Raw genomic sequence first — 144,179 nt, forward strand, 5'->3', positions numbered from 1 at the left:
AAAATCAGTCAGAAACAGTTAATAAACAAATAATATAACTTGGTCAAGCATTTGTGGAATATTCTGGAACAATGCCTGCAAGGTTTTCTATCACTGTCCACCAGGCATCAGTTGAGTGACTTTCATGTGAAAGAATAGTCCTGAATCCTTCCTGTACAACACCAGACATAAATAATAGTACACAGAAAATTGTACGCAAGGAACCTAATTTAGGGATTATAATAATCATCTGTTCCAATCCACATGTATCAATCTATCTAGACTGTACTAAGATGAATATATCAGGATGAGGTGCACCGAGGAATAACATCATTATCACAACCGAGAAAGAAACAAGTATTCCTACATGGGGCACTCGCTGGACTGATTATGACTCAGTAAATTAATATTCTAAATAATGGTCTAGAATCTAGATAAAAGAATTAAAACATAACATTTAATTTATCTAATTAAAATAATTTAAAAAGGCAGCGAAACATAAAGTGTAAATTAAATAAAAGAAAATGTGTGACCAATGCAGGGACGTGCGGTGAGCTAAATAGCTCAGGAGGCATTGGCTAGCACCAGAGCCAGATTTACATGCAATATATGAGCCAAAGGGTACATCTGGGCATTATACACAGGTGCAGCAGTACAAACACCTGGAAATTTGGTGAGTTTTGATCAGAGATGTGCGGAAAAGAAAGACAGGTGAGGCACTGCCTCACCTGCCATAGACTTTTTACTCCAGAGTTTTGGCTAGAAAAATTATTAGAATAATGCAAAGGACTTCCGGTGGGTGGCGCATCCAAGATGGCCACATCTTAATTGAGCTCTGCTCCCTTCAGCTCCATCCACCATCATCTGCCTGCTTTCCAGTTGCCTCTTTGGGGCATCTTAACGGGATTGTTTCCCCCGAGCACCGTGGAACCCGTTGGGGACCTTTCTGGACAGATATACTGGGTGGGGGCCCTGTTCCCCGGAGTCGGGCCCGTGATCGGGCCGCCGCGTGGTGAGTGTCCGCGCTCCCCACCCTCCCGTTTGAGTTCCCCTGCAGTCAATCCTTTCCGGCCTGCCGCTCCTCTGTTGTGGCCTCAGTGGGGACTGCTGCCTTATCCCTTCAACTCACCGCTGTTCAAATACGGACCCTGCCGGTGCGTTCGCGGGGCTGCTTCAGGGGTGCCTGGTCTGCTGCCGAACCGGCGGGGGTGGCTGTCAAGGAAGGCGTCTACACCTGCTGCTGTCTCCCTGACTACGGGACTCCCGAGGCGGCTGGATTGGGGCCGTGGCGTCGGACCTCGGGCTGGGGTGTTCGGGGCTCCATCACCCTGGTTGCCGCTCTGCTTTCACCCGCCCCGCAGCTTACCTGTACGACTGACCGACGCTGACCCGGCTTCCTCCGACACGGCTGCTTTATGTGTGAATGCCCGGCCCTCCTGAGGTCCCCTCTTGCCTGGCACTGATCTGCTTACCCTGGAGGACTGGTTGTCGCCTCCCGTCTGGACATCCCTGGGGGTGACCTTGCTGCTCCGAGTGACACCCGCTGCTGTAGACGGGTGATATAGCCGGACTCTTCCCCTGCGGTGTGCTGCCTGGCGCCTACCTTCTACATCTGGAATACCGCTACTACATCCTGCCGCCTTGCTGGACCTTTGAGGCTGCCTTTGGTGGACACGGACGCCCCGACGAAAGGCTTCTCACTGTTGAAGCCCCCATTCCGGCTGTAAATGACCCTTCCTGAGACATCAGGACGCTGAGGGACTATTCTGTACAGGGGGCCCGTTCGGTATTGCTACTGCTCCTCTATCTGGTATTACCCTTACCCTCTTATTGTTACCCTTCTCCTCCCCATTCCTCTGATATTGCCTTTTTTTTTTTTACTTTCTTGTCCCCACGTTAAATATACTTTGACTATGCCAGCCTCCATATTACCATAGTATTGAAAGCTCAAACATTAACGGCTCTCTCAATAGCTTAGCTTGGTGGACACTGACACCTTGTGGCCGTTCAATATAATTTTTTGTCTGGTTTGCTCTAATTTTAATTTAATTTCCATTATAAGCATTACTGATTCTATCTACCATCTATAATATCTGTGTGAATAATATTTTGTTATATATCTAGAGGAAAAGGGGAGAGGGGAGGGAAAAAGAAAGAGAGAGAAAAAAAAAAGGAGAGAATTTAATTTTTTTCTTATTTTTTCTTGTTATCTCTTGCCTGCTCACACTCTCCCTACCCCTCTGTAAACGGTTTATGTAGTGGTTGGATTGGTACATGCAGTTACCTTACCCCGATCTTGAACCGCTGCTCCTCATATTTGCCTTAACACTGATGGTTATGTATTGCTGACATCATTATTTTGCTTACAACTGTCCCTTTGTGATATATATTTTTATTTTATTTTTTTAATTACTTTATTCATTTTATTCTTTTATGCCAATTGTACTGCCCACACCTATAAGCCATAGGTTGGTCACTCTTTAGATAGGAGGTCTGTCACTCAATATTTGCAATGTGAAATTTTAAATATCCCTTTGGGGCGTTATACTTTACGATTTCAGATGTATTTCATCTGATATTTCTATTTACTGGTGAACCGTATTTGATCCTTTTGGATCCTTCTTTCTAAACATTTAACACTCGATGGAGAGATTTTTAAATAGGACAGTTTCTGACACTATGGTCAGAAAGAAGTCACAAAAGACCGGTGGTTCTCCCCCCCCTCATTCGCAACCTGTAACAAATATGGCTGGGAACCTCGATTCTATACCTCCACTTGACACAACCATCACTGTGTCTCAAACTGCTAAAGAGATTCTTTCTGTGCTCATGCCCCACATTGATAGGAAATTGGACGAATTTAAGGATTCGTTTCAGACCACCCTACGAGAAGTGGCCTCAAACACTTCCAGAATATCGGAGGTGGAGCAGAGAGTTAGTGATATGGAGGACACGGTCCACAATGTAGAGTCCTCAGTTGACTCGTCCATTGGTATGATTCGGGAACTCCAAGAAAAACTAGATGATCTCGAGAACAGAAATCGAAGAAATAACCTTCGTTTTATTGGTATCCCGGAACATGTCAAACCCTCACTTTTGGGAAAGTACCTAACATCTCAATTAGCCACGGCTCTTTGTATTTCTGATGGAATGGAGTTTCCCCAGATTGAAAGAGTCCATAGAGTGGGAATTGAGAGAGACGGTCCAAATCCTCCTCCTAGACCGGTAGTAGCCCGTTATTTTGATTATAGGACGAAGGAAACAATACTCCGAGCATATAAGAAACTGGGTAAATTGGTCATTGACGATAACCGTATCCTGATCTTTCAGGATTTTTCAGTGGTAGTCACCCAGAAACGCAGGGCATTTTCGCCAATTTGCAAATTTCTAGTGGAATCGCAGAAACGCTTTGCCCTCCTCTACCCTGCTAAGTTACGGGTCACTGATAATGGCCGTACTCTAATTTTTGACAACCCAGACGAGGCCCGGAGACACTTTTTGCCCTCTCCATCCCCATTGAGTTCACCAGTATCCCCTTCCCAGAGATCCCCCAATCGCTGAATGCTTATACTGCACTATGTGATAATTTTCTAACTTGGTTCTATTATGGCGGTGGGGGACTGGGTTTTGCTTTTAGTATACCCCCCCAAAGTTAATGGTTGTTGTAATGTTACTATCTTGGAAACTAATTTTTTTTTTCATAATTACTGTTTGTTTTTTGAAGGGACTGTTGGTCGGCCGCAGTGTCACCACTGTGACCCTCCAGGATAGTTTTTGGTTTAAGAAAATTCAGAAAATGTTATTGAAGCATGATTTTATGTTTTTTGGAAATTGTAATATATTCCTTACATTGTACTTTCAATTTCTTGTGCTATATTTTGGTGCTGCAGGGATGGAGAGGCGGGGACGCGTGGCCGTGATTCTGTTCTGTGGGTTGCCCCCTGCTCGCTGGGATGGGGGACCCCGCCATATATCCATGGGGCTATATCATACACTTAGCGCTGCGAGGATTGGGATTGGATGATGGCAAATAGTACCCATATTCTACCTTATTCACCTCCCCAGGATTCGATTAAATGTCTCTCATGGAATGTGGGGGGACTTAATTCTCCCATTAAGCGTCAAAGAGTTTTGTCTCACCTTAAGAAGTTCGGCCCGGACATTATATTCCTGCAGGAGACCCACTGGAGGGAGGGCGATGGCTCATCCCTTCGAGCTGGTTGGTTGGGGGATTGCTTTTCTGCCCCGTATATAAATAAAACTAGAGGGGTAGCTATCCTCTTTGCGAGACACCTTCCGTACACTATTTTGACTATTACACCTGATCCTAATGGTCGATACTTGCTGATCGACGTTAGGATTGGGGATGCCACATATACACTTTTAAATATATATGCTCCCAATACTCAGGTATCGGAATTTCTGACACAAATTACCTTCATGATACAACAACGAGAGACTTTCCCACTGATTATTGGGGGGGATTTCAATACGGTGCATGATCCGACCTTGGATAAAACGCCACTCCCGTCCAATCGACACTCCTCAATTTGGTCTACACTTGTGAAATTTATGTTAGGACTACGGGTGACTGATATCTGGAGACTTTTTAATCCTTCAGACAAATCTTTAACTTTCCATTCGGGGGTTCACCGCACTGTTTCCCGCATAGACTACTTTTTAGTTGCTGATTCTTTGGTGTCTGAGGTGACCTCTGCAAATATTGCTGAGATACTGGTCTCGGATCATGCGCCGATTGAGTTCTCGTTCAAACTACCACATATGGGCCCCACACACTGTGCCTGGAAATTTCCTGCGTATTTATATCAATCAGAACAATTCCGGGAATATCTAAAACGTAACTGGCTAGATTATGTTGATAACAACATTGCCCACTGGGATGACCCGATCCTTTTTTGGGAAGCATCGAAGTCTGTGATGAGGGGTAATATTATCTCATATGTGTCAGGTCGCAAAAAAATTCAAAAGGACCAATATAACTCCCTCTCTCACACACTGCAGACTACATTTGTAGAATATATAGCAGACCCCTCGGAGGAAAAATTTACCATATATAACCAAGCTAAATCTGTACTAGAAAATGTCCTTCTTTCTCAAGCACAATCGCGTTTGGACTTTACGAAAAACAAATATTATAGGTGGGGTGCCCGGACGGGACGTTTATTGGCCTCGCTGACTAAAGGATACAAGAGAAGAAATCATATTGTCTCTATTAAGGGGAATGATACCTCCTCTTGTCTGACAAAAACGTCTGATATATCAAGAGCCTTCCATGACTATTATTGTAATTTATACTCTGCTAGACCGTCGACCCCAGAATCTCTAGATGACATCATTAGAGAAGCCAATTTGCCAAGTTTAGATCAGGACCAAATAGATCTTTTGGACTCTGAAATTACGGAAGAGGAAATAAGATCAGCAATCTCTTCCCTGCATACCTGTAAAGCATCGGGGCCGGACGGCTTCTCGGGAGAATATTTTAAGATCCTGTCTACTGACATTGTGCCAACCTTACTAGAACTTTATCGTACTATACATAAAAAATGCCCATCTTATCCCTCCTTTAATACCGCATTTACTACCCTACCGTGACTCTACACTGTTAGGCTCCTATCGTCCCATTACTCTGCTAAACGTGGATTTTAAAATTATGTCCAAAATTATGTCTTCTCGATTACAATCATTCTCTTCCTCTCTTTGCTCAACCCACCAACTAGGTTTTACCCGGGGCAGACAATTGGTTAAGGGTATTCGCACAGCCATTGCATCCATAATTGCTTCCAACAATAACCCCACTGTTTCCAATATGCTTTTGAGCCTTGACGCTCAAAAGGCTTTTGATACGGTGTCCTGGCCCTTTTTATTTAAAGTATTATCGACTCGAAACTTCGGCCCCGACTTCATCAATCTTATAAAATTCTTCTATAGCTCCCCTACTACTGTCCTTTTAATTAACGGCACAAGAAGTGATCCTATTATTATGTCCAGAGGTACCCGCCAAGGCTGCCCCTTATCCCCCATACTCTTTAATTTATCTCTTGACCCCCTACTTCGTATAATTGATTCCTGGCCTATCCTTCAAGGTATATCTGTTGGTACGGTGAAAGTGAAACTCACTGCGTTTGCAGATGATGTTTTAATATATATATATCCAATCCCAAACAATCCCTTAAACCGTTGCTGGAACTACTTGATAGGGTGGGATCTTTATCTGGCTTTTTTATAAATTTTGAAAAATCTAGTGCACTCTATTTAAAACACGGATTTTATAGACCCTTATGGGCGGCGCAATTACCTTTGAACTGGGCAAAAAAGAAACTCCCATATTTGGGTGTTCTTCTCCCCAAATATATTGCAAACCTCTATGACATTAATATCAAGAAAACGCTTACTAAACTTATATGGGACCTTGGGGAGATGGCCCATTTACAACTTTCTTTCTTAGGTAGGATAAATATAATCAAAATGATATATTTTCCGAAACTCCTTTATCAATTGCAAGTTCTCCCTCTTTTGCTTTCTAGACAAGATCTCTTACAGATTACATCAGCCTTTAGGAAATTTATTTGGAATAATAAACGCGCAAGAATTGGCCTATTTAAATTATGTCAGCCTAAAACAAATGGGGGAGTTAACTTTCCGGATATTTTGACATATAGCTATGCTTCCCACATCCGATACATCAAGGACTGGTTGTCTTGCACCCACACTTACACTGACTCGCTGATTGAACAAAACTTCATTCCTCACATATCCTTGACAGCCTTTCTACACCTAAATGATGCAGAGGTCCCTACAGGATTGACCAATAACCCCCTCTTAATGACCACAAGGAAGGTTTGGTTGTCCTTGAGACATAAATACAAATTGCACAAACACTTGTCCATCCACTTGCCTTTCTTACAAAATCCAGGTTTTCAAAACGGTGAGGCAGCCTTTCCCTTTATTGACTGGAAATCATTAGGACTTTGCAGCATAGGACAGCTAATTAATCTTGACTCCCACAAACCCTTATCCTATGCGGAGGCCCTATCTAAATACCCATATATTGGCCCCCAGAACTTTGCTTTCTTCCAAGCCCAACATTATGTTAATACGGTTTCTAGACTATTGCCCACGACTGATTGGGATAACCATCTGGATCGCATGCTATTAAGACCGGAACAATCCAAAGGCGCTATTTCTTTTTACTATAAACAACTTCATACTACAATAGAACACTCAACATTTGGAACTGGGATAGCCCAATGGCTAGAACATTTTCCTAACTTGAATGTTGATGGATTACTACGCATGCTGCATCTCTCAATGACAATGTTCCCTGCGGCTAAGTACACCGAAATGTATCTCAATATTTTTCATAGATCTTATATTTCTCCCCATAGAGGATTTTTAATAGGTCTTCTAAATGACCCTTGTTGTCCTAAATGCGGTCACCAAAGGGCAGACCTCTACCATTGTCTATGGGCTTGCCCACTTTTAAGAAGGTTCTGGTTAGAAATGTGGCGCTTTGCCTCCCAGCATTTAGTAAACTATGTCCCTTTCACACCGGAATGGGCATTATTTGGTATGTTACCTCCTGGCACTAGAGCTCCCAAGGCCGTTCAAAAATTACTCTTAGCAGTCTCATCTGCTGCTAGAAAAGCTCTTTTGCACATGTGGATCAACAGTTCTGCTCCAACTCTAGAAATGTTCAGGGACAAATTATTTTTTCTTTGCCATATAGATTGGCTGGAGGCCTCTCTTCAAAAAGAGTCTCGTACCGAATCCTTTTTCGCAACATGGGAAAGTTTTATTGAAACGCTACCCATTCATACTAGAGAGGCCATCAGCCAATGCTTTCGCAACACACTTTGGTATGAAACCAGGACTTTTCTTAGAGACCCACCCATTACCCTTGATAACGCTGGTTCGCGGGCATAACGTGTCCCTGTCTCTCCAATGGTCGAGGATCACCTTGTGAAGGTTATTTGTTATATCACAATTCTACGCGAATTACCGTCTTTTATAATCTTCCCTGCACTCTGTACTATGTCATATATAAATTGTACTATGTTTTCTTTGTTATTTTTCACAATGATTATATGAATATTGTCACTTTTTATATGGAATGCTTCAATAAAGAAAGAAATGTTTAAAAAAAAAAGAATAATGCAAAGAAGATATTTCAAACATATTCTTTGTATTTTTCATATACTTTATACAGTCAAAACTCTGGCACAAACGTTAGTATGACAGGAAAGGCTCTGCCTCACCCCACCGCACGTCACTGGTGACCATAGTAAATAAAAATAAGATTTTACTCACCGGTTAATCTATTTCTCGTAGTCCGTAGTGGATGCTGGGACTCCGTAAGGACCGTGGGGAATAGCGGCTCCGCAGGAGACTGGGCACAACTAAAGAAAGCTTTAGGACTACCTGGTGTGCACTGGCTCCTCCCACTATGACCCTCCTCCAGACCTCAGTTAGGATACTGTGCCCGGAAGAGCTGACACAATAAGGAAGGATTTTGAATCCCGGGTAAGACTCATACCAGCCACACCAATCACACCGTATAACTCGTGATACTATACCCAGTTAACAGTATGAAATATAACTGAGCCTCTCAACAGATGGCTCAAAAATAACCCTTTAGTTAGGCAATAACTATAAACAAGTATTGCAGACAATCCGCACTTGGGATGGGCGCCCAGCATCCACTACGGACTACGAGAAATAGATTTACCGGTGAGTAAAATCTTATTTTCTCTGACGTCCTAAGTGGATGCTGGGACTCCATAAGGACCATGGGGATTATACCAAAGCTCCCAAACGGACGGGAGAGTGCGGATGACTCTGCAGCACCGAATGAGCAAACTCTAGGTCCTCCTCAGCCAGGGTATCAAACTTGTAAACTCTTGCAAAAATGTTTGAACCCGACCAAGTAACAGCTCGGCAAAGTTGTAAAGCCGAGACCCCTCGGGCAGCCGCCCAAGAAGAGCCCACTTTCCTCGTGGAATGGGCTTTTACCGATTTAGGGTGCGGCAGTCCAGCAGCAGAATGTGCAAGTTGAATCGTGCTACAGATCCAGCGAGCAATAGTCTGCTTAGAAGCAGGAGCACCCAGCTTGTTGGGTGCATACAGGATAAATAGCGAGTCAGTTTTCCTGACTCCAGCCGTCCTGGAAACATATACATTTCAGGGCCCTGACTACGTCCAGTAACTTGGAATCCTCCAAGTCCCAAGTAGCCGCAGGCACCACAATAGGTTGGTTCACATGAAAACTGATACCACCTTAGGAAGGAATTGGGAACGAGTCCTCAATTCCGCCTTATCCATATATAATACAGATAAGGGCTTTTGTATGACAAAGCCGCCAATTCTGATACACGCCTGGCCGACGCCAAGGCCCACAGCATGACCACTTTCCACGTGAGGTATTGTAGCTCCACGGATTTAAGTGGCTCAACCCAATGCGACTTCAGGAAATCCAACACCACGCTGAGATCCAACGGTGCCACTGGAGGCACAAACGGGGGCTGACTATGCAGCACTCCCTTAACAAAAGTCTGAACTTCAGGCAGTGAAGCCAGTTCTATTTTGGAAGAAAATCGATAGAGCCGAAATCTGGACCTTAATGGAACCCAATTTTAGGCCCATAGTCACCTCTGACTCTAGGAAGTGCAGAAATCGACCTAGCTGAAATTCCTCCTTTGGGGCCTTACTGGCCTCACAGCACGCAACATATTTCCGCCATATGCGGTGATAATGGTTTGCATTCACTTCTTTCCTAGCTTTAAATAGCGTAGGGATAACTTCCTCCGGAATGCCCTTTTCCTTCAGGATCCGGCGTTCAACCGCCATGCCGTCAAATGCAGCCGCGGTACGTCTTGGAACAGACAGGCCCCCTGCTGCAGCAGGTCCTGTCTGAGCGGCAGAGGCCATGGGTCCTCTGAGATCATTTCTTGGAGTTCTGGGTACCAAGCTCTTCTTGGCCAACCCGGAACAATGAGTATAGTTCTTACTCCTCTCCTTCTTATTATTCTCATTACCCTGGGTAAGAGAGGCAGAGAAGGGAACACATACACCGACTGGTACACCCACGGTGTTACCAGAGCGTCCACAGCTATCGCCTGAGGGTCCCTTGACCTGGCGCAATATCTTTGTAGCTTTTTGTTGAGGCGGGACGCCATCATGTCCACCTGTGGCCTTTCCCAACGGTGTACAATCATTTGGAAGACTTCTGGATGAAGTCCCCACTCTCCCGGGTGGAGGTCGTGTCTTCTGAGAAAGTCTGCTTCTCAGTTGTCCACTCCGGGAATGAACACTGCTGACAGTGCTAACACATGATTTTCCGCCCATCGAAGAATCCTTGTGGCTTCTGCCATCGCCATCCTGCTTCTTGTGCCGCCCTGTCGGTTTACATGAGCGACCGCCGTGATGTTGTCTGACTGGATCAGCACCGGCCGGTGTTGAAGCAGGGGTCTAGCCTGACTTAGGGCATTGTAAATGAATATTTATGTGTAGGGAAGTCTCCTGACTTTTCCATAGCCTTGGAAGTTTCTTCCCTGTGTGACTGCCCCCCAGCCTCGAAGGCTGGCATCCGTGGTCACCAGGACCCAGTCCTGTATGCCGAATCTGCGGCCCCCTAGAAGATGAGCACTCTGCAGCCACCACAACAGCGACACCCTGGCCCTTGGATACAGGGTTATCCGCCGATGCATCTGAAGATGCGACCCGGACCACTTGTCCAACAGATCCCACTGGAAGATCCTTGCATGGGACCTGGCGAATGGAATTTCTTCGTAAGAAGCTACCATCTTTCCCAGGGCTCGCGTGCATTGATGCACCGACACCTGTATTTGTATTAGGAGGTCTCTGTCTAGAGACGACAACTCCTTGGACTTCTCCTCCGGGAGAAACCCTTTTTATCCTGTTCTGTGTCCAGAACCATACCCAGGAACAGTAGACGCGTCGTAGGAACCAGCTGCGACTTTGGAATATTCAGAATCCAGCCGTGCTGTTGTAGCACTTCCCGAGATAGTGCTACTCCGACGAACAACTGCTCCCTGGACCTCGCCTTTATAAGCAGATCGTCCAAGTACGGGATAATTATTTCGGCCATTATCTTGGTAAATACCTCGGTGCCGGGGACAGACCAACGGCAACGTCTGGAATTGGTAATGACAATCCTGTACTACAATTTTGAGGTACTCCTGGTGAAGAGGGTAAATAGGGACATGCATTTAAGCATCCTTGATGTCCAGTGATACCATGAAATTCTCCAGGCTTGCAATAATCGCCCTGAGCGATTCCATTTTGAACTTGAACCTTCGTATATAAGTGTTCAAGGATTTCAATTTTAGAATGGGTCTCACCGAACCGTCTGGTTTCGGTACCACAACATTTTGGAATAGTAACCCCGGCCTTGTTGAAGGAGGAGTACCTTGATTTCACCTGCTGGAATTACAGCTTGTGAATTGCCGCCAGTACTACCTTTCTCCGAGGGCAGCAGGCAAGGCTGATGTGAGGTAACGGCGAGGGGGAGTCGCCTCGAACTCCAGCCTGTATCCCTGTGATACTACTTGCAGAACCTAGGGATCCACCTGTGGGCAAGCCCACTGGTCCCTGAAGTTCCCGAGACGTGCCCCCACCGCACCTGTCTCCACCTGTGGAGCCCCAGCGTCATGCGGTGGACTCAGAGGAAGCGGGGGAAGATTTTTAATCCTGGGAACTGGCTGTCTGGTGCAGCTTTTTCCTTCTTCCCTTGTCTCTGTGCAGAAAGGAAGCGCCTTTGACCCGCTTGCTTTTCTGAAGCCGAAAGGACTGTACCTGAAAATACGGTGCTTTCTTAGGCTATGAGGAAACCTGAGGTAAAAAATTTTCTTCCCAGCTGTTGCTGTGGATACGAGGTCCCAGAGACCATCCCCAAACAATTCCTCACCCTTATAAGGCAGAATCTCCATGTGCCTTTTAAAGGCAGCATCACCTGTCCACTGCCGGGTTTCTAATACCCTCCTGGCAGAATGGACATTGCATTAATTCTGGATGCCAGCCGTCAAATATCCCTCTGTGCATCCTTCATATATAAGACGACGTCTTTAATATGCTCTATGTTAGCAAAATATTATCCCTGTCTAGGGTATTAATATTATCTGACAGGGTATCAGACCACGCTGCAGCAGCACTATTTATGCTGAGGCAATTGCAGGTCTCAGTATAGAACCTGAGTGTGTATATACAGACTTCAGGATAGCCTCCTGCTTTTTATCAGCAGGCTCCTTCAAGGTGGCCGTATCCTAAGACGGCAGTGCCACCTTTTTTGACAAACGCGTGAGCGCCTTATCCACCCTAGGGGATATCTCCCAACGTGACCTATCCTCTGGCGGGAAAGGGTACGCCATCAGTAACTTTTTAGAAATTACCAGTTTCTTATCGGGGGAACCCACGCTTCTTTACACACTTAATTCACTCATCTGATGGGGGAACAAAACACTGGCTGCTTTTTCTCCCCAAAAATAAAACCCCTTTTATGTGGTACTTGGGTTCATGTCAGAAATGTGTAACACATTTTTCATTGCCAAGATCATGCAACGGATGTTCCTAGTGGATTGTGTATATATCTCAACCTCGTCGACACTGGAGTCAGACTCCGTGTCGACATCTGTGTCTGCCATCTGAGGTAACGGGCGTTTTTTGAGCCCCTGATGGCCTTTGAGACGCCTGGGCAGGCGCGGGCTGAGAAGCCGGCTGTCCCACAGCTGTTACGTCATCCAGCCTTTTATGTAAGGAGTTGACATTGTCGGTTAATACCTTCCACCTATCCATCCACTCTGGTGTCGGCCCCACAGGGGGCGACATCCCATTTATCGGCCTCTGCTCCGCCTCCACGTAACCTTCCTCATCCAACATGTCGACACAGCCGTACCGACACACCGCACACACACAGGGAATGCTCTGACTGAGGACAGGACCCCACAAAGTCCTTTGGGGAGACAGAGAGAGAGTATGCGAGCACACACCAGAGCGCTATATAATGCAGGGATTAACACTATAACTGAGTGATTTTTCCCCCAATAGCTGCTTGTATACATATATTGCGCCTAAATTTAGTGCCCCCCCTCTCTTTTTAACCCTTTGAGCCTGAAAACTACAGGGGAGAGCCTGGGGAGCTGTCTTCCAGCTGCACTGTGAAGAAAAAATGGCGCCAGTGTGCTGAGGGAGATAGCCCCGCCCCTTTTTCGGCAGACTTTTCTCCCGCTTTTTTATGGATTCTGGCAGGGGTAATTTATCACATATATAGCCCTGGGACTATATATTGTGATGATTTGCCAGCCAAGGTGTCTTATATTGCCCTCAGGGCGCCCCCCCCCCAGCGCCCTGCACCCATCAGTGACCGGAGTGTGAGGTGTGCATGAGGAGCAATGGCGCACAGCTGCAGTGCTGTGCGCTACCTTGTTGAAGACAGAAGTCTTCTGCCGCCGATTTTCCGGAACACTTCTTGCTTCTGGCTCTGTAAGGGGGCCGGCGGCGCGGCTCCGGGAACGAACACCAAGGTCGGGTCCTGCGGTCGATCCCTCTGGAGCTAATGGTGTCCAGTAGCCTAAGAAGCCCAAACTACCACCTGTTAGGTAGATTTGCTTCTTCTCCCCTTAGTCCCTCGCTGCAGTGAGTCTGTTGCCAGCAGATCTCACTGTAAAATAAAAAACCTAAATATACTTTCTTTCTAGGAGCTCAGGAGAGCCCCTAGTGTGCATCCAGCTCAGCCGGGCACAAGATTCTAACTGAGGTCTGGAGGAGGGTCATAGTGGGAGGAGCCAGTGCACACCAGGTAGTCCTAAAGCTTTCTTTAGTTGTGCCCAGTCTCCTGCGGAGCCGCTATTCCCCATGGTCCTTACGGAGTCCCAGCATCCACTTAGGACGTCAGAGAAATAATTACTATCACTCAAATGAATCTCGTGATAATTGTAGTATTTATTTGTATATGATTGTACATCGACCAAACTATCAGCAACCAGTCCACGTAAATTATTGCACAAATGTGTATGTAATAAGGAATAGCAGTATCTAATTATTTCTATTCCATATCTATTATACCATACCCTCCAACTGTACCTTTTTAATAGGTACAGTACCTTTTTTTTATGGTCTGTACCTATTTTTGGCTCTAAAAGCTTCCATTGAAAGTATAGGAAAAGGGGCGTGGCCACGCCCCCTTTACCCGTGACCACGCCCCTTTTTCTAATTTGTACCGGTTTTTATGTGTCAAATGTTGGAGGGTATGTTATACTTATTTGGACATGCCCTGGGATCACCACCTTTGACAAGAGGTTTCCTGCGCTCATTTCTCAACAGCAGCAAAACACAAACTCCTGCTATTAGACACATAAATCTAGTTGAAAATGGGCCCATGCCGTTTGTCTTCTCCACTGAGACCCTCAATTTAATAGCGTTCTGGAATTCTACCATAGCAGGCCTGGCCTGAGCCTTTGTGGCAGCAAGCTTCTACAGCTGACCGTCCCCACCATGGACATGTCAGCTTTTGCTGATGCTGAGTTATTGCACAACATTGGTTACTGGCAGTGCTAGTCACGTTTAATGTTGTTACACCACCGGCAGTCCTGCTACTATGGCACCGATGGCGCCGCTAGAGGGAGCTGCTGGCTTCAAATAATCCTGTTTGGCCACACATGGCCTGTATACAGAAGCGCAGGGCATGCTGGGAGGATATGGGTGCAACCGGCGATTGGGCTGCCCGCGGCCGCCATGTTAGGCGTTGTAATGTATTGTTATAAATAAAGTTGAGCGGGCAGGCGGCCGGCCGGCTGCTGCGGGTCGGAGGACGCGGATAGCGGTGTGTGCGGATTAGGGGCTGTGGGCTTCCGGTGTCGCTTTGAAGTGGAACCGACGCTGGAGAGTCGGGGCTCGCACCTGCGCCGGAGACATGAGAGAGATGTTCAGGTAACCGAGTCGCCGGTGCCCCGGCCTGTGCTGCTAGTGTTATGTCACGTAGCCTCGGGGACGGTGTGTGCCTCTCACTGCCGCCATACACAGCGCGGCCTGCTCTGTGGGATGGCAGCTGTACGGAGCCTGGTCTCCCTGGCCGGGCTGTTCCCTGTGCTGTAGGGATCATAACACCTTCCGCCTGCTATGTGCCCTGAGCAGTAGGTATTGACGTCTCCCCCCTGTCTGGCCTGTGGGGATTATGCTCCCCACCACTCGGACACATTGTCTACACTGCTGTAGGGATCATGACACCTTCACCTTCTGCCTGTGCCTGAGATCTGCCCCTGCAGGGGTTGTGCACCTTAAGGTAGGTATACTGACATGATGTGCACCCAGCTGATGTCAGCCTGACATATCGAAACCTGGGTATACATTGAGAGATGTTAATGAAGGACAGAACGATCACTTTGGCAGATGTATTAACCTGGAGAAGGCATAAGGAAGTGATAAACCAGTGATATGTGCAAGGTGATAAAGGCACCAGCCAATCAGACCCTAACTGTCATTTACATATTGGAGTTGATTGGCTGGTGCCTTTATCACCTTGCATTTATCACTGGTTTATCATTTCCTTATGCCTTCTCCAGGTTAATACATCTGCCCCGTCCTTCATTAGCATGCATCATGTTACTTGTGCTATCGTCAGGTTTGATGTGCAGCACATCAAACCTGACGAAGTTCCTAGCGACTGTGGGTACCTGCATATCTGGGATTCATACTGCCTGATATGAGCTTATGTGAGTGCTATGTCTGTCCGATCCGCTGTATCGGACATATTGCTCAGTGTGTACCCAGCTTTAGCGTAATGGTTACAATTGAAAGACCGTAAGCTCGTGCTCAACCAGATGGGCCTGATGGGGTTGTAAAACCATGGTAAAAACTATATACAAAAAAAAACTAAAGGCAGCACAGTATGAAATGCAATAGTTATTGTGTTGAGGCTGGGGTGTGGGGTGTAAATTCTCATATCTTCGAAGGCACACTTTTCAGGGCTCAAGCATTTCTTCAGTGCCTTAACTTGTGTAGCCATAATTATTAGCGTTGCAATTTTTTTTGCAGGAGTTGAACCTTTCCAGGTAGAAATCAGGAATACAAAGTATTGCATGCGGAATGTTAGATCACTTGTAGTTCTGTCAGGCTATTTAGGCACCTGCTTTTGGGAATGAGCAATGTCTATCACGGTTTGATTTTACTCATGTGAATAAACTTTCTATTTCCGCTCTTCCATAAGAATGTGGCTTATTTGCAAAAATCGTTTTTAAGGTTATGCGGATGAGGTATATAAGTGCTCCATCACTTTCCATGCATGTACACCTGCCATTACTTTCTCAAACAACTTCAGTGTACTCAATGCTTTGAAGTATATTTGCTACATATTCCTTCGATTATGTTGACAGCAGGTTCCATAACTGAACGGTAATGTCTGAGCAAATTCGACCGGCTGCTATGGTCTACAAACTTGCTCAAATTGAGCAATTACTACTGTAGTGTGTTAAACTTAATATGCTATTTGCTTGCTCCTTCTTTAAAGAAATTGATGTAAAAGAGGAGCCACTTCATCAAGGTACTGTTTTGTCTGGTGCACAGAAAAAAAACAACAATGCAGGTGCACACTCTAAGCCAGGGCTTGACAAATTTTTAGAAAATTTAGGAGCCAGCTTAAAAGTTCAGGAGCCAAACTATACGTAATAGGCCACACCACAGTGCCCCCAGTACATAGTAGGCCACACCACCGTGCCCCCAGTACATAGTAGGTCACACCACAGTGCCCCCAAAATGTATCAATGTGTAAAATGTAATGTACTGTGTACATGGAAGCAAGGCTGCTGTCCCTGCAGATCATGTCTTGGCTGGGAGCTATGACACTAGTAGAATGACCTAGATAATAAAGATAAATTTAGATTTTATTAGATGTTAATAGAAGTCACATGTCAAACCATTTACATACGGATGAGTGTTAAGTGTGTTTCAGTGTGCAAGCATTAACACTATGGGTGAGTGAAGCAGCTGCAAGGGTGAAGGTGTTTCCTGTAGGGAGTACCTTCCTTGTATAGCTTGGACTAATTGTCTATTACTATACAGGTACGTCCCTTATACCGCTACAGTATGTAGCTAATATCAGGCCCCTCAATTTGTTCGGACTGTGCAGGTGCAGCGTTCCCCTCCCTGGTGGCACTTACTGGTAAGTCCATTGCTGTGATCGCAACGAGGCTTGTATCTTCATCCTGGAGGGTCAAGAGGTTGCTGCAGTATCTGTGGTGTTAAAGTCCACAGTCTTGGGGTCTATTCACGGTACCATTCAGATTCCACATTGTGCCACATAAAAAGGTAGTAGGTGTTTCTTCTTGGCGTCTCCTGAGGGAAGGTCTTTTATCCTGTTTGCTGGCAGGCTTTGCGCTCAGTTGCTAGCCATGGGTTGCTGAGGAGCTCTTCAGTGCCAGGTTCTTCGACACTGCCACTGTGCCTCCCGGGTAGCAAGGGGAGTCCTTTGTCCAGCTACTGGCGGAATGTCTGATTGCAGACTCTGGCCGGTGAGGTGCTGTGAGTTTACCAAAGCAGGGTTGCTGATACTGCTGCCATGGCACTCTGGTTATGTGTGTCCTGTTGTGTTACTAACTGGAGGGCCAGCACTGTTTTCGTCACCTGCAGTGCGTCCTGCAGGGACCTCACATATTCCGAATACAAGGCTCCTCCAATCATATAATGGGGATGAATTCCTAATTTGCATGACTGCTGCTAGATTCGATATTCTGAAGTGTGGAGTGGTTGGAACTGAGTTTTATTTTTAAGTTAAACTTCACTCTGATCACTGACAAGCCGGGGTCTCTGCAAATCTATTCGCCATGGTGTCCTGGCCCCTGGGATTTGTCGAGCCCTGCTTTATGCACTATGGGGTTGATTGAATAGTGCCGGGAATGAGCTTCTAGAGCTGTTCAGTTCAGCTCTATGCCAAGTTGGGGGAATACCTGTACTTGCAGACTAAACATAGTGTTTAGTCTGAGAATGCCAATTCTCGTCACTAGTGACTCGCTGTGATGCTGTTTGCGCAGTGGTAGGGTACAAAATAACATCGCGGACCTCATTTTGACTTTCTCTAGCAAACATAGGATATTGGGGAGACTTAGTACGATGGGGTATAGACAGGGTCCAAAGAAGCCGGTGCACTTTTAATTTCTTCACTGGGTGTGCTCCTCCCCTCTATGCCCCCCTCCCACAGGCCGTTTAGAAAAAAGTCCCCTCAGGAGAGGGTGCACATCACTGAGCTCCAGAGTTTTCTTCAACTTCTTATAAACTTTTATTTCTCTAACGTCCTAAGTGGATGCTGGGGACTCCGTAAGGACCATGGGGAATAGCGGCTCCGCAGGAGACTGGGCACATCTAAAGAAAGCTTTAGGACTATGTGGTGTGCACTGGCTCCTCCTCCTATGACCCTCCTCCAAGCCTCAGTTAGATCTCTGTGCCCGAACAAGAAGGGTGCACACTAGGGGCTCTCCTGAGCTTCTTAGTGAAAGTTTTAGTTTAGGTTTTTTATTTTCAGTGAGACCTGCTGGCAACAGGCTCACTGCATCGAGGGACTAAGGGGAGAAGACGCGAACTCACCTGCGTGCAGAGTGGATTGGGCTTCTTAGGCTACTGGACATTAGCTCCAGAGGGACGATCACAGGCCCAGCCTGGATGGGTCCCAGAGCCGCGCTGCCGCCCCCCTTACAGAGCCAGAAGGCAGAAGAGGTCCGGAAAATCGGCGGCAGAAGACGTCCTGTCTTCAACAAGGTAGCGCACAGCACTGCAGCTGTGCGCCATTGCTCTCAGCACACTTCACACTCCGGTCACTGAGGGTGCAGGGCGCTGGGGGGGAGCGCCCTGAGACGCAATAATAAACACCTTGGATGGCAAAAGAATGCATCACATATAGCTCCTGGGCTATATGGATGCATTTAACCCCTGCCAAAATACATAGAAAAACGGGAGATAAGGCCGCCGATGAGGGGGCGGAGCCTATCTCCTCAGCACACTGGCGCCATTTTCCCTCACAGCTCCGTTGGAGGGAAGCTCCCTGTCTCTCCCCTACAGTCACTACACTACAGAAAGGGTTATAAAAGAGAGGGGGGGCACTAATTATGCGCAGTATTAAAGATACAGCAGCTATAAGGGGAAAAACACTTATATAAGGTTATCCCTGTATATATATAGCGCTCTGGTGTGTGCTGGCAAACTCTCCCTCTGTCTCCCCAAAGGGCTAGTGGGGTCCTGTCCTCTATCAGAGCATTCCCTGTGTGTGTGCTGTATGTCGGTACATTTGTGTCGACATGTATGAGGAGAAAAATGATGTGGAGACGGAGCAGATTGCCTGTAATAGTGATGTCACCCCCTAGGGGGTCGACACCTGAGTGGATAAACTGTTGGAAGGAATTACATGACAGTGTCAGCTCTGTATAAAAGACAGTGGTTGACATGAGACAGCCGGCTACTCAGCTTATGCCTGTCCAGACGTCTCATAGGCCGTCTGGGGCTCTAAAGCGCCCGTTACCTCAGATGGCAGTTATAGACGCCGACACGGATACTGACTCCAGTGTCGACGGTGAAGAGACAAATGTGACTTCCAGTAGGGCCACAAGTTACATGATTGAGGCAATGAAAAAAATGTTATTACACATTTCTGATAATACGAGTACCACCAAAAAGGGGTATTATGTTCGGTGAGGAAAAACTACCTGTAGTTTTCCTGAATCTGAGAAATTAAATGAGGTGTGTGATGATGCGTGGTTTTCCCCCGATAACAACTGATAATTTCTAAAATGTTATTGGCATTATATCCTTTCCCGCCAGAGGTTAGGGTGCGTGGGAAACACCCCCTAGGGGGGATAAAGCGCTCACACGCTTGTAAGGGCTCTACCCTCTCCTGAGATGGCCGCCCTTAAGGATCCTGCTGATAGAAAGCAGGAGGGTATCCTAAAATGTATTTACACACATACTGGTGTTATACTGCGACCAGCAATCGCCTCAGCCTGGATGTGCAGTGCTGGGTTGGCGTGGTCGGATTCCCTGACTGAAAATATTGATACCCTAGATAGGGACAGTATATTATTGCCTATAGAGCATTTAAAAGATGCATTTCTATATATGCGTGATGCACAGCGGAATATTTGCCGACTGGCATCAAGTCTAAGTGCGTTGTCCATTTCTACCAGTAGAGGGTTATGAACACGTCAGTGGTCAGGTGATGCGTACTCCAAACGGCATTTGGAAGTATTGCCTTATTAAAGGGAGGAGTTATTTGGGGTCGGTCTTTCAGACCTGGTGGCCACGGCAACAGCTGGGAAATCCACGTTTGTACCCCAGGTCACCTCTCAACATGAGAAGACGCCGTATTATCAGGCGCAGTCTTTTCGTGGACAAGCGGGCAAAAGATTCCTCATTTCTGCCCCGTGACAGAGGGAGAGGAAAAAGGCTGCAGAAATCAGCCAGTTCCCAGGAACAGAAACCCTCTCCCGCCTCTGCCAAGCCCTCAGTATGACGCTGGGGCTTTACAAGCAGAATCAGGCACGGTGGGGGACCCGTCTCAATGAATTTCAGTGCGCAGTGGGCTCACTCGCAAGTAGACCCCTGGATCCTTCAGGTGATATCTCAGGGGTACAAATTAGAATTCAAGACGTCTCCCCCTCGCCGTTTCCTAAAGTCGGCTTTACCAATGTCTCCTTCTGACAGGGAGACTGTTTTGGAAGCCATTCACAAGCTGTATTCCCAGCAGGTGATAACAAGGTATCCCTCCTGCAACAGGGAACGGGGTATTATTCCACACTGTTGTGGTACCGGAGCCAGACGGCTCGGTGAGACCGATTCTAAATCTAAAATCTTTGAACACTTACATACAGAGGTTCAAATTCAAGATTGAGTCACTCAGAGCAGTGATTACGAACCTGGAAGAAGGGGACTACATGATGTCTCGGGACATCAAGGATGCTTACCTTCATGTCAAAATTTACCCTTCTCATCAAGGGTACCTCAGGTTTATGGTACAGAACTGTCACTATCAGTTCAGACGCTGCCGTATGGATGGTCCACGGCACCCCGGGTCTTTACCAAGGTAATGGCCGAAATGATGATATTCCTTCGAAGGAAGGGAATTTTAGTTATCCTTTACTTGGACGATTCCCTGATAAGGGTAAGATCCAGGGAACAGTTGGAGGTCGGTGTAGCACTATTTCAGGTAGTGATGCGGCAGCACGATTGGATTCTTAATATTCCAAAATCGCAGCTGGTTCCGACGACTTGTCTTCTGTTCCTAGGGATGATCCTGGACACAGTCCAGAAAAAGGCTTTTCTCCCGGAGGAGAAAGCCAGGGAGTTATCCGAGCTAGTCAGGAACCTCCTAAAACCGAGCCAAGTCTCAGTGCATCAATGCACAAGGGTTCTGGGTAAAATGGTGGCTTCCTACGAAGCAATCCCATTCGGCAGATTCCACGCAAGAACTTTCCAGTGGGACCTGCTGGACAAATGGTCCGGGTCGCATCTTCAGATGCATCAGCGGATAACCCTGTCACCAAGGACAAGGGTGTCTCTCCTGTGGTGGTTGCAGAGTGCTCATCTTCTAGAGGGCCGCAGATTCGGCATTCAGGACTGGGTCCTGGTGACCACGGATGCCAGCCTGCGAGGCTGGGGAGCAGTCACACAGGGAAGGAATATCCAGGGCTTATGGTCAAGTCTGGAGACATCACTTCACATAAATATCCTGAAGCTAAGGGCCATTTACAATGCTCTAAGCTTAGCAAGACCTCTGCTTCAAGGTCAGCCGGTGTTGATCCAGTCGGACAACATAACGGCAGTCACCCACGTAAACAGACAGGGTGGCACAAGAAGCAGGAGGGCAATGGCAGAAGCTGCAAGGATTCTTCGCTGGGCGGAAAATCATGTGATAGCACTGTCAGCAGTATTCATTCCGGGAGTGGACAACTGGGAAGCAGACTTCCTCAGCACGACCTCCACCCGGGAGAGTGGGGACTTCACCCAGAAGTCTTCCACATGATTATAAACCGTTGGGAAAAACTCGACAGGTATTGCGCCAGGTCAAGGGACCCTCAGGCAATAGCTGTAGACGTTCTGGTAACACCGGGGGTGTACCAGTCAGTGTATGTGTTCCCTCCTCTGCCTCTCATACCCAAGGTACTGAGATTGATAAGATGGAGAGGAGTAAGCACTATATTCGTGGCTCCGGATTGGCCAAGAAGGACTTGGTAACCGGAACTTCAAGAGGTGCTCACGGAGGATCCGTGGCCTCTACCTCTAAGAAGGGACCTGCTCCAGCAAGGACCCTGTCTGTTCCAAGACTTACCGCGGCTGCGTTTGACGGCATGGCGGTTGAACGCCGGATCCTGAAAAGGCATTCCGGATGAAGTCATCCCTATCCTGATCAAAGCCAGGAAGGATGTAACCGCAAAACATTATCACCGCATTTGGCAAAAATATGTGCGTGGTGCGAGGCCAGTAAGGCCCGACGGAGGAAATTCAACTGGGTCGTTTCCTACATTTCCTGCAAACAGGAGTGTCTATGGGCCTGAAATTGGGGTCCATTTAAGGTTCAAATTTCGGCCCTGTCAATTTTCTTCCAAAAAAGAACTAGCTTCAGTTCCTGAAGTTCAGACGTTTGTAAAAGGGGTACTGCATATACAGCCTCCTTTTGTGCCTTCAGTGGCACTTGGGATCTCAATGTAGTTTTTGGGTTCCAAAAGTCACATGGGTTTGAACCACTTAAATCTGTGGAGTTAAAATATCTCACATGGAATGTGGTCATGCTGTTGGCCCTGGCCTGGGCCAGGCGCGTGTCAGAATTGGCGGCTTTATCCTGTAAAAGCCCATATCTGATTTTCCATTCGGACAGGGCGGAATTGAGGACTCGTCCTCAGTTTCTCCCTAAGGTGGTTTCAGCGTTTCACCTGAACCAACCTATTGTGGTGCCTGCGGCTACTAGGGACTTGGAGGACTCCAAGTTGCTAGACGTTGTCAGGGCCCTGAAAATATGTTTCCAGGACGGCTGGAGTCAGGAAAACTGACTCGCTGTTTATCCTGTATGCACCCAACAAGCTGGGTGCTCCTGCTTCTAAGCAGACTATTGCTCGTTGGATTTGTTGTACAATTCAGCTTGCACTTTCGGTGGCAGGCCACAAGGAAGGTGGGCTCATCTTGGGCGGCTGCCCGAGGGGTCTCTGCTTTACAACTTTGCCGAGCAGCTACTTGGTCAGGAGCAAATACGTTTGTAAAATTCTACAAAATTGATACCCTGGCTGAGGAGGACCTGGAGTTCTCTCATTTGGTGCTGCAGAGTCATCCGCGCACTCCCGCCCGTTTGGGAGCTTTGGTATAATCCCCATGGTCCTTACGGAGTCCCCAGCATCCACTTAGGACGTTAGAGAAAATAAGAATTTACTTACCGATAATTCTATTTCTCGTAGTCCGTAGTGGATGCTGGGCGCCCATCCCAAGTGCGGATTGTCTGCAATACTGGTACATAGTTACTGTTACCAAAAAATCGGGTTATTGCTGTAGTGAGCCATCTTTTCTAGAGGCTCCTCTGTTATCATGCTGTTAACTGGGTTCAGATCACAAGTTGTACGGTGTGATTGGTGTGGCTGGTATGAGTCTTACCCGGGATTCAAAATCCTTCCTTATTGTGTACGCTCGTCCGGGCACAGTATCCTAACTGAGGCTTGGAGGAGGGTCATAGGGGGAGGAGCCAGTGCACACCACATAGTCCTAAAGCTTTCTTTAGATGTGCCCAGTCTCCTGCGGAGCCGCTATTCCCCATGGTCCTTACGGAGTCCCCAGCATCCACTACGGACTACGAGAAATAGAATTATCGGTAAGTAAATTCTTATTTTTCGCTATGCTGTTTGGGCAACAGCATACTTGCACTGTGGGAGTTGGGGGTGGTCACCCGCTATAAGAGGTGTCAGAGCTGCTTCCCTGCCGCAGGACCACCGTCCTGGGAGGTTTTGTACAGCGGAACACTGCGCCTTAGCTGTCACAATCGCAGCGCGCCGCACACCCCTAACATACGCCTGAAGGTGACGACTATGGGGAGTACAAGCCGGGGGGCCAACTAGGGGGATCCCCCGGATCATGGTGCGGCTAAAGGCGGGCGCGTCATACGGGACCCTCCTGGAGGAGACCCGCTAGAGCCCCCATGTAGACTGGCTAGTGGTGGCTTAAACTAGCACTTGTGTGATGTTTTTAAGCAACATAGGAGACATTGCCAGTATAAAAATCTCTGTAGCTCTGGTGCAATTGGGGGGGTGGAGCTACCTCAGAGCGGGACCAGTGGCATTTTGGCGCCTGCCTCTGCTTAATGCAGCAGCAAGCACACACAGCTCCTCTTGACTCACAAGACACGCTGGATGTGTCTGGTATTCTGATTACTGTGAACATGGGTAAACACAAACTATGCAGTGTTATGCCACACCAGATTCTCTCCCTTATCTGATTCTGTTTCATGTGAACAATGCAGCCAATCTTCACAACTCGGAAGGGGCTGGGGGAGAGGGACTAGAGCCATCCTGGTTAGGGGCTCTTAAGACTATGATGTCTGATGTCATCACAACTCACTGCTAATGTTCAGAAAACTCAGGCACTACAACAGGCTGTTGCAGACGTAGCCACTAGGCCAGATATTACACATCCACACACACACACACACACACACACACACACACACACACACACACACACTCAGGACCACAAGCGTGGTTTACCTGCTCTGCTCTCTGATTCAGATGAGGAAATACAGGAGGATGGGGATGACTTGTATCCCGTTAGTGGGGATTCCGCTTCTGCTCAGGGTATTGAACCCTTCATTCTGGCGATACGGGACGTGTTAAAGCTCCCTCTAGAGGATGCTGCATCACAGCAGTCGTTTTTCTTTACACAAAACAAGCCTAATGTCACTTTCCCTGATCCTGCATACTTAGGTGACCTATTTAAATTAACCTGGAAAAATCCAGACAAAAAATACCAAGTGTCAAAACAATTATTGCACACTTTTCCATTTGCTCCTTAAGGTAGGAAATTCTGGGATGAGCCCCTGGGAGTTGACATCTCAGTATCTCGACTGTCAAAAAAGGCAGTGCTGCCTGCCCCGGGCTCCTTTACCATAAAGGACCCTGGGGACAGAAAGATAGACTACACTAAAGTCTATCTACACAGCAGCAGGTGTATTGCAAAGGCCAGTCATATTGGGTTGCTGGATGATCCATGCCATTCATACGTGGGCTACTCTGATTCAGGAGGGTCTCTCCGGGGATATGCCTCTGGTCACTATGGTGACTCTCCTGAAGCACGTTCAGGACACTGCCCGTGTTCTGTGTGACTCACTCAAGGAAATGGGCAATAATGCTAGGACCTCTGCCAAGTTCCGTATGGAAACCCTTTGCTCTATAGTTCTGGCTTTGGAATCTGGGGACTACATGGTCTCCTTGGACATACAGAATGCTTACCTGCATATTCCTATAGCAGTGTCACATCAACAATACCTGAGGTTTGCTTTTGGCAACATCCATTACCAGTTTTGGGCGTTACCTTTTTGGTTTAACAACGGCTCCGCGAGTCTTCACCAAAGTTATGGCGGTGATGACGGTGGTACTCCGCCGTCAAGGGGTCAGGATACTGCCGTATCTGGACGACTTGTTAATCCTGGCAAATTCCCCAGATCTTCTCCTGTGTCATCTGGATATGACGGTCCGGTTTCTAAAAGCCCACGGGTGGCTCATCAACTGGAAGAAATCCTCCCTGGTCCCTGCTCAGAGCATGGTGCACCTGGGAGCGCTGTTAGACACTCACAACCAGAGGTTCTTCTTGTCTCAGGAGAAAGTCCTGAAGCTTCAGGACAGGATTCGTTGCTTCCTTTCTCGTCCGCAAGTGTCGATACATTCGGCTATGCAGGTGCTGGGCCTCATGGTGTCAGCATTCGACATGGTGGAGTATGCTCAATTCCATTCTCGCCCCCTCCAGAAGCGGATTCTAGCCAAGTGGGGACGTCCTGCCTCACCAGATCAGGTCTCACATGATCTCATTGACTCTGGAGATCCGTCTGTCGCTGCTCTGGTGGCTCCAGGACCAACAATTGTGCAGGGGCCGTCCCTTCTGGATATCCAACTGGGTCCTGTTGACGGCAGATGCCAGTCTAAGAGGTTGGGGCGCGGTGCTGGAGCAGCACTCCTTACAGGGTCGGTGGACCAAGGAGGAATCTCTCCTCTCGATCAACATTCTGGAGTTGCGGGCGGTCTTCAATGCGTTGAACCTGACCCAGCATTCAATTCAGAACCGTCCTGTTCAAGTACAGTCGGACAACGCCACCACAGTGGCTTACATAAATCATCAAGGCGACACTCGAAGCCATTTGGCAATGAAGGAAGCCTCACGGATTCTACAGTGGGCAGAATGCCATCTACCGGCAATATTCATTCCGGGAGTCCTGAATTGGGAAGCGGACTTTCTCAGTCGTCAGGACGTGCATGCCTCCATCCAGAAGTGTTTCAACTCCTCGTGGAAAGGTGGGGTCTTCCAGATGTGGATCTGATGGCGTCAACACAATCACAAGGTTCCGGTCTTCGGAGCAAGGACAAGGGATCCTCAAGCAGCATTCTTGGATGCGCTGGCGGTGCCGTGGAGGTTTCGGCTGCCGTACGTGTTCCCTCCGGTGTCACTCCTGCCCAGGGTAATTCGGAAGTTCAAGCAAGAAAAAGGAAATCTGCTTCTCATAGCTCCAGTGTGGCCCAGACGGCACTGGTTCTCAGACCTGCAAGGCCTATCGTCAGAGCGTCCACTTCTACTTCCACAATGCCCAGACCTCCTCGTTCAGGGCCCTTGTGTCTACCAGGACCTAGCCCGGCTATCTTTGACGGTGTGGCTCTTGAAGCTTCCGTCTTGAGGGCTAAGGGTTTTTCTGAAGAGGTCATTAAAACTATGTTGCGGGCCCGGAAACCGGCTTCTGCTCGGATTTACCATAGGGTCTGGCATTCATACTTTGGTGCGCATCTAACAATTATGACGCTTCCAAGTTTAGTACAGCCAAACTTTTGGCTTTTCTGCAGCAGGGCCTAGATTTAGGCCTGCGTCTGGCCTCCCTCAAGGTTCATATTTCTGCCTTGTCGGTGTGGTTTCAGAGAAAAATTGCGACTTTACCTGATGTTCATACTTTCACTCAGGGTGTGTTGCGTATCCAACCTCCCTATGTCCCGCCTGTGGCTCCTTGGGACTTGTCGGTGGTTTTAGAGGCGTTGCAGGAGCCTCCATTTGAACCTCTTGGTTCAGCTGACCTTAAGTGGCTTTCCCTTAAGGTGGTGTTCTTGCTGGCTATTGCCTCTGATAGTGTCGGATCTGGGTGCCTTGTCTTGTAGTTCCCCATATCTGATTTTTCACTGTGACCGGGCGGTTCTTAGGACTCGTTCCGGATATTTACCTAAGGTGGATTCTTCGTTCCACCTTTATCAGGAGATTGTGGTTCTAGCCTTTGTCTCTCCTGATTTGTCTCCCAAAGAGCGGTCTTTGGATGTGGTACGGGCTCTCCGTATCTATGTGAAGAGAACTGCTTCTATTCGAAAATCTGATTCTCTTTGTTTTGTTTGGATTTCACAAACGTGGCTGGCCTGCTCACAAGCAGACCCTGGCCAGATGGATTAGAATGGTGATTGCACATGCTTATGTGAAGGCTGGTCTGTCAGCTCCTGCTCACATTACGGCCCATTCTACTCGGTCTGTTGGACCTTCTTGGGCGGCCCACCGTTGTGTGACCCTTGATCAATTGTGCAAGGCGGCTACGTGGTCCTCCGGGAACACGTTCATAAGGTTCTATGCCTTCGATACTGCCGCTTCCCAGGATTTCCTTTGGACGCCGGGTTCTTGTGCCCACTACAGTGCGTCCCCTCCCATAAGGAACTGCTTTAGGACATCCCCATTGTCCAGACTTGTGGAGCCCAGTGTACCCCGCAGCAGAAAACGAGTTTTATGGTAAGAACTTACCTTTGTTAAAACTCTTTCTGCGAGGTACACTGGGCTCCACAAGGCGCCCACCCTGATGCACTTAGCTTCTTTGGGTTGATATGGCATTAGCCGCTGTCACTTCTCTTGTCATTAGTGTGGTGTATGTGGCTACTAACCGTTGTAGTCTCTTTTCCTGCTACTGCATTGGGCTGGTTAACTAAAACTGAGCTCCTGTGCTGGGAGGTGGGGTGATATAGGAGGCGGCGCTGTGCATTCTGGGTACAGTCAAAGCTTTGAGTCTGTTGGTGCCTCGGATCAAGATCCTACTCTACACCCCATTGTCCAGACTTGTGGAGCCCAGTGTACCTCGCAGAAAGTTTTAACAAAGGTAAGTTCTTACCAAAAAACTCGTTTTTTGTTTAAGGTTTTTTGCGTTCTATAATGCACCTTATTGTATTTTTAGATGTGCTACTAGAAGATTTACTGTGCACCGAAGAAATTCTGCTTTTTGTGCCTTTTTGGGACGGGTCTGTGATTATGGGTGCCAGAAGACCTTACCAAGTGGCTTTTTAGTCTAATTTTAAAATTTATGTAATGAGTGTTGCATACAAAAAGAATTAGCTGTGCCATTGTAACCTGACCAACTAATCCTTTATTCCTTGCACATGTTTGGTATAGCATGAATGGCCATCTGGAGGTCCAGCCTCATAAACATTATGGCATCACCTCTCCAATCAGTTTGGCTGGTCCCAAAGAAATTGATCACATTTACACTCAGAAGCTGATTGAATCAATGAGACCATTTGGAGTGTTTGAAGATGACCGGGAGCTTGGCCACAGGTACTTAAAATGATTATTATGGAGCAGACTTATCTGACTCCTCTGGGTACTGTCCAGTTTCACCCCACACACGTCTGCTTCCTCTGTGAAGGAAAGGTGAATAATTTTAAAAAAATCTATACAAATGAAACATGTTTTTGAGGTGCGTAGAGTGACGTAAAGTTAACAAAATAGAATGTTTCCTGGTGCAATCTCTAAAGAGTCTGATTAAAGCTCACCAGGCTTGTCCGTCACACTAGGCTGACTGCTTAATTATGGAAATATTGTGCTCCGAAACATTGCTAAAGGACTGCATTATGTAATATACATTGGGGGCGATTGAAAGGTTTTATGGGTGCCTATATTTGCATATCTCCAGTCACATGACCATATGCAAATATTTGTTCCAGTGCAGCGCACCCATTTGTTTTTTGTGCTCATTAGCGCAAAGCGGATAAACCTGACTAAATTATTGGGAGTGACAAATGTAAAATTCCGGACTTCCTGCTCAGGAGGGGGTGAGAAGAAATAATGGCACCTGCAGCATGCATGCCAGATTAGCACAACAATTATTTTGTCGGTGCAGGGCACCTAAAAAAACATTTGAATCAGCACCATTATGTCTAGAACACAGCAGTGCTGCTCTTTCACAGATACTGTCCTAAGCTGGTTCAGACACGTTTGATTGTAGTTTTCTTCATTCTTGAAACAAACTGTATAGAGCTACTGCTATCGTTATGGAATGCGCTGTCCATCACACTTGTAAGTACAGGGTCTCTCCTGGTTTCTGCCCATTTTCCTTTGTCTTATAACAAGTGCCATGTCTCAGTCACCTTATTCATTGACTGGTCTCCATTGCAAGTCCAGGATATGATCATGCTGTTTTTTAAATCTGCTTTTTTTCAGGATGTTTGTCTTGGGCAAATTAAATAACTTGGTCAAAGAATGGATTGCTGAAGTTGGGGAGTGTAAGGTAAATCCTGGTTTTGCTTTTCAAATGATTGGGGCAGAAGCGCTGGGAACCTGCTGATGCCTTCAGTTTGCAGTCTACTACATTTACCCCAAAGCCTGTCCTTAGACACTAGTGACCGGTTCATGGCCCATGTCTGTCTGCTATGCTGTATCTCTATATAGACTACATACATTATGGGGTGTATTCAATAACTGTCGGAAGCTGCGGTCTTGTCGGAAAGACTGCAGCTTCCAGCAGAAATAGGTTGGAAGGGGTTCCGACCTATTCAATAGGGGACGATTTTTTCCGACAAATCGGGAATCACGTGGATCGGCGGAATAGCCACCGATCCACGTGCTTCTGTTGGAAATGGGGCCAAATCCGACAGGTTTTGGCTCCCTTTCCGACAAACTCAATCAGACTTGAAAACAAGTCTGATTTGAAGTGAGGAGACGAGCGGTGCTGGGGGAGCTGAGATCGGCGGCCGGCGGGAGGAGCTGCCTGTGGGGGGACATGTCTGCGGCAGGGGGAGGCCGCAGACATGTCCCCCCAGCCAGGCACCTCTCTCCCTGCAGCGCCGCCTCACGCCGCAGGCATGTCGTGTGTCCCCCAGCCCTGCCCCCCGCAGCCAGCTCCTCCCGCCAGCCGCAGATCTCTGCTCCCCCGGCCGCCGACCCGCTCATGCCCCCCGCCATTAATCCCCACCCCTGGCCGCTGCTGTCAGTGCGGCTGCTGACTGCAGCGGCAGCACATGACCCTGTGTACGGCCAAATCCGATAGTCTGATTTGGCTGTCCATTGAATAGGGGGAATGGATCCGACACTTACTGAATGACATGCACTAAGGAGTATATTCAATATCTTCTAATATACTAGTAAAACGTGTAAGTGGGTATGACCCATGGTTTCCAGTGTCCCTGTAGCCAATACAGCAGCTGTTGGTACTACTGTAGGATAGCATTTGGCGTTCAGAACGGTTTTATTCAGTTTATTTACTGTTGGTGAAGACATTAGAGCCGTCTACAGTGAACTCTAAATGCTGGTAACACACAGTGCAGTTCTAATGCACAAGGACACTGGAGTCTAACAATAAAACGGTTATATATTTTTTTTTTTTTAATTATTATACAGAACCTCCCCCCCACCCTTATATCGGCAGCTGGAGGCAAAATCTTCACCTTTGGTTCCTATCGGCTTGGCGTTCACACTAAAGGTTTGTTAGCATCCACATTTATATTGGATATTCTCTAGTTGCTGTTGTCTTGGATAATGAATTGAACCTTTGTATTTTTTAGGTGCTGATATTGATTCTCTCTGTGTTGCTCCCAGGCATGTGGAACGGTCAGATTTCTTTCAGTCATTTGTGGAAAAGCTGAAGCTCCAAGACGGAATAAGGAATGTTAGGGTAGGTGAATGCTTCTGAGCTAGGTGTGTTGTACCAGTTATAATAGCCTGAGCCCTGAAATATCAATGTGCTAAAGCAAGAGCCAGCCCAATCACTACTGCACCTATCTTCCCATGGATGAGCGGCTAGTTCCTTGTATTAAAGCGTTGTTCTGTTTAATTTATTTTGTTAGGCAGTTGAGGACGCCTTTGTGCCTGTGATAAAGTTGGAGTTCCTGAATATTGAGGTATGTGCCTAAAGAATAAAGTTAGTTTTTATTAAATGCAATAATAATGAAACTTAATTTGAAAAGCTCATAGTGCTCAGCTTGGTAACTTATTGCATTAAACCTACTTTTCTCTAACGTCCTAGTGGATACTGGGGACTCCGAAAGGACCATGGGGAATAGCGGCTCCGCAGGAGACTGGGCACAAAGTAAAAGCTTTAGGACTAGCTGGTGTGCACTGGCTCCTCCCCCTATGACCCTCCTCCAAGCCTCAGTTAAGATTTTGTGCCCGAACGAGAAGGGTGCAATCTAGGTGGCTCTCCTGAGTTGCTTAGAGTAAAAGTTTAAATAGTTTTTTTTATTTTCAGTGAGACCTGCTGGCAACAGGCTCACTGCATCGAGGGACTAAGGGGAGAAGAAGCGAACTCACCTGCGTGCAGAGTGGATTGGGCTTCTTAGGCTACTGGACATTAGCTCCAGAGGGACGATCACAGGCCCAGCCATGGATGGGTCCCGGAGCCGCGCCGCCGGCCCCCTTACAGAGCCAGAAGAGTGAAGAGGTCCGGAAAATCGGCGGCAGAAGACGTCCTGTCTTCAATAAGGTAGCGCACAGCACCGCAGCTGTGCGCCATTGCTCTCAGCACACTTCACACTCCGGTCACTGAGGGTGCAGGGCGCTGGGGGGGGCGCCCTGGGACGCAATGAAAATACCTTAGATGGCTAAAAATACATCACATATAGCTCCTGGGCTATATGGATGTATTTAACCCCTGCCAGTTTTCCACAAAAAAGCGGGAGAAAGGCCGCCGAAAAAGGGGGCGGAGCCTATCTCCTCAGCACACAAGCGCCATTTTTTCCTCACAGCTCCGTTGGAGGAAGGCTCCCTGACTCTCCCCTGCAGTCCTGCACAACAGAAACAGGGTAAAACAAGAGAGGGGGGGCACTAAATTGGCATATTAATATATACAGCAGCTATATTAGGGAAAAACACTTATATAAGGTTATCCCTGTGTATATATATATATATATATATATATATATATATATATATATATATATATATATATATATATATATAGCGCTCTGGTGTGTGCTGGCAAACTCTCCCTCTGTCTCCCCAAAGGGCTAGTGGGGTCCTGTCCTCTATCAGAGCATTCCCTGTGTGTGTGCTGTGTGTCGGTACGATGTGTCGACATGTATGAGGAGGAAAATGGTGTGGAGGCGGAGCAATTGCCTGTGTTAGTGATGTCACCCCCTAGGGAGTCGACACCTGACTGGATGGTCTTATGGAAAGAATTACGTGATAGTGTCGGCACTTTACAAAAGACTGTTGACGACATGAGACAGCCGGCAAATCAGTTAATACCTGTACAGGCGTCTCAAACACCGTCAGGGGCTATCAAACGCCCGTTACCTCAGGTCGATACAGACACTGACACGGACACTGACTCCAGTGTCGACGGAGAGGAAACAAACGTATTTTCCAGTAGGGCCACACGTTACATGATCACGGCAATGAAGGAGGTTTTGAACATTTCTGATACTACAAGTACCACAAAAAAGGGTATTATGTGGGGTGTGAAAAAACTACCCGTAGTTTTTCCTGAATCAGATGAATTAAATGAGGTGTGTGATGAAGCGTGGGTTTCCCCCGATAAAAAACTGCTAATTTCTAAAAAATTATTGGCATTATACCCTTTCCCACCAGAGGTTAGGGCGCGTTGGGAAACACCCCCTAGCGTAGATAAGGCGCTCACACGCTTATCAAAACAAGTGGCGTTACCGTCCCCTGATACGGCCGCCCTCAAGGAACCAGCTGATAGGAAGCTGGAAAATATCCTTAAAAGTATATACACACATACTGGTATTATACTGCGACCAGCAATCGCCTCAGCCTGGATGTGCAGTGCTGGGGTGGCTTGGTCGGATTCCCTGACTGAAAATATTGATACCCTGGACAGGGACAATATATTATTGACTATAGAGCATTTAAAGGATGCATTTCTATATATGCGAGATGCACAGAGGGATATTTGCACTCTGGCATCAAGAGTAAGTGCGATGTCCATTTCTGCCAGAAGAGGATTATGGACGCGACAGTGGTCAGGGGATGCGGATTCCAAACGGCATATGGAAGTATTGCCGTATAAAGGGGAGGAGTTATTTGGGGTCGGTCTATCGGACCTGGTGGCCACGGCAACGGCTGGAAAATCCACCTTTTTACCCCAAGTCACCTCGCAGCAGAAAAAGATACCGTCTTTTCAGGCTCAGTCCTTTCGTCCCCATAAGGGCAAGCGGGCAAAAGGCCACTCATATCTGCCCCGGGGCAGAGGAAGGGGAAAAAGACTGCAGCAAACAGCCTCTTCCTACGAACAGAAGCCCTCCTCCGCTTCTGCCAAGTCCTCAGCATGACGCTGGGGCCTTACAAGCGGACTCAGGCACGGTGGGGGCCCGTCTCAAGAATTTCAGCGCGCAGTGGGCACACTCGCAAGTGGACCCCTGGATCCTGCAGGTAGTATCTCAGGGGTACAAATTGGAATTCGAGACGTCTCCCCCTCGCCGGTTCCTGAAGTCTGCTTTACCAACGTCTCCCCCCGACAGGGAGGCGGTATTGGAAGCCATTCACAAGCTGTATTCCCAGCAGGTGATAATCAAGGTACCCCTCCTACAACAGGGAAAGGGGTATTATTCCACGCTGTTTGTGGTACCGAAGCCGGACGGCTCGGTGAGACCCATTTTAAATCTGAAATCCTTGAACACTTACATAAAAAGGTTCAAGTTCAAGATGGAGTCACTCAGAGCAGTGATAGCGAACCTGGAAGAAGGGGACTACATGGTGTCTCTGGACATCAAGGATGCTTACCTCCATGTCCCAATTTGCCCTTCTCACCAAGGGTACCTCAGGTTTGTGGTACAGAACTGTCACTATCAGTTTCAGACGCTGCCGTTTGGATTGTCCACGGCACCCCGGGTCTTTACCAAGGTAATGGCCGAAATGATGATTGTTCTTCGAAGAAAAGGCGTCTTAATTATCCCTTACTTGGACGATCTCCTGATAAGGGCAAGGTCCAGAGAACAGGTAGAGGTCGGAGTAGCACTATCTCAAGTAGTACTACGACAGCACGGATGGATTCTAAATATTCCAAAATCACAGCTGATTCCGACGACACGTCTGCTGTTCCTAGGGATGATTCTGGACACAGTACAGAAAAAGGTGTTTCTCCCGGAGGAGAAAGCCAAGGAATTATCCGACCTAGTCAGGAACCTCCTAAGACCAGGCCAAGTGTCAGTGCATCAATGCACAAGGGTCCTGGGAAAGATGGTGGCTTCTTACGAAGCGATTCCATTCGGCAGATTCCACGCAAGAACTTTTCAGTGGGATCTGCTGGACAAATGGTCCGGATCGCATCTTCAAATGCATCAGCGGATAACCCTGTCTCCAAGGACAAGGGTGTCTCTCCTGTGGTGGTTACAGAGTGCTCATCTCCTAGAGGGCCGCAGATTCGGCATTCAGGATTGGGTCCTGGTGACCACGGATGCCAGCCTGAGAGGCTGGGGAGCAGTCACACAGGGAAGAAATTTCCAGGGCTTGTGGTCAAGCATGGAAACGTCACTTCACATAAATATCCTGGAACTAAGGGCCATTTACAATGCCCTAAGTCAGGCAAGACCTCTGCTTCAGGGTCAGCCGGTGTTGATCCAGTCGGACAACATCACGGCAGTCGCCCACGTAAACAGACAGGGCGGCACAAGAAGCAGGAGGGCAATGATGGAAGTGGCAAGGATTCTTCGCTGGGCGGAGAATCATGTGATAGCACTGTCAGCAGTGTTCATTCCGGGAGTGGACAACTGGGAAGCAGACTTCCTCAGCAGACACGATCTTCACCCGGGGGAGTGGGGACTTCACCCAGAAGTCTTCCACATGATTGTGAACCGTTGGGAAAAACCAAAGGTGGACATGATGGCGTCCTGCCTCAACAAAAAACTGGACAGATATTGCGCCAGGTCAAGGGACCCTCAGGCAATAGCTGTGGACGCTCTGGTAACACCGTGGGTGTACCAGTCAGTGTATGTGTTCCCTCCTCTTCCTCTCATACCAAAAGTACTGAGAATCATAAGAAGGAGAGGAGTAAAGACTATACTCGTGGCTCCGGATTGGCCAAGAAGGACTTGTTACCCGGAAATTCAAGAGATGCTCACGGAAGACCCGTAGCCTCTACCTCTAAGAAAGGACCTGCTCCAGCAGGGACCATGTCTGTTCCAAGACTTACCGCGGCTGCGTTTGACGGCATGGCGGTTGAACGCCGGATCCTGAAGGAAAAAGGCATTCCGGATGAAGTCATCCCTACCCTGATCAAAGCCAGGAAGGATGTAACCATACAACATTATCACCGTATTTGGCGTAAATATGTTGCGTGGTGCGAGGCCAGGAAGGCCCCTACAGAGGAATTTCAACTGGGTCGTTTCCTGCATTTCCTGCAAACAGGAATGTCTATGGGCCTCAAATTAGGGTCCATTAAGGTTCAAATTTCGGCCCTGTCAATATTCTTCCTAAAAGAACTGGCTTCTGTTCCTGAAGTTCAGACGTTTGTCAAGGGAGTACTGCATATACAGCCTCCTTTTGTGCCTCCAGTGGCACCTTGGGATCTCAATGTAGTTTTGGGATTCCTAAAATCACATTGGGTTGAACCACTCACCACTGTGGACTTAAAATATCTCACATGGAAAGTGGTAATGCTGTTAGCCCTGGCTTCAGCCAGGCGTGTCTCAGAATTGGCGGCTTTATCCTATAAAAGCCCTTACCTAATTTTTCATACGGACAGGGCAGAATTGAGGACTCGTCCTCAATTTCTTCCTAAGGTGGTTTCAGCATTTCACTTAAACCAGCCTATTGTGGTGCCTGCGGCTACTAGGGACTTGGAGGATTCCAAGTTGCTGGACGTAGTCAGGGCCCTGAAAATATGTTTCCAGGACGGCTGGAGTCAGAAAATCTGATTCGCTGTTTATCCTGTATGCACCCAGCAAGCTGGGTGCTCCTGCTTCTAAGCAGACGATTGCTCGTTGGATTTGTAGTACAATTCAGCTTGCACATTCTGTGGCAGGCCTGCCACAGCCAAAATCTGTAAAAGCCCATTCCACACGGAAAGTGGGCTCATCTTGGGCGGCTGCCCGAGGGGTCTCGGCTTTACAACTTTGCCGAGCAGCTACTTGGTCAGGGGCAAACACGTTTGCTAAATTCTACAAATTTGATACCCTGGCTGAGGAGGACCTGGAGTTCTCTCATTCGGTGCTGCAGAGTCATCCGCACTCTCCCGCCCGTTTGGGAGCTTTGGTATAATCCCCATGGTCCTTTCGGAGTCCCCAGCATCCACTAGGACGTTAGAGAAAATAAGAATTTACTTACCGATAATTCTATTTCTCATAGTCCGTAGTGGATGCTGGGCGCCCATCCCAAGTGCGGATTGTCTGCATTACTTGTACATAGTTATTGTTACAAAAATCGGGTTATTGTTGTTGTGAGCCATCTTTTCAGAGGCTCCTTCTGTTATCATGCTGTTAACTGGGTTCAGATCACAAGTTGTACGGTGTGATTGGTGTGGCTGGTATGAGTCTTACCCGGGATTCAAAATCCTTCCTTATTGTGTACGCTCGTCCGGGCACAGTATCCTAACTGAGGCTTGGAGGAGGGTCATAGGGGGAGGAGCCAGTGCACACCAGCTAGTCCTAAAGCTTTTACTTTGTGCCCAGTCTCCTGCGGAGCCGCTATTCCCCATGGTCCTTTCGGAGTCCCCAGCATCCACTACGGACTATGAGAAATAGAATTATCGGTAAGTAAATTCTTATTATCCCAAATATGTTTCTTGGGTGCCACGTTTATCTAGTTATATTGTATATAGTACTTGTGGTGGGCAGATGACCTATGTAGTTGTCCTAAGTTGTTGTTTTTTTTTTTTCCTCCATAGATTGACTTGGTTTTTGCTAGATTGCCCTTGCAGTGTATCCCTGATGATCTGGACTTGTGTGATGATTCACGATTGAGGAGCTTAGACATAAGGTGCATCAGAAGCTTAAATGGTAAGCACAATCATTGCAGGAACACAGTGTCCTAAATTTGTTACAGCCTATACCAAGTTAATTAAAGGGGCACCAATGACATTTATTGCTCTACCATCCGATCTGGGATGGGGGGGGGGGGGGGATGGTGCTTAGAGGTCGAGACTGAGGTGTTAGGAGTAAGCCCTCCCACCTGTTGCAGCAGCTCTGTTTAAGGGGCAATTCCATTAACCGCTGTAAATTAAAGGGGGGTACACACCGAGCGTTGTTCAATTAATTTTTACGCAAACTGACTAGAGCGGTCCCCCCCCCCCCCCCCCCTCTACCACGTCACCCTCCCTCGCATGGCACACACCGCGAGAGAAGTCTCCCGTGTACCCTCCTTAACACTAACTGAATCCCGGGTGGTAATTCAACTATAATAGGTGCTTTTGTAACTTTGCACTGGGTCAGTGAGGCTATAGGAGTGAGCTGCCGTGCTATAAGATGACCTTCTACTGGAATATAGGCTTACAAATTAAGAGCACACTGGGATATTACAGTGAGTGTAAGCTGCTATTTTTTTTTTCTTTAAATTTCACAGTAAAATTTACCTTTATCAGTTAAATTCCCCCCTGTATGTGCCTGGTACAAAGGATTGGCGCTAGGGCTTTTTTACATGATTTGTAGCCTAAGCTTTCTTTCCCAGGTTGCTGGATTCCCCTTTTAGGATCAGGCTCTGGTCAGTGTGTATTAGGACAGCACCAGCATCTTTCTTTATCATCCACTAGGGGTCACTGGAGTACTCTTGGGATATGGACGGGCGTAGCCGAACAAAGGCACTGAATATTCAAATTTACCTCAGTGTACTTTGTCAGTGTTTTTTCGGTGCTCACAGCATGAACATCGGCTTGTGGGAATGCCCACATTTCAGAAGATTTTATTAATTTTTCATTTTACTTTTTATTTTTTAATTTTTACACTTCCCGTCCCAGTTTCTGGAAAAACATGGGTCCGGGATGGTGCCGCTGCAAGGCAGCGTATGGCGTGTCGGTCCTCACAAAGAGCACCCTCACAGCCACAGGCGCTATAAGCGCATGGCGTGTCGGTCCTCACAAAGAGCACCCTCACGGCCACAGGCAGCCACTGTCTCCTGCAAGCTGAACGGAGCTTACAGAAAGAAGCTCCGTCACAGCCAGGATGAGACAAAGAGCTGGAAGGAGCTACAGCGGCAAGGAGCTTACAGGAAGCCCCGTCACAAGATGAGAAGCTGGAGGCTGAAACGGAGCTTACAGAGAGAAGCTCGTCACAGCCAGGATGAAAGCGGCACAAGGTATGGGGGTCAGGGCGGTCAGCTCACGCTGCCGCCCTGCTGTGTGAAAGTGTGATACTGTAGCCGCCGCTGAGCACGCCGCTGAAGGGGTCCCGCTGAACTACGCGCAGAGCGGCCGCACGTCACTCAGACGCCGGCCGCTCTCACTGTGCTGATTGCCCGGCAACACTACAGAGGCGCCGCCGAGACTCTCCGTGTGCTAAAGAGCGGCCGCACGTCACTCACGGACGCCGGCCGCTCTTCCAGTGAGACACAGCACGCCGCTGATGCCGGACACAGGGAGACTGTGTACTACTGTAGGAAGGTGCCGGCCGCTCTTCCGGACGGCTCCCCGGCCCTATATACAGCGCTCTCCTGCTCTCCCTGCACCCGATCCCCGTACGCTGCAGGTAACATGGGGATGCAGGGGGGGGGAGGGGGAGTAATGCCCATAGCAGCAGCAAAGGCTGCATGGGTTAAAAATAGGCTGCTCAAACTACCTCACAAGCAGCGCAGCGTTTTAAACAGTGTCATGGGCTATAACATCAGTATAAAACTGTAGACTGTAATATCAGTGGGAACTGTGATTATAGGTTTCAGCACATTTTATATATATAATATATAATGAAGCTTTTTGCTGCCAGGGACACTGTGTATAATATCAGTATGAACTGTGATTATATGTTTAAGCACATTTTATATATATAATATATATATGAGGCTTTGGCTGGCAATAGGCTATCAGTGGCATAACCTATTGCAGGTTTAACCATGTTTTCTGTTATTTTATGTTAAGGCTGCAAGATAATAACATTCACTGCAGCCAGTGTTCATATTAATGGAGGCTAACTAAATGCATGTATTTTACTGTATCCTACACCTGTGTTATCACTGGATAATAGGATATTAAGCCTATATTAACTGTATAATAGGCTATTAAGCCTATATTAACACTGCAGCAGGTAACCTGTACTGTGATTTTCTGTGAAAGCATGGCATGACGGCCATTTTAATCATTGCTGTTTTTCCAGTTTATAATTCCAGAACATTCCGGCCATACACCTCTACTCCACAAGGAGGCGCAGGGGTGTTGGTGGGAATTTTTGGTCAGCATAAGTTAGCCATGTAAACTGTATTTCTACATAATTCTAGAACATTCCTGCCCTACATCTCTAAGCCACCAGAGGCGCAGGGGTCTTAGTAGGAATTTGGTTCGGGTTTCATATGCCAACTGCTTTTCATAAAGATTACTCTGATTTCTCTTCACAGCGAATAAATCTTTCGTTTTTTACTAAAGATTTCCGTAGAGAGAAACAACCATGCGTTTAATATAAATATGCTGTTCAGCAATAAAATATATATATGACATAATAACGTCATAGGCGTGCAATGTCTGTCCGTTGCCTATTGTGGTGTCTGTCTGCATAGCGAGTAAGGCTCTAGCGCAGACCAAAAATAATTTTAAAGTCCTATTTTAAGCATTGGCAATTCAAATAAACATAGGAGTCTCGGAAGTTATTCCGCCAGCTCTAACAAAAGACAGTCTTTCCAAAGGGCCAATTTTCCCTTTGGGTATCACAGTGTTTATTTAACTGGTCTTATAATTTAATGCACGATTCTATGTCAAATCTCACACCGATAACTACGAGTGAGAAGGCTACATTAGACCAGCACTCAGATAGTGCAGGGTTGTTGCCAACATACATTGCTAAATTACAGTGAGTCAAGGTCTCCATTTTTACACTTAGTACACTTTGACCACTATTTAATCGTTTCCAAGATGACGCCATCCGCCATTGCTAAATGCGTCTGTGTCAAAAATTATAAAGACCCAAGAAACATTTGGGTCACTAGACTATGTATGGAAACAATGAGATTACTGTTAAAAGAAGCTGCAGAGTATATCTGTAAAGCTTCTTCTAACGACGGTACTTCGAATCTCACTTTTCATTGTCGCTAGTTCAGCACGACAAGGCCACAGCTTGTTGGTCCTAAATTTGATATTCAGCCATTACCGCATCCAGTATCAAAACGGAATACTTGGGCCGGCATTTAATCCCTTTAGACTTCAGTTTCAAGGCGTTGGTACAAAACACTCACGCCTTGTAACGACAGGACGCTACGGTCAGCAAGCCAGTAGTTTGACCTCTTTTCCAATTGTGGAAGCGTGTCTTTAAATGTTACTTTTGAGGGGTTTCCACACTTCAACTCAAGTGACAGTTAAAGGACATGACTGCCTCAGTCGAACGGTTTGGCAGGTGGCCATTTGGCCTCTGCTGGGTTTCAGCTGTCTTTATAATACAGGCTGTAGTACAACAACAGAGTCAGGGTTGTTTATTCCCCTCTGTTTGGGGTAACAAAACCATACAGCTCCGTCGCAGTTTCAATCAGCAAGTCACTTACTGCAGTTTGAAAATGGATTTGCTGCGGTTGGTATTGGCATATTGGAGCCACAAACTTGCATACTTGCACTTGATCTTCACAATGCATATATACCCATTCCGGTTTGCTCATCACAGGTTTTAGCGTTTGCAAATCGCCACAACCATTAACCATTTCAGGTCTACCGTTTATTATACTCTGGTATTTACCAAAGTGATGTTGGAAGATGATAGTTCATCTCACATAAGAACTCTGTCGCAACAGAGTTTCTCTATCTTAGATGATCTGCTCATAAGAACTCTGTCTCAACAAAGTTCCTCTAACTTGCGCTACTAATGTATACTGCGCTAGCAGATCACGTTCAAAATACAATTCCGTCTAAACGATGTCAATTCCTAGGTAATATTATAAATACGGTAAATCAAAGCATTTACCTACTACACCAGCAAGAACAAATGTACATCTAGTAATTAGTGCAAATCACGCACACTAACGGTACATTGGTGTATTCACCTAGTTAAGATAATAATGCGTTTTAAAGCGATTTATTTCGCCGCCCTTCACTCGCCGTTCCCACAGAGGGGCGAGGGTGTATAATACTCTGGACGAGAGTCGCAGAGGTTCAGGAGTTGTAGTTTACAAAAGATCAGCGACAGAGGTTCTAAAACACGATAGATTGCTGTCGATAAATGTTCTGGAACTACGTGAATTTTACAATGCACTACATGCTTCGCTTTCAGTCTGACCACGGCCAGTCAGACAACGCAACGGCAGTTGCATACAGAGACAAAAAAGCCGCATGGCAAGGCGGCAGGTAACTCCAATTCTCAATGGCTCAGAACACTATTATGTGAAAGTGTCAAGAGATTATTCCGTGCGTGGACATCTGTTAGACAGATGATCTCACCCGTCAGAATTTGGATCCTGAAAACTGGACATTAAATCCAGAGGTGTTTCTTGGGGTTACCCTCAACATGATGGCATCTCGCCACAATTACAAAAGCTCAGTATGTGTACAAAACAACAGATCACAAGGGCAGTGGCAGTGGAGTCTCTCACATTCATGTGGTCATTCAGCATCGTGTATCTGGCTCCACCATTTTCCGCTGCTCTCTCCGTTGTCAAAACGGATCATAAGACAGTTCGTCACAGTCATACTGATGGTATCTCATGTGTGTTGGAGAAGTTGCTTCTCGAATTTCCAAGGAATACTTGCACACGATCTTGGGGCGCTCATAATACGTCCAACCTGTTACATCAGGGAACGTTCTTTTACCCATATTTACCTATGTACCTATTACCTATGTACCGCAGCTGCGGTTGATGGGGTGAGGGTTCAAACGCCCTCTTAAGAAATAGAGCATTACAGTGTCGGTTATACCAACCATGTTACGAGATAGTAGACCGCTTAAGGCAGCTCATTATTACAAAATTTCGTGTGCTTACATAAGTCGTAAACCTCGGAAGTTTCCAACATCATCCTTCAAGTTACCCGTATTCTGTTAAACGGGGTGGTATGGAAAACTGCGTTTACTGGCACGGAGGGTGCAGGTATCTGTGTAGTAAACTTATCTTCAAAGACGTTTGTCTTTATTGCGTCTGTACACACCGTTATACAAGGTGTCACCAAAGTTCAGACTCTATTTATCTCACCTACAGCGCCAGGCGACTGGAGGTTGGGTTCAGATTTCTTACAGTTTCATATTTTGAACACTTACAACACATGGGGATTAAGTTTCTCACTTTGGAAAACATTTTTCTTCTAGCCTTGGCTTCGGCAAGGGTTTTGTTTTCATATTTGGGTGCCTTGTATTCCAAGCCACCGTATTTGAGTTTTCTCATGACAAAGCAGATCTTCCGACGAATTCCGCTTTCGTATCCTTCACATCTATATACCAATAGTGGTTCCTGTGTGGACAGCACATTCTAGAATTCTGAATGTGGTACACGCATTACGCGTTTATATATGTCCCGAACGTCTACAGTACGTGATATGAATACGTTGTTTGTTCTCTATGATACTGCCAACTGGGGTTAACCAGTTTCTCAGCAGACATTATCCAGTTGAATAATAATAATGACTACAAGTCAGGGTTCCTTTAAGGCTAAGTTACAATCGCCTACGTCAGTAATAGCTCATCCCACAGGTTCTGTGGGAATGTCAGACCCAGCGGGTCGGGGAGCGTCTACGACGCGGCTACATAGCCTTCAGTGCACCACGTTTGTGCACGTTTACATATAATGGTGGCGCCATCAGCATCTAGCTTTGGTCTGCCTACTGTTACAAGTATCAAACAGCTCTCCCGCCCACGAGGGAAGCTTTGGTACGTCCCAAGAGTACTCCAGTGACCCCTAGTGGATGATAAAGAAAATAGGATTTTGGTACTTACCAGGTAAATCCTTTTCTTTGAATCCATAGGGGGCACTGGACGCCCACCCAGAGCAGTTTTACCTGGATGTTTTAAGCTCAAGGGAGCTTAGGGTCACAAGTTTTACTTGGTTTGTATTAAGCTCAGAGGAGCTTGTGGTAACACATTTTCACCGATTGGTTCAAAGTATAAAGTTCTATCGGTTAAGGTGTCAACTGTTTAGTTGACAATAAGGTTATGGGTCAACTTTGTTGTTGTCCGTTATGTTATAGGTATTCTCCATTGTCAACCTCTCTATATCCTGTTCGCTCAGTAAAAAACACTGACAAAGTACACTGAGGTACTCGGGGATATGGAGGGGGGAGAGTCCTAAATTTGAATATTCAGTGCCTTTGTTCGGCTACGCCCGTCCATATCCCAAGAGTACTCCAGTGCCCCCTATGGATTCAAAGAAAAGGATTTACCTGGTAAGTACCAAAATCCTATTTTCTCCACCACCAAAACCTGCTACTGGCCTCAGAAGAGGTTCACCACACCTGTGGGTACTTGTGACCCTAATCGCTCCCTCAATTCGCTTGTTACAGTTTATGCTGGCTTGGCACCAGGGAATTATACAACCACCAGCATTCCATTGTGCTTTACAAAATTCTGCATAGACAGTTATGGCAAGTGCTGGCTAAGAATGAGTCTTACCACTTGGTGTTCAGTATGATTTGCCGGCGTTTGGGATCCCGGCAGTCATAATACCGATGCTGAGGTCCTGATGAATCAAATACAAACAGGTGTCAGTATGGGCTATTCTCCACTCTCCCCTACACCCTAACCTCCTCCTTTAGTGCCTAACCCTGATCTTGCTCCCCCCCCCCCATGTCCTAAACATAACCTGCGCTACACTTACTATGGTCGGGTGCTGGCTGTTGGGATACTGGGTTCTGTGTCCTGACCCTTTCGGAGTTCCGACGTCTGCATTCTGATGGGTATCTGGTCTGCAACTGCCAGGATCCCGACAGCCGGTATTTTTACCGCATCTTATCATTAGTAGCTCATAGATAACTTGTACAGTTTTGCTAAAGTGTGACAAAGTGTAAAATCTAGTCTGTGTACCCAGGATCCCGTTGTAACATTGTGCATATGATCTTTTTAGGTTGCAGAGTTACAGATGAAATTCTGCATTTGGTACCAGATAAAGAAATCTTCAGACTAACCCTGAGAGCTGTCAAGCTGTGGGCAAAGAGTGAGTATAGACTTCAATTTGATAATTCTGAGTAGAGTCAGTAGCAGTTGGCCAGCTGGTAGTCCAGGGTATACTAAGTTCTTTTGCTATATTTTGGGAGCTCCTGGATTTGCCTGACTCGGTATGTTGGTCTTGGTCTAATGGCCAAATTGTACACTATATTTCTCTAACGTCCTTGAGGAGGCTGGGACTCCGTAAGGACCATGGGGAATAGACGGGCTCCGCAGGAGATAGGGCACTTTAAGAAAGCTTTGGACTCTGGGTGTGCACTGGCTCCTCCCTCTATGCCCCTCCTCCAGACCTCAGTTTTACACTGTGCCCAGAACAAGATGAGTGCACTGCAGAGAGCTCTCCAGAGTTCTCTGCCTAGAAGCATTTTTGTTTGGATTTTTTTTTCTACCTTTTACTACTTTTTCACAGGGAGCACTGCTGGCAACAGGCTCCCTGCATCGAGGGACTGAGGAGAGAGGAGCAGACCTTCTTGTCAAAGATTGCTCTGCTTCCTCGGCTACTGGACACCATTAGCTCCAGAGGGGGTGAACGCAGGTTCTTACTGGGCGTCCACCTCCGGAGCCGCGCCGCCGTTCTCCTCACAGAGCTAGAAGTACAGAAGTCGTCAGGCGGCAGAAGCCTTCAGCTTCACTGAGGTAACGCACAGCACTGCAGCTGTGCGTCATTGCGCCCATACACCTCACATACTCCGGTCACTGTAAGGGTGCAGGGCGCAGGGGGGGGCACCCTGGGCAGCAATATAAACCTCTGCATGGCAAAAAGACTATATACATGTACAGGTGGGCTCTGTACATGTATATAAAAGAGTCCCCGCCATATTTTACTAAGTTTGAGCGGGACAGAAGCCCGCCAAGGGGGCAGGGCTTCTCCCTCAGCACTCACCAGCGCCATTTTCTCTCCACAGCACTGCTGAGGAAGCTCCCCGGACTCTCCCCTGCTTACACACGGTGAAAGGGTGCTTAAAAGAGAGGGGGGGGGGCCACATAATTGGCGGTTTACATATTATACAGCGCTGCTGGGGAAAAACATTTTGTGTTGGTTAGACAAGGCAGAAGCTAGGGATCAGTCAGGTAGCCATTCCATGCCTGTCCCTGGGGCGCCAGGTCCTTCGGGATCTCAGAAGCGCACCATATCCCAGATCGATGACACAGATACCGACACAGATACTGACTCTAGTGTCGACTATGAAGATGCAAAATTACAGCCAAAGGTGGCTAAGGGTATACGGTACATGATTATTGCCATTAAAGAGGTTTTGCATATTACTGAGGAACCCCCTGTCCCTGACACGAGGGTACACATGTATAAAGGGAAAAAGCCTGAAGTCACACTTCCATCCTCATTTGAATTAAGTGACTTGTGCGAAAAGGCTTGGGAATCTCCGGATAGGAGACCACAAGTTCCCAAAAGTATTCTTATGGCGTATCCTTTTCCACAAACTGATAGGATACGCTGGGAATCTTCGCCAAAAGTTGACAAGGCGCTGTCACGTTTGTCCAAAAAGGTGGCACTGCCTTCTCAGGATACGGCTTCCCTCAAGGAACCTGCTGATCGCAGGCAGGAAATTACCTTAAAGCACATTTACAATCATTCCGGTACTATTGCTCGACCGGCTATGGCGTCGGCCTGGGTTTGTAGTGCGGTTGTGGCATGGGCAGATTCCTTATCTACAGAAATTGACACCTTAGATAGGGACACCATTCAAATGACCATAGAGCATATCAGAGATGCTGCCTTGTATATGAGGGATGCTCAGAGAGACATTTGTTTGTTAAGCTCCAGAATAAATGCTATGTCTATTTCTGCTAGGCGGCTCTTGTGGACCCGACAGTGGACGGGAGATGCCGATTCAAAGCGGCATATGGAGTCCTTGCCTTACAAAGGGGTGGAGTTGTTTGGAGACGGCCTCTCGGATCTTGTCGCTACGGCTGGTAAGTCAAATTTCTTACCTTATGTCCCCCCGCAGCATACAAAAAAGGCACCTCATTATCAAATGCAGTCCTTTCGTTCCAATAAAAACAAGAAGGTTCGTGGATCATCCTTTGTTGCCAGAGGGAAAGGCAGGGGAAAAAAGCTGCACACAGCTAATTCCCAAGAGCAGAAGTCCTCCCCTGCGTCTGCAAAGTCCACCGCATGACGCTGGGGCTTTCCGAGGGGAGGCAGATCTGGTGGGGGCTCGTCTTCGATTTTTCAGCCACGTCTGGGTTCACTCGCAGGTGGATCCCTGGGCATTAGAGATTGTTTCTCAGGGATACAGGCTGGAATTCGAAGACTTGCCTCCTCGCCTATTTTTTCAAATCTGCTCTGCCGGCTTCCCCGTCAGAGAGGGAGCTAGTGTTGGCAGCAATCCAAAAATTGTATATTCAACAGATGACTGTCACAGTTCCTCAACTCCAGCAAGGAGAGGGATATTACTCAACCCTGTTTGTGGTCCCGGAAACCGGACGGTTCGGTCAGACCCATTTTAAACCTGAAATCTCTGAACCTGTACTTAAAGAGGTTCAAGTTCAAAATGGAATCACTCAGGGTGGTCATCGCCAGCCTGGAGGGGGAGGATTGGATGGTGTCCCTGGACATAAAGAATGCTTACCTTCATGTTCCGATATTCCCCCCGCATCAGGCGTTCCTGAGATTTGCAGTGCAGGACTGTCACTACCAATTTCAGACGTTGCCGTTTGGGCTTTCCACGGCCCCGAGAATTTTCACCAAGGTAATGGCGGAAATGATGGTGCTCCTGCGCAGGCAGGGGGTCACAATTATCCCATACTTGGACGATCTCCTCATAAAGGCAAGATCTCGGGAGAGGTTGCTGGACAGCGTGTCTCTGTCCATGAAGATGTTGCAGATACACGGCTGGATTCTCAATATACCGAAGTCCCAGCTAGTCCCTACAACGCGTCTGACCTTTTTGGGGCTGATTCTAGACACAGACCAGAAAAAGGTTTTTCTTCTGATCGAAAAGGTTCAGGAACTCATAGCCATGGTCAAGAACCTATTACAACCAAAAAAGGTTTCAGTGCATCATTGCACGCGGGTCATGGGGAAGATGGTGGCTTCCTACGAGGCCATCCCTTTCGGCAGGTTCCATGCGAGGACTTTTCAATGGGGCCTCTTGGACAAGTGGTCCGGGTTCCATTTACAAATGCATCAAAGGATCACACTGTCTCCCAGGACCAGGGTATCTCTCCTGTGGTGGCTGAACAGTGCTCGCCTACTAGAAGGTTACAGGTTCGGCATTCAGGACTGGGTCCTGGTGACCACGGACGCAAGCCTCCGAGGCTGGGGAGCAGTGACACTGGGAAGAAATTTCCAAGGTCTCTGGTCAAGCCTAGAGTCTTGTCTCCACATCAGCGTCCTGGAGTTGAGGGCCATATACAACGCCCTGCGTCAAGCGGAGGAATTGCTTCGGAGAAAACCGGTTCTGATTCAGTCAGACAATGTCACGGCAGTGGCTCATATAAACCGCCAAGGCGGAACAAGGAGCAGAATGGCCATGGCAGAAGCGACCAGGATTCTATGCTGGGCGGAAGGCCATGTAAGCGCGCTGTCAGCGGTGTTCATCCCGGGGGTGGACAACTGGGAGGCGGACTTCCTCAGCAGGCACGACCTGCATCCGGAAGAGTGGGGACTTCATCAAGAAGTCTTCGCACAGATCACGGATCGGTGGGGCATGCCTCAAATCGACATGATGGCATCCCGTCTCAACAAAAAGCTAAAGCGGTATTGCGCCAGGTCAAGGGACCCTCAGGCGGTAGCGGTAGACGCTCCGGTGACACCTTGGGTGTTCAGATCGGTCTATGTGTTTCCTCCTCTTCCTCTCATACCCAAGGTGTTGAGAATAATACGAAGAAGCAGGGTCAGAACAATACTCATTGTTCCGGATTGGCCACGGAGGACTTGGTATCCGGAGCTGCAAGAGTTGCTCGCAGGGGGTCCGTGGCCTCTTCCTCTAAGGCAGGACCTGCTGCGGCAGGGGCCCTGTCTGTTCCAAGACTTACCGCGGCTGCGTTTGACGGCATGGCGGTTGAACGCCGGATCCTAGCGGAAAAAGGGATTCCGGAGGAAGTCATTCCTACCCTGATCAGGGCTAGGAAAGACGTGACGTTAAAACATTATCACCGTATATGGCGGAAATGTTTCTTGGTGTGAGGCCAGAGCTGCTCCTACGGAGGAGTTCCATTTGGGCCGTCTACTCCACTTCCTTCAAACAGGAGTGACTTTGGGCCTAAAATTAGGGTCCATAAAGGTCTAGATTTCGGCCTTATCCATTTTCTTTCAAAGAGAATTGGCCTCTATTCCTGAAGTACAGACCTTTGTGAAGGGAGTGCTGCATATTCAGCCTCCCTTTGTGCCTCCGGTGGCGCCTTGGGATCTTAACGTGGTGTTACGTTTCCTCAAGTCACCTTGGTTTGAACCACTCAAAACTGTGGAGTTGAAATACCTCACGTGGAAAGTGGTCATGTTGTTGGCGTTTGCTTCGGCAAGACGTGTTTCCGAATTGGCGGCTTTATCACATAAAAGCCCATACTTCGTTTTTCACGTGGATAGGGCAGAGTTGAGGACTCGCCCTCACTTTCTGCCAAAAGTGGTCTCATCTTTTCATGTGAACCAACCTATTGTCGTGCCTGTGGCTACACGGGACTTGGAGGATTCCGAGTCCCTGGATGTAGTCAGGGCTTTGAAGATATGTGACCAGAACGGCTAGAATCAGGAAGACTGAAGCTTTGTTCGTTCTGTATGCGGCCAACAAGGTTGGCGCTCCTTCTTCAAAGCAGACTATTGCTCGCTGGATCTGTAACACGATTCAGCAGGCGCATTCTACAGCAGGATTGCCGTTACCGAAATCGGTTAAGGCCCACTCCACTAGGAAAGTGGGCTCTTCTTGGGCGGCTGCCCGAGGGGTCTCTGCATTACAGTTGTGCCGAGCAGCTACTTGGTCGGGGACAAACACCTTTGCAAAGTTCTAGAAGTTTGATACCCTGGCTGAGGAGGACCTCCTGTTTGCTCAATCGGTGCTGCAGAGTCATCCGCACTCTCCCGCCCGTTTGGGAGCTTTGGTCCCAGCATCCTCAAGGATGTTAGAGAAAATATGATTTTACTTACCGGTAAATCTATTTCTCGTAGTCCGTAGAGGATGCTGGGTGCCCGTCCCAAGTGCGGACTTCTTCTGCAAGACTTGTATATAGCTATTGCTTACATAAGGGTTATGTTATAGTTTTTCTGTGGAACCGTGGCTATGTTGTTCATACTGTTAACTGGGTAAGTTTATCACAAGTTATACGGTGTGATTGGTGTGGCTGGTATGAATCTCGCCCTTAGATTTACAAAAATCCTTCCTTGTACTGTCCATCTCCTCTGGGCACAGTTTCCCTAACTGAGGTCTGAAGGAGGGGCATAGAGGGAGGAGCCAGTGCACACCCAGAGTCCAAAGCTTTCTAAAAGTGCCCTATCTCCTGCGGAGCCCGTCTATTCCCCATGGTCCTTACGGAGTCCCAGCATCCTCTACGGACTACGAGAAATAGATTTACCGGTAAGTAAAATCTTATTTAATTTGGTGTCCTGGTTCTCCCCCTAGCATCAATTACTTATTTGAGTATGCTGTATTTCTCCGGCAGGGTCCACAGGTTATCCACAGGATAACAATGGTATATGATGGAGCGACAGCGGATTGGCACCAAATGATCACAAGCTTTCAGTCCTCCCAGAATGCAACGGGCCCGCCCATATATCCCCGCCCACTGGCTCAGGAAAATCAGTTTTTTGTTTGGTGTGGCAGGAGCCGGACCATGGTCATAGCGCTGCTGTTCTTGGCAGCCCTAAGCTTTCTTATTTTATTTTCTCTAACGTCCTAGTGGATGCTGGGGACTCCGAAAGGACCATGGGGAATAGCGGCTCCGCAGGAGACTGGGCACAAAGTAAAAGCTTTAGGACTAGCTGGTGTGCACTGGCTCCTCCCCCCATGACCCTCCTCCAAGCCTCAGTTAAGATTTTGTGCCCGAACGAGAAGGGTGCAATCTAGGTGGCTCTCCTGAGCTGCTTAGAGTAAAAGTTTAAATAGGTTTTTTATTTTCAGTGAGACCTGCTGGCAACAGGCTCACTGCATCGAGGGACTAAGGGGAGAAGAAGCGAACTCACCTGCGTGCAGAGTGGATTGGGCTTCTTAGGCTACTGGACATTAGCTCCAGAGGGACGATCACAGGCCCAGCCATGGATGGGTCCCGGAGCCGCGCCGCCGGCCCCCTTACAGATGCTGAAGCAAGAAGAGGTCCATAAATCGGCGGCAGAAGACTTTCCTGTCTTCATAAGGTAGCGCACAGCACTGCAGCTGTGCGCCATTGCTCTCAGCACACTTCACACTTCGGTCACTGAGGGGGGGGGGCGCCCTGGGAAGCAATGAATTTACCTTATTTGGCAAAAAATACATCACATATAGCTCCTGGGCTATATGGATGTATTTAACCCCTGCCAGTTTTCCAGAAAAAAGCGGGAGAAGAGCCCGCCGTGAAGGGGGCGGGGCCTATCTCCTCAGCACACAGCGCCATTTTTCCCACACAGCTCCGCTGGTAGGAAGGCTCCCAGAATCTCCCCTGCATCCTGCACTACAGAAACAGGGTAAAAAAAAGAGGGGGGCACTTTATTTGGCAAAATAACAGATATAAGCAGCTATAAGGGATAGACACTTATTGTAAGGTTGTCCCTATACATATATAGCGCTCTGGTGTGTGCTGGCAAACTCTCCCTCTGTCTCCCCAAGGGGCTAAGTGGGTCCTGTCCTCTATCAGAGCATTCCCTGTGTGTGTGCTGGGTGTCGGTACGTGTGTGTCGACATGTATGAGGAGGAAAATGATGTGGAGGCGGAGCAATTGCCTATAATGGTGATGTCACCCCCTAGGGAGTCGACACCTGAATGGATGGCCGTAATTAAGGAATTACGTGACAGTGTCGGCACGTTACAGAAAACTGTTGACGACATGAGACAGCCGGCAGCTCAGTTAGTGCCTGTCCAGGCGTCTCAAACACCGTCAGGGGCTATTAAACGCCCGTTACCTCAGTGGGTCGACACGGACCCAGACACAGACACTGACTCCAGTGTCGACGGTGAAGAAACAAACGTATTTTCCAGTAGGGCCACACGTTACATGATCACGGCAATGAAGGAGGTTTTGCACATCTCTGATACTGCAAGTACCACAAAAAGGGGTATTATGTGGGGTGTGAAAAAACTACCCGTAGTTTTTCCTGAATCAGATGAATTGAATGAAGTGTGTGATGAAGCGTGGGTTACCCCCGACAAAAAACTGCTAATTTCTAAAAAATTATTGGCACTATATCCCTTCCCACCAGAGGTTAGGGCTCGTTGGGAAACACCCCCTAGGGTAGATAAGGCGCTCACACGCTTATCAAAACAAGTGGCGTTACCGTCTCCAGAAACGGCCGCCCTTAAGGAGCCAGCAGATAGGAGGCTGGAAAATATCCTTAAAAGTATATACACACATACTGGTGTTATACTGCGACCAGCAATCGCCTCAGCCTGGATGTGCAGTGCTGGGGTGGCTTGGTCGGATTCCCTGACTGAAAATATTGATACCCTGGACAGGGACAATATATTATTGACTATAGAGCATTTAAAGGATGCATTCCTATATATGCGAGATGCACAGAGAGACATTTGCACTCTGGCATCAAGAGTAAGTGCGCTGTCCATTTCTGCCAGAAGAGGATTATGGACGCGACAGTGGTCAGGGGATGCGGATTCCAAACGGCATATGGAAGTATTGCCGTATAAAGGGGAGGAGTTATTTGGGGGCGGTCTATCGGACCTGGTGGCCATGGCAACGGCTGGGAAATCCACCTTTTTACCCCAAGTCACCTCACAGCAGAAAAAGATACCGTCTTTTCAGGCTCAGTCCTTTCGTCCCCATAAGGGCAAGCGGGCAAAAGGCCACTCATATCTGCCCCGGGGCAGAGGAAGGGGAAAAAGACTGCAACAGACAGCTTCTTCCCACGAACAGAAGCCCTCCCCCGCTTCTGCCAAGTCCTCAGCATGAAGGACCTTACAAGCGGACTCGGGCACGGTGGGGACCCGTCTCAAGAATTTCAGCGCGCAGTGGGCTCACTCGCAAGTGGACCCCTGGATCCTGCAGGTAGTATCTCAGGGGTACAAATTGGAATTCGAGACGTCTCCCCCTCGCCGGTTCCTGAAGTCTGCTTTACCAACGTCTACCCCCGACAGGGAGGCGGTATTGGAAGCCATTCACAAGCTGTATTCCCAGCAAGTGATAATCAAGGTACCCCTCCTACAACAGGGAAAGGGGTATTACTCCACGCTGTTTGTGGTACCGAAGCCGGACGGCTCGGTGAGACCCATTTTAAACCTGAAAGCCTTGAACACTTACATAAAAAGGTTCAAGTTCAAGATGGAGTCACTCAGAGCAGTGATAGCGAACCTGGAAGAAGGGGACTACATGGTGTCTCTGGACCTCAAGGATGCTTACCTCCATGTCCCAATTTGCCCTTCTCACCAAGGGTACCTCAGGTTTGTGGTACAGAACTGTCACTATCAGTTTCAGACGCTGCCGTTTGGATTGTCCACGGCACCCCGGGTCTTTACCAAGGTAATGGCCGAAATGATGATTCTTCTTCGAAGAAAAGGCGTCTTAATTATCCCTTACTTGGACGATCTCCTGATAAGTGCACGGTCCAGAGAACAGTTAGAGGTCGGAGTAGCACTATCTCAAATAGTACTACGACAGCACGGATGGATTCTAAATATTCCAAAATCGCAGCTGATTCCGACGACACGTCTGCTGTTCCTAGGGATGATTCTGGACACAGTACAGAAAAAGGTGTTTCTCCCGGAAGAGAAAGCCAGGGAGTTATCCGACCTAGTCAGGAACCTCCTAAGACCAGGCCAGGTATCAGTGCACAAGGGTCCTGGGAAAGATGGTGGCTTCTTACGAAGCGATTCCATTCGGCAGATTCCACGCAAGAACTTTTCAGTTGGATCTGCTAGACAAATGGTCCGGATCGCATCTTCAAATGCATCAGCGGATCACCCAGAAGTCTTCCACATGATTGTAAACCGTTGGGAAAAACCAAAGGTGGACATGATGGCGTCTCGCCTTAACAAAAAACTGGACAGATATTGCTCCAGGTCAAGGGACCCTCAGGCAATAGCTGTGGACGCTCTGGTAACACCGTGGGTGTACCGGTCAGTGTATGTGTTCCCTCCTCTTCCTCTCATACCAAAAGTGCTGAGAATCATAAGAAGGAGAGGAGTAAAGACTATACTCGTGGCTCCGGATTGGCCAAGAAGGACTTGGTACCCGGAAATTCAAGAGATGCTCACGGAAGACCCGTGGCCTCTACCTCTAAGACAGGACCTGCTCCAGCAGGGACCATGTCTGTTCCAAGACTTACCGCGGCTGCGTTTGACGGCATGGCGGTTGAACGCCGGATCCTGAAGGAAAAAGGCATTCCGGATGAAGTCATCCCTACCCTGATCAAAGCCAGGAAGGATGTAACCGTACAACATTATCACCGTATTTGGCGTAAATATGTTGCGTGGTGCGAGGCCAGGAAGGCCCCTACGGAGGAATTTCAACTGGGTCGATTCCTGCATTTCCTGCAAACAGGACTGTCTATGGGGCTCAAATTAGGGTCCATTAAGGTTCAAATTTCGGCCCTGTCGATATTCTTCCAAAAAGAACTAGCTTCTGTTCCTGAAGTTCAGACGTTTGTCAAGGGAGTACTGCATATACAGCCTCCTTTTGTGCCTCCAGTGGCACCTTGGGATCTCAATGTAGTGTTGGGATTCCTAAAATCACATTGGTTTGAACCACTCACCACTGTGGACTTGAAATATCTCACATGGAAAGTGGTAATGCTGTTAGCCCTGGCTTCAGCCAGGCGTGTATCAGAATTGGCGGCTTTATCCTATAAAAGCCCTTACCTAATTTTTCATACGGACAGGGCAGAATTGAGGACTCGTCCTCAATTTCTCCCTAAGGTGGTTTCAGCATTTCACTTAAACCAACCTATTGTGGTGCCTGCGGCTACTAGGGACTTGGAGGATTCCAAGTTGCTGGACGTAGTCAGGGCCCTGAAAATATGTTTCCAGGACGGCTGGAGTCAGAAAATCTGACTCGCTGTTTATCCTGTATGCACCCAACAAGCTGGGTGCTCCTGCTTCTAAGCAGACGATTGCTCGTTGGATTTGTAGTACAATTCAGCTTGCACATTCTGTGGCAGGCCTGCCACAGCCAAAATCTGTAAAAGCCCATTCCACACGGAAAGTGGGCTCATCTTGGGCGGCTGCCCGAGGGGTCTCGGCTTTACAACTTTGCCGAGCAGCTACTTGGTCAGGGGCAAACATGTTTGCTAAATTCTACAAATTTGATACCCTGGCTGAGGAGGACCTGGAGTTCTCTCATTCGGTGCTGCAGAGTCATCCGCACTCTCCCGCCCGTTTGGGAGCTTTGGTATAATCCCCATGGTCCTTTCGGAGTCCCCAGCATCCACTAGGACGTTAGAGAAAATAAGAATTTACTTACCGATAATTCTATTTCTCATAGTCCGTAGTGGATGCTGGGCGCCCATCCTAAGTGCGGATTGTCTGCATTACTTGTACATAGTTATTGTTACAAAAATCGGGTTATTGTTGTTGTGAGCCATCTTTTCAGAGGCTCCTTCTGTTATCATGCTGTTAACTGGGTTCAGATCACAAGTTGTACGGTGTGATTGGTGTGGCTGGTATGAGTCTTACCCGGGATTCAAAATCCTTCCTTATTGTGTACGCTCGTCCGGGCACAGTATCCTAACTGAGGCTTGGAGGAGGGTCATGGGGGGAGGAGCCAGTGCACACCAGCTAGTCCTAAAGCTTTTACTTTGTGCCCAGTCTCCTGCGGAGCCGCTATTTCCCATGGTCCTTTCGGAGTCCCCAGCATCCACTACGGACTATGAGAAATAGAATTATCGGTAAGTAAATTCTTATTTTTATAGTCTTGCTATGTTTTTGAGCGACTTTTCCTAACAGCGTCTTATATGCATATTGGAAAGAGTCGCTCCAACAACTCTCCGCCAGGTTGCAACAACGCTTACCCATGTGCACAGTGCTGTCTCGACTGGTGTCTGGGTTGAATATACTAGCAGGCTGTGGACGGAGCACGGAGAGAAGGTAAGGCATCAGTTCCACGTAGTTGGGGAATTCGGACACAGCTGCACTGTATTGGGAGGAGACTACGAAACAGTAGCTGATGCGCCGCCGCCACGGGTGCTCCAGCGCTAGACCTTAGGGATCATAAGGCACCAGGATTAGTATGAGGCTGCGATCCCTAAGGTTGATGTCAGCTGTGGGGAGTTAGACGCTCTCCTGGCCGCCCCTCCCCCCAGTTCATGACCAGTTTCGGAGAGTCTCACGCCATGAACTGTTGCCTCACTGCCATCTCAGACGCTACTACAAGGGGTCTCGGTCGCAGCATATGCCGCTGCGTCTGTGTTCACTAAGCGCTACCGCGAGGAGTCCGGTCGCTGTACAGGCGTATGTATGACCAGTGCGTCTGTATGCACAGTGCAGCAGTGTACACTAGTAGCGTCTGGGTCCACTCAGCATTCGCTAACGTATTTATCGATTTTGGAAGTGAGGTGAGTCTCCCTGTATCCCACTCTACTGAGTATGGATTATATAGCACTAAATTTCTATCTACTTTTGTCAGTATGAATAGTTGTTTTAGTGCCTTTTGCATATGAGTCTGTGTACATTACTGTGGTTTTCTTCGCAATGCGTCTGAATACTTTAAGATCTGTATAAAACAGAATTCAGTAATATGTACTCCTACATACTTTCAAATGTGTTTGTAGTTGATTATATGCTCATATGACTAATATATAATGTGACTGACTGCTAGTGTGATTGCTGACTTTAATATACGTTTGTCAGTTGTTTCTTCTGGTCCTCAATGCGGGTGCATGGGTAGGGTCAGATTGATATCACTTTAGAAAGTTAAAGTGATTACAGTCACAAATTGTGTAGTATACTAGTGTTCACTCTAGGATATTTTTTTTTTTAGGGCAGGGTGCTGATCACGTGGGAGGGCACATTTTTCATTCGTGAGGGCAAGTTAGAAGGGCAAAATTAGGTACATACTATAATGCTTGGTGCTCCCATTCCAATAGGTGAAAGCATGGACAGTGCGCGGCGAAGGCGCGCAACAAAAATTTAGGGGCGTTGTTTTGTGGGGAAGGGGCGTGACCACATAATAGTACCAAATCACATTATACCACACAATAGTGCCGCCTATACACACTGCGCCAGGTAGAGCACATTATACATATTGCACCAGGGAGAGAATACGTTATGCACATTGCACCAGGGAGAGAATACGTTATGCACATTGCACCAGGGAGAGAATACGTTATCCACATTGCACCAGGGAGAGAGCACGTTATCCACATTGCACCAGGGAGAGAGCACGTTATCCACATTGCACCAGGGAGAGAGCACGTTATCCACATTGCACCAGGGAGAGAGCACGTTATCCACATTGCACCAGGGAAAGAGCACATTATACACATTGCACCAGGGAGAGAGCACGTTATACACATTGCACCAGTGAGAGAGCACGTTATACACATTGCACCAGGGAGAGAGCACTGAGGCACATTGCACCAGGGAGAGAGCACTAGGAGGGAGGGGAGGACGGGCACAGGGCAGATGCAGAGCGGCACTCACTGTTGTGGAGGAGGGCGCTGTGCCGAGTCAGCGGGGCCGGTCCCTTGATGCTGACGGCGGAGCCCAGGTCAGCGCGCAGCGCCATGGTGAGGGGGAATCAAACCATGGCGGAGGACTGACGGGAGACACCGCAGGCTCTGATTGGCTGCTCCTCCCCACTGCACGCTGACCCTGTCTCCGCCTTCAGCTGAGAGCCATCATAGCGGCAGGAGGGGGGGAGAAGTGATAGCGCGGCGGGGGGGAGAAGGCAGTCCTTAGCAGGGTGGGCACAAACGGGCAGGGCGCATTCTGTCACTCAAAAAAGGGGCAGGGCGCAGCGCCCTGCGAAAGAAGCTTAGAGCAGGCCTGGCCAACCTGTGGCTCTCCAGATGTTGTGAAACTACACATCCCAGCATGCCCTGCCATGGTTTTAGCATTCCTTAATAGCAAAACTGTGGCAAAGCATGATGGCACTTGTAGTTTTACAACAGCTGGAGAGCCACAGGTTGGCCAGGCCTGGCTTAGAGTGAACACTAGTACACTGTGAAAGTGCTGATTATTTATCATGTCTAAGAGCAGAAAAGATGACGAGGGTACACTCACAGCAACACCAACACTCATCATGTTTGTCTTGCGAAACTGTATTATCCTCTCAGGGTCTGGTACAGGATGGTTTATGTGCAAATTGTTTTGCGTTTCAGCAGATTACAAGGCAGATCCCTGTTCAACATCAGGTACAGATAGATCCACCTTGGGCAATGTTTGCACAGACCTTGTCCAGTATAGCTGAATGGGTAATTCCTACAGCTTCACTACCAGGAATGGAGTACACTAATAACCCATACATGCAGCTCCCTACTTACGGTATATTTTTTCCCTCACCAGCTTCTCCATAGAGACAAGCTGATAAACCTAGTGTAAGTAAACCGTCAACTTCCCAGGCTACACAGGATGATGATTCATCGGACTATGAAAGCTCTATATGCTTTACTTCGGCATATGAGGAACAAGTAGAAGGTCTTAGCTCAGTGGATATAGCTGAGTTAATTAGAGCAATAAAGGGCATTCTATCCTTAGATGATTCAGCAGAGCCTGTGTTAAAAACCAAGGCACCTGTATTTAAACGGCCCAAAGCAGGTAAGACTGAGTTTCCAGGGTCAGACCAGCTAACGGAAACCATGGAAGACGCTTGGGCTACACCCAGTAAAAATATAGAATTCCCAAAAAATTGGATTCCAGTTATCATTTTCCAGCTGGGGACTGTTTAAATGGGAAATGGCTTCCAAAGTAGATACGCATGTCATTCGATTAGTGCGAAAATCTATTGCCTTTGATCAACGTCTTTGGATGATGTCACGGATAGGAGAGTGGATGGTTTTCTGAAAACCATATTTTCTGTCGGGGGCATTCATAAGGCCAACCATGGCTTCAGCTTGGATGGCAAAAGCAGTTGCTGCCTGGATAGAGGTACTGGAAGATGGTCTTTCAGCACCTTCAAGGGAGCAACAATCATATATAGCTCACATTAAACAGGCTACAGTATTCTTGGAAGAAGCAGCAATAGATATGGGCACTATTGCCTCCAGGGCATCGGCTTCAATTGCTGCTCGCAGAGCACTTTGGTTACGTACATGGAAAGCTGATTCAGAATCTAAGGTGGTTCTGGAATCTTTGCCTTTTACTGGAAGCATTCTGTTTGGTAAGGAATTGACAGGTATTTTGGAGTCAGAAACAGACTCCAAGAAGGTAAAATTCCTTTCCACATATAACCCCAAACGTAAGGGTCCTACTTTTCGGCCTTTTGGGTCACAAGGAAAAGGAAAAAGTGATTAGACGCAGCCCCAATATAATAAATTTGGTAAGGCGAAAAAGCAATGAGCTACCACAACGCCAGCCTCAAAACCAGAGAATAAGCCATCAGTTTGATGGCTCGGGCCTCCTCCTGGGGGACCCCAAGGTAGGGGGCCAACTTCTTCAGTTTGCACAGATCTGGCAACAGTCTACAACAGATGCCTGGGTGCAAGAAGTAGTATCTCTGGGGTATGTTTTTCCCTTCAAGAAGCATCCTACTAGAGGGTTCTTCTGCACCTGCCCATCTCTGGTAGAAAGGAAGGCCAGGGCTTTGCAATAAGCAGTTCAGAAATTGCTTAAGTCAGGAGTAATTATTCCAGTACCCCCTGCACAACGGGGACAGGGGTTTTGGTCCAACCTGTTTTTGGTTCAGAAGCCAAATGGGTCATTCCGGCAAATTCTCAATCTCAAAATGCTGAACAAATACATTTGGGTACCTCGGTTTCACATGGAGACGTTACGCTCCATAGTTTTGGCCATGGAACCAGGGAATAATATGGTATCCTTGGATATTCAGGATGCTTACCTACATGTTCTTATAGCACTGTCCCATCAGTGCTATTTCACGTTCGCTATCCTCCAGCAGCATTTTTAGTTCCAGGCATTACTTTTTGCGTTAGCCACGGCACCGAGTATTTACCAAAATTATGGTGGTTATGGCAGCTTATCTTCGCAAGCAGGGGATAAGAATTTTTACATACCTTGACTACTTGTTAATTCTAGCACAATTACAGGAAATGCTCTTGGACCATCTCCAACAGACAATAAAACATCTGCAGAAGTACGGATGGCTCATAAGTTGGGCAAAATCGTCTCTAGTTCTGTCACAACGGATGACTCACTTGGGGGCTATACTGGATTCAAGTCTGCAGAAAATATTTTTACCTCAGGACAAGATAGCCAAGGTACAGTCAAGAACTCAGGACTTGTTACACAGTCAAACAATATCAATCCACGCAGCAATGTAACTGATGGGTTTGATGGTGTCAACATTCGACATGGTGGAGTATGCACAATTCCACTCAAGACCTCTGCAGCGTCTGATTCTGGTCAGATGGAATGGAATACACCAGACAATAAAGAAAGACTATGGTACTTTCACACAAGGTAAGAAAGTAATTAGCCTGGTGGCTACAAACATCCCATCTAGACAAGGGGAGACCCTTTTGGATATCAGATTGGCATCTGTTGTCAGGATCTCCCAATCTTCAGGGCTGGGGGAAAGCCGCCTGCCAATAAATCTGTTAGAACTTTGGGCCATATACATGGCACTGATTCAGGCACTCTTAAAGGAAGATAAGTCCAGATCCGCTCGGACAATGTAACAGAGGTAGCGTATCTCAACCATCAGGGAGGAACGTGCAGTCAAACAGCAATGAAGGAGGTAAGTTACATACTAAAATGGGCAGAACTCCATCTTCCAGCATTGTCCGCAGTATTCGATCCGGGAGTCCTAAACTGGGAAGCGGACTTTCTCAGTCGACACGCCATTCAGGCAAACGAATGGGCTCTACACCCGGAGGTCTTTCAGACTCTAGTAGACAAGTGGGGGTTGCCAGAGATGGATCTCATGGCGTCCCGTCTGAACAACAAAGTACCCGTATACGGGTCAAGAACAAAGTATCCCGGAGCAGTCTTTGTGGACGCCCTGTCAGTGAAATGGAAATTTCATTTGGTGTATCTGTTTCCTCCGATCATTCTGCTACCCAGGGTGGTGAGGAAAATAAAAGAAGCAAAGGGTGCCGTGATTCTAATAGCTCTGGGTTGGCCCGGAAGACATTGGTACACAGATCTGCAGAGATTGTTGATGGATGCTTCACTTCTGCTCCCTCAACATCCAGATCTACTAATGCAGGGTCCTTGTTACCACAGGCATCTGGATCGACTATCGTTGACGGCGTGGCTCTTGAAACCTCTATCCTGAAGTCAAGAGGATTCTCAACAGGTAATTCAAACAATGCTCAGAGCAAGGAAACCCTCCTCAGCTCGCATTTATCACCAAATATGGCAAGCCTATATTCATTGGTGCAGTGAAAGAAATATGGACCTGAAATTGGTGCAGTGAAAGAAATATGGACCTGAAATCTTTCCAAATTTCTAGGGTCTTAGATTTCCTTCAGGCGGGAGTGGATAAAGGTATGAAGGTGGCTTCCTTGAGAGTACAAGTATCAGCATTGACTGTATGGTTCCAAAAGAAAATTGCTAATTTACAGGATGTGCGTACTTTCTTCCAGGGAATGTTGCGCGTTCAACTTCCCTTTGTTCCTCCAACAGTGCTTTGGGACTTAAATTTAATCCTGAAAGCACTTCAAGTTGCTACATTTGAGTACTGTCTTGTCGTACTCCTCCTTTTCTGACTTTTTTTTTTTTTTTTTTTTCCAGTTAAAGCAGTTCTCAGAACTAGGTCTGGGTATCTTCCGAAGGTGGTGTCTAAATTCCACCTTAATGAAGAACTTGTAGTCTCGGCTTTTCAGGTATCGGGACTTTCTGCGGGAGATGCGTCGCTGGACGTAGTCCAGGCATTAAGGATCTACGTGGATCGTACCAGCGCCATCAGAAAGGCAGATTATCTCTTCATTCTCTACGGATTTCACAAGAGAGAATGGCCTGCTACTAAACAGATGCTGGCAAGATGGCTTTGAATGACTATTTCAGAAGCATATTCTCAAGCTGATCTCCCTGTTCCGAATAATGTCTCTGCTCACTCTACTCGTAAGGTAGGTCCTTCATGGGCAGCACAAAATGGTGCTTCAGCAGAATAGTTATGTAAGGCAGCCACATGGTCTTCCATTAACACATTCATTAGACATTATTCCTTGGATACTTTTGCCTCTCATGACGCTGAATTAGGGCGAAAGTTGCTCCTGTCCAATCAGGAGCGTCCCCACCACTAAATTGCTTTGGGAAATCCCATTGTTATCCTGTGGATGGAGAGAAATGCGTTAAGAACTTACCGTTGATAACTGTATTTCTCCTAAGTCCACAGGTTCCACAGTGATCCCACCCTGACGCACCTGATTTGAGGATCTTTCTACTCACTAAACCTCTTCCTTCTTGTACGGAAGGGTGTGCATGTGTGTTTTTCTCGCCTGATTAGGGCTCTACATGATGCCCCTGCCTAAATGCTTTGGAATACAACGGATTTGCCTGAGCCAGTGGGCAGGGATATATGGATGGGCCTGTTGCATCCTGGGAGGACTGAAAGCTTGTGATCATTTGGTGCCAATCCGCTGTCGCTCCATCATATCCCATTGTTATCCTGTGGAACCTGTGGATTTAGGAGAAATACCGTTATCAACGGTAAGTTCTTACCATAACATATATTTTGGTCTTAGTCTAATGCCCAAATTGTGCACTATATTAATTTGGTGCCCTGGTTCTCCCCCCTAGCATCAATTACTTATTTGAGTTATGGTCTAACATTCTCATTTGCCAAATGCTGTATTTGGCAATTCCAGACATAATGGGCATTAGGTACTACGGTACTACTACTTGGCCCACAGTTGCATTTAACCACTTAACGGACTAATATTTCCAAATAGCGCTCCAATTTTTTATTTTTTTTAATTATGTTTGAATTAGCTTAACATTTATTTAAAGCAGGCATGTCAAACTCAATATCCCAGCCGAGCCGAATAATCAAGGTCTAAGCCTTGTGTGGGCCGCAAGAAAGTCTTAAATGCAATTTCAATTTTATATATATATATATATATATATATATATATATATATATATATATATATATATATATATATATATAAAATATAATATAATTTTTTTTTAAACCAACAATGTATAATCAGATTTATGTATTACCAGTTATTTATATAGCGCGCACATATTCCACAGCGCTTTTACAGAGTATTTGGCCATTCACTATCGCATGTACACACACACACACACACATTTACTAGGGTTAATTTTGTTGGGAGCCAATTAACCTACCAGTATATTTTTGGATTGTGGGAGGAAACTGGAGTACCCGGAGGAAACCCACGCAAGTACGGGGAGAATATACAAACTCTGCACAGTTAGGGCCATGGTAGGAATTGAACACATGACCTCAGTGCTGTGAGGCAGTAATGCTAACCATTACACCATCCGCACTGCCCATAAATGTCAAGTATGCTGAAGAAAACCTTTACTTTAATGCATTGTTGCAAGTAGGAAAAATAGTGCCAGATACACACGTATGCCCCCAGTAGTGCCCAGCTCTGCTGCCGCCTGGGATCTGACACCCGGCTGTGTGTGAGGACAAGAGAGCGCAACGCGTGCCTCTATTGCGCGTCACTCCCGTCTCCAGTGGCGGCGTGGGTATCTTAAATCAGGCGCCAGTTCGTGAGTCAATCCGCTTGCAGACAGGCAGCTCCTGATTGTCTGCAGTTCCCCGCACGCTCATTGGCTTACGAACCAGCACCTGATTTAAGATATCAGCGCCGCCAGAGAAGGCGGTCGGGCCGCAAAAGGACCCCTGTCCAAGGGCCGCAAAAGGAAGCTGTGGGGGGCCGCGAGTTTGACACCCCTGATTTAAAGTATGTCCAAAAGAATTTTATCTAAAAAAATTAAATAAATAAAAAGTACGAACATCTCTACATTCGTGACTTCAGTTTCCCGGTATGTGATCCTCTCTGCAGCCTCTGGGGCAACTCCAGTAAGATGAGCACTGCTTATTTTAAATTTTCTCCAAGGTTGCTAATGTTTGCTGCTGCTAGGTGGGGAAGGGGGTGCAGCCAGGCTAAGCGATTGGCAGCACAGCATGCACAGGACGCAGAGGAACCGGAGGTCCTTCTGAGAGTGGCACCTGCAGGAAGCTTCTCTTTCTGCAGTCACACAGTGAGCTTTCGGACAGGTTGCATCAGATGCGACCATATCAAGGAAAGCCCAGCCTGGTGGTGATCCATCTGAAGCAACCATGTGATCCATCTGAAGCAAGTGGTTAAGCTACATTCACTCCATTGAAACATCTGGAAACCCTTTGAGATTTGGGGGTATATTTACTAAAGTGTGTTTTTAGAAGTGGATATGTTGCCCATAGCAACCAATCAGATTCTACTTATTTATCTAGCACCTTCTAGAACAAGCCTGGCCAACCTGTGGCTCTCTAGCTGTTGTGAAATTGCACATCCCAGCATGCCCTACCACAGATTTGGCATTCCCAAATAAACTTTGAAAAATTTGTAGTTTCACAACAGCTGGAGAGCCACAAGTCCCAGCATTCCCTGCCACAGGTTTGGTATTTGGCAATGCTAAATCTGTGTCTGAGCATGCTGGGATGTGTAATTTCACAACAGCTAGAGAGCCACAGGTTGGCCAGGCTTGTTCTAGATAAAGTAGAATCTGATCTCTATGGTAAAGAGCCTTTCTGATGTATGGATTGCTACTACCGTGTTTCCCCAATAATAAGACCTACCCCTATAATAAGACTTACCCTTCAGCAGAACGGTCCAAAATAAGCCCTACTCCGAAAATAAGACCTAGCTAAATCCCCATTTTGTCCGGTCCCTGCGCTACACTACAATGCCCTGAGCTCCGCCCCCCTGCATGAAATGGATGCCGCTGATAAAGATTTAACAGTGGCATCCAATCACAGCTGCAGCGTCTCACCCTCACAGTGAGCGCGCACCCTCCCCTCATTTTCTGTGAATAATGCTGGCATGTGTGCCAGCGCCATTTACAGCAGCGCCGCGGAGGAGATTAGAGAGGAAAGTGAAGAGAAACGGTAGACGAAGAAAATATGACCATTTTTGAATAAAGGTGTATGGTTTTTTTCTTTCTTTCTTCACACTTACCGGTTTATCGAAATTGCTGTCAATGTTAATTAAAAAAAGACCTACCCCGAAAATAAGCCCTATGGTGTTTTTTGGACCAAAAAAATTAAATAAGACCGTGTCTTATCGGGGAAACACTATGTTGTCACAATGTAATAAAGAGGGAAAAACATGAAATCGTAGGATCAGGACACATCTGCTACAAGTGTGTATTTACGGAAGCTGCTGCACATGTACCACAAGATGCTGGATTTTTCGGTGCCTGGTCCTGTATGAAGGAGGCATGTGATATACAGTGTATCTGGAAAGTATTCACAGCGCTTCACTTTTTCCACTTTTTATGTTACAGCCTTATTCCAAAATGGAATAAATTCATTTTCCCCTCAGAATGCAACACCATAGCCTATAATGACAGCGTGAATTTTTTTTGAAATTTTTGCAAATTTATTTAAAAAAAAAAAAACTAATCACATGTACATAAGTATTCACAGCCTTTGCCATGAAGCTCAGAATTGAGCTCAGGTGCATCCTGTTTCCACTGATTATCCTTGAGATATTCCTACACCTTAATTGGAGCCCACCTATGGTAAATTCAGTTGATCGGACATGATTTGGAAAGACACCCGTCTAAGGTCCCACACTTGTCTGAGCACAAACCAAGCATGACGTCAAAGGAATTGTCTGTAGCCTTCCGAGACAGGATTGTCTTGAGGCACAAATCTGGGGTAGAGTACAGGAAAATATCTGCTGCTTTGAATGTCCCAATGAGCACAGTGGCCTCCATCTATAAGTGGAAGACGTTCAGAACCACCAGGACTCTTCCTTGAGCTGGCTGGCCGTCTAAACTGAGCGGGGGAGAAGGGCCCTAGTCAGGGAGGTGACCAAGAACCCGATGGTCACTCTGTCAGAGCTACAGCATTCCTCTGTGGAGAGAGGAGAACCTTCCAGAAGGACAACCATCTCTGCAGCAATCCACCAATCTGGCCTGTATGGTAGAGTGGTCAGACGGAAGCCACTCCTTAGTAAAAAGCACATGGCAGCCCACCTGTAGTTTGCCAAAATGCACCTGAAGGACTCTGACCATGAGAAACAAAATTCTCTGGTCTGATGAGACAAAGATTGAACTCTTTGGCGTGAATGCCAGGAGTTGTGTTTGGAGGAAACCAGGCACCGCTCATCACCAGGCCAATACCATCACTACAGTGATGCATTGAGGTGGAAACATCATGCTGTGGGGATTTTTCAGTGGCAGGAACTGGGAGACTAGTCCGGATAGAGGGAAAGATGAATCCAGCAATGTACAGAGATCCTGGATGAAAACCTGCTTCAGAGCGCTCTTGACCTCAGATTGGGGCGACTGTTCATTTTTCAGCAGTACAACAACCCTAAGCACACAGCCAAGATATCAAAGGAGTGGCTTCAGGACATCTCTGAGTGTCCTTGAATGGCCCAGACTTGAATCAGATTGAACATCTCTGGAAAGATCTGAAAATGGCTGTGCACCGACACGTGTCCTCCAACCTGATGGAGCTTGAGAGGTGCTGCAAAGAGGAATGGGCGAAACTGCCCAAAGATAGATGTGCCAAGCTTGTGGCATCATATTAAAGAAGACTTGAGGATACAATTGCTACCAAAGGTGCATCAACAAAGTATTGAGCAAAGACTGTGAATACTTATGTACATGTGATTTTTTTTTTTTTTTAATTAATTTAATAAATTTGCAAAAATCTCAACTTTTTTTCACGTTGTTATTATGGGTATTATGTATAATTTAGGGGAAAAATGAATTCCATTTTGGAATAAGGCTGTAACATAACAAAATGTGGAAAAAGTGAAGCGCTGTGAATACTTTCCGGATGCATTATATACAGTAGATTGTATAGAGGCAAATTGCTAGACCACATGTCTTGTCCTCAGACCCCACACAGTTCATGTTTTCCAGGTCTCTTCCCAGAATCATAAATTAAATAATTAGCGTCACCTGTGAACTTTTAAAATGTGTCAGTGAGTAAAACACCTGCTGGGTATCCTGAAAATGTGAACTGTTTGGCATTTTGAGGACTGAGTCTGAGAACTGTCCTAGACTATCCTTATTCTGATGTTGCTCACCTAGATTTTGGTTATTGTGGATATATTAGCCAATGTTTTGTCTAACACATCTGAAGGAACTAGCTGTTTGTATCTGTACAACAATAAGGTGTCACAGTTGCTCTAAATTTGTATGATGTTTTGTCTGTAAAATAATGGTTTCATTGACATGATTATACAAGTATGTCTTTACTGTCACCTTGGCTTCTTCTCTTTAAGGACGTGGCATTTATTCAAATATGTTGGGATTTCTCGGTGGTGTCTCATGGGCAATGCTGGTAGCAAGGACGTGTCAGTTGTACCCAAACGCAATAGCATCTACTCTTGTGCACAAGTTTTTCCTTGTTTTTTCAAAGTGGTAGGTATACAGGACTCATTATTGTAGATAAATATTATGCACTATGTAGGTTCATGCTAAAGGTTTTCCATTGCATACGGGCAGAAAATACTTGTCTTGAGCAAATCTGTCACTAACATGATGTTCCTCTCATAGGGAATGGCCTAACCCAGTATTGCTGAAACAGCCAGAAGAGAGCAATCTGAATCTACCAGTTTGGGATCCCAGAGTATGTAACACATGTTCACAGGCAAAATGTAATGTCTGACCTCTTTAGCCCTATTAGTCAGGTTATAAACTGTCCACGGTTTCCTAAACTAGTCCCAATCCATGGCTTTATTGTGTAAAATATATACAGTCAGGTCCATAAATATTGGGACATCGACACAATTCTCATATTTTGGCCTCTATACACCACCACAATGGATTTGAAATGAAACAAACAAGATGTGCTTTAACTGCAGACTTTCCGCTTTAATTTGAGGGTCTTTACATCCAAATCAGGTGAACGGTGTTGGCATTACAACGGTTTCTATATGTGCCTCCCAGTTTTTAAGGGACCAAAAGTAATTGGACAATCGACTCAAAAGCTATTTCATGTACGGGAGTGGGCTATTCCCTCGTTATTTCATCAATTAAGCAGGTAAAAGGTATGGAGTAGATTCCAGGTGTGACCTTTTCACAACCGTTGCCCAGATCAAGACCACTCTCCAGGAGGTAGGTGTATGTGTGTCTGTCAACAATCAAGAGAAGACTTCACAAGAGTGAATATAGAGGGTTCACCACAAGATGTAAACCATTGGTGAGCCAAAAAAACAGGAATACCAGATTAGAGTTTGCCAAACATCTAAAAAAGCCTTTACAGTTCTGGAACAGCTTATGGACCGATGAGACAAAGATCAACTTGTACCAGAGTGATAGGAAGAGAAGAGTATGGCGAAGGAAAGGAACTGCTCATGATCCAAAACATACCACCTCATCATTGAAGCGTGGTGGTGGTGGTAGTGTCATGGCGTGGGCATGTTTGGCTGCCGATGGAACTGGTTCCTTTGTATTTATTGATAATGTGACTGCTGACAAAAGCAGCGGAATGAATTCTGAAGTGTTTCGGGCAATATCTGCTCATATTCGGTCAAATGCTTCAGAACTCATTGGACGGCGCTTCACAGAGCAGATGGACAATGACCCGAAGCATACTGCGAAAGCAACCAAAGAGTTTAAGGCAAATAAGTGGAATGTTATGCAATGGCCAAGTCAATCACCTGACCTGAATCCGATTGAGCATGCATTTCACTTGAAGACAAAACTGAAGGGGAAATGCCCCAAGAACAAGCAGGAACTGAAGATATTTGCAGTAGAGGCCTGGCAGAGCATCACCCAAGGATGAAACCCAGTGTCTGGTGATGTCTATGGTTCCAGACTTCAGGCTGTAATTGACTGCAAAGGATTTGCAACAAAGTATTAAAGTGAAAGTTTGATTTAGGATTGTGTAGTTTGTCCCACTACTTTTGGTCCCTTTAAAAGTGGGAGGCACATATAGAAACCGTTGTAATTCCTACACCGTTCACCTGATTTGGATGTAAATGCCCTCAAATTAAAGCGGAAAGTCTGCAGTTAAAGCACATCTTGTTTGTTTCATTTCAAATCCATTGTGGTGGTGTATAGAGCCCAAAAATATGAGAATGGTCTCTGTCCCAATATTTATGGACCGGACTGTATATTTGCCATTCTATGGGACACAAGTTGCAGAACTATATATGTAAAACATGGCAGCTGGGAAATAAGCCTCCATAGACCTCACTACTAGTCGGTGTAGGTGGCATATATATCACACAATAAAATATATAATTCTTTCTCCAGGTAAATCCCGCTGACCGGTATCACCTAATGCCTATAATTACTCCAGCATATCCTCAGCAGAACTCTACTTACAATGCCTCAACCTCAACCCGCGCAATTATAGTGGAAGAGTTTAGGCAAGGTTGGTATGTAGTGACCAGTCACAAAATATATCATGGTTTTGGACGTCTAATATTTGCCTGATTTATCTTTTTGTATTCTAAAAGCCAAAATAGGAAACAAGGGGTTGGACACTAGTTCCAGGTAGCCATTGTGCCCAAATTTACTTCTGGCCATTACCAGTTTGTTTTGATGGATGCTTGTATTCACTGAGCCCTAGATTAGCGTGGCTGGCTTCTGAACTCACCAACTTGTCCATATATGCCATAAAAAAATTGACGTTTGGTTGCGTAAATTAATATTGCTTGTTCTCTCCAAAGGTCTGGCTGTAACTGATGAAATCCTTCAAGGCAAAGCAGACTGGTCTAAGCTATTTGAACCACTAAACTTTTTTCAGAAGTACAAGTAAGTCTTAACATAAGTTTGCTACTGACAACTTAATGGTAGCAAATGGCTACACTGCTGTTTAAAAACTAAATGCAGGAATTTATTTTTCCTGATATGAGGGTGCCAGGTACATTTTGATTGTATCCTTGCACCCTGGGTGCAGCATAAGGTTCCAAGTAAAGGTTATAGGCTTTCCTTGTGTGAAGAAAACACTGTACTGTGATACCTCTCATTCCCCAGAAGAGGGCAGCGCAAGAGACTCCTGCATAGTCTTGCCTGCCAGTACAGTCAAATGCTTGGAAATGGTATTTAATGTATTAGAAGAAGCTTTTAGATCCTAATTACATGCATTAATTTAGTTCAGGCAAAAGGTGGGGGGGACCTAACAAATTCATGGGTGTAAATTAAAAACAAAAAACTCGGGGGGATATGAGTGAAAAGAGCTGAGAAGGGAGTCAGTGGAGAAGTTGCCCAAAATTATACAGTGCAGCTGATTGGTTGCTATGGGCGATCTGCAATGTGTATATATTGCACACATCGCAACTAATTTTCATGAAACATGCTCCCACAACTATCGCAGTTCAGCTTTAAGCTGTCCTTTAAGTTACATCGCACCTTAATTCAACAGTGAGACCTAATAGAAGTGGAAATATGTGAACTCCCTAAAGTGACAATACCATGGTAGAACAGTATTAGAAGGCAGTTTGTGGCTGTAAGCAAAGTACTGGATGTTATTAAAAGGTTTACATTTTTAAGTAATGGTGGAAAATGTTGGGCAGCAAATAAGTCCACATTGTTTAGGGGTACACTAAAATGTTTTGTTTTGGGGGGTTTTCACGGCTGCATTCACAAAAACACATGTTTTTGTTTTTTGACCCGAAAATGTAACTGATGCAATTGAATTGTCTCCCCCCGCTATGAGTTTAATATCTGAGGTTTGGGATTAAACTGTGTTGTGGCTAATGCTTTGCATGTATTTGGCACCTCCTCTCTCAATTTCTGCATTGTAAGCTGTGCAGGCATTAACCCATGCTCATGTACTGGAGAGTGCCACATTGTATAAATGAAATTCTTTGGAATTCTGAAGCTGCTTTTGTGGTGGTAATGTTTCATAAATGTATACACTCTAGGCATTACATCGTCCTGACTGCCAGTGCATCCACTGAGGAGCATCATCTGGAATGGTAAATGTTAAAACTTTTCAGTTTGATTTTGACTAAACTAACCCCAATGTTACTGCATCTGCAGCTACTTTATAACTGTTAGGGTAAAATTTGCTTCCTATATAAATGCTAACTTCTGATTGATCCATAATGCTGTTAAAGTGTTTAATAGACTAATAATTTTGTTTATATAGCGCCATTTCTCCAACAGGACTCAATATTATATTATAGGCTGTAAGTTTTTACCAGGTTTGATTCATTAGGTCTACAGTAAACTGATAGAAAGGCAATAGGTTGACCCCCAAATGGTTGAAGGGGTCAAGAAGGTAAAGATAGTTGCAAATGGTCGACACAGAACAATGTAACCGTTTTTGTGCAGAAACACTCAGGATCAATTAACCATGGGAACTTGCTGTAGCTAATTGTATTCTCCCTTTTGTTTGGTAGTCTTGCTATTGATTGACGTTGTTTACTGAAAGGATTGATATTGTTCTAGGCTGATATTTATTCTTACAATCTTATGTACATTGCAGAGTATTTAAAATGACTTGTTTTTAATATTGCTTGTAAATGTTTGATTTCCTCTGTAGGGTTGGTTTGGTTGAGTCTAAAATCCGTGTACTTGTTGGAAACTTGGAGAGAAATGAGTACATTATGCTCGCCCATGTAAATCCTCAGTCTTTTCCTGGGAGTCTGGACCACTGTAAAGAGTAAGTTCTTGAGATTTGGTTAGATGTCTGTGGCCATTGTCTGACTTGTATGGTTCTTAAATAGAAAAGGCTGCTTGCAGAGCGATTTGATGTTTATGCTTAAACCTCTAATTGCGTTATTATTTCTGTACATGATACTTCACATGTCACAATGTTTCTTTGGGTGTTTTTTTTTTTTTTTGGGGGGGGGGGGGCGGGAGAGGGGGCGGGTTTTTTAACTTGTAAAGAGTATTAGCAGTTTTGGAATACAGGTACAGCCAACCTAGACTATGATGCAAAAAAACAACTTGCAATATAAAGGTGTGACCTGAAAAAGCTGAAACAAAACAGATGAAGCACACCAAGAAAAATAATAAAGGTGGGAGGAGGAAAAGGGGGAATTCTCCAGAGACAATGGAGCTATTGAAGCACGTAATTTATAGACCTAAAATAATAACTCGAGGATATAGAAAACTGTGTAAACGAGATCCACCTGTACACCACTAACTAAACCAGATTCCACATATTGCAGAGCTACAGTCCCTATGGTGGAGCACTGTGATGGCCTTAATGTATGATAAAAAGCTTGCCACAACTGCCATTTAATCAAAGGGGAAGTAGTTGAAGTGGAATATTTAAATACCAGGGTTTCATTATCATATCTCCTTTGAACATGTTATAATCTTAGAGCATCGGAAGATTAGGCTTTTTCCAGTATTGGGCTATGACAGATCTGGTGGTAATGAGGATGTGACCTGTTACATATCTACAGTGTGGTTGAAGAGAAGTCTCACAATAGAGTAATAAGCAGCCTTGGTTTTAATGGGAGCATGTTTTTTTTGCTTCTAGGATCCTATTTTCCTTTTTATACAACATCTTTTTGAACATCTCATTTAAGTGAATGTTGTAGGAGCAGGAGCATGTATAAAGAGGATTTTGGTACAGTACTTACTGATCAGTTTTGCTGAATCCACTTGGGGACACTGAAGATTCTAGACAGCTGGGGGGTGTGAAGGATACAGACCGGAGGTAGCACAATAGTAAAAAAATATGCACAGCTGGCTCCTCCCCCTTCACGCCCTCAATCACTCCAGTTTGAAAAATTGACGGAGAGAAGAGGGAACATGAAAAATCAAGGCCATACGGGAAGGAACCAACCGTACCAACATGTCAAACAGCAACCAAGAACTATTAACATAATCAAACTGTTTGAACCAAATTTTACGAGAACACACAAGCTGACAGCACCGGGGCGGGCGTCCAATGTCCCCAAGTGGATTCAGAGAAATGGATTTCTCTAACTTCCAAAATCCTCTTTTCTCTTTCATCCAGTAGGGGACACTGGAGAATCTAGACAGCTGGGGACGTCCCAAAGATGCTCCCATGGGCGGGAGTGCTGTCTGAAGCCTGAAGAACCAAACGTCCAAAATTTGCATCTCTCGATGCAAACGTATCAAACTTGGTTTGGTACGTAAGGCTTTGACCACATCCAAGGACAAGTCCCCCTCTGCCAATGCTTGGAAGGCTGGTTTATGTGGAAAACCGAAACCACCTTAGGTAAAAAGTCCGCTTTTGTATGAAGCTCCGCTCTGTCTTCATGAAACATTTAAGAAATGCCTTTTACATGACAGGGCACCTAACTGAGACCCTTCTCGCTGATGCTAAAGCTAGGAGCAGGACTGCTTTCCAGCTCGTATATTTTAGATCCACCCTATCCAAAGGCTCAAACTGCTGATCTCAAAAATTTGAGCACTAAATTTAAATACCACGTGGTCGTGGGAGGACGAAAAGGTGGTTGTATTCTCAACGCACCCTGTAAAAATGTCTGGACCTCCTGTACAGCCGCCAGACGTTGCTGCAAAAGTAGTGAGCGGGCCGAGACCTGTGCCTTCAAGCATCCTAATCTCTAATCACCATCCAACCCATTTTGGAGAAACGTCAACAGTCTAAGGCGGAACTCCCTGGGATTCCAACACCTAGGCTAGCACCTGTCCATGTACTACTTTCAGATTCTATAGTAATGTGCCGCAGTTACTGGCTTCCTTGCCGCTAACATTGGCGGGAAAACTGATCTCGTGATACCTCGGTCCTTGGTATCCTGGTCTCAAGAACCACGTCGTCAAACGTAGACTGTTCAGATCTGGGTGAAGGAATGGGCCTTGTGACAACAGGTCCTCCCTCTGTGGCAGTTTCCAAGGATCTCCCACCAGAAATCCCCTCAGTTCAGAGTACCAACTTCTGCGAGGCCAGTCTGGTGCTATTAAAATCACCCACACCCTTTCCCGTCTCACCTTCTTCAACACCCTTGGTAGAAGATGAAACGGTGGGAAGATGTACACCAGTTCGTATGTCCAGGGAATCGCCAGCATGTCCACTGCCTCTGCTGCTGGATCCCGCGTCCTGGCCACATGTCTTGGCAGCTGATGGTGGTTCCGATGGGGCCATTAGGTCTATCTGCGGTAGGTCCCACCGTTGTACCACTGCCTCGAATACCTGAGGGTGTAGACGTCACTCCCCTGGATGCATATCCTGACGACTGAGAGAGTCTGCTTCCCAGTTTTCCGCTCCTGGAATTAAGACTGCTGACAGGATTATGTTGCGCTAACCTGTCCAAGACAGAATCTTTTGTGGCTTCTTTTAAAGCCATGCAGCTTCTTGTTCCTCCCTGACTGTTTATGTATGTTGTCGCCGTCACATTGTCCGACTGCACTCACATGTTGAGCCCATACTAGGTCTTCCACCAGGAGAAGTGCATTGTAAATGGCTCTTAGCTCCAGACCATCTTCCCTGAAACTGGCATCTTGTCAATTTTTCCAATCCCAGATTCCAAAACTCTTTCCTGACGCTAGGTTTTTGTCGACAGACCACCAAATTAATGAGGTCCCGGCCTGGGATGACGAGTGAATCCTTTGGTGAAGAAGTAAATGCATGCCTGCACCCTGAGCAATCAGATTCAGCTGAAAGGGTCTGGAATGTAGTCTGCCGTATTGGATCGCTTCGAAGGATGCTACCATCTTTCCTAGAAGCCGAACACAAAGATGCAGAGAGACTGTCTGGTTCTTGAGCACCTGACGTACCATGTCCTTGCTGTCTCGGATCTGGTCTTCTGGGAGAAACACCTTCAGGTGTATCTAAATTTAGATCCAGGAATTGAATCCTCTGCATCTGTTGCAGATTGGATTTTTTGAAATTCACGATCCATCCATGTAAAATCAGAAACGGAGTGATCTGAGCATCCCGGATCAAATGGTCCTGAGAGGGAGCCTTGATAAGGTTGTCCATGTACAGGATTATCGTTACACCCAACAATCTCCATTTCGCTACCATTACTGCCATAATCTTTGAAGACTCTTTTGGGGCTTCTGATAGGCTGAAAGGTAGAGCTCTGAAATGAAAATGAGTCTTGCCCACTGCAAACCGTAAATAGGCTTGGTGCAGGGTCCAGATTAGACATGGGGGTACATATACCCTTAAAGTCCATGGACACCATGAACACATTGTTCCAGTCCAGCAATAACTGACTGTATGGATTCCATCTTGAATCTGTAAACAGTCAGGAATTGATTCAATGCCTTTAAATTGAGGATTGGCCTGACAGACCCATACGGTTTTAACCCTACAAAAAGATTTGAATACAATCCTGTTCCTCTTTGAGAAGCCTGGACCGGCATAATTACTTCTGTCTGAAGTAACTCTTAAATAGCTGTATCTAATGCCCTCGCCTTTTGAGGGCACCGAGGAAGGCCTGTTGTAAAGAACACTGTGAGGTCGGTTCAGAAATTCTATCTTGTATCCTTGGGTGGTAATATTGGTGATCCAGACTTCTGGTGTGGTTTCAGCCCAGGTGTCCTGAAACCTTTCCAACAGTGCACCCACTGTAGTAGACCCAAGGTGAGCTTGGAGACCGTCATGCCACGGTCTTGTCAGCAGGTTTAGGGTCCTGCTTTCGGGCTGTGGACTGGGAACGGCCTCTACTGCTGTTTCCACGAGCTTGATCCTCTAGGTCAGGGCTGGCCAAACCGGTCCTCGAGATCTACCAACAGTTCATGTTTTCCAGGCCTTCTGGAGATCTGTAGACTTGTCAGTTAGGAATGAATGCAGCACATCTTAATTAGTAATGACTACACCTGTGCTCCAGCTAGGTGGTCTGGAAAATGTGAACTGTTGGTAGATCTTAAGGACTGGTTTGGCCAGCCCTGCTCTAGGTCAAAAGGATTGAGATCTAAATGAACTGAACACCGGACCAGAGTAGATTCTTCTGACTGTTGGCGTCGTTCTAGGATACATGGTAGGCGTAAAAGTAGATTTTCCTGCGGTTGCCTGTAAAATCCACTTGTCTAATTGTGGACCAAATAAAGCCTCCCTCCAAAAGGGATCGCCTCCACTGCCTTCTTTAAATCTGAGTCCACTTGCCATTCCCTGAGCAACAGAATCCTGGCTGATGCAGCCAAAGTTGAGATGCGTGATGCTATCCTGATAGCATCCTTTGTAGCTTGGCAAACGTATGCAGCCGACTTACGGATATGTCTCCGCTAGTCAAACTATTTCTTCCTGGCTGTTCCTCTACTGCCTGAACAATTTGATCGGCCCATGCTACAATAGCCTTATTTACCCAAGCACTGATAATCATAGGTCTTAGTGAGGCTCCTGCAGCCACAAATACAGCATTTAGTGCCGTATCCAACTTACGATCTGTGACATCCCCTTTTAGTGTCACATTTGGTATAGGTAAGATTGTCATCTTAGACAGTCTAGCTAGCGAGGCATCCACAATCTGCGCCACCCACTTAGATATGACACCCTTGGCCAGTGGATAATTAGCTGTGAACTTTTTGGTAATTTGGAAGCGTCTATCTGGCTGCTTCCATGCCCTCTCCCTTCTGATCCTGGAGAGTCTGAGGAATCCGAAAAACTGCTGTTTGATCTATTTGAGTCTCAGAAACCGCAAAGACCTCCAGGTTCCTTAACCTCCTCTTCTTTGAAGTTAAGGACCTGTTTTACCACTCAATAAGGGATTCTAACCCTTTGACATCACCATCCATCATCATGATGTCGCTTTACGTACATTCTTTTCTACCTGTGAGTTAGTCCAATTAGGAATTCCTCCATAGTTTTGGAAAAACTGCAGCCCATTCTAAATGTTGGTTGCGGGATTCCGATCCATTAATTTTAACTGTCAGCAGCGTCCCGTCCTACGCGCCCACCGGGAGCCCTGTTACCTCAGCGTCTCCTGTAAAGTATCCAGCTGCCGTCTGAGCCCTACTATGGATAACCTGTCGGCTTGAAACTGCAGTCTTTAGGCACTGCCCTGGGAGAAGCACTAACAAACAAACATATCCCCTTCTGAAACTGGACTCCTAGTCTGTGCACCCCACTCAGAGAATTTCGTGCTCTGTCTGCATGCCTGTGAGAAAAACAAATGGCAGAAACTGCAATTTACCATACAGCATGCAGCCCCTTTGCATAACCTATCTGGCTGCTTCTGATCTATATGACCTGAGTGGGCGCTGCGCTGAAGGATCTGCCTGTTAAAGAGAAATACTTCATGGAGCCCGAGATCCTTTCCTGTGCTGCTACCCTCCAGTACAATTCTTCAAACTGGAGGGATTGGGAGCGTGAAGGAGGATGAGCCAGCTGTGCATAATTTTTTTTTTTTTTTTTTTTTTTTACACTATATTGTTCTAGCTCCGATCTGCATCCTTCACACCCCCAGCTGTCTCGATTCTCCAGTGTCCCCTAGTGGATGAAAGAGAAATGTCTTTGTGCTCAGAGCTATCTGCTTCGGATATGTACTCTAAAGGGCCCCCATACACTACTGTGATATGTCGGACCCTCATGTCGCAGGCGATCACCCTTGAACCGCCCGGCAGCCTCCCGGGCGGCAGGATCGCATAAGATACCCCCGTATGTGGTCCTTTTGCTTATGATGTATCTTATGAGATCCCAGCCATGCCTGCGGGGTGTGACATATCACTAATGCAGTAGTCAATCTAGGGGATCCGATCCGATGCTCATGGGACCGCGCATCGGATGTAAAACACATCCGATATGCCCAATTTCAACCGATATATCGTCCCGAATGGCCGAAATCGGGCATTATCGTTGTAGTGTATAGGTCCCTTTAGAACCATTGTCCAGTCCCATACAGTTATTTACGGACCTTCATTTTAGTTGTGGAAGTTTCTTTAAATAATAAACAACCTTTCAGGCGCTGATCCCAAATATTAGCAATAAACAAACACATTTCTCAATCCTTTGGACCAACTGCAGCCTTAAAATTAAAGATAACTGAATCCCAAAAACTAAAGGGCCCTACACATTGGCCGAGCTGCCCAACGGCGGAGACAGGCGACCCGGCGGCGGAGGGGCAGTGACGGAGTGAAGTTTTTTCAATTCCCCCCCCCCCCCCCGTCACCTGGCTGCATTGAAGTGCAGGCAAATATGGACGAGATCCTGCAAGTACAGCCGACGGGGGACCAGCGATGAACGAGCGCGGGGCCGCGCATCGTTCATCGCTGGAGCCTCCACACTCAAAGATATGAACAGTATCTCGTTCATTTATGAACGAAATCGTTCATATCTTTGACTGATGTCGGCCAGTGTGTAGGGTCTATAAGACCTAAAAAGACACTTATCAATAAAGCACTGCCAAACCATATTTTTTATTTTTTAAAGCTTTTATTGACAACACTATGTACACACTGCCGTTCTACATATAAAATAAAATTAATAAACACCATATAAAATATATACAATAACCGCTATAATGGAGCCCATAGACGGTGCTGTTTGTGCTAGGTGAGATTTGAGCCTATACAATGTGTGATTTGGAGTAAGTGGGGTATGCTATTTGAACTACTTGCTATTTTGAATACACTACAATGTAAGGTGTGCGATCTAGTACAAAAATACCTGCCTGCACATACTTTCTTTTTCATCCACTAGGGGTCACTGGAGTACTCGTGGGATATGGACGGCTTCCGCAGGAAACAGGGCACTGAATATTTAAATTTAGAACTCTCCACCCCTCCATATCCCCGAGTACCTCAGTGTTTTTTCTGTGCTCACAGCACTAACAAGGCTTGTGTGGAGTTCCCACACTTAGTTGAATATTTTATTAATTTCTCTGACGTCCTAGTGGATGCTGGGAACTCCGTAAGGACCATGGGGAATAGCGGCTCCGCAGGAGACTGGGCACAAAAGTAAAAGCTTTAGGACTACCTGGTGTGCACTGGCTCCTCCCCCTATGATCCTCCTCCAAGCCTCAGTTAGATTTTTGTGCCCAAACGAGAAGGGTGCATACTAGGTGGCTCTCCTGAGCTGCTTAGAGTAAAAGTTTGTTAGGTTTTTTATTTTCAGTGAGTCCTGCTGGCAACAGGCTCACTGCATCGAGGGACTAAGGGGAGAAGAAGCGAACTCACCTGCGTGCAGAGTGGATTGGGCTTCTTAGGCTACTGGACATTAGCTCCAGAGGGACCGATCACAGGCCCAGCCACGGATGGGTCCCAGAGCCACGCCGCCGGCCCCCTTACAGAGCCAGAAGACAGAAGAGGTCCGGGAAATCGGCGGCAGAAGACGTCCTGTCTTCAATAAGGTAGCGCACAGCACCGCAGCTGTGCGCCATTGCTCTCAGCACACTTCACACTCCGGTCACTGAGGGTGCAGGGCGCTGGAGGGGGGGCGCCCTGAGACGCAATAAAAACACCTTAGATGGCGAAAAATACATCACATATAGCTCCTGGGCTATATGGATGCATTTAACCCCTGCCAGTTTTCCTTAAAAAAGCGGGAGAAAGGCCGCCGAGAAGGGGGCGGAGCCTATCTCCTCAGCACACAAGCGCCATTTTCCCTCACAGCTCCGCTGGAAGGACGTCTCCCTGACTCTCCCCTGCAGTCCTGCACTACAGAAACAGGGTAAAACAAGAGAGGGGGGGCACTAATTTGGCAGATTAATCAATACAGCAGCTATATAAGGGAAATACACTTATATAAGGTTATCCCTGTATATATATATAGCGCTCTGGTGTGTGCTGGCAAACTCTCCCTCTGTCTCCCCAAAGGGCTAGTGGGGTCCTGTCCTCTATCAGAGCATTCCCTGTGTGTGTGCAGTGTGTCGGTACGTTTGTGTCGACATGTATGAGGAGGAAAATGGTATGGAGGCGGAGCAATTGCCTGTAATAGTGATGTCACCCCCTAGGGAGGGAGTCGACACCTGACTGGATGGTCTTATGGAAGGAATTACGTGATAGCGTCAGCACTTTACAAAAGACTGTTGACGACATGAGACAGCCGGAAAATCAGTTAGTACCTGTCCAGGCGTCTCAAACACAGTCAGGGGCTCTAAAGCGCCCGTTACCTCAGATGGTCGACACAGACCCAGACACGGACACTGACTCCAGTGTCGACGGTGAGGAAACAAACGTGATTTCCAGTAGGGCCACACGTTACATGATCACGGCAATGAAGGAGGTTTTGAACATTTCTGATACTACAAGTACCACAAAAAAGGGTATTATGTGGGGTGTGAAAAAACTACCCGTAGTTTTTCCTGAATCAGATGAATTAAATGAGGTGTGTGATGAAGCGTGGGTTTCCCCCGATAAAAAACTGCTAATTTCTAAAAAATTATTGGCATTTAAACCCTTTCCCGCCAGAGGTTAGGGCGCGTTGGGAAACACCCCCTAGGGTAGATAAGGCGCTCACACGCTTATCAAAACAAGTGGCGTTACCGTCTCCTGATACGGCCGCCCTCAAGGAGCCAGCTGATAGGAAGCTGGAAAATATCCTAAAAAGTATATACACACATACTGGTATTATACTGCGACCAGCAATCGCCTCAGCCTGGATGTGCAGTGCTGGGGTGGCTTGGTCGGATTCCCTGACTGAAAATATGGATACCCTGGACAGGGACAGTATATTATTGACTATAGAGCATTTAAAGGATGCATTTCTATATATGCGAGATGCACAGAGGGATATTTGCACTCTGGCATCAAGAGTAAGTGCGCTGTCCATTTCTGCCAGAAGAGGGTTATGGACGCGACAGTGGTCAGGTGATGCGGATTCCAAACGGCATATGGAAGTATTGCCGTATAAAGGGGAGGAGTTATTTGGGGTCGGTCTATCGGACCTGGTGGCCACGGCAACGGCTGGGAAATCCACCTTTTTACCCCAGGTCACCTCTCAGCAGAAAAAGACACCGTCTTTTCAGGCTCAGTCCTTTCGTCCCCATAAGGGCAAGCGGGCAAAAGGCCACTCCTTTCTGCCCCGGGGCAGAGGAAGGGGAAAAAGACTGCAGCAGGCAGCCTCTTCCCAGGAACAGAAGCCCTCTCCCGCTTCTGCCAAGTCCTCAGCATGACGCTGGGGCCTTACAAGCGGACTCAGGTACGGTGGGGGGCCGTCTCAAGAATTTCAGCGCGCAGTGGGCTCACTCGCAAGTGGACCCCTGGATCCTGCAGGTAGTATATCAGGGGTACAAATTGGAATTCGAGACGTCTCCCCCTCGCCGGTTCCTGAAGTCTGCTTTACCAACGTCTCCCTCCGACAGGGAGGCGGTATTGGAAGCCATTCACAAGCTGTATTCCCAGCAGGTGATAATCAAGGTACCCCTCCTACAACAGAGAAAGGGGTATTATTCCACGCTGTTTGTGGTACCGAAGCCGGACGGCTCGGTGAGACCTATTCTAAATCTGAAATCCTTGAACACTTACATACAAAGGTTCAAATTCAAGATGGAGTCACTCAGAGCAGTGATAGCGAACCTGGAAGAAGGGGACTATATGGTGTCTCTGGACATCAAGGATGCTTACCTCCATGTCCCAATTTGCCCTTCTCACCAAGGGTACCTCAGGTTTGTGGTACAGAACTGTCATTATCAGTTTCAGACGCTGCCGTTTGGATTGTCCACGGCACCCCGGGTCTTTACCAAGGTAATGGCCGAAATGATGATTCTTCTTCGAAGAAAAGGCGTCTTAATTATCCCTTACTTGGACGATCTCCTGATAAGGGCAAGGTCCAGGGAACAGTTAGAGGTCGGAGTAGCACTATCTCAAGTAGTGCTACGACAGCACGGGTGGATTCTAAATATTCCAAAATCACAGCTGATTCCGACGTCACGTCTGCTGTTCCTAGGGATGATTCTGGACACAGTCCAGAAAAAGGTGTTTCTCCCGGAGGAGAAAGCCAGGGAGTTATCCGAGCTAGTCAGGAACCTCCTAAAACCAGGCCAAGTGTCAGTGCATCAATGCACAAGGGTCCTGGGAAAAATGGTGGCTTCGTACGAAGCGATTCCATTCGGCAGATTCCACGCAAGAACTTTCCAGTGGGATCTGCTGGACAAATGGTCCGGATCGCATCTTCAGATGCATCAGCGGATAACCCTGTCTCCGAGGACAAGGGTGTCTCTCCTGTGGTGGTTGCAGAGTACTCATCTTCTAGAGGGTCGCAGATTCGGCATTCAGGACTGGGTCCTGGTGACCACGGATGCCAGCCTGAGAGGCTGGGGAGCAGTCACACAGGGAAGAAATTTCCAGGGCTTGTGGTCAAGCATGGAAACGTCATTTCACATAAATATCCTGGAACTAAGGGCCATTTACAATGCCCTAAGTCAAGCAAGGCCTCTGCTTCAGGGTCAGCCGGTGTTGATCCAGTCGGACAACATCACGGCAGTCGCCCACGTAAACAGACAGGGCGGCACAAGAAGCAGGAGAGCGATGGCAGAAGCTGCAAGGATTCTTCCCTGGGCGGAAAATCATGTGATAGCACTGTCGGCAGTGTTCATTCCCGGAGTGGACAACTGGGAAGCAGATTTTCTCAGCAGACACGACCTCCACCCGGGAGTTCCACCCGGGAGAGTGGGGACTTCACCCAGAAGTCTTCCACATGATTGTGAACCGTTGGGAAAAACCAAAGGTGGACATGATGGCGTCCCGCCTCAACAAAAAACTAGACAGGTATTGCGCCAGGTCGAGGGACCCTCAGGCAATAGCGGTGGACGCTCTGGTAACACCGTGGGTGTACCAGTCAGTGTACGTGTTCCCTCCTCTGCCTCTCATACCCAAGGTACTGAGGATTATAAGACGGAGAGGAGTAAGAACTATACTCGTGGTTCCGGATTGGCCAAGAAGGACTTGGTACCCGGAACTTCAAGAGATGCTCACGGAGGATCCGTGGCCTCTACCTCTAAGAAGGGACCTGCTTTCAGCAAGGACCCTGTCTGTTCCAAGACTTACCGCGGCTGCGTTTGACGGCATGGCGGTTGAACGCCGGATCCTGAAGGAAAAAGGCATTCCAGATGAAGTCATTCCTACCCTGATCAAAGCCAGGAAGGATGTAACTGCACAACATTATCACCGTATTTGGAGGAAATATGTTGCGTGGTGCGAGGCCAGGAAGGCCCCGACAGAGGAATTTCAACTAGGTCGTTTCCTGCATTTCCTGCAAACAGGACTGTCCATGGGCCTAAAATTAGGATCCATTAAGGTTCAAATTTCGGCCTTGTCGATTTTCTTCCAGAAAGAATTGGCTTCAGTTCCTGAAGTCCAGACTTTTGTAAAGGGGGTACTGCATATACAGCCGCCCTTTGTGCCTCCAGTGGCACCCTGGGATCTCAATGTGGTTTTGGGATTCCTAAAATCTCATTGGTTCGAACCACTTGCCACAGTGGATTTAAAATATCTCACATGGAAAGTGGTAATGCTGTTGGCCCTGGCTTCAGCCAGGCGCGTATCAGAATTGGCGGCTTTATCCTATAAAAGCCCTTACCTGATATTTCTCTGACGTCCTAGTGGATGCTGGGACTCCGTCAGGACCATGGGGAATAGCGGCTCCGCAGGAGACAGGGCACAAAATTTTAAAAGTTTGACCACTAGGTGGTGTGTACTGGCTCCTCCCCCTATGACCCTCCTCCAAGCCTCAGTTAGGTTTTTGTGCCCGTCCGAGCAGGGTGCAATCTAGGTGGCTCTCCTAAAGAGCTGCTTAGAAAAAGTTTGTTAGGTTTTTTATTTTCAGTGAGTCCTGCTGGCAACAGGCTCACTGCAACGAGGGACTTAGGGGAGAAGAAGTGAACTCACCTGCGTGCAGGATGGATTTGCTTCTTAGGCTACTGGACACTAGCTCCAGAGGGACGATCACAGGTACAGCCTGGATGGGTCACCGGAGCCGCGCCGCCGACCCCCTTGCAGATGCCGAATAGAGAAGAGGTCCAGAAACCGGCGGCAGAAGACGTCTCAGTCTTCATGAGGTAGCGCACAGCACTGCAGCTGTGCGCCATTGCTCTCCGCATTCTTCACACCAGCGGTCACTGAGGGTGCAGGGCGCTGGGGGGGGCGCCCTGGGCAGCAATGTAATATACCTATTCTGGCTAAAATATATCACATATAGCCCCAGGGGCTATATGGATGTATTTAACCCCTGCCAGGTTCCAAAAAAAACGGGAGAAGAAGCCCGCCGAAAAGGGGGCGGGGCCTATTCTCCTCAGCACACAGCGCCATTTTCCTGCCCAGCTCCGCTGCGAGGAAGGCTCCCAGGACTCTCCCCTGCACTGCACTACAGAAACAGGGTAAAAACAGAGAGGGGGGGCACTTATTGGCGATATTTATAATATTTGAGCTGCTATAAAGGGAACACACTTATTAAGGTTGTCCCTATATATATTTATAGCGCTTGGGTGTGTGCTGGCAAACTCTCCCTCTGTCTCCCCAAAGGGCTAGTGGGGTCCTGTCTTCTATCAGAGCATTCCCTGTGTGTCTGCTGTGTGTCGGTACGTGTGTGTCGACATGTATGAGGACGATGTTGGCGTGGAGGCGGAGCAATTGCCTGTAATGGTGATGTCACCCCCTAGGGAGTCGACACCAGAATGGATGGCTTTGTTTATGGAATTACGGGATAGTGTCAGCACGCTACAAAAGTCGGTTGACGACATGAGACAGCTGGCAAACCAGTTAGTACCTGTCCAGGCGTCTCAGACACCGTCAGGGGCTGTAAAACGCCCTTTACCTCAGTCGGTCGACACAGACCCAGACACTGACACTGAATCCAGTGTCGACGGTGAAGAAACAAACGTATTTTCCAGTAGGGCCACACGTTATATGATCACGGCAATGAAGGAGGCTTTGCATATCTCTGATACTGCAAGTACCACAAAAAGGGGTATTATGTGGGGTGTGAAAAAACTACCGATAGTTTTTCCTGAATCAGAGGAACTGAATGAAGTGTGTGATGAAGCGTGGGTTACCCCAGATAGAAAACTGCTAATTTCAAAGAAGTTATTGGCATTATACCCTTTCCCGCCAGAGGTTAGGGCGCGCTGGGAAACACCTCCTAGGGTGGATAAGGCGCTCACACGCTTATCAAAGCAAGTGGCGTTACCGTCTCCTGATACGGCCGCCCTCATGATCCAGCTGATAGGAGGCTGGAGAATACATTAAAAAGTATATACACACATACGGTGTTATACTGAGACCAGCAATCGCCTCAGCCTGGATGTGCTGGCGTGGCTTGGTCGGAGTCACTGTCTGAAAATATTGATACCCTGGATAGGGACAGTATTTTACTGACTATAGAGCAGTTAAAGGATGCATTTCTTTATATGCGAGATGCACAGAGAGATATTTGCACTCTGGCATCAAGAGTAAGTGCGATGTCCATATCTGCCAGAAGAAGTTTATGGACGCGCCAGTGGTCAGGTGATGCGGATTCCAAACGACATATGGAAGTATTGCCGTATAAAGGGGAGGAATTATTTGGGGTCGGTCTATCGGATCTGGTGGCCACGGCAACGGCCGGAAAATCCACCTTTTTACCCCAGGTCACCTCCCAGCAGAAAAAGCCGCAGGCTTTTCAGCTGCAGTCCTTTCGTTCCTATAAGAACAAACGAGCAAAAGGACATTCCTATTTGCCCCGAGGCAAAGGAAAGGGTAAGAGACTGCAACAAGCAGCTCCTTCCCAGGAGCAGAAGCCCTCCCCGGCTTCTACAAAGGCGTCAGCATGACGCTGGGACCTTACAAGCAGACTCAGGGGCGGTGGGGGGTCGCCTCAAACATTTCAGCGCACAGTGGGCTCACTCGCAGGTGGACCCCTGGATCCTGCAGGTAGTATCTCAGGGTTACAGGTTGGAATTCGAGAAGTCCCCTCCTCGCCGTTTCCTAAAGTCTGCTTTGCCAACGTCTCCCTCCGACAGGGCGACGGTATTGGAGGCCATTCACAAGCTGTATTCTCAGCAGGTGATAGTCAAGGTACCCCTCCTACAACAGGGACAGGGGTATTACTCCACGCTAATTGTGGTACCGAAGCCGGACGGCTCGGTAAGACCGATTCTAAATCTAAAATCTCTGAACCTGTACATACAAAAATTCAAGTTCAAGATGGAGTCACTCAGAGCAGTGATAGCGAATCTGGAAGAAGGGGATTTTATGGTGTCCTTGGACATCAAGGATGCTTACCTTCATGTTCCAATTTGTCCTTCACACCAAGGGTACCTCAGGTTCGTGGTCCAAAACTGTCATTATCAGTTTCAGACGCTGCCGTTTGGATTGTCCACGGCACCCCGGGTCTTTACCAAGGTAATGGCCGAAATGATGATCCTTCTTCGAAGAGAAGGCGTCTTAATTATCCCTTACTTGGACGATCTCCTGATAAGGGCAAGATCCAGAGAACAGCTGGAGGTCGGAGTAGCACTAACCCAAGTAGTGCTCCAACAACACGGGTGGATTCTGAATTTTCCAAAATCCCAACTGATCCCGACGACACGTCTGTTGTTCCTAGGGATGATTCTGGACACTGTTCAGAAAAAGGTATTTCTTCCGGAGGAGAAAGCCAGGGAGTTATCCGATCTGGTCAGGAACCTCCTAAAACCAGGAAAAGTATCTGTGCATCAATGCACAAGAGTCCTGGGAAAAATGGTAGCTTCTTACGAAGCGATTCCATTCGGCAGATTCCATGCACGAACTTTTCAGTGGGATCTGCTGGACAAATGGTCCGGATCGCATCTGCAGATGCATCAGCGGATAAAATTGTCCACAAGGACAAGAGTGTCTCTGCTATGGTGGTTGCAGAGTGCTCATCTGTTAGAGGGCCGCAGATTCGGCATACAGAACTGGGTCCTAGTGACCACGGATGCCAGCCTGAGAGGCTGGGGAGCGGTCACACAGGGAAGAAACTTCCAGGGCGTGTGGTCAAGCCTGGAGACGTCTCTTCACATAAATATACTGGAGCTAAGAGCAATCTACAATGCTCTAAGCCTGGCAAAACCTCTGCTTCAGGGTCAGCCGGTGTTGATTCAGTCGGACAACATCACGGCAGTCGCCCACGTAAACAGACAGGGCGGCACAAGAAGCAGGAGGGCAATGGCAGAAGCTGCAAGGATTCTCCGCTGGGCAGAAAATCATGTGTTAGCACTGTCAGCTGTGTTCATCCCGGGAGTGGACAACTGGGAAGCAGACTTCCTCAGCAGACACGATCTGCACCCGGGAGAGTGGGGACTTCATCCAGAAGTCTTCCACATGATTGTGGTCCATTGGGAAAGACCAATGGTGGACATGATGGCGTCCCGCCTCAACAAAAAACTGGACTGGTATTGCGCCAGGTCAAGAGACCCTCAGGCAATAGCTGTAGACGCTCTGGTAACACCATGGGTGTACCAGTCAGTGTATGTGTTTCCTCCTCTGCCTCTCATACCAAAAGTACTGAGAATTATACGGCAAAGGGGAGTAAGAACGATACTCGTGGCTCCGGATTGGCCAAGAAGAACTTGGTACCCGGAACTTCAGGAGATGCTCACGGAAGATCCGTGGCCTCTACCTCTAAGACGGGACCTGCTTCAGCAGGGACCGTGTCTATTCCAAGACTTACCGCGGCTGCGTTTGACGGCATGGCGGTTGAACGCCGAATCCTAAGGGAAAAAGGCATTCCGGAAGAGGTCATCCCTACCCTGGTAAAAGCCAGGAAGGAGGTGACTGCACAACATTATCACCGCATTTGGAGAAAATATGTTGCGTGGTGTGAGGCCAGGAAGGCCCCGACGGAGGAATTTCAACTGGGTCGATTCCTACATTTCCTGCAAACAGGATTGTCTATGGGCCTCAAATTAGGGTCCATTAAGGTTCAAATTTCGGCCCTGTCGATTTTCTTCCAGAAAGAAATGGCTTCAGTTCCTTAAGTCCAGATTTTTGTAAAAGGAGTACTACATATACAGCCCCCGGTTGTGCCCCCAGTGGCACCGTGGGATCTTAATGTAGTTTTGGATTTTCTCAAATCCCATTGGTTTGAGCCACTCAAATCGGTGGATTTGAAATATCTTACATGGAAAGTAACCATGCTACTTTGAAAATATATATTTCAAGGACGGCTGGAGTCAGAAAATCTGACTCGCTGTTTATACTGTATGCACCCAACAAGCTGGGTGCTCCTGCTTCTAAGCAGACGATTGCTCGTTGGATTTGTAGCACAATTCAACTTGCACATTCTGTGGCAGGCCTGCCACAGCCTAAATCTGTCAAGGCCCATTCCACAAGGAAGGTGGGCTCATCTTGGGCGGCTGCCCGAGGGGTCTCGGCATTACAACTCTGCCGAGCAGCTACGTGGTCAGGGGAGAACACGTTTGTAAAATTCTACAAATTTGATACCCTGGCTAAGGAGGACCTGGAGTTCTCTCATTCGGTGCTGCAGAGTCATCCGCACTCTCCCGCCCGTTTGGGAGCTTTGGTATAATCCCCATGGTCCTGACGGAGTCCCAGCATCCACTAGGACGTCAGAAAATAAGATTTTACTTACCGATAAATCTATTTCTCGTAGTCCGTAGTGGATGCTGGGCGCCCATCCCAAGTGCGGATTGTCTGCAATACTTGTACATAGTTATTGTTACAAAAAAATCGGGTTGTTATTGTTGTGAGCCGTCTGTTCAGAGGCTCCTACGTTTGTCATACTGTTAACTGGGTTCAGATCACAAGTTGTACGGTGTGATTGGTGTGGCTGGTATGAGTCTTACCCGGGATTCAAAATCCTTCCTTATTGTGTACGCTCGTCCGGGCACAGTATCCTAACTGAGGCTTGGAGGAGGGTCATAGGGGGAGGAGCCAGTACACACCACCTAGTGGTCAAACTTTTAAAATTTTGTGCCCTGTCTCCTGCGGAGCCGCTATTCCCCATGGTCCTGACGGAGTCCCAGCATCCACTACGGACTACGAGAAATAGATTTATCGGTAAGTAAAATCTTTTTTTCATTCGGATAGGGCGGAATTGAGGACTCGCCCTCAATTTCTCCCTAAGGTGGTTTCAGCGTTTCACCTAAACCAACCTATTGTGGTGCCTGCGGCTACTGGGGACTTGGAGGATTCCAAGTTACTGGATGTAGTCAGGCCCTGAAAATATATGTTTCCAGGACGGCTGGAGTCAGGAAATCTGATTCGCTGTTTATATTGTATGCACCCAACAAGCTGGGTGCTCCTGCTTCTAAGCAGACTATTGCTCGTTGGATTTGTAGTACAATTCAGCTTGCACATTCTGTGGCAGGCCTGCCACAGCCAAAATCTGTAAAAGCCCATTCCACTAGGAAGGTGGGCTCATCTTGGGCGGCTGCCCGAGGGGTCTCGGCTTTACAACTTTGCCGAGCAGCTACTTGGTCAGGGGCAAACACGTTTGCTAAATTCTACAAATTTGATACCCTGGCTGAGGAGGACCTGGAGTTCTCTCATTCGGTGCTGCAGAGTCATCCGCACTCTCCCGCCCGTTTGGGAGCTTTGGTATAATCCCCATGGTCCTTACGGAGTTCCCAGCATCCACTAGGACGTCAGAGAAAATAAGAATTTACTTACCGATAATTCTATTTCTCCTAGTCCGTAGTGGATGCTGGGCGCCCATCCCAAGTGCGGATTGTCTGCAATACTTGTACATAGTTATTGTTGCCAAAAATTCGGGTTTTTGTTGTAGTGAGCCATCTGTTCTGGAGGCTCCTCATGTTATCATACTGTTAACTGGGTTTAGATCACAAGTTATATGGTGTGATTGGTGTGGCTGATATGAGTCTTACCCGGGATTCAAAATCCTTCCTTATTGTACGCTCGTCCGGGCACAGTATCTTAACTGAGGCTTGGAGGAGGGTCATAGGGGGAGGAGCCAGTGCACACCAGGTAGTCCTAAAGCTTTTACTTTTGTGCCCAGTCTCCTGCGGAGCCGCTATTCCCCATGGTCCTTACGGAGTTCCCAGCATCCACTACGGACTACGAGAAATAGAATTATCGGTAAGTAAATTCTTATTTTTTCATTTTTACTTTTAGATTTTTACTTTTTCCTTTTGCACTTAGCACATCCCTTCCCAGTTTCTGTAAAAACATGGGTCCGGGATAGTGCCGCTGCACGGAGAGCATGGCGTGTCGGTCCTCACAAAGAGCACCCTCACAGCCACACACAGCCCACTGCCTACTGCAAAAGCTGGACGGAGCTTACAGATAGAAGCCCCGTCGCAGCCATGAACTGAAGAGCTGGACGGAGCTTACAGATAGAAGCCCCGTCGCAGCCCTTCCTACAACAAGGTATGCTGGGAGGAACGGGGCGGTCAGCGCAGGCTGCCGCCCCGCTGTGTGGGGTCCGTGTTGTCATGCCGCCCGCACCCGCCGCTCATACAGCCGCTCCGTCCGGCCGCCCCAGACGCTCCGTCAGCGCTGTATTGCAAGATGCCAGCGCTGAGAGGGGATCCGCCGCAGCTCGGCTAGCGAGGCCGGAAGTCGCTACGCGCCGCTCCGGCCAGCCGACCTCCGCTGCTCTGCAATAAGTGTCCCTCGCCTCCCTGCAATGAGCTTCCCGGCAACGCTCCCCGCTGAGACACAGCGCTACAGGGAGTACAGGGGGAAGGGGGGGGGGACATGGCTGATTACATAAAGGGGAGGAATAGCCTGTATGACAGGCTGCCATATCTATAGGTGGTATTAATAGAGAGCCTCTATTAATCTGCAGTCAGGAGGCATGTATTGTAACCTGCCTGTGATTATCACTGTATAATAGACTATTGAGCCTATATTAAAACTGGAGGTATGTATTGTAACCTGTACTGTGATTATCAGTGTAAGCATGGCATGGGGGCCATTTTAACCATGCTTCCTGTTTTCTTCCTGTTTCTAATTCCAGAACGTTCCTGCCCTACATCTCTACTCCACCGGAATCGCAGGGGTGTAAGTGGGAATTTTTGCTTCAGGTTTTATATAGGCTGGCCATGTGAATGCACTTCGGCCATATATATATGTATATTACACACCTTAAGTAACACTTTTACTCAGTCGTGCAAGTCTCTGTCTTTGTTTATTGGGTTGTCTGTCTGCATAATGAGTACGGCACCAGCAAAGACTAAAAAGGAAGTTTTACTGCAATGTCTGTACATGAATCTACCACATGTTCCGTATGTATTGTAGGTTTCCACTCCGGAACCCGGTTTCATTCCTATGTTATGCAAATGTAATGGCTGGGTTGCAATTAGAATTGGCCACCGTTCGACACGAGCGGCAAGATCCGAGTCTCGGAGAAGACCGCCAAATCTAACGGAGGAGTCTCAGCCGTTGCAAAAGTCCAACTTCACTTTGGGTAACAGGGTATTAATTTAATTGGTCTTATAATTTAACCGTTTCTGCTATGTTGCAGTCTGACAATTCTATGCCAAACCTCACGGCGTTAAATAAGGGTGAGGAGGGCACATTAGACCAGCAGTCAGTCAGTGCGGTTTTTGACAGCCCAGACATTGATAATGACCAGTGCGTCAGTCTCTGAAGTTTACAGAGACTAAGGAGCCTTTAACATATAATCAGTCGTATTTACTAAACGACAGATCTCCAATGGGCTTCTTATTTAGGATATCTTACTAAGATGTTAGTAGAAATAAGCGAATAACCCATTCTATACCTCACAGATTTAAGTCTATTTACCCGTTTCCACACAGTGACATCTACATTGGAGAATCCGCCATTGGTGGATTCGTCTGTGTCAAACCTTATAAAGACCCTTCAGACGTAAGATAGATTTGGGTCACTAAGGCGCTCTTTGTATGGGAACAATGACGATCACGTTATACTTATCGTTAATCAAATCTGAGAAGCTGCTGAGTATCTATGTACAGCTTCTGCTGCCGGCTGTTATCTCGCTTCTCGCTTTTCATCGTCGCTAGTTACAGCACGACAAGTTCTCTGGCTGCGTTCTTCGCAAGCGGAGTCAGAGGTCAAAAGAATACGGTGGCCAGAAGTTGTTTGGTCCTAAAATTGACAAATGCATTTCTCAGGCCAAGGCGGGGGGGGGGGGGGGGGGGCAGGGCAGTCAGTCAGTCTAGTTTCCTGCCATTGCCTCCACCGGTACCAAGACGGAAATACTCTGGTCCGGCGTTCAAATCCTTTAGACTTCAGTCCTGTCAAGGCTGTGGTACAGCCACGCCTTGTAACGCCAGGGCGCTAAAGTCACCAACAAGCCAGTGGCTTGACGGGCTCCCAGGCCATTTCGGATTTCCAATTGTGGGAGCACGTCTTCAGACGTTACATTTGCCGGGATTCCAGACATCCACTGATGGATGTATCCGCTATTTAGTGTTAAAAGAAAGCTGTCTCCCGTCACTGCGTTTTTTCAAGAAATGACTGCCTCTGTCGGACGACAAGAAGGCGTTTTGGCAGGTTGCCATTCAGTCTCTGCTGGATTCAGCAGTTTTTAATTCCAGGCCTGGTACACCAACAAGGTTAGGGTTATTATTCACGTCTGTTTGTGGTACCGAAGCCGGAGGGCTCCGTCACAGTCTCAATCAGTAAGTCACTTACTACAGATTGAAGATGGAATTTCTGCGGTCAGTATTTGCAGATTTGGAGCCACAAGATTGCATGATTGCGTTTGATCTCCGGGATGCGTACTTACACATTCCGGTTTGGTCACCTCATCAGAGGTTCTTGCGTTTTGCAATACGCCACAACCATTAACAGTTTCAGGCTCTACCGTTTGGCCTCTCGTCAGCGCCTCGGGTATTCACCAAAGTGATGTTTGTGATGATAGCTCATTTCAGATCTCTGGCAGTGACAATCGTTCCGTACTTAGACGATCTGCTCATAAGAGCTCCGTCTCGACAGATGCTCTTCCTACTTGCGCTGCTAACGTACACCACGGTTGCAGTGTCAACTTCAAGAAATCGCATCTAATTCCGTCTCAACGACTTCAATTCCTAGGTATGATTCCAAATACGGTAAATCAAAGAATTTACCTACTACACCAGAAAGTACAGATTATACGCCATCTGGTACAATTAGTGCTCAAGCCACGCACACTATCGGTACATTTGTGTATTCGCCTATTAGGAACAATGGTGGTGGCTTTCGAAGCGCTTCAGTTCGGAGGTTTTCACTCGCGTCCATTTCAACAGCAGTGGTCGCCCTTGCATGGGCAGATTCCCCACAGGGTGAGGTTGTCGCCAGGGGCGACGGTGTCTCTACTCTGGGCGAGAGTCTCAGAAGTTGGGGGAGTTGTAGTCTAAAATGGTCAGCGACAGAGTCTCTAGGCGGATCACGACAGATTGCTGTCTATAAATGTCCTGGAACTCCGTGCAATTTACAATGCACTACATGCTTCGCTCTCAGACTGTCCAAGTGCAGTCACACAACACGACGGCAGTCGCATACATCAACAACCAGGGAGGAACGAGAAGCCGCATGGCAATGCGGGAAGTAGCTCGAATCCTCAATTGCCCAGAATACCACCAGGTGATATTGTCGACTGGGTTCATTCCGAGAGTGGACAACTGCGAGGCGGATGATCTCAACCTCGGGATTTTCATCCAGGAGACTGGGCATTAAATCCAGAGGTGTTTCACATGTTGGTCCACAGGTGGGGTTACCCTCAGGTGGACCTGATGGCACCTCGCCACAATTACTAACGCCCTAGTATGTGTCCAGAACGAGAGATCCAAGGGCAGTGGCGGTGGATGCTCTCACAATCGCGTGGCCGTACAGCCTCGTGTATCTGTTTTTGCCGTTTTCCGCTGCTCTCTCAGTTGCTTAAACGGATCAAAAGAGTCTGTCACAATCATACTAGTGATATCTCATTGGTCTCGGAGAGCTTGGTTCTCGGATCTCCGCGGACTACTCGCAGACGATCCTTGCCCGCTCCTACTACGTCCAGACCTGTTACAACAGGGTCCGTTCTTTTACCCCGATTTAGCGCAGCTGCGTTTGACGGGGTGGCTGTTGAGACCGCCCTCTTAAGAAGAGAGGGCATTACAGTATCTGTTATACCAACCATGTTACGAGCTAGGAAGCCGGTTACGGCAGCTCATTATTACAGAATTTGGCGTGCTTATATAGGTTGGTGTGAAGCTCGGAAGTTTCCGACATCATCTTTCAAGTTATCCCGTCTTTTGTTATTTTTGCAGACGGGGTTAGATGGAGGACTGCATTTATCTACACTAAAGGTGCAGGTATCTGCGTTGTCAATTTATTTTCAAAGACGACTGGCTCTATTGCCGTCGGTACACGCTTTTCTACAAGGTGTCCTCAGAGTACAGCCTCCAGTCATTCCACCTACAGCGCCATGGGACTTGAATCTGGTTTTACATTTATTACAGTCTTCATATTTTGAACCCTTACAGCAAGTGGATATAAAGTTTCTCACTTGGAAAACAATTTTTTCTTCTAGCCTTAGCTTCGGCAAGGCGTGTTTCAGATTTGGGTGCCTTGTCATGCAAGCTACCGTATTTGGTGTTTCCTGATGACAGAGCGGAACTTCGGACGAATCCCGCTTTCTTACCAAAGGTAGTGTCATCTTTTCAATCAATCAACCAATAGTAGTTCCTGTGTTGACAGCACATTCTGGAACTCTGAATGTGGTACGCGCATTACGCGTTTGTGTCCCGAACGTCTACAGTTCGTAATACGGATACGTTGTTTGTTCTCTATGATGCTGCCAAGTGGGGTTGGCCAGCTTCTCAGCAGACCTTATCCAGATGGATAAAACTGACTCTACGTCAGGCTTACCTTAAGGCTAGGTTACAGTCGCCTACATCAGTAATAGCTCATCCCACAGGTTCTGTGGGAACTTCATGGCCAGCTGGTCGGGGAGCTTCTACGACGCAGCTTTGCCGTGCGGCTACATGGTCTTCAGTGCACACGTTTGTGCGCTTTTACAAGTTTGATACGTTTGCGGCATCAGCATCTAGCTTTGGCCGCCTAGTGTTACAGGTGTCAAACAGCTCTCCCGCCCACGGGGGAAGCTTTGGTACGTCCCAAGAGTACTCCAGTGACCCCTAGTGGATGAAAAAGAAAATAGGATTTTGGTACTTACCAGGTAAATCCTTTTCTTTGAATCCATAGGGGGCACTGGACGCCCACCCAGAGCAGTTTTACCTGGTTTGTATTAAGCTCAGGGGATCTTATGGTAACACATTTTCACCGACTGGTTCAAATTATAAGGTTCTATCGGTTATGGTGTCAACTGTTTAGTTGTCAGTAACGTTATGTGTCAACTTTATTGTTGTCCGTTATGTTATATGTAATTCTCCATTGTCAACCTCTCTATAGTTCCTGTTCGGCTCAGTAAAAAACACTGAGGTACTCGGGGATATGGAGGGGTGGAGAGTTCTAAATTTAAATATTCAGTGCCCTGTTTCCTGCGGAAGCCGTCCATATCCCAAGAGTACTCCAGTGCCCCCTATGGATTCAAAGAAAAGGATTTACCTGGTAAGTACCAAAATCCTATTTTTTTTTTTTTGCCTTGCGATATGGTCTTCACGGGCACACGCATTGCAAGTGACACCACACACGGTGCGATTTGAACTAGCCGTGATGCTATTTGAAATAGCATGCAATAATTGCACCATATGTGGGCTCCATTAGACCCTCCAGCACATTTATAGTATTAGGTTTCCACATAAGCTAGCTTTTTAGACTGGTCCCGAATCTTATATCCTCAGTGTAACAGTATCTTTTCTGAAATGCAACGTTACGTTTGAAAATGTCATATAACCAATTCTATTAGGAAGTTTCCTTTTCACTCGATACTAATACTACTATGCAGCAATAACTTAGTATTCCAAAGCACATAGCAGCATATTACGGATTCATATCCTTTGGACTTCTGTTTGTATTTCAAAGTGCCTAACTAGCTTTGTGACCCCAATCGTAGTAGCTTACAGCACAGCTGCAATCAGCGTGTTAGTTTATGCAAGCTGAAAGCGCTAATTCCCTTTCAATATCAGAAGCAGCACGACATGCAATCAGTTTTTAGTTATAGCTCCAAATATATGGATTACTATAAGCTACTATAAGCCAGAAGTAGCATTCATGTAGTAAAGCAGTATACTTATACTACCATCCGTTTCTCAGCAGTGTAGAGCAATCCACCTGTCCTATTTCTGTGCCATCAGTTAGTCCTAGCATGGTCTCACCAGACCTATTTTCTCCAGCGACCAGGTCCTCATGTTTCTTGATTCGGTTTAGCAAAATGTGAACTGTTGCATTTCAAACATTTTTTTTTTTTTTTCCTCCTAGTAACGAGTATATGTCTATGTGGCTTCTTGGAATAATCTTCAAGAAGGTGGAGAATGCTGAAAGTGTTAACATTGATCTAACACTTGATATACAGTTATTCACCGATACAGGTCTGTTATTTCTTTGCATCTTTCTGGCTATTGTGTTAAAAAAAAAAAAAAATCCTAACCCAACTGAGGCATTGCTGGGAAAACGGATTCTTAGCTAGTGAAACTTTACACTTACGTTCTTAATTTTCTGCCCATCAGTTTATAGGCAGGCCAATAACATAAACATGCTTAAAAAGGGGATGAAGATTGAAGCAACGCACGTAAGGAAGAAACAGCTCCACCAGTACCTTCCTCCGGAAGTTCTACAGAAGAGGAAGAAGGTGAATTATTTGTCAGTTGTTCTGTCGTGACTTTGAATTTTAAATGATCTACTAAAGTCTGTAAATTCTTCCGTAGCAAAGTGTCCCGGATATCAACCGCTCATCTTCAGGTCTCTTATCCAAACGTTCGTCGCTGGATGGCAACTGTCTGGACAGCTCCAGAGATACGGACACCGGAACACCTTTTGAGTCTCCTACATCTTGTGTCAAAAAGTCTAGAACAAGTAGCCCTACTTTACCAGATGGGAACAGGTCAGAGTAACTGCCTCTCCATTTTATTTTATTCATGGAGTCGGTGATTTTGTAAATAAATGTCAAAGCATTGTTCTTTAATTTAGGATGCCTGTATCAGAGAGTACCCCAGCAAATTTGTTTCCTTCAACACACAAATCAGCGAATGCATCTGTGCCTTCAGAAACTACTCAAGGACAGTCTATTCCTGTTATTGGTGCAAGTAAGCATTTTACTAATTTCTTAGTAGATTTTTTTTTTTTTTTTTTTCAGATTTCTTCACTGAATGTTTTTTTTTTTGTTTTTTGTAGTTTTTGTTATGGAATACAAGTGTGGTACAATGAAAATTGAGTTTATAGTTGTAGCTAACCTCTTGAACATTTCAAAAGTGAAAGCAGCACCATGTGGTAGTTTACTACTTTGCGTATTGGGAATGGGTATTAGGGGAGCAGAACTTCTGTTTAGGAAGAACCCACTAATGGAAACAAAACAAAAAAAAAATCATAAGCCCATTTAAGTATGTCAAACCTAATCACCATTCCGCCATATTTGTCAGAAAACTCAACCGCCTCAGTCTTAAACTGTTTGCATTCACATAAGTGAGAAAAGCTACAGTTCTTATAGGCACATTAGCTCAAGTAGGTGCCCTTGTTGAGTGCTCCTGTAAGTACATATACAAAGGTCCTTAGTCAGTGTTATGTTGTCTCAGAGCACATGCAGGTGTGCGTAACTCCTCCTTGCACATGTCCGTATTTGGGAATGTTCTACTCTATGGATATAGATCTGGCTTACTTGTGCAGAGTAGTAGCTGCCATTTCATAACAACCTTCGGTACCATGGACCAGCTTCAGATATTGGCGCTAATGCAGTCGTATCGGTTTTCTTACGTAGTTGCCATGGTAAAATATGGTAATGTTTCTGGAACCACTCCCCGATACTGCCCCCAAACAGTTACTGACAATCGCTATGCAAAGAAATCCTTGCTGTGAGTAGCATTGCTAAGGTATCTTGGCAAATACACAGTGAGATAGTCAGCCGATAATGACCCTACTCTGTAAATGTCTGAATTCTGTCCATATCTGAATGAGGCCATATCTGCAGTTGTAGCACTTCAATGCACCCAGTTATACACAAGATAATCCAGCAAGCCTCACACTGGGGCAAATCCTAACATTCTTTGGTTTAACTGTTCATAGACAGGCAATGAGACTGACTCTCCACCAGTTGCTGTCTGTACTCTGGGTTGCACAGGGCCATTTTCTTGCTACCAGTGCAAAAGTTTTGGTCTTCCGTTTCTTGTCCAAAGCCAGACCATTCATGTGGAAGTTTGCATTGCCTACCCACTGTACAAGAAGGTTGTTTTTTTTGTTTTTAACTTGATGGTGCAGCATCTCTGTAAAACAAGACTTAGTGATAACTTTCTATTTTTTATTTTTTTTCCTCCTTTAGATACAGATCCTGCCATAGTAATAAAAAAGCTGATCCAATCTGGCTTCACCATCCCAACAGTTGTAGGACTTAATGTTGTTCCACAGCTTGTGTCTCCACCTAACCTCTCCCCGGAGCATCACCAGAATGGATTGGAAAGTATCAGCCCTAGAAGTGCTGCTGCTAAAAGGACTCATCCGCCAAGCTTGGAAACTTCTCCAAAGCGAACAAAGGACGCTGAAAAGGTTTGAATGCTCTTTAGTATAAATGGAGACCATTCAAGAACCCGTGTTTACATTCCAGCTGGGATTTGGAATCTTCCTTATGATATATAAGCGGGGCACATTACCAAACTGCTCCTCAGTTTTACAGAGATTACTTATTACAGAGATCTGCCACACAAGCAAAGAGGGGTACAGTGGCTGAGGGATAAACGGCTTTCTTTTTTTTTTTTTTAAATCAAAGAATGATGGCCCAAGTTTCTTGCATTTTCAGTGCATTGGCAGAACATGTGCCACCGCATATATACCCAAAAAGGAGCAGATGCATAGATTACAAATCCTGTGAATTGGGGTCAGAGTTTTAAAAAGGCTTACTCCCACCATCTATGACGTGCTCAAACAGGAGGCAGTGCACTAATGAGAAAGTATTCCCTTCCAGTTGCCAGGCAAGGTCCTCACATGCAGGTGTCTGTGGCATTTGAGTGTGCTTTGTATTGTAGTGCTAAAGTGTTTGGTTTTATATGGCACTCCCAAGAAATATTAAATCCATAAACAATTAGGCAACTTGCATAAAGGTTGCAAAAGTAGAGTAAAATCACATTACAAGGCAATTTGCTGTGTTTTGCAGCCCTCTGAATCTCCTGCTAGTTTAGATTGTCCTGTAGTCGGGCTAAGCTGCAAATTACTAGCCTATTGCATCACTTTCTGGCGTACATAGGTTATATGAATAGAAAACTATACAGAAGTCTGTCCTAATTGTGGCTTTGTGTAGATTGTTGAGAGTAATGTATGCTTCTCTGGATGGTTGAAGGAGAACAGGGTTTTCAACTAGTTATTTCATTTTTATTTGTTAATCTTTTTTTTTTTTTATGCCCTCTTAACAGAATATCCTAGGTGGCCCATTTTATGTTTTATCTGATCAGGTTCTGTCCCCAGATGTTGCACCTACCACCCTTGCCATATGTATGCCACATTTTTGTTCTCCGCTTTGCTTCACACAAAGCCAGTGCCTATTGTTGGTGTTTTCGTAATGGCTAATAAACTATATTCTCTAGCTCCTAGGTATATCGGAGTCTGTCTTTGAACAGCCTGAAATGGAGAAAATCCCAACTGTGGTAAGTTGTGCACTATACACGCTTTAGCCAGAATTATTGTGGAAATCATATTACATATGCATTACATATGACATTAAATATAAAAACAAAATACAGAACATTGTAAGTTTTCATAATATCTTGTCAACAACATCCTCCTGACAAGCAATAAAATAGTTTCATAAGAAGTGGTATTCCAGGGGATTTGTGGAGGCATGGTGGGGTTAAGTATAGTGTAACCAAGCAGTGAAATGTTACAAGTAACTGACATTATGTATGCTAGCTTAGCTGTGCTGTCTCTTCCTTTTTTTCTGCTTTAGGAAAGAATAGGTGCTGTAGAAGCCATGCCAATTCCTACTATTGACCGCTCTAGATCACAGGTACTATCCATGAAATCTGTGTATTCACATTGGTGAAGTTCCTGTGAATCATCACAAGGTAACTTACGGGTGCACATAGAAGTACATGGTGCTAAACATTGAGCTTTGTCAAACTCACATTTGCGATATTTAAATCTAAATACATTTTTATCGTTCTGTGTTAGCTCTCATGCTGTAACTAGACTTCATGTTTTTTAATGTAATTATACAATCCATTCATAATGTTAACATCCACCTGATGTTTATCTGTTTATAGAGGCTACCCAGTAAAGAGCTGCCAGATGCATCTTCTCCTGTGCCAACCAGTAATATTCGGGTCATTAAAAATTCTATCAGACTAACTCTTAACCGGTAACTACATCACATAAGGTGTAAGGCAGTAGCTGAGCAGCTCAGTGTTGTGTGGTCACTGCATGTATGTTTGTATAGAAACCTGTATTGTATGTATGAATCATTAACTGTGTAAACTAAAAACTGTTGCAGAATATTATTGATGTTAATCCACTTCATACCCTAAAAATGTATACTGCCATTATATTCTACATACAATTTTTATACACTTTTAGAATGTCTGTGTAAAATATTCAAAGAAAAAGAAAAAAAAAGTAAGGATTTTGGTCTCTTGATCGCTCTATCTAGCTCTCAATCTGTCTCACTGTCCTTTCAGTCAGTGTATCTTGAGTTGAAAATACTTTAAAAATGGGGGGAGGTGGGGGGGGATTGGTCTTATTTGATGATGAGACCACGTACTGTTTTGTATTACCTCTTGTCTACCTGTTTTTGCATTCATTCCTAGATTGTATTACAAAAAGTATTTCTTGACCTTACCTCACTTCCTGTCTGGGGAAGAGATTTCTCCTGGACTTGGCAAATAAATGCAGAGCCTTGTGTTTCTCAGGCTTGTGAAGCTTTCAGCTCTGCTTGCAATGCAAACTTAATGGTTTTCACTGCAGTCTGGAAAACTAGATACTGAACTGTCTCCTGTGGAGACATAATGTATGCGAACATTTATTGTCAAGCTTATATTTACATATATCCCTAGTTTACCTTAATTTATCAGAGTAATTAGTATATAATCTTTTTATTAAAGTCCACAATTTCTATACTTTAGTACGATCAGAATACATGCCACAGGTGGATATTACAACCAATATCAACTACTCCTTTTCTACATCTGCGTTCATCTCCCTCCTCTGACCACTCAAGGTAGACCATTTAGCCTGTATTCAGTGGCCAGACTTTAGTGGTCACTCTGTTTAGCTGTACTCATACCTGAGAATTACAGTACAGCAACACTGCAGACTTTCCTGCGCCCTAATCTGGGGTGTAAGAAAAAACCTGCATAACAGTGGCTGCAAGGTGCCAGAGAGATGAGTTGACCACCACTACCTCGCCACCATTAATACTCATTGAATTACCGCCATTGAGTACCACCAAGTGGACGTGACCTTAGATATGCCTGATTACTAGTGGAAGTAAACTACTATATAAGCAATAAATAATTGTATGAGAAGCCTCTCCACAAAGGCATACAGAAACATGTTAACCGCTTATTGGTGATGGACAGACAAACTCAGTTGGGTGGTTGCGCCACATTGGAAACTGGTGTTCTCCACTACTTGCCTCAGGAATTTAATGTTTAATCTTTATACATTTATTTTTTACTAGTACTTTATTCAGTCACTTTGTTTAGCAAAGCATGTGTTTGGTTTATGCAGACTTACTAGGTTATACAACTGCTGTATTGTTAAATGCACTGTTTTGTAATAAGCAATGGATGCAAACTATTTTTGTATGTAATATTTCCACAGTTTCAAACACAGAAATAAAAACATACTCTCCCCCTGTGCTGTGTCGTCATTTGTCATGGGATGGGGAAGTGTTACATTTTCTAATGTTCTGTTGGAGTGGTGGCCAGAGTCAATAGCGATTGACGCAGCTTGCAGCAGCCAATAAGGTGGGGCAGGGTTGGCTGGAGGTGGGGGGGCAGTTCGACGGACAGCAGGCCCAAGACTGGTGTGCATAGCATTAACTGCAGCCGCCTGCTGCACTGAGTCTACTGTTGGACCTGCCATGGCTGAGGACAAGGAAGGACTGGGAGCTCCAGTCTGAGAGGTTAGTCTTTATTGGGTAGGAGGAGGGGCTGAGGCAATTTTAATATAGATTTTATTTCTTTTTCATCCACTAGGGATCACTGGAGTACTCTAGGGATATGGACGGTTCCACAGGAACTAGGCACTGAATAGTTAAACTTTGACTATACCTCCCCTCCATATCCCAGAGTACCTCAGTGTTTTTTCGGTGCTCACCGAGACTAGGCTTGTGGAACTTTATCCACAATTACTGAATTTTTTGATTTTTTTTTTTGGAATCCCTTTCCCCCTTCCAAGAAGGCGAGGGTCTGGGATAGTGAAAGCTGCTGAAGCAGCTGTGGGTGTCGGACCTCTCTAGAAGAGCTCCCTCACTACCACGTGCAGGACTCCTGCAGTAAAAGGCTGACAGTGCTTACAGAGAAGCCCCGTCATTGCCCTCACCACAGGGTCCAGGTATGTTGAACGGGGCGGTCAGCCCGCTGTGTGGGATACTGTGTGTGTGGCCGCCGGCTGCTGACTTCAGCCGCCGCTTCCAGCGCCGCTGTTTATGCTGTGTCCCCCGCCGCTCTGAGCCACGCCGGCCACGTTGATTTATGCATAGGCCGCTCCTCGGCTCTATGCAGCGCGCTCCCCGGCCCTCGATGCGGCTTCCGGCTCTCTCTCCACCATAGCCCGACTTCGTGTATAGAGACGGTACACGGAGCACGGGGGGGCACACAAATGAGAGTTTTTGTAAAAGGCAGGCTCCATAGCCTAGTGAGTTACTTTGCTGCCACAGTGATGTTCCCTGCACACAGAAATGTCAGGGTCACTGGATAAAATCTCATGTTCCACTCTTGTTGATAAAAGAAGTATGTTTCTAGAATACAGCAGCGCTGCATATGTGTTACAATAGGCTATTAAGTCTTTGTTAAACAGGATACATGTTATATGTGCAGGTTTGAATGCAACATAGTATGTTTATTAATTCTGCTTACATAATTATAAGTCTGCACTTTTAACCATGCTTCCTGTTGTTTTTCCTGTTGTATTTCCAGAATTTCCTGTATTACATCTCTCCTCCATTGAACGCGCAGGGGTGTTAAGGGGAATTTGGGATCAGGTATTACTGGCGTGCACTGCACTTGGCCAGATATATATTTATAGAGACACCTTAGTGCTATTTACTGAGTCGCGCAAGTTGTATTTTGTATTGTCTGTCTGCATAATGAGTAAGACACCAGCAAAGACTAAAAAGCAGTTTTCCTACCATGTCTGTAACAGTGTATTACATGGATCTACACTCACTTCTCTTACTATTATTTTTATCATAACTGTTTATAATGATATTATCCCAAAGACTGCAAATTTGAATCATGGCTGTGGTCAGCCAAATACTGGCTTTGTTCACGGTTGTAAAGTAAGAGGTGTTATACAATTGGTCAGCACATGGTGATTATAAAACAGTATCTGTGGAGCACTGCAAGCATTGTGAGTTCAGGCTCACCTGCAGCAGCTTTGCTTAATTCACTTAGCCACACCACAATTGGATACGCCCGATCTCATCTGATCTTAGAAGCTAAGCAGTGTTGGGCCTGGTTAGCCACCTGGGAATACAAGGTGCTGTAGTTATTTTTAAATCTACAGCCACACCACACTGGATTCGGGACCCATTAACTAAATGGGTCCCGAATTGCGGTTAAGCAGCAGATTTCTCAGGTTTTTAAGCCTGTGAGTGGTCACATTTAGTTTCAGACTTTTAAGAATTATTATACCTCTGAATCAGGATATATCTGGATATATGTATATGGGTATATAATATATATGTGTATGTATGCATATATGAAATATATATATATTTTTAAGGTCTGAGTATGTGTGAATATACATTGCTGTATATGTGTGTGTGTGTGTGTGTGTGTGTGTATATATATATATAGATATATATATAGATATATATATAGATATATAGATATATATATATAGATATATATATATATAGATATATATAGATATATATATATATATAGATATAGATGTATAATATGCTGACATTAAAAATCTATTTTGCAATAAGCAAGACTACAGTGGCGCAGTTGTTCGGCACACAGTGCTTATTAAACAGTATCTGTTGAGCACTGCAAACATTGTGAGTTCAGGCCTCACCTTCCCAGATCCCCAGTGGCCTAATGGATAGGACACTGCCCTCCTAAACCAGGGATTGTGGGTTCAGGTACCATCTGGATTGCAAGTCACTACAACAACCATTTCATCACCAGAGTTGATGTTTAAACAGCAGCTTTTGCTTATTATTTTTACAGGGGGCTCTGTAGCCAAGTGGTTAGGCTTCCCGCCCACAGTGAACATTGTGATTGCATGGACACTGGTTCAGATCCTGGTTTAACAGGTGTAATAGATAGATATAATAAATAAAAAAACAAAAACCATGGTAGGACACCATTTTTAACGTTACTTCCTGGGTCTTTGCTGGAGGTTGCTGCCCTACAACACTCAGCCTCTGGGGGAGCGGGGGGGTTGTTAGGAATTTAATTTATTAATTGTTTTTGACAGCATGTCTCTACAGGAAGATTCACTATTGCTGGAAACCACATGCACTATAATGCAGGTTTATACACAGATTACTTCCGTGGTGTACTTACTGGTCGGGGTACATGATCACGAAGTCTAATGCATAATCAAACAAGCAGCTTCGCTGCAGAGTTGGTCACACAGTGTGTCGGACAAATTCGACTGCGCAGACAGACCCTTACCGGTCCCCTTTGGGGGGAATGCGGGCGCATGTACTGCCTGAGAGGAAAAAAACTGTTTCAGCTAGATTGTTGCGGTCGATTCGCCGCCAGCCCTCATAGCACCAGGCTAGTACGTCAGGTTCTCAGCGAAGGCTGAACAATTTCCAATGAGAGACAATTGCAATTATTGGGCGTTTAACTACCTATCGGAGTGTACCCTACACAGCAGTAGGGCTGTTGCTTCGCCCTGCTTTGGTAAGGGTTTGAGGTAACAAGGCTGTAGTGGCAGGGCGCTCCAGTTCAGGTTTGCCCTAAATAAAGACCACCTTACACTTCTTGCTGCCTACAGCTTCTGTGAAGTTGGCAGTTGGTTCTTGCGTCTCAGCTTCGCTAGTGGTGCACAACGTCCACTTTGGCTTCGTTCCAAACGAGAATAGATCGCAGACCGAGTGGGGGGGGGGAATCTGATTTCCTACCATTGTCTACGCGAATTCCTGAATGATTCCGTCTCAACGATTTCAATTCCTAGGTATGATTCTCGATACGGTAAATCAAAGAATTTACCTACCCGAACAGAAGTACAGGTCATTCGTCATCTGGTACAATTAGTGCTCAAGCCTCGCACAGTCTCGGTTCATTTGTACATTCGCCTATTAGACACAATGGTGGCGGCTTTTGAAGCGCTTCAGTTCGGAAGACTTCACTCACGTCCTTTTTAACTGGATGTGCTCGCAATGGTTGGCTGTGGCCTAACGAGTACAGTGTCTGCCTGCAATGCATGCCAAAAACAATGGTCGGGCTCACTTCTGCAGATTCACCGCAGGGTGAGGTGGTCTCCAAGGGCCAGGGTGTCTCTACTCTGGTGGCTCAAAGTACAGAATCTAACCGCAGGGAAACGGTTAGGCGCCTGGAATTGGATAATTCTCACGGCGGACGCGAGTCTGAGGTTGGAGAGCTGTAGTTCAAAATTTTCAGCTCCAGGGTCTCTGGGCGGATCACGAAAGATTGCTGTCTATAAATGTCCTGGAACTCCGGGCAATTTACAATGCGCTACGACAAGCAGTGCACATGCTGCAGGCTCAGGCTGTTCAGGTGCAGTCAGACAATGCGACAGTGGTCGCATACATCAACAAACAAGGAGGAACGAAAAGCCGCATGGCAATGCGGGAAGTAGCTCGAGTCCTCAATTGGGCCGAGGTGATTTTGTCTGCAGTATTCATTCCGGGAGTGGACAACTGGGAGGCGGATTATCTCAGCTGCCGGGATTTTTATCCAGGATGTGCATTAAATCCAGAAGTTTCACATGCTGGTCCAGATGTAGGGTTACCCGCAAGTGGACCTGATGGCATCTCGCCACAATTATCAAACGCCCCAGTAGGTGTCCAGAACGATAGATCCAAAGGCAGTGGATGCTCTCACCATCAAGTGGCCATACAGTCTCGTGTATCTGTTTCCACCGTTTTCCACTGCTCCCACTGTTGCTAAAACGGATCAAAAGAGAGTCCGTCACAGTCATACTAGTGGCGCCTCATTGGCCTCGGAGAGCTTGGTTTTCGGATCTCCGCGGTCTACTCGCGGACGTTCCCACTGCGTCCGGACCTGTTACAACAGGGTACGTTCTTTTTCTCCGATTTAGCGCGGCTGCGTTTGACGGAGTGGCTGTTGAGACAGCCCTCTTAAAAAGAGAGGGCATTCCAGAATAGGTTATACCAACCATGTTACGAGCTAGGAAGCCGGTTACGGCAGCTCATTATTACAGAATTTGGCGTGCCTATATAGGTTGGTGTGAAGTTCGGAAGTTTCCGACATCTTTCAAGTTACCCCTTCTCTTGTTATGTCTACAGATGGGGTTAGATGGAGGTCGGCGTTTATCCACACTAAAGGTGCAGATATCTGCGTTGTCAATTTATTTTCAAAGAAGATTGGCTCTATTGCCGTCGGTACACACCTTTTATGCAGGGTGTCCTCAAAGTACAGCCTCCATTTCACTCCACTTACTGCGCCATGGGACTTGAATCTGGGTTTAGATTTCTTAGTCTTTTTGTTTCGAACCCTTACAACAAGTGGATATTAAGTTTCTCACTTGGGAAACAATTTCTCTCCTAGCCTTAGCTTCGGCAGGGCGGGTTTCAGTTTTGGGTACCTTGTCATGCAAGCCACCGTATTTAGTGTTTCATAATGACAGAACGGAATTTTAGACGAATCCCGCTTTCCTGCCAAAAGTAGGGTCCTCTTTTCACATCAATCATCCAATAGTAGTTCCTGTGTTCAGGAGATTCTGGAATTTTGGTTGTGGTACGCGCATTACGAGTTTGTATTCCGAACGTCTACAGTTCCTAAGACGGATACGTTGTTGTTCTCTATGATGCGGCCAAGATGGGTTGGCCACCTTCTAAGCAGACCTTATCCAGATGGATAAAACGGACCATACGTCAGGCTTACCTTCATGTTAGATTACAGCCGCCTACATCAGTAACAGCTCATTCCACACGTTCTCCGGGAATGTCATGGGCAGCTGGTCGTGGAGTTCTACGACACAGCTTTGCAGTGCGGCTACATGGTCTTCAGTGCACATGTTTGTGCGCTTTTACAGGTTTGATATTTTTGCGGCATCAGCATCTAGCTTTTGGCCGTCTAGTGTTACAGGTGCCAAACAACAGCTCTCCCGCCCAGGGGGGAAACTTTGGTACGTCCCTAGAGTACTCCAGTGACCCCTAGTGGATGAAAAAGAAAATAGGATTTCGGTACTTACCAGGTAAATCCTTTTCTTTGAATCCATAGGGGGCACTGGACGCCCACCCAGAGCAGTTGTTTACCTGGTTGTGGTAAGTGCAGGGAATTTTATGGTAACACACTCTTACTGACTGTTTCAAATTAGAAATTCTATCGGGTTGGTGTCAACTGTTGTCAGTTTCGTTTTGTGTCAACTTTATTGTTTTCCGTTTTTTGGTTATATGTATTTCTCCATTGTCAATCTCTATAGCTCCAGTTCGGCTCAGTAAAAAACACTGAGGTACTCTGGGATATGGAGGGGAGGTATAGTCAAAGTTTAACTATTCAGTGCCTAGTTCCTGTGGAACCGTCCATATCCCTAGAGTACTCCAGTGCCCCCTATGGATTCAAAGAAAAGGATTTACCTGGTAAGTACCAAAATCCTATTTTTTGTGGGGGACATTTTCCTGAGGGGGCAAGGTGTGATTTCTGTCGAGACTGTCCCTACATTCTGTACAGTGAGGTCATGCCCCCTTCTTCGGTCGTGCATGCTAATGTGCTGCCCAGGTAGACTACACAAGCTTTTCAGCTCTCAAAGTAGATCGCTGATTCAAAAAGTTTGGCCACCCATGTCCTATTGGATTGGTAATGAGATCTAACAAGGCTGCCATTAAGGCACAGAATTGAGAAGCTTAATAGCCAATATGGTAATAAAATATACTGTATTACAGGAGTAGTGGGAAATGAGCCCAGTGTTGAAGTTCTTTAGTTTAAATTTCCTGGCTCCTCACGCCTCATCTATACCCCAGTGTCCCCCCATGGAATCAAAGGGGTTTTTGAATGAGCCAAAAAACTATTTCTCTAACGTCCTTGAGGATGCTGGGACTCCGTAAGGACCATGGGGAATAGACTGGCTCCGCAGGAGATAGGGCACTTTAAGAAAGCTTTGGATTCTGGGTGTGCACTGGCTCCTCCCTCTATGACCCTCCTCCAGACCTCAGTTTTACACTATGCCTAGAGCAAGATGGGTGCACTGCAGAGAGCTCTCCAGAGTTCTCTGCCTGAAAGCATTTTTGTTTGGATTTTTCTTTCTACTTTTTACTACTTTTTCACAGGGAGCACTGCTGGCAACAGGCTCCCTGCATCGAGGGACTGAGGAGAGAGGAGCAGACCTTCTTGTCAAAGATAGGCTCTGCTTCCTCGGCTACTGGACACCATTAGCTCCAGAGGGGGTGAACGCAGGTTCTTACTGGGCGTCCACCCCCGGAGCCACGCCGCTGTTCTCCTCACAGAGCCAGAAGTACAGAAGTCAGAAGACGTCTCAGGCGGCAGAAGCCTTCAGCTTCACTGAGGTAACGCACAGCATTGCAGCTGTGCGTCATTGCTCCCATACACCTCACACACTCCGGTCACTGTAAGGGTGCAGGGCGCAGGGGGGGCGCCCTGGGCAGCAATATAAACCTCTGCATGGCAAAAAGACTATATACATGTACAGGTGGACTCTGTACATGTATAAAAGAGCCGCCGCCATATTTTCCTAAGTTTGATTGGGACAGATGCCTGCCGCCGAGGGGGCGGGGCTTCTCCCTCAGCACTCACCAGCGCCATTTTCTCTCCACAGCACTGCTGAGAGGAAGCTCCCCGGACTCTCCCCTGCTTACACACTGTGAAAGGGTGCTTAAAAGAGGGGGGGGGGCACATAATTGGCGGTTTACATATTACACAGCGCTGCTGGGGAAAAACATTTTGTGTTGGTCTCCAGGGTTGTTGCGCTGGGGTGTGTGCTGGCATACTCGCTTGCTTACTGTGGAGGGGGAGTGTTTGAATATCAGGTCGCCGTCTGCAACGCCAACACCGGAATGGGTGGATATGCTGAATGTCTTGAATGCAAATGTCAATCTATTGCATAAAAGGTTAGACAAGGCAGAAGCTAGGGATCAGTCAGGTACCCAGTCCATGCCTGTCCCTGTGGCGCCAGGCCCGTCGGGGTCTCAGAAGCGCACCATGTCCCAGATCGATGACACAGATACCGACACAGATTCTGACTCTAGTGTCGACTATGAAGGTGCAAAATTACAGCCGAAGGTGGCAAAAGGTATTCGGTACATGATTATGGCCATTAAAGAGGTTTTGCATATTACTGAGGAACCCCCTGTCCCTGACACGAGGGTACACATGTATAAGGAGAAAAAGCCTGAAGTCACTTTTCCATCATTTGAGTTAAGTGAATTGTGCGAAAAGGCTTGGGACGCTCCAGATAGGAGACCACAAGTTCCCAAAAGTATTCTTATGGCGTATCCTTTTCCACAAACGTGATAGGATACGCTGGGAGACTTCACCAAAAGTGGGCAAGGCGCTGACACGCTTGTCCAAAAAGGTGGCACTGCCTTCTCAGGATACGGCTTCCCTCAAGGAACCGGCCGATCGCAGGCAGGAAATTACCTTGAAGCACACTTACTCACTCCGGTACTATTGCTAGACCGGCTATGGCGTCGGCCTGGGTTTGTAGTGCAGTTGTGGCATGGGCAGATTCCCTATCTACGGAGATTGACACCTTTAGATAGGGATGCCATTCAAATGACCATAGAGCATATCAGAGATGCTGCCTTGTATATGAGAGATGCTCAGAGAGACATTTGTTTATTAAGCTCCAGAATAAATGCTATGTCTCTTTCTGCTAGACGACTCCTGTGGACCCGGCAGTGGACGGGGGATGCCGATTCTAAGCGGCACATGGAGTCCTTGCCGTACAAGGGGGAGGAGTTGTTTGGAGACGGCCTCTCGGACCTTGTCGCTACGGCTGGTAAGTCGAATTTCTTACCTTATGTCCCCCCGCAGCATACTAAGAAGGCACCTCATTATCAAATGCAGTCCTTTCGTTCCAATAAAAACAAGAAGGTGCGGGGATTGTCCTTTGTTACCAGAGAAAAAGGCAGGGGAAAGAAGCTGCACACAGCTAGTTCCCAAGAGCAGAAGTCCTCCCCTGCGTCTGCAAAGTCCACCGCATGACGCTGGGGCTTCCCGGGGGGAGGCAGATCTGGTGGGGGCTCATCTTCGGTTTTTCAGCCACGTCTGGGTTCAATCGCAGGTGGATCCCTGGGCAATAGAGATTGTTGCTCAGGGATACAGGCTAGAATTCGAAGACTTGCCTCCTCGCCGGTTTTTCAAATCGGCCCTGCCGACTTCCCCGTCAGAGAGGGAGTCAGTGTTGACAGCAATCCAAAAATTGTATGTTCAACAGGTGATTGTCACAGTTCCTCATCTCCAGTAGGGAGAGGGATATTATTCAACCCTGTTTGTGGTCCCGAAACCTGACGGTTCGGTCAGGCCCATTTTAAACCTGAAATCTCTGAACTTGTACTTGAAAATGTTCAAGTTCAAAATGGAATCACTCCGGGTGGTCATCGCCAGCCTGGAGGGGGGGGGGTTGGATGGTGTCCCTGGACATAAAGGATGCATACCTTCATGTTCCGATATTCCCCCCGCATCAGGCGTTCCTGAGATTTGCAGTATAGGACTGTCACTACCAATTTCAGATGTTGCCGTTTGGGCTTTCCACGGCCCCGAGGATTTTCACCAAGGTAATGGCGGAAATGATGGTGCTCCTGCGCAGGCAGGGGGTCACAATTATCCCATACTTGGACGATCTCCTAATAAAGGCGAGATCTCGGGAGAAGTTGCTGGACAGCGTGTCTCTGTCCATGAAGACGTTGCAGCTACACGGCTGGATTCTCAATATACCGAAGTCCCAGCTAGTTCCTACAATGCGTCTGACCTTTCTGGGCCTGATCCTAGACACAGACCAGAAAAAGGTTTTTCTTCCGATCGAAAAGGTTCAGGAACTCATGACCATGGTCAGGAACCTATTGAACCCAAAGGTTTCAGTGCATCAGTGCACGCGGGTCCTGGGGAAAATGGTGGCTTCATACGAGGCCATCCCTTTCGGCAGATTCCATGCGAGGACTTTTCAATAGGACCTCTTGGACAAGTGGTCCGGGTCCCATTTACAAATGCATCAAAGGATCGCCCTGTCTCCCAGGACCAGGGTATCTCTCCTGTGGTGGCTGAACAGTGCTCACCTTCTAGAGGGTCGCAGGTTCGGCATTCAGGACTGGGTCCTGGTAACCACGGACGCAAGCCTCCGAGGCTGGGGAGCAGTGGCACTGGGAAGAAATTTCCAAGGTCTCTGGTCAAGCCTGGAGACTTGTCTCCACATCAACGTCCTGGAGTTGAGGGCCATATACAACGCCCTGCGTCAAGCGGAGAACTTACTTCGGAGAAGACCGGTTCTGATTCAGTCAGACAATGTCACGGCAGTGGCTCATATAAACCGCCAAGGCGGAACAAGGAGCAGAGTGGCCATGGCAGAAGCGACCAGGATTCTACGCTGGGCGGAAGGCCATGTAAGCGCGCTGTCAGCAGTGTTCATCCCGGGGGTGGACAACTGAGAGGCGGACTTCCTCAGCAGGCACGACCTGCATCCGGGGGAATGGGGACTTCATCAAGAAGTCTTTGCACAGATCGCGGATCGGTGGGGCCTGCCTCAAATAGACATGATGGCGTCCCGTCTCAACAAAAAGCTAAAGCGGTATTGCGCCAGGTCAAGGGACACTCAGGCGGTAGCAGTAGACGCTTGGTGACACCTTGGGTGTTCAGATCGGTCTATGTGATTCCTCCTCTTCCTCTCATACCCAAGGTGTTGAGAATTGTAAGAATAAGCAGGGTCAGAACAATCCTCATTGTTCCAGATTGGCCACGGAGGACTTGGTATCCGGAACTACAAGAGTTGCTCACAGAAGATCCGTGGCCTCTTCCTCTAAGGCAGGACCTGCTGCAGCAGGGGCCCTGTCTGTTCCAAGACTTACTGCAGCTGCGTTTGACGGCATGGCGGTTGAACGCCGGATCCTAGCGGAAAAAGGAATTCCGTAGGAAGTCATTCCTACCCTGATCAAGGCTAGGAAAGACATGACGTTGAAACATTATCACCGTATATGGCGAAAAATGTTTCTTGGTGTGAGGCCAGAGCTGCTCCTACGGAGGAGTTCCATTTGGGCCGTCTACTTCACTTCCTTCAAACAGGAGTGACCTTGGGCCTAAAATTAGGGTCCATAAAGGTCCAGATTTCGGCCTTATCCATTTTCTTTCAAAGAGAATTAGCCTCTCTTCCTGAGGTACAGACTTTTGTGAAGGGGGTGCTGCATATTCAGCCTCCCTTTGTGCCTCCGGTAGCGCCTTGGGATCTTACCGTGGTGTTACGTTTCCTCAAGTCACCTTGGTTTGAACCACTTAAAACTGTGGAGTTGAAATACCTCACGTGGAGAGTGGTCATGTTGTTGGCGTTAGCTTCGGCGAGACGTGTTTCAGAATTGGCGGCTTTATCGCATAAAAGCCCATACTTGGTTTTTCACGTGGATAGGGCAGAGTTGAGGACTCGATCTCACTTTCTGCCAAAAGTGGTCTCCTCTTTTCATGTGAACCAACCTATTGTCGTGCCTGTGGCTACAAGGGACTTGGAGGATTCTGAGTCCCTGGATGTAGTCAGGGCTTTGAAGATTTATGTGACCAGAACGGCTCGGATCAGAAAGACTGAAGCTTTGTTTGTTCTGTATGCGGCCAATAAGGTTGGCGCCCCTGCTTCAAAGCAGACTATTGCTCGCTGGATCTGTAACACGATTCAGCAGGCGCATTCTACGGCAGGATTGCCGTTACCGAAATTGGTTAAGGCCCACTCCACTAGGAAAGTGGGCTCTTCTTGGGCGGCTGCCCGAGGGGTCTCGGCATTAGTTGTGCCGAGCAGCTACTTGGTCAGGGACAAACACCTTTGCAAAGTTCTAGAAGTTTGATACCCTGGCTGAGGAGAACCTCCTGTTTGCTCAATCGGTGCTGCAGAGTCATCCGCGCACTCCCGCCCTTTTGGGAGCTTTGGTATAATCCCCATGGTCCTTACGGAGTCCCAGCATCCTCAAGGACGTTAGAGAAAATAAGATTTTACTTACCGGTAAATCTATTTCTCGTAGTCCGTAGAGGATGCTGGGCGCCCGTCCCAAGTGCGGACTTCTTCTGTAAGACTTGTATATAGTTGTTGCTTACATAAGGGTTATGTTATAGTTATAGTTTTCGGTGATACCGTGGTTATGTTGTTGTTCATACCTAACTGAGGTCTGGAGGAGGGTCATAGAGGGAGGAGCCAGTGCACACCCAGAATCCAAAGCTTTCTTAGTGCCCTATCTCCTGCGGAGCCCGTCTATTCCCCATGGTCCTTACGGAGTCCCAGCATCCTCTACGGACTACGAGAAATAGATTTACCGGTAAGTAAAATCTTATTTTTCTTAATTTTAAAATTCTGCTTAGCCTGCAATTCTGTCTCCACAACCTCTAAGAACTTCTAATTGGCAATCGCACATAGGCCAAGTCTGTCACTTTTTCAGACACAAGTGCCGATGCAGTTGATTTGCATGGCTTTCCTTTATTCAATGTTTGATTTTGATGCATACAGAGTGTTTTCACTCTGTATGCATTAGGGAAAGACTTAAAGATTACTGTAGAGGTGCACTCAAGTTCAGTTTGTCAGAATAATTATATTGGGATATTTTCACCTATAGCGATGCAATTCCCCAAAAATATGGTAGTGTGTATGCTGGTATTTGGTTGTCTCCAAGATTTAAACTCTATTTTGTGAGATGCAGTTTTACAGGAGATAGAAACTAGTACAGACAAAGTCTTATGGCAAGTACACCTCCTAGGTGTAGGTACTACTAGCAATCTGCAGGATGTTGTACTAATGATTTTTGCCGACACAATACTGGAATGCCAGGCCACAGTGTAGATCAGTGGTCTCCAACCTTAATTGGGGTGTGAGCTACTTTTGGAAAATAAAACCTGAAGGAGCTACCCCCCTCTCCCCAATGCGCGTGTGTTCCTGTGAAAGTGATTGTGGCCTCACAACTACAAGTAATGACACCCCCCACGTAGTGCCAGATACACAAATAATGTCCCTCAGCAGTGCCAGATAAACAAATGCCCCCCGCAGTGCCGGTAAGTGAGCCAATCAAAACTCTTGGTCCAGCAGCCAATCAGGTGCTGCCACTGCCAGTCCACGAGCTCTGGCTGATGGCCGGCACAATATTAAAAACTAAGGGAGGAAGAGTGTGAGTGACTGCCCAAGACCGTGCGCTCTGTGAGCTACCGCAAATACTACGGCAAGCTACCGGTATCTCGCAAGCTATGGGTTGGAGATCACTGGTATAGATCATCCAACAGCATCACTTGCATACCTCAAGAAAGCCAGTAACACTGTCAGTATAGAGAAGTCCAATTATGAGACCAATGCAATAGGTAGAAATTGCCCATATGTAATAATGGCCTTATAGGAGTCCCCTGGCTCATACCATGTCTGGCTGGTGGTGTGTGCTAACAGAATGATGGCCAGTGTCTGGAATCGAGGCAAGTTCATCAACACACGACAGCTTTGGTGACTGAGTCCTTCAAAAGTGGTCCAAGTTAGCATGGTATGGTATCTACACAACGTGTTTGAGAACCAGTGATCCTTTTTCACATGTAGGTCTGGGGTTTTCTATGTAAGTACATGTATATCATTTTATGCTTTTGACCTTTTAAATTCCGTTACTGACACTGCATAGTAAGCTTTTTATATGTGTAATGTTCAACCCCCTAAAGTCTAAACTTAGGTCTAATGATATGCAATAATTGGGACTTAAGGGTATTCTAGAACATCTAATTACCACCAAATTGGTAAAATTGATTTATCGATCAGAGAAAATCACTGTACACCTCCACATACTTATACAGGTTGAGTATCCCATATTCAAATATTCCAAAATTCTGACTTTTTTGAGTGAGATAGTGAAACCTTTGTTTTCTGATGGCTCATTGTACACAAACTCTGTTTAATAATACACAGTTATTACAAATATTGTATTATATGACCTTCAGGCTGTGTGTGTATAAGGTATATATGAAACAAATGAATTGTGTGAATGTACACACACTTTGTTTAATGCACAAAGTTATTCAAAATATTGGCTAAAATGACCTTCAGGCTGTGTATAAGGTGTATATGAAACATAAATGCATTCTGTGCTTAGACTTAGGTCCCATCCCCATGTTATCTCATTATGGTATGCAATTATTCCAAAATACAGAAAAATCCGATATCCAAAATACTTCTGGTCCCAAGCATTTTGGATATGGGATACTCAACCTGTATTTATATTGCATTATCAAATAATTGGTGTTTCTCTGGTCTTGCGGTAGTGTCTGCTGCAGCTTCTCAGTTAACTGTGCTGTACAGCGTTATTCCTACATGGTTTTTATGGAGAGGCACTCGATATCCCAACACTGCATACTGGTGTCGGGATACAGACAACTTTCCTCCCTCTTGGGGTGTCCACGACACCCTTGGAGGGAGAATAAATAGCGTACCATGGCTGGCGCAGCGAGCCCACAAGGGCCTCTTTTGTGCTTGCCCCGCAAGCATTCTGGCGGTTGGGATCCCGAGCGCTGGTATATCGTAGTACACCCGTTTTTATGATATGGTGTTTTTAAAGTGAGCATTTAAACCTGGCCACTACTGCCACAATCCAATTCCAACCTTTAGATAATGGTAACACTTATGAAGTTCATTCAGCTATGAGTCCAAGTAGCTTTAGACAACTAGGGATCTGTTTTATGAAGCAATGCTATGATTAGGATAATGTTTGCCTGATCTTTAAAATGGCAATGTGTTTACTAGAAAGACATGGCTAGTAAAAGCATTGCTCTTTTAAATATTGCATAAACACTATTGTCGGTACCAGGTTTTACAGTCTGATGCTTCCTAAATAATTTTAAATTATCTCTATAGTATCCTTTATTCTGGAACAAGTGTCACAAGCCAATGTAAAATCTTTAACATCGTTTTCAAAGAACACCACCAGACAGTATCAGAGTAATTGGTTTGTTTAAGTAGTAAGGAACCCAGTTATCAGTTGGATCAGTAAGAACATCATGACTACAGCGTCGTACAATAAATGTACAGTAGTAGCTGGTGCTCGGTTCATTACAGCATGTCATTCTGTAGCTAGTTGGAATGATGAAATTATTAAAAAGTGGGTACTGGTTTTTCTCAAACTCCTGGACAACACATTTGCCTTAATGTAAAGTGCACCCAGAAAGTATTCAGTGCCTGACTCTTTCTACATTTTGTTACAGCCTTATTCCAAACTGGTATTTATAATTTTTTCCCTCAAAATTCTACATACTACCCCATAATGATAATGTGAAAAAGTGTGTGAGATTTTTGCTAATTTATTAAAAATAAAAAAAATAAAATCACATGTACATAAGTATTCACAGCCTTTGCACAACACTTTGTTGCACCTTTGGCAGCAATTACAGCCACAAGTCTTTTTGTATATGATGCCACAAGCTTGGCACACTTAGGGGTATATGCAATTCCGGCACTTTTTCGCCCGTTTTTAAATTCGACCGTCGAATTCCGGCAGGTGGGTGCCGGAATTCGACATATTCAATAAAAAACTAATTCGATAGTCCCGCTGTCGAAAAACGGCCATTTTGACGGATTTTTAAAAATGTTTAAAAAAACTGTAAATAACCCGGAAAAAAAATTGTGTGGGGTCCCCCCTCCTAAGCATAACCAGCCTCGGGCTCTTTGAGCCGGTCCTGGTTGCCAAAATACGGGGGGAAAAATGACAGGGGATCCCCCGTATTTTAACAACCAGCACCGGGCTCTGCGCCTGGTCCTGGTGCAAAAAATACGGGGGACAAAGTAGGGGTCCCCCGTATTTTTTGGACCAGCATCGGGGTCCACTAGGTGGACAGATAATGCCACAGCCGGGGGTCACTTTTATACAACGCCCTGCGGCTGTGGCATTAAATACCCAACTAGTCACCCCTGGCCGGGGTACCCTGGAGGAGTGGGGACCCCTTCAATCAAGGGGTCCCCCCCCCAGCCACCCAAGGGCCAGGGGTGAAGCCCGAGGCTGTCTTCCCCCCCCCCCCCCCCCCCCATCCAAGGGCTGCAAATGGGGGGCCGATAGCCATGTGTAAAAATTAATGAATATTGTTTTTTTGCAGAAGAACTACAAGTCCCAGCAAGCCTCCACCGCAAGCTGGTACTTGGAGAACCACAAGTACCAGCATGCGGGGGGGGGAACGGGCACGCTGGTACCTGTAGTTCTTCTGCAAAAAAAAATACCCAAATAAAAACAGGAGACACACACCGTGAAAATACAACTTTATTTCACACATGCCGACATACATACTTACCTATGTTGACACGCCGACTCTGGCCTCGTCTCCAATGTCGACGTCCGGGATACCTGAAAATAAAATTATACTCGCCTGATCCAGTGTCCGGTTCTCTTATTGTAATCCACGTACTTGGCAAAACAGAAAAATGCATTTACCCGAACCAGACGGACTGAAAGGGGTCCCATGTTTACACATGGGACCCCTTTCAATCCGTCTGGTTCGGGTTAATGCGTTTTTTTGTTTTGCCAAGTACGTGGATTATAATAAAAGAACCGGACACTGGATCAGGTGAGTATAATTTTATTTTCAGGTACCCCGGACGTCGACATTGGAGACGTGGCCAGAGTTGGCGTGTTAACATAGGTAAGTATGTGTGTCGGCATGTATGTAATAAAGTTATACTTTCACGGTGTCTGTGTCCTGTTTTTATTTGGGTATTTTTTTGCAGTAGAACTACAGGTACCAGCGGGCCCGTTTTCCCCCAACATGCTGGTACTTGTGGTTCTCCAAGTACCGGCTTGCGGTGGAGGCTTGCTGGGACTTTTAGTTCTTCTGCAAAAAAACAATATTCATTAATTTTTACACATGGCTATCAGCCCCCCATCCGCAGCCCTTGGATGGGGGGGGGACAGCCTCGGGCTTCACCCCTGGCCCTTGGGTGGCTGGGGGGGACCCCTTGATTGAAGGGGTCCCCACTCCTCCAGGGTACCCCGGCCAGGGGTGACTAGTTGGGTATTTAATGCCACGGCCGCAGAGCGCTGTATAAAAGTGACCCCCGGCTGTGGCATTATCTGTCCAGCTAGTGGAGCCCTGTGATGGTCCAAAGAATATGGGGGACCCCTACTCTTTGTCCCCCGTATTTTTTGGACCAGGTGCAGAGCCCGGTGCTGGTTGTTAAAATACGGGGGATCCCCTGTCATTTTTTCCCCAGTATTTTGGCAACCAGGACCGGCTCAAAGAGCCCGAGGCTGGTTATGCTTAGGAGGGGGGACCCCACGCATTTTTTTTTCGGGGTTTTTTACCGTTTTTCCATTTAAAAATTATTTTTTTTAAATTATATAAATAATACTTGTTCCTCCTAAATAGACAAACCAAGTACCTAATCCCTTCTAATATAAATAGATATGCTATTACCAATAAAAAAAAAACACAAAATAAAACATGTTTTAAATTTTTTATTAGATTCCGCCAGCAAAGTGTGGCGGATTGAAAATGATGAATTTACTGTCTAAAACCACTGTTGTCGAATTTACAATCTTCAATTGAATATACTTTTGTCGAAATGCCGCATTTGTACCATTGCAGAAATGTCGAATTTGACAAATGTCGAATTTGGAATGGACGTTTTTTTTTTTTGACGAAAGGTACTGTATTGCATTGTCGAATTTATTTATTTTTTTTGGTGAAAATGTCCCGTTTTTCGGGAATTCGACCGCAATTGCATATACCCCTTAAAGTATCTTTGGGCAGTTTTGTCCGTTCCTCTTTGCAGCACCTCCCAAGCTCCATCAGGTTGGATGGGAAGCGTCTTTGCACAGCCATTTTCAGATCTCTCCAGAGATGTTCAATTGGATTCAAGTCTAGGCTCTGGCTGGGGCCACTCAAGGACATTCACACGGTTGTCTAGAAGCCACTCCTTTGATATCTTGGCTGTGTGCTTAGGGTCGTTGTCCTACTGAAAGATGAACCGTCGCCCCAGTCTGAGGTCGAGTGCTCTTGAGCAGGTTTTCATCCAGGATGTCTCTGTAAATTGCTACATTCATCATTCCCTCTATCCTGACTAGTCTCCCAGTTCCTTCCACTGAAAAACATCCCCACAGCATGATGCTGCCACCACCATGCTTCACTGTAGGGATGGTATTGGCCTGGTGATCGGTGCCTGGTTTCCTCCAAACATGACGCCTGGCATTCACGCCAAAGAGTTCAATCTTTGACTCATTAGATCAGAGAATTTTGTTTTTCATGGTCTGAGAGTCCTTCAGGTGCATTTTGGCAAACTCCAGGCAGGCTTACTAAGGAGTGACTTCCATCTGGCCACTCTACCATACAGGCTGTATTGCTGCAGAGATAGTTGTCCTTCTGGAAGGTTATCTCTCCACAGGGGAATTGCTGTAGCTCTGATAGTGACCATCAGGTTCTTGGTCACCTCCCTGACGAGAGCCCTTCTCCCCTGATCGCTCAGTTTAGAGTGCCGACCAACTTTAGGAAGAAACCTGGTGGTTCCGAACTTCTTCCATTTACGCATGATGGAGGCCACTGTACTCATTGGGATCTTTAAAGCAGTACATATTTTTCTGTACCCTTCCCCAGATTTGTGCTTTGAGACAATCCTGTCTCGGAGGGCTACAGACAATGACTTTGACTTCATGCTTGGTTTGTGCTCAGAAATGCACTGTCACGTGTGGGACCTTTTATATAGACAGGTGTGTGCCTTTCCAAATCATGTCCAGTCAACTGAATTTACCACAGTTAAGCTGAAGGAGCATCTCAAGGATGATCAGTGGAAACAGGATCCACCTGAGCTCACTTTTGAGCTTCATGGCAAAGGCTGTGAATACTTATGTGATTTCTTAGTTTAACACTTTTTTCACATCATTATGGGGTATTGTGTGTAGAATTTAGAGGGGAAAAATGAATTTATTCTATTTTGGAATAAGGCTGTAACATAACAAAATGTGGAAAGTGAAGCGCTATGAATACTTTCTGAACGCACTGTATGTTGTACCTTGGTTTAATAAAGACAATGGGATTTAAACTAGAGATGAGCGCCTGAAATTTTTCGGGTTTTGTGTTTTGGTTTTGGGTTCGGTTCCGCGGCCGTGTTTTGGGTTCGACCGCGTTTTGGCAAAACCTCACCGAATTTTTTTTGTCGGATTCGGGTGTGTTTTGGATTCGGGTGTTTTTTTCAAAAAACCCTAAAAAACAGCTTAAATCATAGAATTTGGGGGTCATTTTGATCCCATATTATTATTAACCTCAAAAACCATAATTTCCACTCATTTTCAGTCTATTCTGAATACCTCACAATATTATTTTTAGTCCTAAAATTTGCACCGAGGTCGCTGGATGACTAAGCTAAGCGACCCTAGTGGCCGACACAAACACCTGGCCCATCTAGGAGTGGCACTGCAGTGTCACGCAGGATGTCCCTTCCAAAAAACCCTCCCCAAACAGCACATGACGCAAAGAAAAAAAGAGGCGCAATGAGGTAGCTGACTGTGTGAGTAAGATAAGCGACCCTAGTGGCCGACACAAACACCGGGCCCATCTAGGAGTGGCACTGCAGTGTCACGCAGGATGGCCCTTCCAAAAAACCCTCCCCAAACAGCACATGACGCAAAGAAAAAAAGAGGCGCAATGAGGTAGCTGACTGTGTGAGTAAGATAAGCGACCCTAGTGGCCGACACAAACACCGGGCCCATTTAGGAGTGTTACTGCAGTGTCACGCAGGATGTCCCTTCCAAAAAACCCTCCCCAAACAGCACATGACGCAAAGAAAATAAGAGGCGCAATGAGGTAGCTGTGTGAGTAAGATTAGCGACCCTAGTGGCCGACACAAACACCGGGCCCATCTAGGAGTGGCATTGCAGTGTCACGCAGGATGTCCCTTCCAAAAAACCCTCCCCAAACAGCACATGACGCAAAGAAAAAAAGAGGCGCAATGAGGTAGCTGTGTGAGTAAGATTAGCGACCCTAGTGGCCGACACAAACACCGGGCCCATTTAGGAGTGGCACTGCAGTGTCACGCAGGATGTCCCTTCCAAAAAACCCTCCCCAAACAGCACATGACGCAAAGAAAAAAAGAGGCGCAATGAGGTAGCTGTGTGAGTAAGATTAGCGACCCTAGTGGCCAACACAAACACCGGGCCCATCTAGGAGTGGCACTGCAGTGTCACGCAGGATGGCCCTTCCAAAAAACACTCCCCAAACAGCACATGACGCAAAGAAAAAAAGAGGCGCAATGAGGTAGCTGTGTGAGTAAGATTAGCGACCCTAGTGGCCAACACAAACACCGGGCCCATTTAGGAGTGTCACTGCAGTGTCACGCAGGATGTCCCTTCCAAAAAACCCTCCCCAAACAGCACATGACGCAAAGAAAATAAGAGGCGCAATGAGGTAGCTGTGTGAGTAAGATTAGCGACCCTAGTGGCCAACACAAACACCGGGCCCATTTAGGAGTGGCACTGCAGTGTCACGCAGGATGGCCCTTCCAAAAAACACTCCCCAAACAGCACATGACGCAAAGAAAAAAAGAGGCGCAATGAGGTAGCTGTGTGAGTAAGATTAGCGACCCTAGTGGCCAACACAAACACCGGGCCCATCTAGGAGTGGCACTGCAGTGTCACGCAGGATGGCCCTTCCAAAAAACACTCCCCAAACAGCACATGACGCAAAGAAAAAAAGAGGCGCAATGAGGTAGCTGACTGTGTGAGTAAGATAAGCGACCCTAGTGGCCGACACAAACACCGGGCCCATTTAGGAGTGGCACTGCAGTGTCACGCAGGATGTCCCTTCCAAAAAACCCTCCCCAAACAGCACATGACGCAAAGAAAAAGAAAAGAAAAAAGAGGTGCAAGATGGAATTGTCCTTGGGCCCTCCCACCCACCCTTATGTTGTATAAACAAAACAGGACATGCACACTTTAACCAACCCATCATTTCAGTGACAGGGTCTGCCACACGACTGTGACTGATATGACGGGTTGGTTTGGACCCCCCCCAAAAAAGAAGCGATTAATCTCTCCTTGCACAAACTGGCTCTACAGAGGCAAGATGTCCACCTCATCATCATCCTCCGATATATCACCGTGTACATCCCCCTCCTCACAGATTATCAATTCGTCCCCACTGGAATCCACCATCTCAGCTCCCTGTGTACTTGGTGGAGGCAATTGCTGCTGGTCAATGTCTCCGCGGAGGAATTGATTATAATTCATTTTAATGAACATCATCTTCTCCACATTTTCTGGATGTAACCTCGTACGCCGATTGCTGACAAGGTGAGCGGCGGCACTAAACACTCTTTCGGAGTACACACTTGTGGGAGGGCAACTTAGGTAGAATAAAGCCAGTTTGTGCAATGGCCTCCAAATTGCCTCTTTTTCCTGCCAGTATAAGTATGGACTGTGTGACGTGCCTACTTGGATGCGGTCACTCATATAATCCTCCACCATTCTTTCAATGGTGAGAGAATCATATGCAGTGACAGTAGACGACATGTCCGTAATCGTTGTCAGGTCCTTCAGTCCGGACCAGATGTCAGCATCAGCAGTCGCTCCAGGCTGCCCTGCATCACCGCCAGCGGGTGGGCTCGGAATTCTGAGCCTTTTCCTCGCACCCCGAGTTGCGGGAGAATGTGAAGGAGGAGATGTTGACAGGTCGCGTTCCGCTTGACTTGACAATTTTCTCACCAGCAGGTCTTTCAACCCCAGCAGACTTGTGTCTGCCGGAAAGAGAGATCCAAGGTAGGCTTTAAATCTAGGATCGAGCACGGTGGCCAAAATGTAGTGCTCTGATTTCAACAGATTGACCACCCGTGAATCCTTGTTAAGCGAATTAAGGGCTCCATCCACAAGTCCCACATGCCTAGCGGAATCGCTCCGTGTTAGCTCCTCCTTCAATGTCTCCAGCTTATTCTGCAAAAGCCTGATGAGGGGAATGACCTGACTCAGGCTGGCAGTGTCTGAACTGACTTCACGTGTGGCAAGTTCAAAGGGCAGCAGAACCTTGCACAACGTTGAAATCATTCTCCACTGCGCTTGAGACAGGTGCATTCCACCTCCTATATCGTGCTCAATTGTATAGGCTTGAATGGCCTTTTGCTGCTCCTCCAACCTCTGAAGCATATAGAGGGTTGAATTCCACCTCGTTACCACTTCTTGCTTCAGATGATGGCAGGGCAGGTTCAGTAGTTTTTGGTGGTGCTCCAGTCTTCTGTATGTGGTGCCTGTACGCCGAAAGTGTCCCGCAATTCTTCTGGCCACCGACAGCATCTCTTGCACGCCCCTGTCGTTTTTTAAATAATTCTGCACCACCAAATTCAAGGTATGTGCAAAACATGGGACGTGCTGGAATTTGCCCATATTTAATGCACACACAATATTGCTGGCGTTGTCCGATGCCACAAATCCACAGGAGAGTCCAATTGGGGTAAGCCATTCCGCGATAATCTTCCTCAGTTGCCGTAAGAGGTTTTCAGCTGTGTGCGTATTCTGGAAACCGGTGATACAAAGCGTAGCCTGCCTAGGAAAGAGTTGGCGTTTGCGAGATGCTGCTACTGGTGCCGCCGCTGCTGTTCTTGCGGCGGGAGTCCATACATCTACCCAGTGGGCTGTCACAGTCATATAGTCCTGACCCTGCCCTGCTCCACTTGTCCACATGTCCGTGGTTAAGTGGACATTGGGTACAGCTGCATTTTTTAGGACACTGGTGACTCTTTTTCTGAGGTCTGTGTAAATTTTCGGTATCGCCTGCCTAGAGAAATGGAACCTAGATGGTATTTGGTACCGGGGACACAGTACCTCCAACAAGTCTCTAGTTGGCTCTGCAGTAATGATGGAAACCGGAACCACGGTTCTCACCACCCAGGATGCCAAGGCCTCAGTTACCCGCTTTGCAGTAGGATGACTGCTGTGATATTTCATCTTCCTCGCAAAGGACTGTTGGACAGTCAATTGCTTGGTGGAAGTAGTAAAAGTGGTCTTACGACTTCCCCTCTGGGATGACCATCGACTCCCAGCAGCAACAACAGCAGTAGGCGTTACACGCAAGGATGCATCGGAGGAATCCCAGGCAGGAGAGGACTCGTCAGAATTGCCAGTGACATGGCCTGCAGGACTATTGGCATTCCTGGGGAAGGAGGAAATTGACACTGAGGGAGTTGGTGGGGTGGTTTGCGTGAGCTTGGTTACAAGAGGAAGGGATTTACTGGTCAGTGGACTGCTTCCGCTGTCACCCAAAGTTTTTGAACTTGTCACTGACTTATTATGAATGCGCTGCAGGTGACGTATAAGGGAGGATGTTCCGAGGTGGTTAACGTCCTTACCCCTACTTTATTACAGCTTGACGAAGGGAACACACGGCTTGACACCTGTTGTCCGCATTTCTGTTGAAATAGTTCCACACCGAAGAGCTGATTTTTTTGGTATTTTCACCAGGCATGTCAACGGCCATATTCCTCCCACGGACAACAGGTGTCTCCCCGGGTGCCTGACTTAAACAAACCACCTCACCATCAGAATCCTCCTGGTCAATTTCCTCCCCAGCGCCAGCAACACCCATATCCTCCTCATCCTGGTGTACTTCAACACTGACATCTTCAATCTGACTATCAGGAACTGGACTGCGGGTGCTCCTTCCAGCACTTGCAGGGGGCGTGCAAATGGTGGAAGGCGCATGCTCTTCACGTCCAGTGTTGGGAAGGTCAGGCATCGCAACCGACACAATTGGACTCTCCTTGTGGATTTGGGATTTCGAAGAACGCACAGTTCTTTGCGGTGCTACTGCTTTTGCCAGCTTGAGTCTTTTCATTTTTCTAGCGAGAGGCTGAGTGCCTCCATCCTCATGTGAAGCTGAACCACTAGCCATGAACATAGGCCAGGGCCTCAGCCGTTCCTTGCCACTCCGTGTGGTAAATGGCATATTGGCAAGTTTACGCTTCTCCTCCGACAATTTTATTTTAGGTTTTGGAGTCCTTTTTTTACTGATATTTGGTGTTTTGGATTTGACATGCTCTGTACTATGACATTGGGCATCGGCCTTGGCAGACGACGTTGCTGGCATTTCATCGTCTCGGCCATGACTAGTGGCAGCAGCTTCAGCACGAGGTGGAAGTGGATCTTGATCTTTCCCTAATTTTGGAACCTCAACATTTTTGTTCTCCATATTTTAATAGGCACAACTAAAAGGCACCTCAGGTAAACAATGGAGATGGATGGATACTAGTATACAATTATGGACGGACTGCCGAGTGCCGACACAGAGGTAGCTACAGCCGTGGACTACCGTACTGTACTGTGTCTGCTGCTAATATAGACTGGTTGATAAAGAGATGTAGTAGTATGTATGTATAAAGAAGAAAGAAAAAAAAAACCACGGGTAGGTGGTATACAATTATGGACGGACTGCCGAGTGCCGACACAGAGGTAGCTACAGCCGTGAACTACCGTACTGTGTCTGCTGCTAATATAGACTGGTTGATAAAGAGATGTAGTAGTATGTATGTATAAAGAAGAAAGAAAAAAAAACCTCGGGTAGGTGGTATAAAATTATGGACGGACTGCTGAGTGCCGACACAGAGGTAGCTACAGCCGTGGACTACCGTACTGTACTGTGTCTGCTGCTAATATAGACTGGTTGATAAAGAGATGTAGTAGTATGTATGTATAAAGAAGAAAGAAAAAAAAACCACGGGTAGGTGGTATACAATTATGGACGGACTGCCGAGTGCCGACACAGAGGTAGCTACAGCCGTGAACTACCGTACTGTGTCTGCTGCGACTGGATGATAAATAATGATATAAAAAATATATATATATCACTACTGCAGCCGGACAGGTATATATTATATAATGACGGACCTGCTGGACACTGTCTGTCAGCAGAATGAGTTTTTTATAGAATAAAAAAAAAAACACCACACAAGTGAAGTCACACGACGAGTGTTTAACTTTTTCAGGCAATCACACAATATAGTATACTACTAACTATACTGGTGGTCAGTGTGGTCAGGTCACTGGTCAGTCACACTGGCAGTGGCACTCCTGCAGCAAAAGTGTGCACTGTTTAATTTTAATATAATATGTACTCTTGGCTCCTGCTATAACCTATAACTATTAACTGGCACTGCAGTGCTCCCCAGTCTCCCCCACAATTATAAGCTGTGTGAGCTGAGCACAGTCAGATATATATACATAGATGATGCAGCACACTGGGCTGAGCAGTGCACACAGATATGGTATGTGACTGAGTCACTGTGTGTATCGTTTTTTTCAGGCAGAGAACGGATATATTAAATAAAACTGCACTGTCTGGTGGTCACTGTGGTCAGTCACTAGTAAACTCTGCACTCTCTACACTTCTACAGTACTCCTAAGCTCCAGTAAATCAGGTCAATCTCTCTCTCTCTTCTAATCTAAATGGAGAGGACGCCAGCCACGTCCTCTCCCTATCAATCTCAATGCACGTGTGAAAATGGCGGCGACGCGCGGCTCCTTATATAGAATCCGAGTCTCGCGAGAATCCGACAGCGTCATGATGACGTTCGGGGCGCGCTCGGGTTAACCGAGCAAGGCGGGAAGATCCGAGTCGCTCGGACCCGTGAAAAAAAACATGAAGTTCGTGCGGGTTCGGATTCAGAGAAACCGAACCCGCTCATCTCTAATTTAAACTCAAGATACTTCAATGTATTTGCAGGTTTTTATGATCTGTTCATACCATAATGTTAAATTTGGCACTTTGTAGACCATGTCCATTCATTGAACACCCATTTAACTGCAAATGATTTTCAATTTCCCCCATCATAGTTAATCTCAGAAGAAAAGGGTTGTTGGTTTTTTGTTTTTTTTTGGGGGGGGAGAAACCCACAAGTGTGTAATTTGACCTCTATCTGTTTGATGCATGGGATGAGATTACACAAATTCAGTCATCTGATGTCTCCTCTTCAATGATGAATGACATCTCAAATCTGAATGGCAAAGAATTGGTGCAGAAACACATTTTCTCTTACGTCCTAGAGGATGCTGGGGTCCACATTAGTACCATGGGGTATAGATGGGTCCACCAGGAGCCATTGGCACTTTAAGAGAGTGAGAGTGTGGGCTGGCTCCTCCCTCTATGCCCCTCCCACCAGACCCAGTTTAGAAAATGTGCCCGGAGGAGCCGGTCACAGCTAGGAGAGCTCTCCTGAGCTGTTCTAGTAAAAGTTATATTTCGAGTTTCTTTTTACAGGAAGCTGTTGGCAACAGCCTGCCTGCAGCGAGGGACTAAAGGGGGGAGCAGTGTCTGCCCTGCGGGGTCTGAGCCACTGACTCCGCTGACTGGACACTGAGCTCCAGAGGGGTCTGATCGGTCTCCGCCACAGGGGAACCGCTCGCCCCAGCACCATGCCGCCAACCCCCTTACAGAGCTGAAGAAGTGGTGGCCGGTGTGAAGATGGCAACGAGGAGGGAGCGCAGAATTAACTGCGCTCCAGGAAGGTACCAGAGGCACATAGTGTGGCGATGTGAGGGGCGCCCTGGGCCAGCGCTTACCCCCCACTGGTCAGCAAGCATATAGGGGCCGGGGAACTCAGCCAGCAAAAGTCCTCATGCCAGTATAAGCATCTGAAGAGCGGGAAGACAGCGCCATTAAGGGGGTGGAGCTTCTCAGCGGATCCAGCAGCGTTCCAGTGCCATTTTCCTGCCTGCACAGCACTGGGAGGAAGAACAGGTCCCTCCACAGCAGCTCCAACTATCAGTACACGGTACGAGGGGGTTGTAGAAGGGAGGGGAGGCTGTAATTAGACTGTGTGTCCTATTAAGGAGCAAAGTCAGTGCTAACAAGGGGTCTCCCTTTGCTAGAAAGCGCTGTGTGTTGGGTTGGCTCCAATCTGTCTCTCTCTTGCCATTCTTGGGGGGGAAACTGTCTGCCCCCACCTGTGTGTGTGTGTGTAGTGGTCTCCTTTAGCTATGTCCAGGGATACTGTCATAGGCTGCAGAGGATTTATCCTCCCAGGATGATCCCATTCCATGTAATCAGGTTAGCACTGGTTTAGCACAAATACCAGCAAGAGAACCAGAGTGGTTTTCCTCTATCAAAACTTGGATTTCTGAGATTTCTTTTGGGTTGCTAGTAATAAATCAGCAACCCAGGTATTGCAGAGCTCTGTGGCTGTATGGCCCATGTCTGCTACCTCAGGGCACCCTGCTATATACCCCCACAAACGTGCGCTGGTGCATGTCATACAAGATGACACGGATACCGATTCTGACACTACAGATGGTGATGGGAAAGTGTTGCGGGGGTCCGCATCTCTTACAAGGGGGGTGCAATTGTTGATAGAGGCTATCAGGGATGTGTTAAATGTTAATGATACCACACCTGAGCAGGTTGAGGAGGCATTTTTTCACTGAAAATAAGAAAGCCTTGCTAACCTTCCCTGCGTCAAAGGAACTGTATGCTATATTTGAAAAAGCATGGGTTAACCCTGAAAAGAAGTTTCAGATCCCTAAGAGGGTTCTGGTGGCCTTTCCTTTCCCTGAAGAGGACAGGAAAAAGTGGGGAAACCTGCCGATTGTTGACGCATCTGTATCCAGATTCTCAAAAAAGGTGGTTTTACCTATTCCGGGATCTACCGCCTTAAAGGAGCCGGCAGAAAGATTTATAACACACTTAAATCACTGTATACTGCCTCTGGGGCTATATTACGTCCCACTATTGCTAATGCATAGATTGCAAAGGCAATAGTGAAGAGGTCGGCTACCTTGCTTGAGGATTGGGATACGATGGATAGGGATGACGTTGCATTATATTTATGCAACATTCATGGATTCTACCATAAAACCTGCAGAATCATGTAAGACCTGGGTTCCATGGCTGCGGGAATTTCTTCCATATCTGTATCAGCTCGTTGGGGACTGTGGCTGCGCCAGTGGTCGTGGAGTCGCTACCCTATACAGGTCAGGCTCTCTTTGGGGAAGCTCTTGACCCGTGGATATCCACCGCTACAGCGGGTGAGTCTCCGTTTCTTCCCTCAGCAGTATCTGCACTGAAGAAATCCTTCTCAGCTGCGCAGCAGTCCTTCCGGCCTAACAAGCCTAGAAAGGCCAGATCATCCAATACCTTCTTTAGAGGAGGTAGGGTTAAGTCCAAGAAACCTGCCGCTGCAGGTTCCCAGTGTAAATGCCAAATTGCTTTCTAACAAATATTTAAAATGCCCGCTCTAATATATACTGCGGACGCCAAGCGCATCTTATTACCATATACAATAAAAGTGCGCTGTATGTCGCAAAACATTACATCCTTTAAGAGAAAACAATACACGCACACATTGTCTGAGTTCCAAAGCTCATCGATGTATATATTTGTTATTAAAAATAAGAATTGACTCACCGGTAATTCTATTTCTCGTAGTCCGTAGTGGATGCTGGGTACTCCGTAAGGACCATGGGGTATAGACGGGCTCCGCAGGAGACTGGGCACTCTTAAAAGAAAGATTAGGTACTATATCTGGTGTGCACTGGCTCCTCCCTCTATGCCCCTCCTCCAGACCTAAGTTAGGGAAACTGTGCCCGGAAGAGCTGACATTACTAGGAAAGGATTTGGAATCCAGGGTAAGACTCATACCAGCCACACCAATCACACCGTACAACTCGTGATAACTATACCCAGTTAACAGTATGAACAATAACTGAGCCTCTCAACAGATGGCTCATACAATAACCCTTTAGTTAAGCAATAACTATATACATGTATTGCAGAGAGTCCGCACTTGGGACGGGCTCCCAGCATCCACTACGGACTACGAGAAATAGAATTACCGGTGAGTAAATTCTTATTTTCTCTGACGTCCTAGTGGATGCTGGGTACTCCGTAAGGACCATGGGGATTATACCAAAGCTCCCAAACGGGCGGGAGAGTGCGGATGACTCTGCAGCACCGAATGAGCAAACTCAAGGTCCTCCTCAGCCAGGGTATCAAACTTGTAGAATTTTGCAAAAGTGTTTGAACCCGCCCAAGTAGCAGCTCGGCAAAGTTGTAAAGCCGAGACCCCTCGGTCAGCCGCCCAAGAAGAGCCCACCTTCCTCGTGGAATGGGCTTTTACTAATTTAGGATGCGGTAGTCCAGCAGCAGAATGTGCAAGCTGAATCGTGCTACAGATCCAGCGAGCAATAGTCTGCTTTAAAGCAGGAGCACCCAGATTGTTGGGTGCATGCAGGATAAATAGCGAGTCAGTTTTTTTGACTCTAGCCGTCCTGGAAACAAAGTTTCAGGGCCCGGACTACGTCCAGCAACTTGGAATCCTCCAAGTCCCTAGTAGCCGCAGGCACCACAATAGGTTGGTTCAAATGAAACGATACCACCTTAGGGAGAAATTGGGGACGAGTCCTCCATTCTGCCCTTTCCATATGGAAGATCAGATATGGGCTTTTACAAGACAAAGCCGCCAATTCTGACACACGCCTAGTCCAAGCTAAGGCCAAAAGCATGACCACTTTCCACGTGAGATATTTTAGCTCCACGGTCTTAAGTGGCTCAAACCAGTGGGATCTTAGGAATCCAACACACGTTAAGATCCCAAGGTGCCACTGGAGGCACAAAAGGGGCTGAATATGCAGCACCCCTGTAACAACGTCAGAACTTCAGGCAGTGAAGCCAGTACTTTTTTGAGAGAAAAAGGGATAGGGCCGAAATCTTGGCCTTTATGGATCCTAATTTTAGGCCCATAGTCACTCCTGACTGTAGGAAGTGCAGGAATCGACCCCCCTGGAATTCCTCTGTAGGGCCTTCCCGGCCACACACCAAGCAACCTATTTTCGCCATATACAGTGAAAAAGTCTTGCTGTCACGTCTTTCCTAGCCTTTATCAGCGTAGGAATAACTGCATCCGGAATGCCCTTTTCCGCTAGGATTCGGCGTTCAACCGCCATGCCGTCCAACGCAGCCGCGGTAAGTCTTGGATCAGACAGGGTCCCTGTTGCAACATGTCCTGACTGAGAGGCAGAGGCCATGGGTCCTCTTAGAGCATTTCTTGCAGTTCCGGGTATTGAGTCCTTCTTGGCCAATCCGGAGCAAAGAATATTGTTCACACACCTCCGTTTATTACAATTCTCAGCCCTTGGGTCTGAGAGGAAGAGGAGGGAATATATAGACCGACTGGAACACCCACGGTGTTACTAGTGCGACCACAGCTATTGCCTGAGAGTCCCTTGACCCAGCGTAAAACCTTTATCTTTTTATTGAGGTGGGACGCCATGTAGTCCACCTGAGGCAGTTTCCATCAATTTGCAAAACTGCGTGAAGACTTCCTGAAGAAGTCACCACTTTCCCGGGTGGAGGTCGTGTCCACTCCCGGAATGAACACTGCTGACAGTGCGCTTACTTGATTCTCCGTCCAGCGAAGAATTCTGGAGGCTTCTACCCTCGCCACCCTGCTCCTTGTGCCGCCCTGGCGGTTTACATGAGCCCCTGCGGTCTGACTGGATCAGAACCGGTTGGTCGCGAAGCAAGAACTCCGCTTGACTTAGGGCGTTGTATATGGCCCTTAGTTCCAGGATATTGATGTGAAGGTAAGTCTGTTGGCTTGACCACAAACCTTGGAATTTTCTTCCCTGTGTAACTGCCCCCCACCCTCGGAGGCTTGCATCCGTGGTCACCAGGACCCAGTCCTGAATGCAGAATCTGCGGCCCTCGAGAAGGTGAGCACTCCGCAGCCACCACAGGAGAGACCCCCTGGCCCTGGGGGATAGGGTGATTAACCGATGCATCTGAAGATGTGATACGGACCACTTGTCCAGTAAGTTCCATTGTCCTTGCATGGAACCAGCCGAAAGGGGATGGCCTCGTATGATGCCATCATCCTTCCCAGGACTCGAGTGCAGTGATGCACTGACACCTGTTTTGGTTTTCAATGGATTCCTGACCAGTGTCATGAGCTCCTGAGCTCTCTCTATCGGGAGATAAACCCTCTTCTGGTCTGTGTCTTCTGGTCTGTGTCTGTGTTACTTTCGGTCAACCACTGACCGCAAAGTTCCCACCATTGGCTACAATGGAGCGCATAGGCGCTACATTGTATCTGTGCCGTGTGCTGCCTGACAGACACTACAGGAGCACACAGCCAATCAGGAGAGTGCCACGACGTGGCGCTCCCTGATTGGCTGAAGGTACCCTCTTTGACAGGAGTCAGGGGGGGGTCCTGGCAGTCGGGGAAAGGGGTCCCATGTGTAAACATGGGACCCCTTTCAGTGCGTGGTCGGGTTTCCGTTTTATTATTTTGCCAAGTACGTGGATTATTCAAAGGTCTGATTCTACACTGGATTATGTGAGTATAATTTTTTTCACAGGTACCCCAAGGATTCTACATGGAGAAGAGGACCGAGCCTCGTGGGAACATAGGTAAGTATGTGTGTATCGAGGTGTGCATGTATGTAATAAACTTATACTTTCACGATGTGTGTGTCCTGTTTTTTGGGGGGTATTTTTTTAGTAGTAGTACTACAGGTACCAGCGGGCCCGGTTTTCCACCGCATGCTGGTACTTGTGGTTCTCCAAGTACCAGCTTGCGGGGGAGGCTTGCTGGGACTTGTAGTACTGCTACTAAAAACAATATTCACATTTTTTCAAAAGGCTATCAGCCCCCCATCCGCCGCCCTTGGATGGGGGGGGACAGCCTCGGGCTTCACCCCTGGCCCTTGGGTGGCTGGAGGGGGGGACCCCTTGATTTAAGGGATTCCCACTCCTCCAGGGTACCCCGGCCAGGGGTGACTAGTTGGGTATGTAATGCCAGGGCCGCAGGGACCAGTATAAAAGCGTCCCCCGGCTGTGGCATTATGTACCTGGCTAGTGGAGCCCGGTGCTGGTTACAAAAATACGGGGGACCCCTACGCTTTTTGTCCCCCGTGTTTTTGGAACCAGGACCAGGCGCAGAGCCCGGTGCTGGTTGATTAAATATGGGGGAACCCCTGTCATTTTTTTCCCCATATTTTTTCAACCAGGACCGGCTCAAAGAGCCCGAGGCTGGTTGTGCTTAGGAGGGGGGACCCCACGCAATTTTTTTCCGAATTTTTAAGACTTTAATCAACTTTTTAAGGTACACAATGAAGCCCTGCAATGATCTCACAGATCCGGACGGGATTCCTTGTGTTTTGTCAGGCAGTGTTTTACTCATCACTCCCGTAAAACACTGCCTGATATTACGAATCACATCGACATCGGAAAAAACGATTGTGTAAAACTCGGCAGCTTAGTGAATGATCGTATCAGGATTCAAAAAGTTGCAGTAAAATGCACCCGATACCATTCGAGTTCAAACACCCTTCAAAACGGCCAAAACACGAATCTTTGTAAATATACCCCTTGGTCGGGTTTCAAACACCTTTGCTAAGCTCTACAAGTTTGATACCCTGGATGATGGGGACCTCATGTTTGCTCAATCGGTGCTGCAGAGTCGTACGCATTCTCCCGCCCGTTCTGGAGCTTTGGTAGAGACCCCATGGTCCTTTTGGAGTCCCCAGCATCCTCTAGGACGTAAGAGAAAATAGGATTTTAGTACCTACCGGTAAATCCTTTTCTCTTAGTCCGTAGAGGATGCTGGGCGCCCGTCCCAGTGCGTACTGTGTCTGCAGTTATTGCTTTTGGTTGCACTTTGTGTTGTTTCTTCTCTGTCAGGCTTTTGCTGACGTTCATGCCATGGCATGTGGTTTTTTATTGTTGGTAGGCTAACACACAGGTTGTGTTACATATTCTCTCAGCATATGGCTGTATGGTTTTCATACCGTGGTCTGGTATTCTGTTGAAGGCCATGTCTTGCGGTATGTTCGTGGTGTGAGCTGGTATAACACTCTCTGTGTTTAAATTATAAATTCTTTCCTCGAAATGTCTGTCTCTCCTGGGCACAGTTTTCTAACTGAGGTCTGGAGGAGGGGCATAGAGGGAGGCGCCAGTTCACACCCAGTTTAAGTCTTTATAGTGTGCCCAAGCTCCTGCGGATCCGTCTATACCCCATGGTCCTTTTGGAGTCCCCAGCATCCTCTACGGACTAGGAGAAAAGGATTTACCGGTAGGTACTAAAATCTTATTTCTCTGACGTCCTAGTGGATGCTGGGACTCCGTAAGGACCATGGGGAATAGCGGCTCCGCAGGAGACAGGGCACAAGAATAAAAGCTTTAGGATCAGGTGGTGTGCACTGGCTCCTCCCCCTATGACCCTCCTCCAAGCCTCAGTTAGATTTTTGTGCCCGAACGAGAAGGGTGCAGGCTAGGTGGCTCTCCTGAGCTGCTTAGAATAAAAGCTATAAGGGAATAACACTTATATAAGGTTATCCCTGTATATATATATAGCGCTGGGTGTGTGCTGGCAGACTCTCCCTCTGTCTCTCCAAAGGGCTCGTGGGGTCCTGTCCTCTATCAGAGCATTCCCGGTGTGTGTGCTGTGTGTCGGTACGTGTGTGTCGACATGTATGAGGAGGAAAATGATGTGGAGGCGGAGCAATTGCCTGCGTTAGTGATGTCACCCCCTAGGGAGTCGACACCTGACTGGATGATCGTGTTCAAACAATTAAGTGATAATGTCAACACTTTGCAAAAAACTGTTGACGACATGAGACAGCCGGCAAATCAATTAGTGCCTGTCCAGGCGTCTCAGACACCGTCAGGGGCCCTAAAACGCCCGTTACCTCAGTGGGTCGACACAGACCCAGACACAGATACGGAGTCTAGTGTCGACGGTGATGAGTCGAACGTAATGTCCAGTAGGGCCACACGTTACATGATCACGGCAATGAAGGAAGCATTGCACATTTCTGACACTACAAATACCACTAAGAAGGGTATTATGTGGGGGGTGAAAAAACTACCAATAGTTTTTCCTGAGTCAGATGAATTGAATGAGGTATGTGATAAAGCGTGGGTTTCTCCCGACAAAAAACTGCTAATTTCTAATAAATTATTGGCACTATATCCTTTCCCATCAGAGGTTAGGACACGTTGGGAAACACCCCCTAGGGTAGATAAGGCGCTCACACGTTTATCTAAACAAGTAGCGTTACCGTCTCCTGATACGGCCACCCTCAAAGAACCAGCTAATAGAAGGCTGGAAAATATCCTAAAAAGTATATACACACATACTGGTGTTATACTGCGACCAGCAATCGCTTCAGCCTGGATGTGCAGTGCTGGAGTCGCATGGTCTGATTCCCTGACTGAAAATATTGATACCCTGGATAGGGACAATATATTGTTAACTATAGAGCATTTGAAGGATGCATTACTATATATGCGTGATGCACAGAGGGATATTTGCACCCTGGCATCAAGAGTAAGTGCTATGTCCATCTCTGCCAGAAGAACGTTATGGACGCGTCAGTGGTCAGGGGATGCGGATTCCAAACGACATATGGAAGTATTGCCGTATAAAGGGGAGGAGTTATTTGGGGCTGGTCTTTCGGACCTGGTGGCCACGGCAACGGCTGGAAAGTCCACCTTCTTACCCCAGGTCACTTCACATCAACAGAAAAAGACACCGTCTTTTCAAACTCAGTCCTTTCGTTCCCATAAATACAAGCGAGCAAAAGGCCATTCCTTTCTGCCCCGGGGCAGAGGAAGGGGAAAAAGACTGCACCATGCAGCCGCTTCCCAGGATCAGAAGCCTTCCCCTGCTTCTGCCAAGTCTTCAGCATGACGCTGGGGCTTTACAAGCAGACTCAGGCTTGGTGGGGGCCCGTCTCAAGAATTTCAACGCGCAGTGGGCTCACTCGCAAGTGGATCCCTGGATTCTACAGGTAGTATCGCAGGGGTACAAACTGGAATTCGAGGCGTTTCCCCCTCGCCGGTTCCTGAAGTCTGCTCTGCCAAAGTCTCCCTCCGACAGGGAGGCAGTTCTGGAAGCCATTCACAAGCTGTATTCCCAGCAGGTGATAATCAAGGTACCCCTCCTACAACAAGGAAAGGGGTATTATTCCACGCTGTTTGTGGTACCGAAGCCGGACGGCTCGGTGAGACCAATTTTTAAATCTGAAATCCTTGAACACTTACATAAAAAGTTTCAAATTCAAGATGGAATCACTCAGAGCGGTGATAGCGAACCTGGAATATGGTGTCTCTGGACATCAAAGATGCTTATCTCCACGTCCCAATCTACCCTTCTCACCAAGGGTATCTCAGGTTTGTAGTACAAGACTGTCATTATCAGTTTCAGACGCTGCCGTTTGGGTTGTCCACGGCACCTCGGGTCTTTACCAAGGTAATGGCCGAAATGATGATTCTTCTTCGAAGAAAAGGCGTATTAATTATCCCTTACTTGGACGATCTCCTGATAAGGGCAAGGTCCAGGGAACAGTTAGAAGTCGGAGTAGCACTATCTCAGATAGTGTTACGTCAGCACGGGTGGATCCTAAATATTCCAAAATCACAGCTGATTCCAACGACACGTCTTCTGTTCCTAGGAATGATTCTGGACACAGTCCAGAAGAAGGTTTTTCTCCCGGAGGAGAAGACCAAGGAGTTATCCGAGCTAGTCAGGAACCTCCTAAAACCAGCCCAGGTGTCAGTGCATCAGTGCACGAGGGTCCTGGGAAAAATGGTGGCTTCTTACGAAGCAATTCCATTCGGAAGATTCCATGCAAGAACGTTTCAGTGGGATCTACTGGACAAATGGTCCGGTTCGCATCTTCAGATGCAGCAGCGGATAACCCTGTCACCAAAGACAAGGGTGTCTCTCCTGTGGTGGTTGCAGAGTGCTCATCTTCTAGAGGGCCGCAGATTCGGCATTCAGGATTGGATCCTGGTGACCACGGATGCAAGCCTGAGAGGCTGGGGAGCAGTCACACAGGGAAAAAACTTCCAGGGCTTGTGGTCAAGCATGGAAACATCTCTTCATATAAACATTCTGGAACTACGGGCCATTTACAATGCCCTAAGTCAAGCGAAACCCCTGCTTCAGGGTCAGGCGGTATTGATCCAATCGGACAACATCACGTCAGTCGCCCACGTAAACAGACAGGGCGGCACGAGAAGCAGGAGGGCAATGGCAGAGGCTGCAAGGATTCTTCGCTGGGCGGAAAATCATGTGATAGCTCTGTCAGCAGTGTTCATTCCGGGAGTGGACAACTGGGAAGCAGACTTCCTCAGCAGACACGACCTTCACCCGGGAGAGTGGGGACTTCACCCAGAAGTCTTCCACCTGATTGTAAACCGTTGGGAAAAACCAAAGGTGGACATGATGGCGTCACGTCTAAACAAAAAATTAGACAGATATTGCGCCAGGTCAAGGGACCCTCAGGCAATAGCGGTGGACGCTCTGGTGACACCGTGGGTGTACCAGTCAGTGTATGTGTTCCCTCCTCTGCCTCTCATACCAAAAGTACTGAGAATCATAAGAAGGAGAGGAGTAAGAACGATACTCGTGGTTCCGGATTGGCCAAGAAGGACTTGGTACCCGGAACTTCAGGAGATGCTCACGGAAGACCCGTGGCCTCTACCTCTAAGAAAGGACCTGCTCCAGCAGGGGCCTTGTCTGTTCCAAGACTTACCGCGGCTGCGTTTGACGGCATGGCGGTTGAACGCCGGATCCTGAAGGAAAAAGGCATTCCAGATGAAGTCATCCCTACCCTGGTCAAAGCCAGGAAGGATGTAACCGCAAAACATTATCACCGCATTTGGCGAAAATATGTTGCGTGGTGTGAGGCCAAGAAGGCCCCTACAGAGGAATTTCAACTGGGTCGTTTCCTCCATTTCCTGCAAACAGGACTGTCTATGGGCCTAAAATTAGGGTCCATTAAGGTTCAAATTTCGGCCCTGTCGATTTTCTTCCAGAAAGAACTGGCTTCAGTACCTGAAGTTCAGACATTTGTAAAAGGGGTACTGCATATACAACCTCCTTTTGTGCCTCCAGTGGCACCTTGGGATCTCAATGTTGTTTTGAGGTTCCTTAAGTCACATTGGTTTGAACCACTCACTACTGTGGACTTAAAATATCTCACATGGAAGGTGACGATGCTGTTAGCCCTGGCTTCAGCCAGGCGTGTGTCAGAATTGGCGGCTTTATCATATAAAAGCCCTTACTTAATTTTTCATTCTGACAGGGCAGAATTGAGGACTCGTCCTCAATTTCTCCCTAAGGTGGTTTCTGCTTTTCACATGAACCAACCTATTGTGGTGCCTGCGGCTACTAGGGACTTGGAGGACTCCAAGTTACTTGACGTTGTCAGGGCCCTGAAAATATGTTTCCAGGACGGCTGGAGTCAGAAAGTCTGACTCGCTGTTTATCCTGTATGCACCCAACAAGCTGGGTGCTCCTGCTTCTAAGCAGACTATTGCTCGTTGGATTTGTAGTACAATTGAACTTGCACATTCTGTGGCAGGCCTGCCACAGCCTAAATCTGTAAAAGCCCATTCCACAAGGAAAGTGGGCTCATCTTGGGCGGCTGCCCGAGGGGTCTCGGCTTTACAACTTTGCCGAGCAGCTACTTGGTCAGGGGCAAACACGTTTGCTAAATTCTACAAATTTGATACCCTGGCTGAGGAGGACCTGGAGTTCTCTCATTCGGTGCTGCAGAGTCATCCGCACTCTCCCGCCCGTTTGGGAGCTTTGGTATAATCCCCATGGTCCTTACGGAGTCCCAGCATCCACTAGGACGTCAGAGAAAATAAGATTTTACTTACCGATAAATCTATTTCTCATAGTCCGTAGTGGATGCTGGGCGCCCATCCCAAGTGCGGATTGTCTGCAATACTTGTACATAGTTATTGTTAACAAAATCGGGTTATTGTTGTTGTGAGCCATCTTTTCAGAGGCTCCTTCGTTGTTATCATACTGTTAACTGGGTTCAGATCACGAGTTGTACGGTGTGATTGGTGTGGCTGGTATGAGTCTTACCCGGGATTCAATATCCTTCCTTATTATGTACGCTCGTCCGGGCACAGTATCCTAACTGAGGCTTGGAGGAGGGTCATAGGGGGAGGAGCCAGTGCACACCACCTGATCCTAAAGCTTTTATTCTTGTGCCCTGTCTCCTGCGGAGCCGCTATTCCCCATGGTCCTTACGGAGTCCCAGCATCCACTACGGACTATGAGAAATAGATTTATCGGTAAGTAAAATCTTATTTTTTTAAGGTAACCTGTTTTTGAAATCGGATAGTTATGTGCTATTGTATTGTTATGTATAGTTATGTATGCTATCCCGCCTTTAATTGAACATCTATCGTGTGATTTGTACTTTGCGCCCGCAATCCTACGCAACCTTGCGTAAACACGCGACCGTGCGTGCCTTTCACGCCGCGTGTGCGACCCTGTACTTTGTCCGTACCACTTGTACAAAAAGTGCGTCCGCAATTCAACAAACCACACAGTCTCTATAAATGTGAACAATACTAACTAGAGTATAATCGCTCACTTAACACAACACCCAGTTTTTCTGTATAAACCTTTAACGACTAGGCCAGAACTGCGTTTCATGTCTTTATAATTACTCCCTTAATACACTTATTTCAAATTTATCTATATAGCAAACAAATGTATCCAATTTCACACAGATCTATAATGACTGCATAATTACAATAATATTATATATATATTATTAACAGTGGATTACGGTTATCACTATTAACAAACTTTATGGTTATACGGGATTGACCCGAAACAGTATCCATAGTAAGTAATCTTCATCCAAATTGTGTCCAGTGAGAATTCTTTCTCTCTTTTCTCATTGTCTGATGATACTCTGTATGTATTGATTATCTATTCTTGTTGATCAGTTGAATGAATATATATTTTGAAATAATATCAGGTACCTTGTTAAAGAAAAAGTATGTTGAAAATGAAATGTATTTCATGATAATATATGATATTCTCTATTTCTTGTTTTATACTCCTCCCCTTCCTCTTTCCTCCATGACCAGCTACGAACTGTACCCCTGATGAAGTCCCTATAGGACGAAACGCGTTGGGTTTATGAAGCGTTATACATGCACAAACAAATAATGTATTTATGAATTATTATACCTATGTATGATTTTAAATATTTTTAATGGTGTATTAAAAAATATTGTTACTTGGTTCATGCTGGTTTCAAATATTTGGAGTTGAAGTTACAGTGCGCCCTCTGAATACTTTTATCCATTATCTTTATATATCTCCCACTAGCAGGGAGACATTCATATGAGGTGCTGCCGAATCTTATATAGCGCGAGTTGGGTTATTGTTGTTGAGTTATATATATATATATATATATATATATATATATACATATACAATACAGATGATGTGCGGCACTCAGGATTAAGAGCAGGAATAACCACCAGCGGTCTGTCGACAGACCGCTGGTGGTTATTCCTGCTCTTAATCCTGAGTGCCGCACATCATCTGTATTGTATTTACCCATTGGAAAGTGAGGGCACCAGGGACTATTGCACCAGTTATTGGAGTGCCGGACCTTCTTCAACATATATATATATATATATATATATATATAATTTACTGGCCTCCTATGAGACACCTCACTTCTTTACTGCCTCTAATTTGCATATCAAAGATATTTGCTTTTCACTACTAAAAAAAAAAAGTAGTTACACAGGTTAATTTGCATTTCAATGCCTTTACTCCACAAGTCTTGGAAGAAAAGAAATTAAAAAAAAAACTTTTTTTCTTTTCTTTTTCTATCTGTGTGCAACCCCCCACTTGACGTAAGGTTATTACACACAGACAGGGGGGGGAAAACCATTCACTTATCTCACCATTTACTCTCACTAGGCCCAATTGAAACTATTTGTCATTGACTATGGCATGGGTTAAATAAATTCATTGGTAACTCGTAAATGGTGATATGAATGTAGATATATGGAAACTTTGTGACAAAGGAAACTGATTGTTCTGAGCAGACTGAAAATCAGCTATTTAAAAAGTGACCTTCCTAAAATGGTCACTGCTCCTCCCCCTTCCACATCCACGAGGTTTACACAAGATGGTGGACACACCATGTGGCTAGGCCAAAATGGAGGACAGACCATGCGGCTCCTTTGTCACAAAGAAATCACACTCCACACAGGCACCAATGTTACTTTAGGCCTGAGTTTAAAAAAAATAAAAATAAGCTATATCATGGCTATGCAGCAACTTTTAAATGTACTTTTAAATTCTACTTAACAGATAAGCAATCCAGTCTGAATCAAACACAATATGACTTATTTGAACTTAGTTTTGCAACAATAAAAATACGTTTTAGCATTTTAAATATTGTGAGAAACACACTGTCCCTTGAATTTCATATCAGCGGCTTACTAATAACACAACAGAACACACGGATGTGATTTGTCAGCGTCACGATGCGTCCACCGTTAGCTGATCGACCACAGCGTCGCGTTTATAATGTACTGCATCATCAAGAACGTGATATCCCGGATGAGCCCCCATCTGTAAATGCCAAATTGCTTTCTAACAAATATTTAAAATACACCAGGAACAAAAGCCTGCTTCAGGTACCCCAAAGTCCTCCGCATGACGGTGGACTGTACCGCCCGGTGGTGGGGCCTCTGGGAGCGAGACTCAGACAGTTCAGTCATGTCTGGGTATCGTCCAGCCTGAAACCCTGGGTAGTAGATATTGTGTCTCAGGGATACAGGCTGGAATTTCAAAGTCTCCCTCATCGTTTTTTCAATTCGGTCTTACCAACTCTGTTGAAGGACAGCGCAGTGCTTCAAGACGCTGTCCAAAAGCTGGTGGAGGCACAGGTCATTGTGCCAGTGTCACCTCAAGGGTGTAAAGGGTTACTATTCGAACCTTTTCGTGTTACCGAAACCGGATGGTTCGGTCAGGCCCATTCTGAACCTAAAATCATTAAACCCCTTTCTAAAGGAGTTCAAGTTCAAGATGGAGTCTCTCGGCGGTGATATCCGGTCTGGAAGAGGGGGAATTCCTGGTATCGCTGGATATCAAGGATGCGTACCTTCACATTCCGATCTGGCTGCCGCATCAGGCTTATCTCCGCTTTGCATTGCTGGACTGTCATTTTCAGTTCCAGGCCCTGCCATTCGGCCTCTCCACAGCACCGAGGGCGTTTACCAAGGTGATGGCGGAAATTATGATACGACTCCGCAAGCAGGGTTTGATCATTTTTTAGCTGGACGATCTCCTGAGAAAAGCATCGTCCAAGGAGAAGCTGCTGCAGTCCATTGTTTTAACGACGCGACTGCTCCAGAGTCACGGTTGGATTCTGAATTTTCCAAAGTCACATTTGGAACCAACCCAGAGATTGTCATTTCTGGGAAGGATCCTGGATACGGAAGTGCAAAGGGTGTTTCTTCCGCGGGAGAAGGCATTTGTGATCCAATCCATGGTCCGGGATGTCCTGAAGCCACCCCGGGTGTTGGTTCATCAATGCATTCGCCTATTGGGAAAGATGGTGGCCTCTTACGAGGCTCTCCAGTACGGGAGGTTCCATGTTCGGACCTTCCAACTGGATCTCCTGGACAAGTGGTCGGCTTCTCACCTCCACATGCATCAGAGAATTCGTCTGTCGCCAAGGGCAAGGATCTCACTCCTCTGGTGGCTCCAATTGCCTCACCTCCTGGAAGGCCGCAGGTTCAGAATTCAGGACTGGGTCCTGCTAACAACGGATGCGAGCCTCCGGGGCTGGGGAGCAGTCACTCAAGGGGTGACCTTCCAAGGACGGTGGTCAAGCCTGTAATCCGGCCTGCCCATCAACATTCTGGAACTAAGAGCCGTCTACCACGGTCATCTTCAGGCGGCCCCTCTTCTAAGAAACCGGGCCATTCATGTTCAGTCGGACAATGTAACAATAATGGCTTACGTAAACCGACAGGGCGGAAACGAAGAGCAGAGCGGCGATGTCAGAGGTAACAAGAATACTCCTCTGGACAGAAAATCACGCGTTGGCACTGTCAGCCATCTTCATTCCGGGAGTAGACAACTGGGAAGCAGACTTCCTCAGCAGACACAATCTGCATCCAGGAGAGTGGGGACTCCATCCGGAGTTGTTCAAGGAAGTAACAGATCTTTGGGGTCTTCCCCAAATAGACATGATGGCTTCTCGTCTCAACATGAAGCTTCAGTGTTATTGTTCCAGGTCGAGGGACCCACAGGCAGTGGCAGTGGATGCCCTGGTGTCTCCTTGGGTGTTCCAGTCAGTGTACGTGTTTCCACCACTCCCACTCATCCCAAGAATCCTAAAGCTCAAAAGGAGAACAAGGGTTCAAGCGATCCTCATTGCCCCAGACTGGCCAAGAAGGGCTTGGTACGCGGACATTCTGAATCAACTGCAAGAAGAGCTGAAGCCTCTTCCTCTGCGGGAGGACCTGCTGCAGCAGGGGCCGTTTGCCTATCAAGACTTACCGCGGCTAGGTTTGACGGCATGGAAGTTGAGCGCCTGATTCTTGCTCGGAAGGGCATTCCAAAGAAGGTTATTCCTACCCTCATACAGGCTAGAGAAGGGGTAACGCCTAAACATTACCATCGTATTTGGAAGAAATATGTCTCTTGGTGTGAGTCCAAGAAGTTTCCTAAGGTGGAGTTTCAACTGGGACGTGTCCTCCTCTTCCTGCAGGCAGGAGTGGATATGGGTCTGATTTTGGGATCTGTAAAGGTCCAGATTTCAGCCCTATCCATTTTCTTTCAGAAACAATTGGCTGCCCTCCCTGAGGTTCAGACTTTTTTGAAGGGAGTTCTGCATATCCAACCTCCCTTTCTCCATTTTCTGCAGGCTGGTGTGGAGGCGGGCCTCCGATTGGGATCAATCAAGGTCCAGATTTCGGCCATTTCAGTGTTCTTCCAAAAACAATTGGCCTCTCTTCCAGAGGTTCAGACTTTCGTGAAAGGGGTTCTG

General features: G+C 46.8%; 1 protein-coding gene and 1 non-coding gene across 3 annotated transcripts; both read left to right on the forward strand.

Moving 5' to 3' along the window:
* Window positions 1–14,690: 14,690 nt before the first annotated feature.
* PAPOLG (poly(A) polymerase gamma) lies at window positions 14,691–101,687 on the forward strand. Of its 2 annotated transcripts, none has more exons than XM_063918218.1 (22): window positions 14,691–14,940; window positions 28,633–28,794; window positions 29,680–29,746; window positions 30,856–30,937; window positions 31,020–31,129; window positions 31,302–31,355; window positions 37,298–37,409; window positions 44,575–44,664; window positions 67,312–67,450; window positions 67,586–67,658; window positions 69,290–69,410; window positions 69,709–69,793; window positions 70,906–70,959; window positions 71,529–71,648; window positions 96,119–96,228; window positions 96,367–96,488; window positions 96,565–96,740; window positions 96,827–96,942; window positions 98,169–98,392; window positions 99,424–99,483; window positions 99,783–99,842; window positions 100,099–101,687. In XM_063918218.1, the coding sequence occupies exons 1-22, from the start codon at window positions 14,924–14,926 to the stop codon at window positions 100,195–100,197; spliced, it is 2,253 nt and encodes a 750-aa protein (XP_063774288.1). In that variant the 5' UTR covers window positions 14,691–14,923; the 3' UTR covers window positions 100,198–101,687. The 2 variants fall into 2 exon arrangements, with proteins under 2 accessions (XP_063774288.1, XP_063774289.1); XM_063918219.1 differs by having other exon boundaries at window positions 99,783–99,900; window positions 100,099–100,186.
* LOC134913543 (U5 spliceosomal RNA) lies at window positions 39,927–40,047 on the forward strand. The gene has a single exon (XR_010177283.1). It is a non-coding gene; the product is annotated as a U5 spliceosomal RNA (small nuclear RNA).
* Window positions 101,688–144,179: the final 42,492 nt, after the last annotated feature.

Source organism: Pseudophryne corroboree, chromosome 4, assembly GCF_028390025.1.
Source record: "Pseudophryne corroboree isolate aPseCor3 chromosome 4, aPseCor3.hap2, whole genome shotgun sequence".
Taxonomy (NCBI): Eukaryota; Metazoa; Chordata; class Amphibia; order Anura; family Myobatrachidae; genus Pseudophryne; species Pseudophryne corroboree.

Coding starts and splice junctions, on each gene's coding strand:
- PAPOLG (XM_063918218.1), top strand. Junction 96,943..98,168: donor TATTCCTGTTATTGGTGCAA/GTAAGCATTTTA, acceptor TTCCTCCTTTAG/ATACAGATCCTGCCATAGTA. Junction 98,393..99,423: donor GAACAAAGGACGCTGAAAAG/GTTTGAATGCTC, acceptor TATATTCTCTAG/CTCCTAGGTATATCGGAGTC.